The sequence below is a fragment of the Salvelinus namaycush genome, chromosome 16, assembly GCF_016432855.1.
Source record: "Salvelinus namaycush isolate Seneca chromosome 16, SaNama_1.0, whole genome shotgun sequence".
In the NCBI taxonomy this organism is placed as follows: domain Eukaryota; kingdom Metazoa; phylum Chordata; class Actinopteri; order Salmoniformes; family Salmonidae; genus Salvelinus; species Salvelinus namaycush.
In genome coordinates, this window is record NC_052322.1 from 33,176,248 (window position 1) to 33,320,426 (window position 144,179).

The following is a 144,179-nucleotide window of genomic DNA, read 5'->3' on the forward strand; positions in this document are numbered from 1 at the left end:
AGTCTCAACACTACTCTTTATCTACAGTCTCAACACTACTCTTTATCTACCCTATAGTCTCAACACTACTCTTTATCTACACTATAGTCTCAACACTACTCTTTATCTACAGTCTCAACACTACTCTTAATCTACCCACTAGTTTCAACACTACTCTTTATCTACAGTCTCAACACTACTCTTTATCTACAGTCTCAACACTACTCTTTATCTGCAGTCTCAACACTACTCTTTATCTACCCACTAGTTTCAACACTACTCTTTATCTACCCTATAGTCTCAACACTACTCTTTATCTACACTATAGTCTCAACACTACTCTTTATCTACAGTCTCAACACTACTCTTTATCTGCAGTCTCAACACTACTCTTTATCTACCCACTAGTTTCAACACTACTCTTTATCTACACTATAGTCTCAACACTACTCTTTATCTACAGTCTAAACACTACTCTGTATCTACAGTCTCAACACTACTCTTTATCTACCCACTAGTTTCAACACTACTCTTTATCTACAGTCTCAACACTACTCTTTATCTACAGTCTCAACACTACTCTTTATCTGCAGTCTCAACACTACTCTTTATCTACCCACTAGTTTCAACACTACTCTTTATCTACACTATAGTCTCAACACTACTCTTTATCTACAGTCTCAACACTACTCTTTATCTACACTATAGTCTCAACACTACTCTTTATCTACAGTCTCAACACTACTCTTTATCTACACTACAGTCTCAACACTACTCTTTATCTACAGTCTCAACACTACTCTTTATCTACAGTCTCAACACTACTCTTTATCTACAGTCTCAACACTACTCTATATCTACACTATAGTCTCAACACTACTCTGTATCTACACTACAGTCTCAACACTAATCTTGGGATGAACCAGTACGTTGCAGTATGAATAAGAGGGCAGTTAAGTAAAATCTCTACATGTATTAAGTGTTTGATAACACAACATGAATTACATTCTAAATGTTTGCTGCAAAGTAAGTAATGGATATAGTAGTTTTATTTTGGTTAGAGAATATACTGTTTATGGAGTTGTAATTTCTCTCAATGCAAGAGAAGAAATACATTTCGTATCACTTTTAATTTGATACTTACTGTAAATCAATAATGAAACACACACGCGGCAGGTAGCCTAGTGGTCAAGAGTGTTGGGCCAGTAACCGAAAGGTTTCTGGTTTGAATCCCTGAGCCAACTAGATGAAAAATCTGTTGATTTGCCCTTGATCAATACACTTAACCCTAATTGCTCCTGTAAGTCACTCTGGATAAGAGTGTCTGCTAAAGGACAAAAATATTGGCATTACAAATTCCTCTAAACAATCTACTCTGCATGAAATTTGCCAATGGTGAAAGCTCAGTACAGTAAATCAGAAATGGTGAAAGCAATATTTGTGGTGTCAAAAGTCTGCCTTTCTGGCATTGCACACTGTCAAAATGGCAGTTAACTAGGAAATTCTTCATCTCCAGCTTGCCTCCCATTGGTCAGAGGTTGTGTTGCTGATGGGTTGACTTGACATTAGGACTGCAGTAAATCTTCCCAAGCAGGGAGCAAAAAAATGTATGCTCCCTTCTTGTTCTCTTTCATCTGCCGTTGTTCACTATCCCTAGTCCCAGATCTGTCCAGTTTGGATAGAGATGTAAGACCTATGACATTGAATAGTATTTAGCCCACCAGAAGGGTAAGTGGAGCAATTACCCTATTTGTTACTTGATACAGTCCAGTCCTTTGATCAGAGAGAAGGGTCAACAAGGATACTGGGAATGTTATCCGATTGGAACTTAACCAACAAACAGCAAACACACAGGAGCCCCGGTGTGACAGGTACTCTCACATACCTTCTCTCATTCTCTCAGGCAAATTCCTCTCTCTCTCTCTCTCTCTCTCTCTCTCTCTCTCTCTCTCTTCCCAAGGACCAGACACCCAGCATCTCTATCCCAGCTCTTAAAGGAACACTTCCATCGCACATGGTGGAAGAGACTCCATGTTATGTAACCCAGATGATCCTACACTTACTTAATACTTGCTTATGCCTTTAGCAGTTGATAGCTTCTTTACCCAGGGTATACTCCAAAGTATCTCTCTTCCAATTCTTGTCACCCATTCCTGGGGATAATTACAGTGGCTTGCGAAAGTATTCACCCCCTTGGCATTTTTCCTATTTTGTTGATTTACAACCTGGAATTAAAATAGATTGTTTGGGGGGTTTGTATCATTTGATTTACACAACATGCCTACCACTTTGAAAATGCAAAATATTTTTTATTGTGAAACAAACAAGAAATAAGACAAAGAAATAAGAAAACTTGAGTGTGCATAACTATCCACCCCAAAGTCAATACTTTGTAGAGCCACCTTTTGCAGCAATTACAGCTGCAAGTCTCTTGGGGTATGTTTCTATAAGCTTGCCACATCTAGCCACTGGGATTTTTTCCCATTCAAGGCAAAACTGCTCCAGCTCCTTCAAGTTGGATGGGTTCCGCTGGTGTACAGCAATCTTTAAGTCATACCACAGATTCTCAATTGGATCGAGGTCTGGGCTTTGACTAGGCCATTCCAAGACATTTAAATGTTTCCACTTAAACCACTCAGGTGTTGCTTTAGCAGTATGCTTAGGGTCATTGTCCTGCTGGAAGGTGAACCTCCGTCCCAGTCTCAAATCTCTGGAAGACTGAAACAGGTTTCCCTCAAGAATTTCCCTGTATTTAAGAGCCATCATCATTCCTTCAATTCTGACCAGTTTTCCAGTCCCTGCCGATGAAAAACATCCCCACAGCATGATGCCGCCACCACCATGCTTCACTGTGGGGATGGTGTCCTCGGGGTGATGAGAGGTGTTGGGTTCGCGCCAGACATAGTGTCTGTTTAGCAAAATGTTTGTCTCATCTGACCAGATTACCATCTTCCATATGTTTGGGGAGTCTCCCACATGCCTTTTGGCGAACACCAAACGTGTTTGCTTATTTTTTTCTTTAAGCAATGGCTTTTTTCTGGCCACTCTTGCATAAAGCCCAGCTCTGTGGAGTGTATGGCTTAAAGTGGTCCTATGGACAGATACTCCAATCTCCACTGTGGAGCTTTGCAGCTCCATCAGGGTTATCTTTGGTCTCTTTGTTGCCTCTCTGATTAATGCCCTCCTTGCCTGGTCCGTGAGTTTTGGTGGGCGGCCATCTCTTGGCAGGTTTGTTGTGGTGCCATATTCTTTAAAATTTTTAGTAATGGATTTAATGGTGCTCCGTGGGATGTTCAAAGTTACAGATATATTTTTTAAACCCAACCCTGATCTGTACTTCTCCACAACTTTTACCCTGACCTGTTTGTAGAGCTCCTTGGTCTTCATGGTGTCGCTTGCTCTGGGGCCTTTCAGAACCGGTGTATGTATACTGAGATTATGTGACAGATCATGTGACACTTAGATTGCACACAGGTGGACTTTATTTAACTAATTATGTGACTTCTGAAGGTAATTTGTTGCACCAGATCTTATTTAGGGGCTTCATAGCAAAGGGGGTGAATACATATGCACGCACCACTTTTCAGTTTATTTTTTAATTAATTAAGTAATATTTTTTCATTTCACTTCACCAATTTGGACTATTTTGTGTATGTCCCTTATATAAAATCCAAATAAAAATCTATTTAAATTACAGGTTGTAATGCAACAAAATAGGAAAACGCCAAGGGGATGGATACTCTTGCAAGCCACTGTATGTCCCATTTAGGTACCTGTAGTTATGTCTGACCTCTTGACAGAGCCAATTGCATGGTTTAACTCTAGAGAAACCAAACACAGAGCAGTGCCTTCCAGGCTTAGCTCGCTTAGTCACTTCCTCCTCACTTCCTGAAAGGATTAAGACGTTGTGACAAAATTATCCTCACATTCTGTCAATTAAGATACTACAGATTCTGATACTGTAGTGGTTTTCATCTATGTAATGATTGATAGCCTACCTACACAACACATACAGTACATCAATAATCATCTGAGTTTTAAGACAACACATACATAATCAAAATGTGGAACCAAAATGTAACATATCAGATCGGACTTCTCTGAAGGTACTAGTGTGTGACACCTGTGCTAGTGCCAGGGCTGGCCTGAGCACTCTAAGGGAGTGAGTTCGTTGGAGGAACACAGATAGTTAGCTCCAGTGCCTCTAATCATGCACACTTCCCTCCATGTAAGGCAGCCAGAGGAGAGTGTGCACTAGCCAGAGGAGAGGGTGCACTAGCCTGTTCATGTCTGGAGCTGAGAATGTCCATTAACACTCCCCCTCAGGTGACGACCACCTGAGAAATCAAAGACAACCGTGTCTACAACAACCCCTCTCCCAACCCCTCTCCCACTCACACATCCCCTCCTCACAAACCACAGATTGTATTTGTATTTATTATGGATCCCCATTAGCTGCTGCCAGATAATCTTCCTGGGGTCCAGCAAAAATTAAGGCAGTTATACATTTTAAAAACATTACAATTCGTTCAAAACAGAATTCACAACATATAAAGTGTGCCCTCAGGCCTCTATTCTACTACCACTTATTGTGATAGTGACCGTATACCAATTACAAGCTCAATCTGGACTAGTACATAGAAAAGTCTGCAGTGTCACAATACTTCTGTTCAGCGTGACTATCTGCATTTACTTCATCCAATTTAACCAGGAAAGATTTCTCTACACTTGGGAGGTAGGCCTAAGTTTGGGAAAGAATCACATTTGATTTTGGTAATCACATTTCTGCTTATCTTCATGTTACAACAAGGATGCTGAGGTGGCATCTGATTAGTGTAAGGAATGTGTATAAGGTTACATTATATAAGGCTAAAGATTCCATCAGGTTTATTCCAAACTAATGGAATTTCAGACTCTCAGGAACAATTTGATGCTTCCTTATTTGATTATGAAAGTGTCACGCCCTGACCGTAGAGAGCTTTTTATGTCTCTATTTTGGTTTGGTCAGGGTGTGATTTGGGTGGGCATTCTACGTTCATTTTCTATGTTTTGTATTTCTTTGTGGTTTGGCCGGTGTGGTTCTCAATCAGGGACAGCTGTCTATCGTTGTCTCTGATTGAGAACCATACTTAGGTAGCTTTTTCCCACATGGTTTTTGTGGGTAGTTGTTTTCTGTTTTGTGTCTGCACCAAACAGAACTGTTTCGTGTTGTTCTATTTTTGGTTATTTTGTCTCAGTGTTCAGTTTTAATAAAGAAAGCTTAAACACTTACCACGCTGCGCTTTGGTCCACACCTTCTTCAACAGACGACCGTTACAGAAAGCTTCTTAATTCATCCTTCGACAGGCTCTACATTTCTTAATGTTGGTTAGATAGAAGGAAAATATATTTATCTGTGTGTAAACACTATCAAGGCCTCCGATGAACCACAAAGGTCAAAACACTGCTGGCCTTCTAACATGTTGTCATTGTCATCGGCTCTAACCTCAATCCTATAACTTTCTCTTGTCCCTCTCCCTTTGTGTAGGAGACTTCAGAACTTCCTGTGACTGTCCTTAGGAGATTTTAACTTCCCCTCTCTGGGATGCATGATTCACTGAGCCCCTGAAACACAACACAAGCCAATCTAGAGCAGCAGATAAAGTTAATTAGGGAAGGGGACCATCGATCAAGGCCAGTGCACTCATAAGTACGTGTGGGATGGCACCTCAATGGCAGGAAGTGCTTGGACTTGACTCTAGTGAACGCGGAGGGGAGAGCCACTCAATACACCCATAAAGTGTACTGTAGGGTTGGTCAGTATAGCTAAAGCTGCTGACCACTTTTTGTCTTGGGCTGAACCATATGAGTTGAGAAAGAATGTCATCACGATAGCAGCCTACAGTCATCATGTACAGTAAGCACATAACTGTTTATGTCTGTTGATATTTGTCAGTAGGATTTCTTCTGTATACTACAACAGGTGCATACTAGTTACATACTACACTGAACAAAAATATAAACGCAACATGCAACAATTTCAAAGATTTTACTGAGTTACAGTTCATATAAGGAAATCAGTCAATTGAAATAAATTCATTAGGCCCTAATCTATGGATTTCACATGACTGGGAATACAGATATGCATCTGTTGGTCACAGATACCTTAAAAAATGGTAGGGGAGTGGATAAAAAAAAACAGTCAGTATCTGGTGTGACCACCATTTGCCTCATGCAGCGCGACACATCTCCTTCACATAGAGTTGATCAGGCTGTTGATTGTGGCCTGTGGAATGTTGTCCCACTCCTCTTCAACAGCTGTGCGAAGTTGTTGGATATTGGCGGGAACTGGAACACGGAGTCGTACACGGTGATCCAGAGCATCCCAAAAATGTTCAATGGGTGACATGTCTGGTGAGTATGCAGGTCATTGAAGAACTGGGACATTTTCAGCTTCCAGGACTTCTGTACAGATGCTTGCGACATTGAGCCGTGAATTATCATGCTGAAACATGAGGTGATGGGGGCAGATGAATGGCACGACACTGGACCCCAGAATCTCGTCATGGTATCTCTGTGCATTCAAATTGCCATCGATAAAATGCAGTTGTGTTCATTGTCCGTAGCTTATGCCTGCCCTACCATAACTCCACCGCCACCATGGGGCACTTTGTTCACAATGATGACATTAGCAAACCGCTCGCCCACACAGTTGGCGATACAGTTGAAACCGGCGTGCCAGTGGCCAACTTGTCCAGCGTGCCTGTGGCCATAGAAGGTGAGCATTTGCCCACTGAAGTCGGTCACAACGCCGAACTACAGTCAGGTCAAGACCCTGGTGAAGGCGACGAGCATGCAGATGAGCTTCCCTGAGACGGTTTCTGCAGAAAATGTTTGGTTGTGCAAAACAACTGTTTCATCAGCTGTCAGGGTGGCTGGTCTCAAACAATCCTGCAGGTGAAGAAGACAGATTTGGAGGTCCTGGGCTGGTCTGCAGTGGGCCAGTTGGACGTACTTCCAAATTCTCTAAAATGACGTTGGAGGCGGTTTATGTTAGAGAAATTAACATTTAACTATCTGGCAACAGCTCTGGTGGACATTCCTGCAGTAAGCATGCCAATTGCACTCTTCCTCAAAACTTGAGACATCTGTGGCATGGTTGTGTGGCCATTTATTGTCCCCAGCACAAGGTGCACCTGTGTAATGATCATGCTTCTTGATATGCCCCAACTGTCAGTTGGATGAATTGTCTTGGCAAAGGAGAAATGCTCACTTTCTGTAATCACATTTTAGAGAAATAAGCGTTTTGTGCATATGGAAAATGACTGGGATCTTTTATTTCAGCTCATGATACCTGGGACCAACATTAACATGCTGTGTTTATATTTTAGTACAGTGTACATACTGTACAGCTCAGTATCTGTGGAAGACATGGGTTAGCTTTGAAGCATGTGTGCTGTAATTGCTATCACATTTGCTCTCAGAGCCAAGCGAAGAGCTCTAGACTAAAATTAGACAAGGGAGAGTGGAAAACAAAATGTAATTTAGATTATTTTGTTGAAATGACCTTTGGAAACATAACTCATTCTAGTGAGCAGATAACTGGCAAACGTTTCTGTTTGGATGTGCAATATACATTAATACAGTTGTCAAGGAGCCACTCACACCCTTTCCGTGTTTACAATGGTAAGGTCCTCAGAGCCCAGAGCTAGAGGAGCAGATGACCTGAACTCAAACTGAAGCAAATAAAAAAGAGGTATCTTATCTTCTTTTATCGACACCATTTCAAAAAGTTATATTCTGAGATTCTAATAATATTAGTCCCACATTCTGTAGAATTGATGTGAATTCTACACTCTTTCTGACCTTACCACCTGCATCGTGGTATTTACACAGCAGTTGTTTGTGCCATGGTCATATAAAACCACAGAATGAATTTGGGTTCTGTGAAAACCTACCACTGTACCAGGTAGTGTATATGGGTAGAAGTTTGTCAACAGACACTTGAAGAGATTGAACGAGATCTTAACCACAACAAATGTGTAACACATTGTACGAATTGGATTAGTAACAAACCATATGATTGTGAAAAAAATAAACAATCGGGACCCGTTTTGGCTCAAAACCCAAGCCTTTATGACACATCTTTTACATTGCCATTGTGAGTTGTATTGAATTCCAGCCATGCAGCAATGGCGTAGAACTAAATCATGAGTGTAGAGCACACTATATCCTGTAGATGGAGATGTTACTCTTTCAACAAGTGCTACAATATCAGAGTTGGGGTAAAAAAAACATTCACTCATACTGTAATGAATTATTCATAGAAATCTGGAAACACTGGACAGCTACTTTAAAATCCTCTGCTTCATACAGTGATTCATTATATTAATATACATAAGATAATATGTTTTTGTTACAGGTATTTCACACTATGATAACAGCCCTGGTTCTGATTAGTCATCATAAAGCATGTGTGTTCTTTATATTTCATATTGTCGGTAAGCTACTGTAAATAAAGACCTCTCTCACGGTGGTGATCTCACTAGGGAGGTGTGAAAAGGTATGTAAATAAGCATGTATATTAACAGTATAACATGTTCTGACATGGTGCTAACATTGGAACCACTTCTGGATTCACTTGTACTGTGTGAACATAGACAGGAGTAGCACTAATTTAAAGTCAATTCAATTGAATACTTTTCTTAAGTTGGATTGTAAACATGCCTTGTATTTCATTTGAATCTGTTCATCGACTATAGCTACTGTTATAGGTCATACAGTAGACACGGAACATCAAACAGTTTGTGTAGTTTTCATTTTTACTAAAAATTATTTGCAGCTTATGAAAATAGCGGAACAAAATATGATACATCCAGTCATATCTAATGTGTCTGAATAATACATACAGTAAGTACAAATACATGTCATAATATACTGTGATATTAAATTAGCATAGTGGTACAACATTCTTCAAGAGGATAGAAAGGAACAGCAGCTTAAGGGAGATAGAAAAGAGAGAATTTGGATTGAGGCCCTGACACAACCTGTCTTAGTGGGTTAAAGACAGCCACACGCTAACACCAGGGATCTCCAACCCTGTTCCTGGAGAGCTACCATCCTGTAAGTTTTCGTTCCAACCTGAAGCTAGCACACCTGATTGTAATAATTAGCTGGTTGATAAGCTGAATCGGGTTAACTGGGGTTAGAGAGCCCTTCTCTACACTGGAAAAACTAGTGTTACGTCTAGCCCACTGACCTAAGATTTCAACTTGAATCAACTTGATAAACTAATGTCACTCATATTATGTTTTGTCAACTCATTTCGAACTACTAGTTGACCGATTGTAAGGCAGCCAGGTAACTTAACTTCTTAAGTTGAATCGTTTTTTTGTTAACTGTGCAAAACGACTTTTTGATATCATCAGTGTGGTATAAAACTGGGCATCTCGTCTACTAGACGGTCAGTATGGTAGGAAACAAATGCAGGGCTGTGCTGAAGACTAGCTGTCCATTGAGGGGTAGGGCTAGGGGGATAGAAGGGGAGGTGCTGTCCATTGAGGGGTAGAGCTAGGGGGATAGAAGGGGATGGGCTGTCTATTGAGGGGTAGGGCTAGGGGGATAGAAGGGGAGGTGCTGTCCATTGAGGGGTAGAGTAAGGGGGATAGAAGGGGATGGGCTGTCCATTGAGGGGTAGGGTTAGGGGGATAGGCTGTCCATTGAGGGGTAGGGCTAGGGGGATAGGCTGTCCATTGAGGGGTAGGGTAAGGGGGATAGAAGGGGATGGGCTGTCCATTGAGGGGTAGGGTAAGGGGGATAGAAGGGGATGGGCTGTCCATTGAGGGGTAGAGCTAGGGGGATAGAAGGGGAGGTGCTGTCCATTGAGGGGTAGAGTAAGGGGGATAGAAGGGGATGGGCTGTCTATTGAGGGGTAGGGCTAGGGGGATAGAAGGGGAGGTGCTGTCCATTGAGGGGTAGAGCTAGGGGGATAGAAGGGGATGGGCTGTCCATTGAGGGGTAGAGTAAGGGGGATAGAAGGGGATGGGCTGTCTATTGAGGGGTAGAGCTAGGGGGATAGAAGGGGATGGGCTGTCTATTGAGGGGTAGAGTAAGGGGGATAGAAGGGGATGGGCTGTCTATTGAGGGGTAGAGCTAGGGGGATAGAAGGGGAGGTGCTGTCCATTGAGGGGTAGAGTAAGGGGGATAGAAGGGGATGGGCTGTCTATTGAGGGGTAGGGCTAGGGGGATAGAAGGGGATGGGCTGTCCATTGAGGGGGTGGGACAAGGGTGGAAGTAGGGTGAGGCTGGGGGCCAGTCTGTTAGAGTGAGTTGGCCGTGATGAAGACATAGATCCGGGCCAGGAACGTAGTGAAGGTGCCCTGTCTCCAAAGCTTCATCTCCACATCAATCAGAAAGTCCCGTGGCTCACGCACCTGCCTGTGCATGTACACCGCGCCCGTGTAGGCGTTCAGCTTCCGCGTGCTAAAGTAGTTCTCCAAGTTGCCCTGGGTGATGCTGATGATGACGTTGTCCCCGGAGTAGGCGGGGGAGGGGCCGATGCGGAAGATCTGGGCAGGGATGACGATGTTGGTTTGGAAGCTCAGGTGGTAGTAGGTGATCCTGAGAGGAGAGTTCTGACAGTCCAGCAAGTTGGGGCAGCTCTGTCGTTCACAGCGCCTAGAGGACCAGCCAATGAGAGAGTCAGAATTTCAAAACTATATTAATCAGAATGAAAATAATGAAAAAGACAGACTCACAGAATGAGAACAGTCAAAACATGAGCCAGATAGTCAGTCAGTCAGTCAGTCAGTCAGTCAGTCAGTCAGTCAGTCAGTCAGTCAGTCAGTCATGGAATCAACACATCATAAATAATAACAGTCAAATGGGCAGAATCATAGAGGCAAAACTTGACTGTTTTTCCAGGTCATTTCAGAATAAGATAGAAGAGAAATAAAGCCAATCGCAGACAGCTCTTCTGAATCCTGGCTGATCTATCATGGCCTCTGTGTCCACTGTGGCCTTTCTGTTTCACAGCTTTGATCTGATTACCCAGCCTGACACATTCCTCTCAAGGGAAACATTGTTCCTTCCTGCGTACACTCCACTAGTTGGAGAAAAACCTCTAAAGAACTTTGAACTTTGAGAAAATCAAGAGAGCACAGTTTTCCAGCCTCAGAGGGCAACATGAAAATACCTCTGAAAATGTCCATTCAGTGTTGTTTGAACTTTTCCAACAACACAAAAGATTACAATTCTTCAATTCAACTGTAGTTCCTCTCTTTTCCAAGGAGTCCTGGGATATCGGATTAGTAGAGATACAGTCACTTACATGTCAGAGGATTTGCGGTAGTTCTGTGGACAATTGAAGGACAGACAGCGAAAGCCTCCCTGGATGTTGTAGCAGGTCTCAACCAAGGAACAGTTATGGGCCCCGATGGTACACTCGTCTATGTCTGTAACCCAAACCATAGTCAGCTCAGAGGTAATGTGTGTGTGTGTGTGTGCGTGTGCGTGTGCGTGTGCGTGTGCGTGTGCGTGTGCGTGTGTGTGTGTGTGTGTGTGTGTGCGTGTGTGTGTAATGTGTGTATCAGTGTCTCCTCACCTCTGCAGGAGCGTCCGTTGGGAGACATGGTGTAACCGTACTCGGGACAAGCACACTGGTAGCTCCCTGGGACGTTGACACACTTAAAGGAACACAGGTGGCCAATGCTCTGGACACACTCATCAATGTCTTCACAGGTGTGTCCATCCTCCCTTAGGTAGGAGCCCTGCCTGCAGTAACACTGGTAGGAGCCATAGATGTTGGCACACTCCTGACTGCAGGGGTTGGTTAGACACTCATTCACATCTGTAAGACATTCAAAGATGGAAAAAGACTCCTAAAACAATGCCATGACATCCATGACACCACAGAATGCAACATATGTCTGTGTCTCTGTCTCTCCACCAACATCCACTATCCACTACTACTATCAGTCGAATCTTACAGTCCTCTAGAGGTGTGACGGGGGAACAAAAGCCTTCTCTGTCCTGCTGGGGGTGTTGCAGGACAGACAGACAGACAGACAGACAGACAGACAGACAGACAGACAGACAGACAGACAGACAGACAGACAGACAGACAGACAGACAGACAGACAGACAGACAGACAGACAGACAGACAGACAGACAGACAGACAGACAGACAGACAGACAGACAGACAGACAGACAGACAGACAGACAGACAGACAGACAGACAGACAGACAGACAGACAGACAGACAGACAGACAGACAGACAGACAGACAGACAGACAGACAGACAGACAGACAGACAGACAGACAGACAGACAGACAGACAGACAGACAGACAGACAGACAGACACACACACACACAGACAGACAGACAGACAGACAGACAGACAGACAGACAGACAGACAGACACACACACACACACACACACACACACACACACACACACACACACACACACACACACACACACACACACACACACACACCTTCACAGTTCTTGCCATCCCTGGATAAGCTGAACCCAGCGGTGCAGGAACACTGATAGGATCCCGGGGTGTTCTCACAGGTCTGGGCACAAAGGCGGCCAGGGTAGCGCCAACACTCATTCACATCTAAAGAGAGTGGGGGGAGAATGTGTGTGTGTGTGTGTGTGTGTGTGTGTGTGTGTGTGTGTGTGTGTGTGTGTGTGTGTGTGTGTGTGTGTGTGTGTGTGTGTGTGTGTGTGTGTGAGAGAGAGAATATGCGTGTGTGTGTGTGTGAGAGAGAGAATATGTGTGTGTGTGTGTGTGTGTGTGTGTGTGTGTGTGTGTGTGTGTGTGTGTGTGTGTGTGTGTGTGTGTGTGTGTGAGAGAGAGAGAGAGAGAGAGAGAGAGAGAGAGAGAGAGAGAGAGAGAGAGAGAGAGAGAGAGAGAGAGAGAGAGAGAGAGAGAGAGAGAGAGAGAGAGAGAGAGAGAGAGAGAGAGAGAGAGAGAGAGAGAGAGAGAGAGAGAGAGAGTGTGTACAAAACATATGCATGTATGTGTGTGCACCTCCTTAGTGTATGTGTGTGAATATGGGTTGGAAGTGGAGGGGCCAGCTACCTGCTGATAAGTCAAAACACTCCACTGGAGTTCATTATTATTAAAGTCACATACCAGTGAATCAGCACACTGTCCTCTGCAGCGGCTGGCTGGCTGACTGACTGACTGACTGCAGCCCAGAGGAGCAGGAGTTAAGACTGCAGCAGAAGCGAGCTGCCTGGGAGACTAACTGCAGCAGGAGCGAGCTGCCTGGGAGACTAACTGCAGCAGGAGCGAGCTGCCTGGGAGACTAACTGCAGCAGGAGCGAGCTGCCTGGGAGACTAACTGCAGCAGGAGCGAGCTGCCTGAGAGACGAACTGCAGCAGGAGCGAGCTGCCTGGGAGACTAACTGCAGCAGGAGAAAGCTGCAGCAGGGATGAACTGCAGCAGGATAGAGCTGCAACAGGAGACTAACTGCAGCAGGAGCGAGCTGCCTGGTAGACTAACTGCAGCAGGAGCGAGCTGCCTGGGTGACTGACTGCAGCAGGAGCGAGCTGCCTGGGTGACTGACTGCAGCAGGAGCGAGCTGCCTGGGAGACTAACTGCAGCAGGAGCGAGCTGCCTGGGAGAGTAACTGCAGCAGGAACGAGCTGCCTGGGAGACTAACTGCAGCAGGAGCGAGTTGCCTGGGAGACTAACTGCAGCAGGAGCGAGCTGCCTGGGAGACTAACTGCAGCAGGAGCGAGCTGCCTGGGAGACTAACTGCAGCAGGAGCGAGCTGCCTGGGAGACTAACTGCAGCAGGAGCGAGCTGCCTGGTAGACTAACTGCAGCAGGAACGAGCTGCCTGGGAGACTAACTGCAGCAGGAGCGAGCTGCCAGGTAGACTAACTGCAGCAGGAGCGAGCTGCCTGGGTGACTAACTGCAGCAGGAACGAGCTGCCTGGGAGAATAACTGCAGCAGGAGAGCTGCCTGGGAGACAAACTGCAGCAGGAGCGAGCTGCCTGGGAGACTAACTGCAGCAGCAGAGCTGCCTGGGAGACTAACTGCAGCAGGAGCGAGCTGCCTGGGAGACTAACTGCAGCAGGGACGAGCTGCCTGGGAGACTAACTGCAGCAGGAACGAGCTGCCTGGGAGACGAACTGCAGCAGGAGCGAGCTGCCTGGGAGACTAACTGCAGCAGGAGAGCTGCCTGGGAGACGAACTGCAGAAGGAGCGAGCTGCCTGGGAGACTAACTGCAGCAGGAGCGAGCTGCCTGGGAGACTAACTGCAGCAGGGACGAGCTGCCTGGGTGACTAACTGCAGCAGGAGCGAGGTGCATGGGAGACTAACTGCAGCAGGAGCGAGGTGCCTGGGAGACTAACTGCAGCAGGAACGAGCTGCCTGGGTGACTAACTGCAGCAGGAGCGAGCTGCCTGGGAGACTAACTGCAGCAGGAACGAGCTGCCTGGGTGACTAACTGCAGCAGGAGCGAGGTGCATGGGAGATATTTCAACTAGCCTACCAAAACCACCCAGAACTACTCTGACAGAGATTTTTATTTAAATTATAAAGTTAAAGGGAGAGCTTCTTCTCTTGAGGTCAGTAGGCCACACAGTACCTACCCACACAAGTCTTCCTGAACATGTCGTACTGGTAGCCCGTCTGGCAGTCACAGCGGTAGGAGCCGGGCAAGTTGTGGCAGATCTGTCCTTCCCCACAGCGGTGCAGAGCGCTCTGACACTCATCCACATCTGGATACAGGAAGAGCGGTAGAGAGGAAGAGAGGAAAGATACAGAGTGGGTACTGTGGCTCAATGTCAACCATCTCTATTAAAGACTTGTTGATGGTATTAACCATGGAAATGAAAACTCCACAGATCTGTATACCTCTCCTCCTCTTACCTATGCATCTGGCTCCGTCTGGGCTGGCATGGTAACCACGGCTACACATTAAGATCTTCCTCTGGCAGCTGTAGGATCCCACAGTGTTGATACAGTTAAAGCCTGGACTGCAGGGCTGGCCCACTACACCACATTCATCTATATCTGATGGATAGAGAGGACAATGGAGGGAGGAGAGAGAGCGGATGGACACAGGGTTGGAGACAGAGGGAGGGAGGTAGGGAGGTAGGAGAGAGGACGGATGGACACAGAGGGAAGAGAGAGGGTTGGAGACAGAGGGAGGGAGGGACAGTTTGAGAAGGGAAGATAGAAAAGGAAGAACAGAGGACCACGGGAGATCAGGGTGAAAGACAGGGTGAAAGCAGCCAATTAGTCACACTGTGTTACTCAGAGGCAGACATACAGTGGGGCAAAAAAGTATTTAGTCAGCCACCAATTGTGCAAGTTCTTGCACTTAAAAAGATGAGAGAGGCCTGTAATTTTCATCATAGGTACACTTCAACTATGACAGACAAAATGAGAAAAAAATACCCAGAAAATCACATTGTAGGATTTTAATGAATTTATTTGCAAATTATGGTGGAAAATAAGTATTTGGTCACCTACAAACAAGCAAGATTTCTGGCTCTCACAGACCTGTAACTTCTTCTTTAAGAGGCTCCTCTGTCCTCCACTCGTTACCTGTATTAATGGCACCTGTTTGAACTTGTTATCAGTATAAAAGACACCTGTCCACAACCTCAAACAGTCACACTCCAAACTCCACTATGGCCAAGACCAAAGAGCTGTCAAAGGACACCAGAAACAAAATTGTAGACCTGCACCAGGTTGGGAAGACTGAATCTGCAATAGGTAAGCAGCTTGGTTTGAAGAAATCAACTGTGGGAGCAATTATTAGGAAATGGAAGACATACAAGACCACTGATAATCTCCCTCGATCTGGGGCTCCACGCAAGATCTCACCCCGTGGGGTCACAAGAACGGTGAGCAAAAATCCCAGAACCACACGGGGGAACCTAGTGAATGACCTGCAGAGAGCTGGGACCAAAGTAACAAAGCCTACCATCAGTAACACACTACGCCGCCAGGGACTCAAATCCTGCAGTGCCAGACGTGTCCCCCTGCTTAAGCCAGTACATGTCCAGGCCCGTCTGAAGTTTGCTAGAGAGCATTTGGATGATCCAGAAGAAGATTGGGAGAATGTCATATGGTCAGATGAAACCAAAATATAACTTTTTGGTAAAAACTCAACTCGTCATGTTTGGAGGACAAAGAATGCTGAGTTGCATCCAAAGAACACCATACCTACTGTGAAGCATGGGGGTGGAAACATCATGCTTTGGGGCTGTTTTTCTGCAAAGGGACCAGGACGACTGATCAGTGTAAAGGAAAGAATGAATGGGGCCATGTATCGTGAGATTTTGAGTGAAAACCTCCTTCCATCAGCAAGGGCATTGAAGATGAAACGTGGCTGGGTCTTTCAGCATGACAATGATCCCAAACACACCGCCCGGGCAACGAAGAAGTGGCTTCGTAAGAAGCATTTCAAGGTCCTGGAGTGGCCTAGCCAGTCTCCAGATCTCAACCCCATAGAAAATCTTTGGAGGGAGTTGAAAGTCCATGTTGCCCAGCAACAGCCCCAAAACATCACTGCTCTAGAGGAGCTCTGCATGGAGGAATGGGCCAAAATACCAGCAACAGTGTGTGAAAACCTTGTGAAGACTTACAGAAAACATTTGACCTCTGTCATTGCCAACAAAGGGTATATAACAAAGTATTGAGATAAACTTTTGTTATTGACCAAATACTTATTTTCCACCATAGTTTGCAAATAAATTCATTAAAAATCCTACAATGTGATTTTCTGGATTTTTTTTTCTCATTTTGTCTGTCATAGTTGAAGTGTACCTATGATGAAAATCACAGGCCTCTCTCATCTTTTTAAGTTGGAGAACTTGCACAATTGGTGGCTGACTAAATACTTTTTTGCCCCACTGTACATCATACACTCCCATTCCCTGGGATCATTTTGTTGTGTGTTTCCCTCTATTTTCTCATCTTCTAACCCTGCCTTTGACTGTTTTTCAGTGGTTCAGAACTGCCTCGACATGCCCCAGTTCCTGTCCCCCAGGCTCATTCCTCAGTATCAGAATGTACTGACTGGAGGAGGGTTGGCTTTCATCCGCCCCACTGCTGCCCACTCTGCTCTGCTCCCCTCTGATCCCGCTCCTGTGTGGCATTCAACCCCTCTTTACCTGGTCTGGTCTGCTGGGTGTAGGTTTAAACCTCACTACCTGTGTGGCATTCAACCCCTCTTTACCTGGTCTGGGTATACCTTTACATTTATATTGACACAACTGCTATAGTTATGTTCATAATGTTACATTCATACTATTACTCTTGTTAACAGTGGCCCAGGTCTGCCCAGCCCAGCCCAGTTAGCCCCGACAGCCCCTCTTACCAATGCAGTTTCCATGTGTGTCCTGTGTGAAGCCCATGGAGCAGCGAGGTTTGGCATTACACCTGAACGAGCCCTCACTGTTCACACACTCAAAGCCTGGCCCACAGTTATGAGTCCCCTGAAAACACTCATCAACATCTGTAAACAGAGACAGGAATAAGCAGGATGCATATTAGAAATTAAATCTAATGTATGACAAATTATCTAAAAACATGTTTGGTTGGTGATCTATTGTCAGTTTGTAATCAATCTATTGTAATCCATTAAGTTGCTTAGAGAAGTAAAACGCATATGTTACGAGCCTGTTAGAGTGTAATGTCTACTGTAACCACTGGGTGCCACTGTGTTACTGTGGCTTTGAGACAGCAGCTAGAACACTCCTGAATTACCAGATAAATCATTTCACATAGATATATTTATACACTCTCCTTCCCCTTTAAGAAAACAATCAACAGTAAAAAGGTTAATTCTCCAACTTCAGAGAGGATCTTAGGAATGTTCCCCCCACCAATCATCCTGATTACATTAGCACAACAGCAGATACAGCTTATTATTTCTCCATGATGAATTACCTCCAATGAGCCAGCCTGTCAGACCATAGTTATGTGCATTAGTCTTCCTATTCTCTGGTGTTTGTATCTGTGACAGTAGAGAGCAGTGAGTTCCCCCAGAGCACAGCTCCTTACAGCTCTTTCCACTTGTCTACACTGGGATTCCCCTGATGTCAATCATCCTGACACATCTGCTGTTGTACACAGCCGTGTCACTGCAGAGAAATCACATCTGTCATAAACAGGGCTTAGAGAGCGAACTTCTCTCTCTCTGTGTGTGTGTGTGTGTGTGTGTGTGTGTGTGTGTGTGTGTGTGTGTGTGTGTGTGTGTGTGTGTGTGTGTGTGTGTGTGTGTGTGTGTGTGTCTTCCTCTGTGCATGTACTGCATGTCTGTGAGGCTCTACATCATACAGTATGTACCATGTTAAAGCCTCAGCTTGGCCCCTGGGAAGGGCAGGGCTTCAACTAGCACATTAAGACAATCCTGGTCTGGGCACGGCTGGAACAGGACTGAGTGAAGCTCTGACAGACCCAGACATACTGAGACAGAGGGAGAGACCGCGGTCAGGGACAGGAATAAACGTGTGAGAGATTGGCAGGGTGCTCAGTCGCAGTCAAAGCAATACTATAGGAAGGTAATTGGCTCATGACAAATCAAGGAGGGAGCTGGCTCGACAACCTCACCGAGGCGAGGGAGTTCACTCTACCCAAGCAGGGACAGCAATTATTGGATAAGAAATTGGGGAAGACAATCAACTCATGGAGTAAGCAGTGAGGAGAGAATTTGCTCTCTTTGTAAGATGTAGGAGGGGAGGGGACTTCAGTCGATGAGAGGGGAGTTTAATTGATGTGAAGTAATGGGCAGGGAATTGAAAGAGGAGTAGAAACATAACAACACAGTCTCCATCCCACACTCCAATCAGCCAACAGAAGTGGCAGCAGTTATGAGCACCGTGTTTAAATGCTCATTTGGTTGACTCACTGCTGTGCGAGCTTCATTTCCGTTGAAGCCCAGAGCAGCTGTAGTCCCTACTCTAACACCCCCACCAGAGCAGCTGTAGTCCCTACTCTAACACCCCCACCAGAGCAGCTGTAGTCCCTACTCTAACACCCCCAACAGAGCAGCTGTAGTCCCTACTCTAACACCCCCACCAGAGCAGCTGTAGTCCCTACTCAAACACCCCCACCAGAGCAGCTGTAGTCCCTACTGTAACACTCTCCATCAGAGCAGCTGTAGTCCCTACTCTAACACCCCCACCAGAGCAGCTGTAGTCCCTACTCTAACACTCACCATCAGAGCAGCTGTAGTCCCTACTCTAACACCCCCACCAGAGCAGCTGTAGTCCCTAATCTAACACCCCCACCAGAGCAGCTGTAGTCCCTACTCTAACACCCCCACCAGAGCAGCTGTAGTCCCTACTCAAACACCCCCACCAGAGCAGCTGTAGTCCCTACTGTAACACTCTCCATCAGAGCAGCTGTAGTCCCTACTCTAACACTCTCCATCAGAGCAGCTGTAGCCCCTACTCTAACACTCACCATCAGAGCAGCTGTAGCCCCTACTCTAACACCCCCACCAGAGCAGCTGTAGTCCCTACTCTAACACCCCCACCAGAGCAGCTGTAGCCCCTACTCTAACACTCACCATCAGAGCAGGTGTAGTCCCTACTCTAACACCCCCACCAGAGCAGCTGTAGTCCCTACTCTAACACCCCCACCAGAGCAGCTGTAGCCCCTACTCTAACACTCACCATCAGAGCAGCTGTAGTCCCTACTCTAACACCCCCACCAGAGCAGCTGTAGTCCCTACTGTAACACTCACCATCAGAGCAGCTGTAGTCCCTACTCTAACACCCCCACCAGAGCAGCTGTAGTCCCTACTCTAACACTCACCATCAGAGCAGCTGTAGTCCCTACTGTAACACCCCCACCAGAGCAGCTGTAGTCCCTACTCTAACACTCACCATCAGAGCAGCTGTAGTCCCTACTGTAACACCCCCATCAGAGCAGCTGTAGTCCCTACTCTAACACTCACCATCAGAGCAGCTGTAGTCCCTACTCTAACACCCCCACCAGAGCAGCTGTAGTCCCTACTCTAACACTCTCCACCAGAGAAGCGGTAGTCCCTACTCTAACACCCCCACCAGAGCAGCTGTAGTCCCTACTCTAACACTCTCCATCAGAGCAGCTGTAGTCCCTACTCTAACACTCACCATCAGAGCAGGTGTAGTCCCTACTCTAACACCCCCACCAGAGCAGCTGTAGTCCCTACTCTAACACTCTCCATCAGAGCAGCTGTAGTCCCTACTCTAACACTCACCATCAGAGCAGCCGTAGTCCCTACTCTAACACCCCCACCAGAGCAGCTGTAGTCCCTACTCTAACACTCACCATCAGAGCAGCTGTAGTCCCTACTCTAACACCCCCACCAGAGCAGCTGTAGTCCCTACTCTAACACCCCCATCAGAGCAGCTGTAGTCCCTACTCTAACACTCTCCATCAGAGCAGCTGTAGTCCCTACTCTAACACCCCCACCAGAGCAGCTGTAGTCCCTACTCTAACACCCCCACCAGAGCAGCTGTAGTCCCTACTCTAACACTCTCCATCAGAGCAGCTGTAGTCCCTACTCTAACACTCACCATCAGAGCAGCTGTAGTCCCTACTCTAACACTCACCATCAGAGCAGCTGTAGTCCCTACTCTAACACTCACCATCAGAGCAGCTGTAGTCCCTACTCTAACACTCTCCATCAGAGCAGCTGTAGTCCCTACTCTAACACCCCCACCAGAGCAGCTGTAGTCCCTACTCTAACACCCCCACCAGAGCAGCTGTAGTCCCTACTCTAACACCCCCACCAGAGCAGCTGTAGTCCCTACTCTAACACCCCCACCAGAGCAGCTGTAGTCCCTACTCTAACACTCTCCACCAGAGCAGCTGTAGTCCCTACTCTAACACCCCCACCAGAGCAGCTGTAGTCCCTACTCTAACACCCCCACCAGAGCAGCTGTAGTCCCTACTCTAACACTCTCCATCAGAGCAGCTGAGACCCATCTCTCTCTCCATTTCCTTCCAGTAGTCAACAACAGGACTTTAACAACTTGCTCATCTCATAGCTCTATCTCAGAGCACACTGGCTGTGGATAAGAGCCCAGAATTAGCATATCCTGCCAAGTGTGGGCAATGGTAATAATGATTAAGGCTGTGAGGTTTCTTTTTGTGTTGGAGCATTGTACATTCTCCACCAGTCAAGTGAGATTTTCGTATAGAGGGTATGCAGGCAAAACCTAATGCTAATATCTTGTTTGTAATCATATTCAGCATCAAATAGACTTGTTCGTGTGGTCAGTTTAAAAACTTGTGTAATTACTGTACCGTAGCTTACATGAAGCATGGTTCAAGATCTAATTGGCAACTCCCAATCTCTGACTCGTAGTCACTCCCATGGGTGGCAACTGTGATTGTTAAGTTTTACAATGTGCTTTCCTCACATTGTGAAAGGTCAAATTAATACACACCAGTTGTTGTGTTGCTACTAGTTACAACTATACATGGGTCTACTGGAGAGTGAATGATTTGGGTGTTATACAGTTTGCAGCTACTGTTCTGTCTCCATACCTTCACAGACGTCGTTGTTGATCTGGTAACCCAGAGAACAGGTGATCTGACACACAAAACTACCAGCCGTGTTCACACATCTCTCGTTCATCTGACAGGTACGAGTGGACATCAAACACTCATTGATATCTGTGTGAAAGGAGAGAGAGGTGGAGAGAAACCAAGAGAGAAACCAAGAGAGACACCAAGAGAGACACCGAGAGACACACCGAGAGAGACACCGAGAGAGACACCAAGAGTGAAACCAAGGGTGAAACCAAGAGAGACACAGAGAGAGACACCGAGAGAGAAACCAACAGAGACACCAAGGATGAAACCGAGGGTGAAACCGAGAGAGACACCGAGAGAGAAACCAAAACAGACACCGAGAGAGACACCAACAGAGACACCAAGGGTGAAACCGAGGGTGAAACCAAGAGAGACACCGAGAGAGACACCGAGAGAGACACCAAGGGTGAAACCGAGGGTGAAACCGAGAGAGACACCAACAGAGACACCAGGGGTGATACCGATGGTGAAACCGAGAGAGACACCAAGACAGAAACCAAGACAGACACCGAGAGAGACACCAACAGAGACACCAAGGGTGAAACCGAGGGTGAAACCGAGAGAGACACCAAGAGAGAAACCAAGACAGACACCGAGAGAGAAACCAACAGAGACACCAAGGGTGAAACCGAGAGAGGCACCGAGAGAGACACCAAGACAGACACCGAGAGAGAAACCAAGACAGACACAGAGAGAGACACCGAGATAGACACCAACAGAGACACCAAGGGTGAAACCGAGAGAGACACCGAGAGAGACACCAAGGGTGAAACCGAGGGTGAAACCGAGGGTGAAACCGAGAGAGACACCGAGAGAGACACCAACAGAGACACCAAGGGTGAAACCGAGGGTGAAACCGAGAGAGACACCGAGAGAGACACCGAGAGAGAAACCAAAACAGACACCGAGAGAGACACCAACAGAGACACCAAGGGTGAAACCGAGGGTGAAACCGAGAGAGACACCGAGAGAGAAACCAAGACAGACACCGAGAGAGACACCAACAGAGACACCAAGGGTGAAACCGAGGGTGAAACCGAGAGAGACACCGAGAGAGACACCGAGACAGACACCGAGAGAGAAACCAACAGAGACACCAAGGGTGAAACCGAGGGTGAAACCGAGAGAGACACCGAGAGAGACACCAATACAGACACCGAGAGAGACACCAACAGAGACACCGAGAGAGACACCGAGAGAGAAACCAACAGAGACACCAAGGGTGAAACCGAGGGTGAAACCAAGAGAGACACCGAGAGAGACACAGAGAGAGAAACCAAGACAGACACCGAGAGAGAAACCAACAGAGACACCAAGGGTGAAACCGAGGGTGAAACCGAGAGAGACACCGAGAAAGACACCGAGAGACACCAAGAGTGAAACCAAGAGTGAAACCAAGAGAGACACCAAGGGAGACACCAAGAGTGTAGGAGGGGAGATACAAAAGCAAAAAGAGAGAATGAAAGCATGAGACAAGATGGAGAGAGAGGGAAATGGGATGGAAAGGGTAAATCAGAGTAAGTGAGAGAAATAGAGAGGTAAAGTAAGCACATTGGAATACCCTAGTCGCTCCTAGTCCTTTTAAATTCTTAGTGTAACACAGGGGCAGTCCCAAATAGATTAAGCAGCCTGGCCTCCACAGAGAGAAGGGATTGGGGGCACAGCCACAGGGTGTAAGTCTCACACAATGAGAGATCTGTCAAAACACTGCACCACCATGTCACAACAGAACAATCCACTGCCACCAAGCAGGAAGTCTCAGTCTGCAAGAAGCGATGGCTTATCCCTTTAATATGGAATCCGAGCAATCTCTAACAAGGGTGGCGTGACATATGCTTTTCTACCAGATTACTTAGACAGATACAGTAGCTCACTAATCAGCTTCATCGTAACAACCATACAATCCCATATTGTCTCAACTAGTAGACGTGTGTGGCGTGTAGTACTGTAGGGACAGTGTGAGATCACAAAGAAAGAAACATATTTAATCACATAGTGGAACCTGCCTCCAAGTATAAGGCTCTGTTAGTCTGCAGCCTGGCGTCTTCGCCTCCAATGTCACTGTGAGAAAAGGGGATTAGTACTCTGGTTAGCAATGTGCATGCTCCGCCCACCTGAGAACCTTTCCATTTCCTGTGTTTGAGGAGTGCAAAATCCACTTGTCACTTAAATCTGGATTGATTGCTTTCATTTTACTCTGGTGACTCTTTCCAACTCTTGCTTGTGCCATTAGTGTGTTCCCGTTAATGTAATGACCGGGGAAACCTTTGTAATGACCTGCCAAACACGCTCCGGTAATGGCTGAAATGAGCTCAATGGAATACATCGGCATTCTGTTGCCTCTATAAAAACATGAACGTTTCGTCTGGGATTTAACGCATCGTCTCGGCAGTTACATCACAAGAAAGAGAAGAAAGATAACTTTATTTTTGTGGGTGTTGATGTTTGTGCATTTGAAAAAAGGTATGATTTAATAAAGGTTAATGTTTACAAATTAGATGCGCTGAAATAAAAGCATCTTTCCAAAAAGGAAAACTGGGATGATAGTGATATTATGTCTGATCTCACATCACAGTTTACTGGTCACACACATGATTAGCAGATGTTATTGGTCACATACACATTGTTAGCAGATGTTATTGGTCACATACACATTGTTAGCAGATGTTATTGGTCACATACACATGGTTAGCAGATGTTATTGGTCACATACACATGGTTAGCAGATGTTATTGGTCACATACACATGATTAGCAGATGTTATTGGTCACATACACACGGTTAGCAGATGTTATTGGTCACATACACATGGTTAGCAGATGTTATTGGTCACATACACATGGTTAGCAGATGTTATTGGTCACATACACATGATTAGCAGATGTTATTGGTCACATACACATGGTTAGCAGATGTTATTGATCACATACACACATGGTTAGCAGATGTTATTGGTCACATACACATTGTTAGCAGATGTTATTGGTCACATACACATGGTTAGCAGATGTTATTGGTCACATACACATGATTAGCAGATGTTATTGGTCACATACATATTGTTAGCAGATGTTACTGGTCACATACACATGATTAGCAGATGTTATTGGTCACATACACATGGTTAGCAGATGTTATTGGTCACATACACATGATTAGCAGATGTTATTGGTCACATACATATTGTTAGCAGATGTTATTGGTCACATACACATGGTTAGCAGATGTTATTGGTCACATACACATGGTTAGCAGATGTTATTGGTCACATACACATGATTAGCAGATGTTATTGGTCACATACACATGGTTAGCAGATGTTATTGATCACATACACACATGGTTAGCAGATGTTATTGGTCACATACACATGGTTAGCAGATGTTATTGGTCACATACACATGGTTAGCAGATGTTATTGGTCACATACACATGATTAGCAGATGTTATTGGTCACATACATATTGTTAGCAGATGTTATTGGTCACATACACATGGTTAACAGATGTTATTGGTCACATACACATGGTTAGCAGATGTTATTGGTCACATCCACACGGTTAGCAGATGTTATTGGTCACATACACATGGTTAGCAGATGTTATTGGTCACATACACATGGTTAGCAGATGTTATTGGTCACACACACATGGTTAGCAGATGTTATTGGTCACATACACATGGTTAGCAGATGTTATTGGTCACATACACATGGTTAGCAGATGTTATTGGTCACATACACATGGTTAGCAGATGTTATTGTGTGCGTTATGAAATGCTTGTGCTTTTAGTTCCGACAGTGCAGTAATATCTAACAAGTAATCTAACAATTCCACAAAAACAACCTAATATACACAAATCTAAGTAAAGGGATGAAATAAGAATATATACAAACAAATATATGGATGAGCAATGACCGAGCGACATAGGCAAGATGCAATAGATGGTATATATAAGATACAGTATATACATATGAGATGAGAAAGGCAATATATGTAAACATTATTAAAGTGACTAGTGATCCATTTATTAAAGTGGCCAATGATTTCAAGTCTGTATGTAGGCAGCAGCCTCTCTGTGTTAGTAATGGCTCTTTAGCAGTCTGATTGCCTTGAGATAGAAGCTGTTTTTCAGTCTCTCGGTCCCAGCTTTAATGCACCTTCTGGATGATAGTGGGGTGAACAGGCAGTGGCTCAGGTGGTTGTTTTCCTTGATGATCTTTTTGGCCTTCCTGAGACATCGGGTGCTGTAGGTGTCCTGGAGGGCAGGTAGTTTGCCCCCGGTGATGCGTTGTGCAGACCGCAACCCCCTCTGGAGAACCTTGCGGTTGTGGGCAGTGCTGTTGCCGTACCAGGCGGTGATACAGCCCAACAGGATGCTCTCGATTGTGCATCTGTAAAAGTTTGTGAGGTTTTAGGTGACAAACCAAATTTATTCAGCCTCCCGAGGTTGAAGAGGCGCTGGTTCGCCTTCTTCACCACGCTGTCTGTGTGGGTGGACCATTTCACTTTGTCAGTGATGTGTACGCTGAGGAACGTAGCAGGGTGCTCCCTCTGCCGTTTCCTGAAGTCCACGATCATCTCCTTTGTTTTGTTGACGTTGAGTGAGAGGTTGTTTTCCTGACACCACACTCCGAGGGCCCTCACCTCCTCCCTGTAGGCCGTCTCATCGTTGTTGGTAATCAAGCCCACTACTGTTGTTTCGTCTGCAAACTTGATGATTGAGTTGGAGGCGTGCATGGCCACGCAGTCATGGGTGAACAGGGAGTACAGGAGGGTGCTATGTACGCACCCTTGTGGGGCCCCAGTGTTGAGGATCAGCGAAGTGGAGATGTTGTTTCCTACCTTCATCACCTGGGGGCGGCCCGTCAGGAAGTCCAGGACCCAGTTATAAAGGGCGGGGTCGAGAACGCTGAGCTGTAGTCAATGAACAACATTCTTACATAGGTGTAATCTACAGCCAAGAGTTGTGATTTTAAATTGCATGGGTATCCTTCTCTTGACACACTTGTTGAGTCAAGCAAGAGAACATGATAACAATGGTAATTAATAATTAGCGAGGCAGTAGAGCGCAGGTAGGCCTAGAGACAAGTTTTTGGTGGTTGCAGCCCACTCCTTTATATTAATTTATTATTGTATGCAAATACACCCAGTGTATATGCAAATAAGGCACATTTCATTTTAAAGTCACATGAGGTTGGTGGCACCTAATTGGGGAGGATGGGCTTATGGTAATGGCTGGAGCAGGATGAGTGGAATGGTATCAAATACATCAAACACAAACATCATTTGTTTTCCAACAGGACAATGACCCAAAACACACCTCAAGGCTGTGTAAGGGCTATTTGACCAGGGAGAGTGATGGAGTGCTGCATCAGATGACCTGGACTCCACAATCACCCGACCTCAATCCAATTGAGATGGTTTGGGATGAGTTGGAACGCAGAGTGAAGGAAAAGCACCCAACAAGTGCTCAGCATATGTGAGAACTCCTTCAAGACTGTTGGAAAAGCATTCCTCATGAAGCTGGATGAGAGAATGCCAAGAGTGAGCAAAGCTGTCATCAAGGTAAAGGGTGGCTTATTTTAAGAATCTCAAATATGAAATATATTTTGATTTGTTTAACACTTTTTTGGTTACTACATGATTCCATATGTGTTATTTCATAGTTTTGATGTCTTCACTATTACTCTACAATGTAGAAAATAGTAAAAATAAATAAGAACCCTGGAATGAGTAGATGTGTCCAAACTTGTGACTGGTAAGGTATATATGTGTGCATTATAAGAAAAAAAGTGACATTTGACAATACATTTAATACCGGAATTCCATTCATTATGTCCGTGCCAGTTCAATGTTTTTTGAGCTATAATTCAGTCAATATCTTCATTCATTGTCCAACTGTTGCATTTATTAGAATAGCTTTAAACAATTACGATGACCGTTGCTAATCTGGTACACAGAGAGCAGCTCTACTCTGCTCCAGGGGCACTGGGGGGAGACTTGAGGAGAGACTGGAGTCAGTGACAGCCATTCAGAGACTCTGCACGACTGGAAGTGCTGAAATACTGAGCTGGTGTGCCCTCTGTGTAGGTGTGTGTGTGTGTGTCTTTTTTCTTACCTTCACATGATTGTCCGTCAGCCATCAGAGAGAATCCAGGGAAACAGGAGCAGCCAGGTCTATCAGCCACTGGGGAGCACTGTTGCATACAGATGCCATTTCCTGCTCAGAGGGTCACAACACAGCTCAACATCACACCAAAACACACCACAACACAACAGTAGTCAAGGTGACATACGTCACAGGGGGCCAGTCCCTGGCCCTGTGTGTGTGTTATATAACCTCTGTGTGATTTACTGTATCCCTGTGTACTCATTTCCTGTTTCCACTTTGACCCCTGACCTGTTCGGATTGTATTTCCTCCTGCGTCCCAATGGGACGGGATCCCCACCCTGGAATTATAGAGCCAAACACACACACCCTGAGGAGAACCCCACTACATACTATGCTGGACTACATGGGGATGGCTGGATACTTCGCAATACACACAGGAGCTTTGTGGCCTTTGATGCAATCTTAAAACTTGTATGTGACATTTAAAAGTACAATGGGTCAAACATAACTAAAATGGACAAAGGCGGTTAAAGTATTTAACTGAAGGAGGAGACATCTGTCATGTGAAAGAATGTGACATGAATTATATTAGAAGGGTGCATGACTGAAAACCTTCTAGGCTTTGTGCTCTCTTAGGGGACTAATGGGTGTCTTCATTTACCTTTCTATTCCGTACCAAATATGCTGTTCCACTATGGTTCCTCTAATGCTGGCACACCATCATAATGGGACTACTTCCACACTACTTCCACTGATTCCAGACATGCATTTCGGTTCTTCTATCAAGACTAATGACTTATTTTAAGGTATGAAACCACAGTGGACATTGTGGTCTGCCAGGTCTACAGTAGATATGCACCACTCTGGCCTACTGTCAGGTTCTACCCACCCTCACAGGGGTTAACAGAGGTTGGAGTGGTGGAGGGTGTGGTGGAGGTAGCCTCAACCTCTGGCCTGTCATCCTCTCTCAACTTGTTCTCTTCATCGACCGTCTCTGTGAAAACAGAAATAAACTCATCACGGAAAATACTAATTAAACAGTATAACCAACAAACCGCCCAGTCATCCTGTCTTGGTGGTTAAAGAGAGAGCTGTGAAATGTCTTCAATTCATCCACAGATATGAGGCTAGGCGGCAACAGGGCACAGATGAAAGTTCCCTTAGAGACAGAGATTTGATGCACGACAGGAAAAGGCATGGCCTGCAGACAAACCTGTGTTTTTATCAGCCTGCAGACTCACTGCACTTTTCTGTAAAGTAGGTATCACATTAGATTCCTGTTGAGACAGGCTTGTGCTGGTGAAAGCCCCATTCGATAAATGTATGGCACACTTACAGTAGCCTACAGTACAGTAGGTTGGAAATACCTGAACATACTGTCTTTACTAGTCTAAATGTATGAAGGCTACTGATAACTGTGATGAAAGGCTTTATCAAAACAGTTTGAGATCTGGGGGCCTCCTGGGTGGCGCAGCGGTCTATGGCACTGATCAGTGCTAGAGGTGTCACTACAGATCCGGGTTCGATCCCAGGCTGTGTGGCAGCCGGCCGCAACCGGGAGACATATGAGGCGGCGCACAATTGGCCCAGCGTCGTCCGGGTTAGGGAGGGTTTGGCCGGCTGGGATGTCCTTGTCCCATCGCGCTCTAGCGACTCCTTGTGGCGGCCGGGCGCATGCACGCTGGTCCCGGTCGCCAGCTGTACAGTGTTTCCTCTGACACATCGGTGCGGCTGGCCTTCCGTGTTAAGCGAGCAGTGTGTCAAGAAGCAGTGCAGCTTGGCGGGGTCGTGTTTCGGAGGACGCATGGCTCTCGACCTTCACTTCTCCTAAGTCCGCACGGGAGTTGCAGCGATGGGACAAGACTGTAACTACCAATCGGGGATAAAATGGGGTAAAAAGTACACAAAAAAATACAATAAAATATGTATAAATGAGATCTGAATAACAATTATCAGTCTGAATCAGAGACAGTAGGCAGGAAGCAACGTTCAGGCCAGAGCAGGAAAATCATATGCTGTCAAAAGTGTGGACAAATATGGACAGATAGAGTCTGGTAGAAGTCTGAAAACACAGAAGGCTGTTAATCATACTGTTGAGAGAGTGGCTGTGAAAAATGGTTTGGCACAGCAGGTACTACACTCTGGAATCAGTCATCCTTCACTGGTTTTATGTAATTAAACATAACTGTTCTATACTTTAGTGTCACGGCTGTTGAAGGAACTGGACCAAGGTGCAGCATGGTGAGCGTACATGTTCTTTATTTTTATCAAAATGACGCCGAACAAAACAATAAACACTACAAAAAACAAACCGTGAAGCTCAAAGGCTATGTGCGCTAAACAAAGTCAAACTTCCCACAAACACAGGTGGAAAAAAGAGCTACCTAAGTATGGTTCCCAATCAGAGACAACGATAGACAGCTGTCCCTGATTGAGAACCATACCCGTCCAAAACATAGAAATAGAAAATCATAGAAACACAAAACATAGAATGCCCACCCCAACTCATGCCCTGACCAAACCAAAATAGAGAAATAAAAAGGATCTCTAAGGTCAGGGCGCACCCCCCAAAGGTGCGGGACTCCGGCCGCAAAACCTAAACCTATAGGGAAGGGTCTGGGTGGGCATCTATCCGTGGCGGCGGCTCAGGTGCGGGACGCAGACCCCGCTCCACCGCAGGCTCACCCCACTTTGGGGACCCTCGCCGCCGACCCCGGACTGGGGACCCTCGTAGCGGGCCCCGGACTGAGCACCCTCGTTGCGGGCCCCGGACTGAGCACCCTCGTTGCTGGAGGCTCCGGACTGGACACCCTCGTTGCTGGAGGCTCCGGACTGGGCACCCTCGTTGCTGGAGGCTCCGGACTGGGCACCCTCGTTGCTGGAGGCTTTGGACTGGCCACTCTCGTTGCTGGAGGCTCCGGACTGGAGGACGTCGCTGGAGGCTCCGGACTGGAGGACGTCACTGGAGGCTCCGGACTGGAGACCCCCGTTGGAGGCTCCGGACTGGAGACCGTCGCTGGAGGCTCCAGACTGGAGGCCTTCGTTGGAGGCTTCGTGTCATGTCTCACAACTGGAGGCTTCTTGCCATGGATCATCACTGGAGGCTTCGTGCCATGGATCATCACTGGAGGCTTCGTGCCATGGATCATCACTGGAGGCTTCGTGCCATGGATCATCACTGGAGGCTTTGTGCCATGGATCATCACTGGAGGCTTCGTGCCATGGATCATCACTGGAGGCTTCTTGCCATGGATCATCACTGGAGGCTTTGTGCCATGGATCATCACTGGAGGCTTCGTGCCATGAATCATCACTGGAGGCTTCTTGCCCTGGATCATCACTGGAGGCTTCGTGCCATGGATCATCACTAGAGGATACTTGCCATGGATCATCACTGGAGGCTTCGTGCCATGGATCATCACTGGAGGCTTCGTGCCATGGATCATCACTGGAGGCTTCTTGCCATGGATCATCACTGGAGGCTTCTTGCCATGGATCATCACTGGAGGCTTCGTGCCATGGATCATCACTGGAGGCTTCTTGCCATGGATCATCACTGGAGGCTTCATGCCATGGATCATCACTGGAGGCTTCTTGCCATGGATCATCACTGGAGTGGAGAGACAGACAGGAGGCCTGGCTCTCGGAGCAGGCACAGGACTCATCAGGCTGGGGAGACATACAGAAGGATTAGTTATTGGCCGAGGCACCGGATACACTGGGCCGTGGAGGCGCACTGGAGGTCTCGAGCTAAGAGCCTGCACAACCCGTCTTGGCTGGATGGTGACTTTGGCCCGGCACGTGCGGGAGCAGGCACAGGACGCACTGGGCTGTGCAGACGCACTGGAGACACAGAGCCGGCGCAGGATATCCTGGCCTGAGGAGACGCACTGGAGGTCTGGAGAGCAGGGCTGGCACAATCCGTCCTGGCTGGATGCTCACCCTAGCCCGGCAGATGCGGGGAGCTGGGATGTAGCGCACCGGGCTAAGAACGCGTACTGGAGACACCGTGCGCTCCACTGCATAACACGGTGCCTGACCAGTACGACGCCCGCCACGGTAAGCCCGGGAGTTGGCTCAGGTCTCCAACCTGACTCTGCCACACTCCCCGTGTACCCCCCCAAACATTTTTGGGGCTGCCTCTCGGGCTTCCTTGCCAGCCGTGTTCGTCTCGCCGACTCCATCCTCCGGTATCCCTCTTCGCACTGCTCCATAGAATCCCAGGCGGGCTCTGGCACTCTCCCTGGGTCGACCGACCACCTCTCTACCTCCTCCCAGGTTGTCTCATACCCCTGGCCACGCTGCTCCTCCTTACCACGCTGCTTGGTCCTTTGGTGGTGGGAAGTTCTGTCACGGCTGTTGAAGGAACTGGACCAAGGTGCAGCATGGTGATCGTACATTTTCTTTATTTTTATCAAAATGACGCCGAACAAAACAATAAACACTACAAAAAACAAACCGTGAAGTTTAAAGGCTATGTGCCCTAAACAAAGTCAAACTTCCCACAAACACAGGTGGGAAAAGAGCTACCTAAGTATGGTTCCCAATCAGAGACAACAATAGACAGCTGTCCCTGATTGAGAACCACACCCGGCCAAAATATAGAAATAGAAAATCATAGAAACACAAAACATAGAATGCCCACCACAACTCATGCCCTGACCAAACCAAAATAGAGACATAAAAATAATCTCTAAGGTCAGGGCGTGACATTTAGTTATTAATCTGGGTGCCAATCTGTTTTTATCCAACTTGTCATCGTATTGCCAATTAAGGCTACTGTGTGGCGTTATTCAAGGCCCAAACAGACAGGCAACCAGGCTAATAGCTATGTGGTCTTGCACATACAGTATTGTGGAGTACTGTACAGTACAGTGCATGGTCTGACATACTCTAACAACCTAAGAGTAGTTTTCCTTTACCTGGCACACAGCTGACAGCGTCCTTCTGGAGTACATAGCCAGGGTAGCAGGCACACCTGAAGGAGCCTGGGGTGTTGATACACCTGTGGTGGCATAGTGTTCCCTGGTAAACCTGGCACTCATCTACATCCTCCATCTCAAGAGGGCCCTCCACCGTGTTCTCCCTCTCCTGCTCCTCCTCCTCCCCGATGGAGAAGGCCTCTTTAGGGAACGGACTGTCTGACACTACAGGGTAAGGAGAGAGGGCTGTCACTAATAGCCTAACCTTTATGCTGTACAGTAGAATAGAGTCAAGTAAAGCAGAAGTTAACCAAGGCAGTACAAGATAATACAGAACAGGAACTGTATCTTATTTCTTAAACTGCATTGTTGGTTAAGGGTTTGTAAGTAAGCTTTTCATTGCAAGGTCTACACCTGGTCTACACCGGCGCATGTGACAAATACAATTTGATTTGATTTGTATCTCTCATAGAGGGGTCTATAGTAGTTCCCATCCTCAATCTGGCAGAGCAGTGAGGTGCACAACGTGGGGAGATTCCACTACAAAGCCTCTCTTTGTAGTGGAAGGAGGGGTAGAGTAAAAAGGTTTTCTTTTGTTTAACTCTGTGCCTTTCTTTGACAGGACACTGGTGCGTGTTACACTACCCCTCTTAGACAGGACACTGGTGTGTGTTGGCAGGACAGTGGTGTGTGTAGTGTGTTGGCAGGACAGTGTAGTGTGTTGGCAGGACAGTGGTGTGTGTTGGCAGGACAGTGGTGTGTGTAGTGTGTTGGCAGGACAGTGGTGTGTGTTGGCAGGACAGTGGTGTGTGTAGTGTGTTGGCAGGGCAGTGGTGTGTGTAGTGTGTTGGCAGGACAGTGGTGTGTGTTGGCAGGGCAGTGGTGTGTGTTGTGTGTTGGCAGGACAGTGGTGTGTGTTGGCAGGACAGTGGTGTGTGTAGTGTGTTGGCAGGACAGTGGTGTGTGTAGTGTGTTGGCAGGGCAGTGGTGTGTGTTGGCAGGACAGTGGTGTGTGTAGTGTGTTGGCAGGACAGTGGTGTGTGTAGTGTGTTGGCAGGACAGTGGTGTGTGTTGGCAGGACAGTGGTGTGTGTAGTGTGTTGGCAGGGGAGTGGTGTGTGTTGGCAGGACAGTGGTGTGTGTTGGCAGGACAGTGGTGTTTGTTGGCAGGATAGTGTAGTGTGTTGGCAGGACAGTGGTGTGTGTTGGCAGGACAGTGGTGTGTGTTGGCAGGACAGTGGTGTGTGTTGGCAGGACAGTGGTGTGTGTTGGCAGGACAGTGGTGTTTGTTGGCAGGACAGTGTAGTGTGTTGGCAGGACAGTGGTGTGTGTTGGCAGGACAGTGGTGTGTGTAGTGTGTTGGCAGGACAGTGGTGTGTGTTGGCAGGACAGTGGTGTGTGTTGGCAGGACAGTGGTGTGTGTAGTGTGTTGGCAGGACAGTGGTGTGTGTAGCGTGTTGGCAGGACAGTGGTGTGTGTTGGCAAGACAGTGGTGTGTGTAGTGTGTTGGCAGGACAGTGGTGTGTGTTGGCAGGACAGTGTAGTGTGTTGGCAGGACAGTGGTGTGTGTAGCGTGTTGGCAGGACAGTGGTGTGTGTTGGCAGGACAGTGGTGTGTGTTGGCAGGACAGTGGTGTGTGTAGTGTGTTGGCAGGACAGTGGTGTGTGTAGTGTGTTGGCAGGACAGTGGTGTGTGTAGTGTGTTGGCAGGACAGTGGTGTGTGTAGTGTGTTGGCAGAACAGTGGTGTGTGTAGTGTGTTGGCAGGACAGTGGTGTGTGTAGTGTGTTGGCAGAACAGTGGTGTGTGTAGTGTGTTGGCAGGACAGTGGTGTGTGTAGTGTGTTGGCAGGACAGTGGTGTGTGTAGTGTGTTGGCAGGACAGTGGTGTGTGTAGTGTGTTGGCAGGACAGTGGTGTGTGTTGGTAGGACAGTGGTGTGTGTAGTGTGTTGGCAGGACAGTGGTGTGTGTAGTGTGTTGGCAGGACAGTGGTGTGTGTTGGCAGGACAGTGGTGTGTGTAGTGTGTTGGCAGGACAGTGGTGTGTGTTGGCAGGACAGTGGTGTGTGTAGTGTGTTGGCAGGACAGTGGTGTGTGTTGGCAGGACAGTGGTGTGTGTAGTGTGTTGGCAGGACAGTGGTGTGTGTTGGCAGGACAGTGGTGTGTGTTGGCAGGACAGTGGTGTGTGTAGTGTGTTGGCAGGACAGTGATGTGTGTTGGCAGGACAGTGGTGTGTGTAGTGTGTTGGCAGGACAGTGATGTGTGTTGGCAGGATAGTGTGTAGTGTGTTGGCAGGACAGTGGTGTGTGTTGGCAGGACAGTGGTGTGTGTTGGCAGGACAGTGGTGTGTGTAGTGTGTTGGCAGGACAGTGGTGTGTGTAGTGTCTTGGCAGGACAGTGGTGTGTGTTGGCAGGACAGTGGTGTGTGTAGTGTGTTGGCAGGACAGTGGTGTGTGTAGTGTGTTGGCAGGACAGTATAGTGTGTTGGCAGGACAGTGTAGTGTGTTGGCAGGACAGTGGTGTGTGTAGTGTGTTGGCAGGACAGTGGTGTGTGTTGGCAGGACAGTGGTGTGTGTAGTGTGTTGGCAGGACAGTGGTGTGTGTAGTGTGTTGGCAGGACAGTGGTGTGTGTTGGCAGGACAGTGGTGTGTGTAGTGTGTTGGCAGGACAGTGGTGTGTGTAGTGTGTTGGCAGGACAGTGGTGTGTGTTGGCAGGACAGTGGTGTGTGTAGTGTGTTGGCAGGACAGTGGTGTGTGTAGTGTGTTGGCAGGACAGTGGTGTGTGTTGGCAGGACAGTGGTGTGTGTTGGCAGGACAGTGGTGTGTGTAGTGTGTTGGCAGGACAGTGGTGTGTGTTGGCAGGACAGTGGTGTGTGTTGGCAGGGCAGTGGTGTGTGTTGTGTGTTGGCAGGACAGTGGTGTGTGTTGGCAGGACAGTGGTGTGTGTAGTGTGTTGGCAGGACAGTGGTGTGTGTAGTGTGTTGGCAGGGCAGTGGTGTGTGTTGGCAGGACAGTGGTGTGTGTAGTGTGTTGGCAGGACAGTGGTGTGTGTAGTGTGTTGGCAGGACAGTGGTGTGTGTTGGCAGGACAGTGGTGTGTGTAGTGTGTTGGCAGGGGAGTGGTGTGTGTTGGCAGGACAGTGGTGTGTGTTGGCAGGACAGTGGTGTGTGTTGGCAGGACAGTGGTGTTTGTTGGCAGGATAGTGTAGTGTATAGTGTGTTGGCAGGACAGTGGTGTGTGTTGGCAGGACAGTGGTGTGTGTAGTGTGTTGGCAGGACAGTGGTGTGTGTTGGCAGGACAGTGGTGTGTGTAGTGTGTTGGCAGGACAGTGGTTTGTGTAGCATGTTGGCAGGACAGTGGTGTGTGTTGGCAGGACAGTGGTGTGTGTAGTGTGTTGGCAGGACAGTGGTGTGTGTTGGCAGGACAGTGTAGTGTGTTGGCAGGACAGTGGTGTGTGTAGCGTGTTGGCAGGACAGTGGTTTGTGTAGCATGTTGGCAGGACAGTGGTGTGTGTTGGCAGGACAGTGGTGTGTGTTGGCAGGACAGTGGTGTGTGTAGTGTGTTGGCAGGACAGTGGTGTGTGTTGGCAGGACAGTGGTGTGTGTAGTGTGTTGGCAGGATAGTGTAGTGTGTTGGCAGGACAGTGGTGTGTGTAGTGTGTTGGCAGGACAGTGGTGTGTGTAGTGTGTTGGCAGGACAGTGGTGTGTGTAGTGTCTTGGCAGGACAGTGGTGTGTGTTGGCAGGACAGTGGTGTGTGTAGTGTGTTGGCAGGACAGTGGTGTGTGTAGTGTGTTGGCAGGACAGTATAGTGTGTTGGCAGGACAGTGTAGTGTGTTGGCAGGACAGTGGTGTGTGTAGTGTGTTGGCAGGACAGTGGTGTGTGTTGGCAGGACAGTGGTGTGTGTAGTGTGTTGGCAGGACAGTGGTGTGTGTAGTGTGTTGGCAGGACAGTGGTGTGTGTTGGCAGGACAGTGGTGTGTGTAGTGTGTTGGCAGGACAGTGGTGTGTGTAGTGTGTTGGCAGGACAGTGGTGTGTGTTGGCAGGACAGTGGTGTGTGTAGTGTGTTGGCAGGACAGTGGTGTGTGTAGTGTGTTGGCAGGACAGTGGTGTGTGTTGGCAGGACAGTGGTGTGTGTAGTGTGTTGGCAGGACAGTGGTGTGTGTTGGCAGGACAGTGGTGTGTGTTGGCAGGGCAGTGGTGTGTGTTGTGTGTTGGCAGGACAGTGGTGTGTGTTGGCAGGACAGTGGTGTGTGTAGTGTGTTGGCAGGACAGTGGTGTGTGTAGTGTGTTGGCAGGGCAGTGGTGTGTGTTGGCAGGACAGTGGTGTGTGTAGTGTGTTGGCAGGACAGTGGTGTGTGTAGTGTGTTGGCAGGACAGTGGTGTGTGTTGGCAGGACAGTGGTGTGTGTAGTGTGTTGGCAGGGGAGTGGTGTGTGTTGGCAGGACAGTGGTGTGTGTTGGCAGGACAGTGGTGTGTGTTGGCAGGACAGTGGTGTTTGTTGGCAGGATAGTGTAGTGTATAGTGTGTTGGCAGGACAGTGGTGTGTGTTGGCAGGACAGTGGTGTGTGTAGTGTGTTGGCAGGACAGTGGTGTGTGTTGGCAGGACAGTGGTGTGTGTAGTGTGTTGGCAGGACAGTGGTTTGTGTAGCATGTTGGCAGGACAGTGGTGTGTGTTGGCAGGACAGTGGTGTGTGTAGTGTGTTGGCAGGACAGTGGTGTGTGTTGGCAGGACAGTGTAGTGTGTTGGCAGGACAGTGGTGTGTGTAGCGTGTTGGCAGGACAGTGGTTTGTGTAGCATGTTGGCAGGACAGTGGTGTGTGTTGGCAGGACAGTGGTGTGTGTTGGCAGGACAGTGGTGTGTGTAGTGTGTTGGCAGGACAGTGGTGTGTGTTGGCAGGACAGTGGTGTGTGTAGTGTGTTGGCAGGATAGTGTAGTGTGTTGGCAGGACAGTGGTGTGTGTAGTGTGTTGGCAGGACAGTGGTGTGTGTAGTGTGTTGGCAGGACAGTGGTGTGTGTAGTGTCTTGGCAGGACAGTGGTGTGTGTTGGCAGGACAGTGGTGTGTGTAGTGTGTTGGCAGGACAGTGGTGTGTGTAGTGTGTTGGCAGGACAGTGTAGTGTGTTGGCAGGACAGTGGTGTGTGTAGTGTGTTGGCAGGACAGTGGTGTGTGTTGGCAGGACAGTGGTGTGTGTAGTGTGTTGGCAGGACAGTGGTGTGTGTTGGCAGGACAGTGTAGTGTGTTGGCAGGACAGTGGTGTGTGTAGCGTGTTGGCAGGACAGTGGTTTGTGTAGCATGTTGGCAGGACAGTGGTGTGTGTTGGCAGGACAGTGGTGTGTGTTGGCAGGACAGTGGTGTATGTAGTGTGTTGGCAGGACAGTGGTGTGTGTTGGCAGGACAGTGGTGTGTGTTGGCAGGACAGTGGTGTGTGTTGGCAGGACAGTGGTGTGTGTAGCGTGTTGGCAGGACAGTGGTGTGTGTTGGCAGGACAGTGGTGTGTGTTGGCAGGACAGTGGTGTGTGTAGTGTGTTGGCAGGACAGTGGTGTGTGTAGTGTGTTGGCAGGACAGTGGTGTGTTTAGTGTGTTGGCAGGACAGTGGTGTGTGTAGTGTGTTGGCAGGACAGTGGTTTGTGTAGCATGTTGGCAGGACAGTGGTGTGTGTTGGCAGGACAGTGGTGTGTGTAGTGTGTTGGCAGGACAGTGGTGTGTGTTGGCAGGACAGTGTAGTGTGTTGGCAGGACAGTGGTGTGTGTAGCGTGTTGGCAGGACAGTGGTTTGTGTAGCATGTTGGCAGGACAGTGGTGTGTGTTGGCAGGACAGTGGTGTGTGTTGGCAGGACAGTGGTGTATGTAGTGTGTTGGCAGGACAGTGGTGTGTGTTGGCAGGACAGTGGTGTGTGTTGGCAGGACAGTGGTGTGTGTTGGCAGGACAGTGGTGTGTGTAGCGTGTTGGCAGGACAGTGGTGTGTGTTGGTAGGACAGTGGTGTGTGTTGGCAGGACAGTGGTGTGTGTAGTGTGTTGGCAGGACAGTGGTGTGTGTAGTGTGTTGGCAGGACAGTGGTGTGTTTAGTGTGTTGGCAGGACAGTGGTGTGTGTAGTGTGTTGGCAGGACAGTGGTGTGTGTAGTGTGTTGGCAGGACAGTGGTGTGTGTTGGTAGGACAGTGATGTGTGTAGTGTGTTGGCAGGCCAGTGGTGTGTGTAGTGTGTTGGCAGGACAGTGGTGTGTGTTGGCAGGACAGTGATGTGTGTTGGCAGGACAGTGGTGTGTGTAGTGTGTTGGCAGGACAGTGGTGTGTGTTGGCAGGACAGTGTTGTGTGTAGTGTGTTGGCAGGACAGTGGTGTGTGTTGGCAGGACAGTGGTGTGTGTAGTGTGTTGGCAGGACAGTGGTGTGTGTTGGCAGGACAGTGGTGTGTGTAGTGTGTTGGCAGGACAGTGATGTGTGTTGGCAGGACAGTGATGTGTGTTGGCAGGACAGTGGTGTGTGTAGTGTGTTGGCAGGACAGTGATGTGTGTTGGCAGGATAGTGTGTAGTGTGTTGGCAGGACAGTGGTGTGTGTTGGCAGGACAGTGGTGTGTGTAGTGTGTTGGCAGGACAGTGGTGTGTGTAGTGTCTTGGCAGGACAGTGGTGTGTGTTTGGCAGGACAGTGGTGTGTGTAGTGTGTTGGCAGGACAGTGGAGTGTGTTGGCAGGACAGTGTAGTGTGTTGGCAGGACAGTGGTGTGTGTTGGCAGGACAGTGGTGTGTGCTGGCAGGACAGTGGTGTGTGTTGGCAGGACAGTGGTGTGTGTTGGCAGGACAGTGGTGTGTGTAGTGTGTTGGCAGGACAGTGGTGTGTGTTGGCAGGACAGTGGTGTGTGTAGTGTGTTGGCAGGACAGTATAGTGTGTTGGCAGGACAGTGTAGTGTGTTGGCAGGACAGTGGTGTGTGTTGGCAGGACAGTGGTGTGTGCTGGCAGGACAGTGGTGTGTGTTGGCAGGACAGTGGTGTGTGTAGTGTGTTGGCAGGACAGTGGTGTGTGTTGGCAGGACAGTGGTGTGTGTAGTGTGTTGGAAGGACAGTGGTGTGTGTTGGCAGGACAGTGGTGTGTGTTGGCAGGGCAGTGGTGTGTGTAGTGTGTTGGCAGGACAGTGGTGTGTGTTGGCAGGACAGTGGTGTGTGTAGTGTGTTGGCAGGACAGTGGTGTGTGTTGGCAGGACAGTGGTGTGTGTAGTGTGTTGGCAGGACAGTGGTGTGTGTAGTGTGTTGGCAGGACAGTGGTGTGTGTAGTGTGTTGGCAGGACAGTGGTGTGTGTTGGCAGGACAGTGGTGTGTGTAGTGTGTTGGCAGGACAGTGGTGTGTGTTGGCAGGAAAGTGGTGTGTGTAGTGTGTTGGCAGGACAGGGGTGTGTGTTGGCAGGACAGTGGTGTGTGTAGTGTGTTGCCAGGACAGTGGTGTGTGTTGGCAGGACAGTGGTGTGTGTAGTGTGTTGGCAGGACAGTGGTGTGTGTAGTGTGTTGGCAGGACAGTGGTGTGTGTTGGCAGGACAGTGGTGTGTGTAGTGTGTTGGCAGGACAGTGATGTGTGTTGGCAGGACAGAGGTGTGTGTAGTGTGTTGGCAGGACAGTGATGTGTGTTGGCAGGACAGTGGTGTGTGTAGTGTGTTGGCAGGACAGTGGTGTGTGTTGGCAGGACAGTGGTGTGTGTTGGCAGGACAGTGGTGTGTGTAGTGTGTTGGCAGGACAGTGATGTGTGTTGGCAGGACAGTGGTGTGTGTAGTGTGTTGGCAGGACAGTGATGTGTGTTGGCAGGATAGTGTGTAGTGTGTTGGCAGGACAGTGGTGTGTGTTGGCAGGACAGTGGTGTGTGTAGTGTGTTGGCAGGACAGTGGTGTGTGTAGTGTTTTGGCAGGACAGTGGTGTGTGTTGGCAGGACAGTGGTGTGTGTAGTGTGTTGGCAGGACAGTGGAGTGTGTTGGCAGGACAGTGTAGTGTGTTGGCAGGACAGTGGTGTGTGTTGGCAGGACAGTGGTGTGTGCTGGCAGGACAGTGGTGTGTGTTGGCAGGACAGTGGTGTGTGTAGTGTGTTGGCAGGACAGTGGTGTGTGTTGGCAGGACAGTGGTGTGTGTAGTGTGTTGGCAGGACAGTGGTGTGTGTTGGCAGGACAGTGGTGTGTGTAGTGTGTAGGCAGGACAGTGGTATGTGTAGTGTGTTGGCAGAACAGTGGTGTGTGTAGTGTGTTGGCAGGACAGTGGTGTGTGTAGTGTGTTGGCAGAACAGTGGTGTGTGTAGTGTGTTGGCAGGACAGTGGTGTGTGTAGTGTGTTGGCAGGACAGTGGTGTGTGTAGTGTGTTGGCAGGACAGTGGTGTGTGTAGTGTGTTGGCAGGACAGTGGTGTGTGTTGGTAGGACAGTGGTGTGTGTAGTGTGTTGGCAGGACAGTGGTGTGTGTAGTGTGTTGACAGGACAGTGGTGTGTGTTGGCAGGACAGTGGTGTGTGTAGTGTGTTGGCAGGACAGTGGTGTGTGTTGGCAGGACAGTGGTTTGTGTAGTGTGTTGGCAGGACAGTGGTGTGTGTTGGCAGGACAGTGGTGTGTGTAGTGTGTTGGCAGGACAGTGGTGTGTGTTGGCAGGACAGTGGTGTGTGTTGGCAGGACAGTGGTGTGTGTAGTGTGTTGGCAGGACAGTGATGTGTGTTGGCAGGACAGTGGTGTGTGTAGTGTGTTGGCAGGACAGTGATGTGTGTTGGCAGGATAGTGTGTAGTGTGTTGGCAGGACAGTGGTGTGTGTTGGCAGGACAGTGGTGTGTGTTGGCAGGACAGTGGTGTGTGTAGTGTGTTGGCAGGACAGTGGTGTGTGTAGTGTCTTGGCAGGACAGTGGTGTGTGTTGGCAGGACAGTGGTGTGTGTAGTGTGTTGGCAGGACAGTGGTGTGTGTAGTGTGTTGGCAGGACAGTATAGTGTGTTGGCAGGACAGTGTAGTGTGTTGGCAGGACAGTGGTGTGTGTAGTGTGTTGGCAGGACAGTGGTGTGTGTTGGCAGGACAGTGGTGTGTGTAGTGTGTTGGCAGGACAGTGGTGTGTGTAGTGTGTTGGCAGGACAGTGGTGTGTGTTGGCAGGACAGTGGTGTGTGTAGTGTGTTGGCAGGACAGTGGTGTGTGTAGTGTGTTGGCAGGACAGTTGTGTGTGTTGGCAGGACAGTGGTGTGTGTAGTGTGTTGGCAGGACAGTGGTGTGTGTAGTGTGTTGGCAGGACAGTGGTGTGTGTTGGCAGGACAGTGGTGTGTGTAGTGTGTTGGCAGGACAGTGGTGTGTGTTGGCAGGACAGTGGTGTGTGTTGGCAGGGCAGTGGTGTGTGTTGTGTGTTGGCAGGACAGTGGTGTGTGTTGGCAGGACAGTGGTGTGTGTAGTGTGTTGGCAGGACAGTGGTGTGTGTAGTGTGTTGGCAGGGCAGTGGTGTGTGTTGGCAGGACAGTGGTGTGTGTAGTGTGTTGGCAGGACAGTGGTATGTGTAGTGTGTTGGCAGGACAGTGGTGTGTGTTGGCAGGACAGTGGTGTGTGTAGTGTGTTGGCAGGGGAGTGGTGTGTGTTGGCAGGACAGTGGTGTGTGTTGGCAGGACAGTGGTGTGTGTTGGCAGGACAGTGGTGTTTGTTGGCAGGATAGTGTAGTGTATAGTGTGTTGGCAGGACAGTGGTGTGTATTGGCAGGACAGTGGTGTGTGTAGTGTGTTGGCAGGACAGTGGTGTGTGTTGGCAGGACAGTGGTGTGTGTAGTGTGTTGGCAGGACAGTGGTGTGTGTTGGCAGGACAGTGGTGTGTGTAGTGTGTAGGCAGGACAGTGGTATGTGTAGTGTGTTGGCAGAACAGTGGTGTGTGTAGTGTGTTGGCAGGACAGTGGTGTGTGTAGTGTGTTGGCAGAACAGTGGTGTGTGTAGTGTGTTGGCAGGACAGTGGTGTGTGTAGTGTGTTGGCAGGACAGTGGTGTGTGTAGTGTGTTGGCAGGACAGTGGTGTGTGTAGTGTGTTGGCAGGACAGTGGTGTGTGTTGGTAGGACAGTGGTGTGTGTAGTGTGTTGGCAGGACAGTGGTGTGTGTAGTGTGTTGACAGGACAGTGGTGTGTGTTGGCAGGACAGTGGTGTGTGTAGTGTGTTGGCAGGACAGTGGTGTGTGTTGGCAGGACAGTGGTTTGTGTAGTGTGTTGGCAGGACAGTGGTGTGTGTTGGCAGGACAGTGGTGTGTGTAGTGTGTTGGCAGGACAGTGGTGTGTGTTGGCAGGACAGTGGTGTGTGTTGGCAGGACAGTGGTGTGTGTAGTGTGTTGGCAGGACAGTGATGTGTGTTGGCAGGACAGTGGTGTGTGTAGTGTGTTGGCAGGACAGTGATGTGTGTTGGCAGGATAGTGTGTAGTGTGTTGGCAGGACAGTGGTGTGTGTTGGCAGGACAGTGGTGTGTGTTGGCAGGACAGTGGTGTGTGTAGTGTGTTGGCAGGACAGTGGTGTGTGTAGTGTCTTGGCAGGACAGTGGTGTGTGTTGGCAGGACAGTGGTGTGTGTAGTGTGTTGGCAGGACAGTGGTGTGTGTAGTGTGTTGGCAGGACAGTATAGTGTGTTGGCAGGACAGTGTAGTGTGTTGGCAGGACAGTGGTGTGTGTAGTGTGTTGGCAGGACAGTGGTGTGTGTTGGCAGGACAGTGGTGTGTGTAGTGTGTTGGCAGGACAGTGGTGTGTGTAGTGTGTTGGCAGGACAGTGGTGTGTGTTGTCAGGACAGTGGTGTGTGTAGTGTGTTGGCAGGACAGTGGTGTGTGTAGTGTGTTGGCAGGACAGTTGTGTGTGTTGGCAGGACAGTGGTGTGTGTAGTGTGTTGGCAGGACAGTGGTGTGTGTAGTGTGTTGGCAGGACAGTGGTGTGTGTTGGCAGGACAGTGGTGTGTGTAGTGTGTTGGCAGGACAGTGGTGTGTGTTGGCAGGACAGTGGTGTGTGTTGGCAGGGCAGTGGTGTGTGTTGTGTGTTGGCAGGACAGTGGTGTGTGTTGGCAGGACAGTGGTGTGTGTAGTGTGTTGGCAGGACAGTGGTGTGTGTAGTGTGTTGGCAGGGCAGTGGTGTGTGTTGGCAGGACAGTGGTGTGTGTAGTGTGTTGGCAGGACAGTGGTATGTGTAGTGTGTTGGCAGGACAGTGGTGTGTGTTGGCAGGACAGTGGTGTGTGTAGTGTGTTGGCAGGGGAGTGGTGTGTGTTGGCAGGACAGTGGTGTGTGTTGGCAGGACAGTGGTGTGTGTTGGCAGGACAGTGGTGTTTGTTGGCAGGATAGTGTAGTGTATAGTGTGTTGGCAGGACAGTGGTGTGTATTGGCAGGACAGTGGTGTGTGTAGTGTGTTGGCAGGACAGTGGTGTGTGTTGGCAGGACAGTGGTGTGTGTAGTGTGTTGGCAGGACAGTGGTTTGTGTAGCATGTTGGCAGGACAGTGGTGTGTGTAGTGTGTTGGCAGGACAGTGGTGTGTGTTGGCAGGACAGTGTAGTGTGTTGGCAGGACAGTGGTGTGTGTAGCGTGTTGGCAGGACAGTGGTTTGTGTAGCATGTTGGCAGGACAGTGGTGTGTGTTGGCAGGACAGTGGTGTGTGTTGGCAGGACAGTGGTGTGTGTAGTGTGTTGGCAGGACAGTGGTGTGTGTTGGCAGGACAGTGGTGTGTGTTGGCAGGACAGTGGTGTGTGTTGGCAGGACAGTGGTGTGTGTAGCGTGTTGGCAGGACAGTGGTGTGTGTTGGCAGGACAGTGGTGTGTGTTGGCAGGACAGTGGTGTGTGTAGTGTGTTGGCAGGACAGTGGTGTGTGTAGTGTGTTGGCAGGACAGTGGTGTGTGTAGTGTGTTGGCAGGACAGTGGTGTGTTTAGTGTGTTGGCAGGACAGTGGTGTGTGTAGTGTGTTGGCAGGACAGTGGTGTGTGTAGTGTGTTGGCAGGACAGTGGTGTGTGTTGGTAGGACAGTGGTGTGTGTAGTGTGTTGGCAGGACAGTGGTGTGTGTAGTGTGCTGGCAGGACAGTGGTGTGTGTTGGCAGGACAGTGATGTGTGTTGGCAGGACAGTGGTGTGTGTAGTGTGTTGGCAGGACAGTGGTGTGTGTTGGCAGGACAGTGTTGTGTGTAGTGTGTTGGCAGGACAGTGGTGTGTGTTGGCAGGACAGTGGTGTGTGTAGTGTGTTGGCAGGACAGTGGTGTGTGTTGGCAGGACAGTGGTGTGTGTTGGCAGGACAGTGGTGTGTGTAGTGTGTTGGCAGGACAGTGATGTGTGTTGGCAGGACAGTGGTGTGTGTAGTGTGTTGGCAGGACAGTGATGTGTGTTGGCAGGATAGTGTGTAGTGTGTTGGCAGGACAGTGGTGTGTGTTGGCAGGACAGTGGTGTGTGTAGTGTGTTGGCAGGACAGTGGTGTGTGTAGTGTCTTGGCAGGACAGTGGTGTGTGTTGGCAGGACAGTGGTGTGTGTAGTGTGTTGGCAGGACAGTGGAGTGTGTTGGCAGGACAGTGTAGTGTGTTGGCAGGACAGTGGTGTGTGTTGGCAGGACAGTGGTGTGTGCTGGCAGGACAGTGGTGTGTGTTGGCAGGAGAGTGGTGTGTGTAGTGTGTTGGCAGGACAGTGGTGTGTGTTGGCAGGACAGTGGTGTGTGTAGTGTGTTGGCAGGACAGTGGTGTGTGTTGGTAGGACAGTGGTGTGTGTAGTGTGTTGGCAGGACAGTATAGTGTGTTGGCAGGACAGTGTAGTGTGTTGGCAGGACAGTGTAGTGTGTTTGCAGGACAGTGGTGTGTGCTGGCAGGACAGTGGTGTGTGTTGGCAGGACAGTGGTGTGTGTAGTGTGTTGGCAGGACAGTGGTGTGTGTTGGCAGGACAGTGGTGTGTGTAGTGTGTTGGAAGGACAGTGGTGTGTGTTGGCAGGACAGTGGTGTGTGTTGGCAGGGCAGTGGTGTGTATAGTGTGTTGGCAGGACAGTGGTGTGTGTTGGCAGGACAGTGGTGTGTGTAGTGTGTTGGCAGGACAGTGGTGTGTGTTGGCAGGACAGTGGTGTGTGTAGTGTGTTGGCAGGACAGTGGTGTGTGTAGTGTGTTGGCAGGACAGTGGTGTGTGTAGTGTGTTGGCAGGACAGTGGTGTGTGTTGGCAGGACAGTGGTGTGTGTAGTGTGTTAGCAGGACAGTGGTGTGTGTTGGCAGGAAAGTGGTGTGTGTAGTGTGTTGGCAGGACAGGGGTGTGTGTTGGCAGGACAGTGGTGTGTGTAGTGTGTTGCCAGGACAGTGGTGTGTGTTGGCAGGACAGTGGTGTGTGTAGTGTGTTGGCAGGACAGTGGTGTGTGTAGTGTGTTGGCAGGACAGTGGTGTGTGTTGGCAGGACAGTGGTGTGTGTAGTGTGTTGGCAGGACAGTGGTGTGTGTTGGCAGGACAGTGGTGTGTGTAGTGTGTTGGCAGGATAGTGTAGTGTGTTGGCAGGACAGTGGTGTGTGTAGTGTGTTGGCAGGACAGTGGTGTGTGTAGTGTGTTGGCAGGACAGTGGTGTGTGTTGGCAGGACAGTGGTGTGTGTTGGCAGGACAGTGGTGTGTGTAGTGTGTTGGCAGGATAGTGTAGTGTGTTGGCAGGACAGTGGTGTGTGTAGTGTGTTGGCAGGATAGTGTTGTGTGTTGGCAGGACAGTGGTGTGTGTTGGCAGGACAGTGGTGTGTGTAGTGTGTTGGCAGGATAGTGGTGTGTGTAGTGTGTTGGCAGGATAGTGTAGTGTGTTGGCAGGACAGTGGTGTGTGTAGTGTGTTGGCAGGATAGTGTAGTGTGTTGGCAGGACAGTGGTGTGTGTAGTGTGTTGGCAGGACAGTGGTGTGTGTTGGCAGGAAAGTGGTGTGTGTAGTGTGTTGGCAGGACAGTGGTGTGTGTTGGCAGGACAGTGGTGTGTGTAGTGTGTTTGCAGGACAGTGGTGTGTGTAGTGTGTTGGCAGGGCAGTGGTGTGTGTAGTGTGTTGGCAGGACAGTGGTGTGTGTTGGCAGGATAGTGTAGTGTATTGGCAGGACAGTGGTGTGTGTTGGCAGGACAGTGTAGTGTGTTGGCAGGACAGTGGTGTGTGTTGGCAGGATAGTGTAGTGTGTTGGCAGGACAGTGGTGTGTGTAGTGTGTTGGCAGGACAGTGGTGTGTGTTGGCAGGACAGTGGTGTGTGTTGGCAGGACAGTGGTGTGTGTAGTGTGTTGGCAGGACAGTGGTGTGTGTTGGCAGGACAGTGGTGTGTGTTGGCAGTACAGTGGTGTGTGTAGTGTGTTGGCAGGATAGTGTAGTGTGTTGGCAGGACAGTGGTGTGTGTAGTGTGTTGGCAGGACAGTGGTGTGTGTTGGCAGGACAGTGGTGTGTGTAGTGTGTTGGCAGGACAGTGGTGTGTGTTGGCAGGACAGTGGCGTGTGTAGTGTGTTGGCAGGACAGTGTAGTGTGTTGGCAGGACAGTGGTGTGTGTAGTGTGTTGGCAGGACAGTGGTGTGTGTTGGCAGGACAGTGGTGTGTGTAGTGTGTTGGCAGGACAGTGGTGTGTGTTGGCAGGACAGTGGTGTGTGTAGTGTGTTGGCAGGACAGTGGTGTGTGTAGTGTGTTGGCAGGACAGTGGTGTTTGTTGGCAGGACAGTGGTGTGTGTTGGCAGGACAGTGGTGTGTGTTGGCAGGACAGTGGTGTGTGTTGGCAGGACAGTGGTGTGTGTAGTGTGTTGGCAAGACAGTGGTGTGTGTAGTGTGTTGGCAGGACAGTGTAGTGTGTAGTGTGTTGGCAGGACAGTGGTGTGTGTTGGCAGGACAGTGGTGTGTGTTGGCAGGACAGTGGTGTGTGTAGTGTGTTGGCAGGGCAGTGGTGTGTGTAGTGTGTTGGCAGGACAGTGTAGTGTGTTGGCAGGACAGTGGTGTGTGTAGTGTGTTGGCAGGACAGTGGTGTGTGTAGTGTGTTGGCAGGACAGTGTAGTGTGTTGGCAGGACAGTGGTGTGTGTAGTGTGTTGGCAGGACAGTGGTGTGTGTAGTGTGTTGGCAGGACAGTGGTGTGTGTAGTGTGTTGGCAGGACAGTGTAGTGTGTTGGCAGGACAGTGGTGTGTGTTGGCAGGACAGTGGTGTGTGCAGTGTGTTGGCAGGACAGTGTAGTGTGTTGGCAGGACAGTGGTGTGTGTAGTGTGTTGGCAGGACAGTGGTGTGTGTTGGTAGGACAGTGGTGTGTGTAGTGTGTTGGCAGGACAGTGGTGTGTGTTGGCAGGACAGTGTAGTGTGTTGGCAGGGCAGTGGTGTGTGTAGTGTGTTGGCAGGACAGTGGTGTGTGTAGTGTGTTGGCAGGACAGTGGTTTGTGTTGGCAGGACAGTGGTGTGTGTAGTGTGTTGGCAGGACAGTGGTGTGTGTTGGCAGGACAGTGGTGTGTGTAGTGTGTTGGCAGGACAGTGGTGTGTGTAGTGTGTTGGCAGGACAGTGGTGTGTGTGTGTGTGTGTGTGTGTGTGTGTGTGTGTGTGTGTGTGTGTGTGTGTGTGTGTGTGTGTGTGTGTGTGTGTGTGTGTGTGTGTGTGTGTGTGTGTGTGTGTGTGTGTGTGTGTGTGCGTGCTCAGGTATGTGACACTACCTCTCTTTGGCACTGTGGTCGGGTCAAGCACAGGCCTCTCTCTGAGGGTGTGCAAGCCATCTCCCTCCCCCTCCTCTCTCGCCACCTCCTCCTCTCCCTCACAGCAGGTGAGGAAGACGTGGCTGCAGGGGTAGCCCAGGTACTGGTGGGCCTCACAGCGGTGGCCCTCCCTACGGAACCTCAGCCCCAGAGAGCAGCAGCTACAACACTCCTGTTGGGTGGACAGATTCAACATCAGACTGCTATATCTACCATATCAAGTGTCTTTCTTCTCTTTCTCTGTCTTAGTGCGCAGCAGGATGTTGTTCAGGCTACATGGAGGAGAGTGAAACATAACACTGAAATAGTGACCACTCTGATATAGTGTGGCTGTACAGAAGTATTATATGACTTGAGTTATGTAGGGCCCATGGTGGGGTGGTGAAAGACAATATTTAACATTAGACCAAGGCCTTGAGTATTTAATGCCCCCCTACTGTTCTGGGCGCTCTGGGTACTTCCTGGAAGACAGGTCTGATGGCAGATGAATGGCTCTGGAAATCTGGGCTAATACACTACAACTCCCCACTACATCACAATGATTTGACTCTCACTGACATCAATAACAGACCTTGACCTACATAGCTACATTTTTCCAGAAATATCAAATATCACTGCTTTCAAAATACCAATGTCCAAGCTATTGATCTAGTGAGGATGGTGAAAACAGCTTGAGACATATCCTGCAGTACTGCAGCCTCGTTTCATGAGCGTGTGTCACGAATATCACCGAAGGTGGCTCCCCTTCCCGTTCGGGTGGCGCTCGGCGGTCGTCGTCGCCGGTCTACTAGCTGCTACCGATCCCTTTTTCCCTTTTCGTTTTGTTGGGTCTAATTGGTTTCACATGTTCCTTGTTTGGGGTTTTTGGGTTGGGGTTATTTAAGTTTAGTTAGCCCGCATGTGTTAGAGCGGGATTGTTTTGCTGTATTTGGAATAGGAGTGTCTCTGTTTTTTGGGATTGTCCGCTGTACAGCGTATGTGCCTGTGGAGTACATTATTTTGGAGTGTTTACGCCTGTGTTCGGCGTCACCCTCTTTGTGCGCGGTTATTGTACGGAATAAAGTGTTTTTCCGAATCCTCTGCTCTCTGCACCTGACTCCACACCCATCACTCTACGCACCGTTACAGAATCCCGCACCACTATGGAGTCAGCAGGAGCAGCGACCACCCCTCTCCCCACGATGGAGGAGCGTGTCCTTCATCACACGTCCATCCTCCATCAGATGATGGAGAGGATGGATCGTTGGGAGAGGAGTGGTCTCCCTATTTCCCCTCCAACCCTCCCACCTGCAACGCTACAACCTCCTTCAGCGGTATCAGGAACCAGCGCCCTGCCTATTGCGCCTCCGTGGGAGTACGATGGAGCGGAAGCGGGGTGCCAGGGATTCTTGCTCCAACTCGAGCTTTACCTGGCCACCGTTCGGCCGACTCCGTCGGACGAGGAGAGCGTGAGTGTTCTCGTCTCTTGCTTGACGGGTAGAGCCCTGGAGTGGTCTGAGGAGTGTTCAGGCAGGTGTGTAGGAGTTTCCATCGGTGCGACGACGGTGGAGAGTCCAGACCAGGTTTCCACCGTGCGCATTCCCGCTGAGTATGCCGATTTGGCTATCGCCTTCTGTAAAAGGAAGGCGACCCAATTACCACCCCATCGACACAGGGATTGCGTGATAAACCTCCAGGTAAACGCTGCACTACCCAGGAGTCACGTGTATCCATTGTCCCAGGAGGAGACGTTGGCTATGGAGACATATGTCACGGAAGCTCTGGGACAGGGGTACATTCGGCCCTCCATGTCACCCGTCTCCTCAAGTTTCTTTTTTGTGAAGAAAAAGGAGGGAGGTTTGCGTCCGTGCATTGATTATCGAGGTCTCAATTCCATTACGGTGGGTTTTAGTTACCCACTACCTCTCATCGCTACGGCGGTGGATCATTTCACGGAGCGCGGTTCTTCACGAAACTGGACCTCAGGAGCGCGTATAATCTGGTGCGTATTCGGGAGGGAGATGAGTGGAAAACCGCGTTTAGTACCACATCTGGCCATTATGAGTACCTCGTCATGCCGTATGGGTTAAAGAATGCTCCAGCCATCTTTCAATCCTTTGTAGACAAGATTCTCAGGGACCTGCACGGACAGGGTGTGGTGGTGTATATTGACGATATCTTGATCTACTCCGCTACACGCGCTGCGCATGTGTCCTTGGTGCGCAAGGTACTTGGGCGACTGCTGGAGCATGACCTGTACGTTAAGGCTGAGAAATGTGAGTTTTTCAAACGAGCCGTTTCCTTCCTGGGTTATCGCATTTCCACCTCGGGGGTGGTGATGGAGTGTGACCGCGTAAAGGCCGTGCGTAATTGGCCAACTCCGACATTTTAACGATAGGACCACGGTAAAGGAGGTGCAGCGGTTCTTAGGGTTTGCCAATTACTACCGGAGGTTTATCCGGGGTTTTGGTCAGGTGGCGGCTCCCATTACCTCACTGCTGAAGGGGGGGCCGGTGCGTTTGCAGTGGTCGGCAGAGGCGGACAGAGCTTTCCTCCGTTTGAAGGCGCTGTTCACCGACGCTCCGGTGTTGGCACATCCGGACCCCTCTTTGGCGTTCATAGTGGAGGTGGACGCATCCGAGGCTGGGGTTGGAGCCGTGCTCTCACAGAGCACAGGTACGCCACCGAAGCTCCACCCCTGTGCTTTTTTTTAGAAGAAGCTCGGGCCGGCGGAGCAAAACTATGATGTGGGGGACAGGGAGCTGTTGACTGTGGTTAAAGCCCTGAAGGTGTGGAGACACTAGCTCGAGGAGGCTAAGCACCCTTTCCTCATCTGGACTGACCACCGTAACCTGGAGTATATCCGAGCAGCTAGGAGACTGAATCCTCGTCAGGCAAGGTGGGCCATGTTTTTCACCAGATTCAGATTCACGATCTCGTATAGACAAGGTTCCCTTAACACTAAGGCCGACGCGCTGTCCCGTCTCTACGACACTGAGGATCGGTCCATCGATCCTACTCCCATCATTCCGGCTGCTAGGCTGGTGGCACCGGTAGTATGGGAGGTGGACGCGGACATCGAGCGGGCACTAAGGGGGGAACCTGCGCCTCCACAGTGCCCGGGGGGTCGTAGGTACGTGCTGCTTGCTGTCCGTGATCAATTGATTCGGTGGGCCCATAGTCTACCCTCGTCGGATCACCCGGGGAATTCGAGGACAGTGCGGGGTCTTAGGGGGAAGTACTGGTGGCCCACCTTAGTTAAGGACGTGTGAGTCTATGTCTCCTCCTGTTCGGTGTGCGCCCAGAGCAAGGCTACTAGGCACTTGCCTAGAGGGAAGTTACTACCCCTCCTCGTTCCACAACGGCCGTGGTCTCATCTATCGGTGGCTTTCCTCACTGATCTTCCCCCGTCTCAGGGAAACACGATGATCCTGGTTGTTGTGGATCGGTTCTCTAAGTCCTGCCGTCTTATCCCGTTGCCCGGTCTCCCTACGGCCCTACAGACTGCGGAAGCTCTGTTCACCCACGTCTTCCGGCACTACGGGGTGCCCGAGGACATCGTTTCTGATCGGGGTCCCCAGTTCACATCCCGAGTCTGGAAGGCGTTTATGGAACGTCTGGGGGTCTCGGTCAGCCTGACTTCGGGGTATCACCCGGAGAGTAATGGGCAGGTGGAGAGAGTGAACCAGGAGGTGGGTAGGTTTCTGAGGTCGTATTGCCAGGACCGGCCAGGGGAGTGGGCGAGATACGTCCCCTGGGCTGAAATGGCCCAGACCTCACTCCGCCACTCCTCCACCAACATGTCACCGTTTCAGTGCGTGTTGAGCTACCAGCCGGTCCTGGCACCGTGGCATCAGAGCCAGATCGAGGCTCCTGCGGTGGAGGAGTGGGTGCAGCGCTCTAAGGAGACCTGGAGGGCCGTCCAGGAATCACTAAGACAGGCGAGTGGACGGCAGCAGAGGACCGCTGACCGTCACCGCAGTGAGGCCCCCGTGTTCGCACCGGGGGACAGGGTCTGGCTCTCGACCCGAAACCTGCCCCTCCGCCTGCCCTGCCGGAAGCTGGGTCCGCAGTGTGTGAGGCCATTCAAAGTCCTGAGGAGGATAAACGAGGTGTGTTATCGATTACTACTTCCTTCGTATTATGGTATTAACCCCTCGTTTCATGTGTCTCTCCTCAGGCCGGTGGTAGCTGGTCCCCTGCAGGACAGTGAGGTTCCGGAGGTCCCTCCGCCCCCTCTGGACATCGAGGGGTCCCCGGCGTACACGATACGGGCCATTCTGGACTCGAGATGCCGGTGAGGGGCCTGCAGTACTTCGTGGACTGGGAGGGGTACGGGCCGGAGGAGAGGTGCTGGGTCCCGGTGGGGGACATATTGGATCCATCTATGCTGAGGGAATTCCATCGCCTCCATCCGGATCGCCCGGCGCCTCGCCCTCCGGGTCGTCCTCGAGGCCGGTGTCGTGACGGGGTTTAGTTAGCCCGCATGTGTTAGAGCGGGATTGTTTTGCTGTATTTGGAATAGGAGTGTCTCTGTTTTTTGGGATTGTCCGCTGTACAGCGTATGTGCCTGTGGAGTACATTATTTTGGAGTGTTTACGCCTGTGTTCGGCGTCACCCTCTTTGTGCGCGGTTATTGTACGGAATAAAGTGTTTTTCCGAATCCTCTGCTCTCTGCACCTGACTCCACACCCATCACTCTACGCACCATTACAGCGTGAAGCTCATAAATCTGTGGGAACCTTGACCACAAACATTTTCCTCCCTCTCTGAGTTGTCTAAATTGAATAAGGTAATTGAGTCACTGAGGGACTCTAAATGGTCCTCCTGATTGGTGTGGTCTTCACTGACAATGACTAGGGCCAGTGGAAATCTGAAGGGAGGTTTTCTTTTAACTGCTTTTACAGTTGTCTCTGTACGTTTAATCCATGAAACTGTGGCTATTCATGTCTTGTAGATGCATTTGGTTTGATTTAAATTAATTATAGGTAGGCTATGTTTGACCTTAAATAATTTCTGGGGAGTCCCCCAGCAAATTATGTTGGCTCTGTCAACGGATCAGAGAATGAGGTAACATAAAATATATTGCCATTTAACAAACGCTTTCATTCCAAATCCAAGCATATACTGTATATTCAGTGTTAGAAAAGAGGTAGGAGTTGGTTATATACTGTATATTCAGTGTTAGAAAAGAGGTAGGAGTTGGTTATATACTGTATATTCAGTGTTAGAAAAGAGGTAGGAGTTGGTTATATACTGTATATTCAGTGTTAGAAAAGAGGTAGGAGTTGGTTATATACTGTATATTCAGTGTTAGAAAAGAGGTAGGAGTTGGTTATATACTGTATATTCAGTGTTAGAAAAGAGGTAGGAGTTGGTTATATACTGTATATTCAGTGTTAGAAAAGAGGTAGGAGTTGGTTGTGGCATTTCACTATATGGAATGTGGCCTATGTGGGAATCAAACCCATAACTCTGGGGTTACAGCTAGCACCACCAAACCAACCAACCAACTCATGGGAACCACATTTACCTTGAAGGAGTCAGCTCCACACTGGTCATTGTTGTCCACCTCACACACAACTCCCTCTCTGGCTGCATTCATACCAGAGAAACAGCGACTCTCCTTCAGAGAGCCCAGACAGCACTGTCTCTGAGCCGTCCTGGCAGAGAGAGACACACACAGGAGAGATGTTAGAATTTGAGTCAGTGTTTTGACTGTACCTAGACCTAACTGTGGTTCTCCACTAGCAGTGTGTTGGCTAGCTGTGCCTCCCTCTGGCCAAAACCAGCATCATCTGGAAATGTTATGGAATCAAATTGGAAGTCTATTAGGGCAAAAATTCACACTAGTATGCTGTGCAATATAATGTGTGAGGGCCTGTAAAATGTCTAGTTTTCATATTGGCACAAATTCTTTATAGATCGTGATCTCATTCACTTCATATTTAACACATCAACCACAAATACAACTTTCATGGAATCATGCCATACAATAATGACATGGGCCCACGAAGCGAAATCACGTAAGATGCCATTTATAAGATGATCATATTTTACAAGTAGGCTAAAAACTAAACTAATGCATTGTTGGCTTGCTGTCAAAAACAAGTTGGCTGAAGCAGAAACAAACTTGGCAGCCAAACATCCCTCACTGGCATAGTGAAAGCAGCAAAGCTGACATTTATAACACACTCTATAACTAAGTAGGACAAACTCTGGTCACTACCAATGAGTAATTACTACAGAAGAATTGGGCTTCCTAAAACTTGTGTTTAGTGTGTCTCCATGGGCGTACCGACAGATGGAGTGTCTGTCCTCTCTGGGGAGCTCCATGTTGCTGCAGTGGCCATTGGCTGAGGCCCACTTCTCCCCTGTCTCACAGCAGGTCTCCACCAACTCCTTGGAAGAAACTACAGAAACACACACACACACACACACAAAACAAACACACCAACAGACAGATGGGGTTTTAGTTCCATTTTTTGGAGGGAACACATGAAATTAAAAAAGAAAAGTGGCTAACTAAATAGAATTAAGGAGAGATCACCATTGGAGAGGACAATCTCAAAGTCTCTGACTATCATTCACTCAGTCCTTCATGGAAGTAGGGATTTAATGTGTAACATTGTAGTCTATGCAATATCCAAAGATAGATACATCTAAGGCAGTTTACTGAGAGTGTGTCTGCATCCCAGCTTGACTGTTACTGTTCCACGTGTCTGTTAGAGGGATTGACTTTGCTCTGAATGTGCTTTGGTGAATAGACTGAATTCACATTCAGCAGCATGAGGAACAAATTATTTATTATTTTCCACCTCCGTCTCCCTCTCTCTGTTTCCCTGGCAGGGAGCACTGTGAAACCTTAGACTCTATAAAGTACACTTCAGAGCCAATGTATACAAAATCTTAGCTTGAAGGCTAATCAGTGTTCAGGCAACACAATATCACCCCATCCAGCACTAGGAACAGAGAGAGGAAAAAAAAAGAAAATCTCATTTAGAGCCTGCCCAGTGATCATGACTATGATGACTCCAGATCAGTGCATTCCAATGTTGATTGGTGTTTCCTGTACTGTACTGTAGTTCTTTGTGTAACAGGGCTTAGTTTGCTGCTAACAGTTTAGCTTCCTCCACTGTCCGACTGCCCCATTCTGGGCTCGAACCAATGACCTTCTGCTTTGCAACACATGTGACTGCCGTCCTTGACAACGTTCCAAAGGGTTGGGCCACCGAAAAGGTACCGATTGGATGGTGCAATCCGAGCCATTTCAAGCTAGCTATGGAGTGAGTTTACGGTACCTTCTTAACTCCGTTACATTTGGACAGACTGAACCTAACCCTCTAGGTCAAAGATATGTTTCCCAGTGTAGCCATTCCAGCTGAAAAGGTGGAGGCCTGTAGCCTACAATACTGTATTTCTCTGGTTGGTATAATTAGGTCAATCTATAATGTGCCTCTTTCCGGCCATTTCTCCCACATGAACTCCTCGTTTGCCTCTAAGTTTGCTGCTAATGTAACATGTTTGCTTACCAAGGCCTATGCTATCGCTAGTCCCATCAATACATAGTTTTTTTTTTGCATAGGGCTGTCAAACGATAAATATTTTTTCAGATTTGATGTGATTAATCACGATTAATCTCAAATTCAGAATTTGCTCAAATTGAGCTGTAATTTAAGATTGTTTTATATAAAATACATTGCATGTTGGCGTCTTGATTGTGTCCAAACTAACAGTTAGCAAAATCAGGTAAATTGATTAAGCACAAATTCTTTAACCTCAAAGTCAACTTGTTTTGACATAGCATTGTTGATTTCAGCTGTATATATGATGTATTATGGATGTTTTCCGGGTATTTTCACACATCTCACACAAATTATCAATGAACCTACCAGGTACCACCCCAAAGCCGTAAACACGGGCACCCTCATAGATATCATCCTAACCAACTTGCCCTCTAAATACACCTCTGCTGTTTTCAACCAAGATCTCAGCGATCACTGCCTCATTGCCTGCACCCGTAATGGGTCAGCGGTCAAACGACCTCCAGTCATCATTGTCAAACGCTCCCTGAAACACTTCAGCGAGCAGGCCTTTCTAATGGACCTGGCCCGGGTATCCTGGAAGGATATTGACCTCATCCCGTCAGTAGAGGATGCCTGGGTATTTTTTTTAAATGCCTTCCTCACATCTTAAATAAGCATGCCCCATTCAAGAAATTTAGAACCAGGAACAGATATAGCCCTTGGTTCTCTCCAGACCTGACTGCCCTTAACCAACACAAAAACATCATGTGGCGTTCTGCATGAGCATCGAATAGCCCCCGTGATATGCAACTTTCAGGGAAGTTAGAAACCAATGTACACAGGCAGTTAGAAAAGCCAAGGCTAGCTTTTTCAAGCAGAAATTTGCTTCCTGCAACACAAACTCAAAAAAGTTCTGGGACACTGTAAAGTCCATGGAGAATAAGAGCACCTCCTCCCAGCTGCCCACTGCACTGAGGATATGAAACTCTGTCACCACCAATAAATCCGCTATAATTGAGAATTTCAATAAGCATTTTTCTACGGCTGGCCATGCTTTCCACCTGGCTACCCCTACCCCAGTCAACAGCACTGCACCCCCCACAGCAACTCGCCCAAGCCTTCCCCATTTCTCCTTCTCCCAAATCCAGTCAGCTGATGTTCTGAAAGAGCTGCAAATTCTGGACCCCTACAAATCAGCCGGGCTAGACAATCTGGACCCTTTCTTTCTAAAATTATCTGCCGAAATTGTTGCAACCCCTATTACTAGCCTGTTCAACCTCTCTTTCGTGTCGTCTGAGATTCCCAAAGATTGGAAAGCAGCTACGGTCATATTCCTTTTCAAAGGGGGGGGACACTCTTGACCCAAACTGCTACAGACCTATATCTATCCTACCCTGCCTTTCTAAGGTCTTCGAAAGCCAAGTCAACAAACAGATTACCGACCATTACGAAATCCACCGTACCTTCTCCGCTATGCAGTCTGGTTTCAGAGCTGGTCATGGGTGCACCTCAGCCACGCTCAAGGCCCTAAACGATATCTTAACCGCCATCGATAAGAAACAATACTGTGCAGCCGTATTCATCGACCTGGCCAAGGCTTTCGACTCTGTCAATCACCACATCCTCATCGGCAGACTCAATAGCCTTGGTTTCTCAAATGATTGCCTCGCCTGGTTCACCAACTACTTCTCTGATAGAGTTCAGTGTGTCAAATCGGAGGGCCTGTTGTCCGGGCCTCTGGCAGTCTCTATGGGGGTGCCACAGGGTTCAATTCTTGGGCCGACTCTCTTCTCTGTATACATCAATGATGTCGCTCTTGCTGCTGGTGAGTCTCTGATCCACCTCTACAGACGACACCATTCTGTATACTTCTGGCCCTTCTTTGGACACTGTGTTAACAACCCTCCAGACGAGCTTCAATGCCATACAACTCTCCTTCCGTGGCCTCCAACTGCTCTTAAATACAAGTAAAACGAAATGCATGCTCTTCAACCAATCGCTGCCCACACCTGCCCACCCGTCCAGCATCACTACTCTGGACGGTTCTGACTTAGAATATGTGGACAACTACAAATACCTAGGTGTCTGGTTAGACTGTAAACTCCTTCCAGACTCACATCAAACATCTCCAATCCAAAGTTAAATCTACAATTGGCTTCCTATTTCGCAACAAAGCATCCTTCACTCATGCTGCCAACATACCCTCGTAAAACTGACCATCCTACCGATCCTCGACTTCGGCGATGTCATTTACAAAATAGCCTCCAATACCCTACTCAATAAATTGGATGTAGTCTATCACAGTGCCATCCGTTTTGTCACCAAAGCCCCATATACTACCCACCACAGCGACCTGTACGCTCTCGTTGGCTGGCCTTCGCTTCATACTCGTCGCCAAACCCACTGGCTCCAGGTCATCTACAAGACCCTGCTAGGTAAAGTCCCCCCTTATCTCAGCTCGCTGCTCACCAAAGCAGCACCCACCTGTAGCACGCGCTCCAGCAGGTATATCTCTCTGGTCACCCCCAAAGCCAATTCCTCCTTTGGCCGCCTCTCCTTCCAGTTCTCTGCTGCCAATGACTGGAACGAACTACAAAAATCTCTGAAACTGGAAACACTTATCTCCCCCACTAGCTTTAAGCACCAGCTGTCAGAGCAGCTCATAGATTACTGCACCTGTACATAGCCCATCTATAATTTAGCCCAAACAACTACCTCTTTCCCTACTGTATTTATTTATTTATTTATTTTGCTCCTTTGCACCCCATTATTTATATTTCTACTTTACACATTCTTCCACTGCAAATCTACCATTCCAGTGTTTTACTTGCTATATTGTATTTACCACCATGGCCTTTTTTTGCCTTTACCTCCCTTATCTCACCTCATTTGCTCACATTGTATATTGACTTATTTTTCTACTGTATTATTGACTGTATGTTTGTTTTACTCCATGTGTAACTCTGTGTTGTTGTATGTGTCGAACTGCTTTACTTTATCTTGGCCAGGTGGCAGTTGTAAATGAGAAGTTGTTCTTAACTTGCTTACCTGGTTAAATAAAGGTGAAATTCAAAAAATTCAACAACAAAAAATTAAACACTTTCAGACCATGCAATTAATCACACAATAAAAAAAAGGCGCACAAAAATTACAAAAAGTTAACTCGAGTTAAAATATTAACTCTGACAGCCCTAGTTTTGCATAACAAAAGAATGCCAGAGACAGATAATCATGTAATTTATTAAGAAATGTTTGGTCGTGTTCCCCTTCTCACGTGTTGCATTACATCAACCAATGGTTGCATGCCACGTAGTCGACTCTGCATTCAGGCACCAGATTGCTATAACATAGGTAAAATAGCTATCCAGGCATTGTAAGATCTGGCATGCGTCAGCAATATAGTCGGGCAGGACTAGCTTTATTATTGACTTTGTTCTATCGCTAACCTGCTCTACTCTACTCACCACCTCTGTGAATTGTCTATGTGAGGTGCGCACGCCAGTCAAATTCACCTTTTAGCCACAGGTTGTGGGCTGGTGCCTCTCGTTATTTGGTTTATCCCCTTTCAGTAATGTTTTTGAATGTTTCTAATATTAATATAAATGATGACTTTATATATTTTTAGCGTTAAGTACTGGCCATTCAAATTTGTAGTGTGCAATATTATTGCCTGTGAAATGTATTACCACTGCTGCCTATTGATAGGTGTTCATTTATGACTGTGCGTTCTGTTACTGCTCCTTCCCAACTAGGCTGCCAAGTCCTCTGTTACAACCATCTTGGACCATGTCTCTCTTATGAGATAGTTTATATTATCATGGGACAACCAGGGTTGGCTAGTAAATTAGTACCAGGGATTACGTAATTAGATTGCAAAAATAAAGTATCTGTAACCTGACCGGATTACTTAAAAATTTCAGTTATATTCTTAAAAACATCTGATTACATTTTAGATGTTTTTTTCTAATATCAAGATGTGGGCTGCAAATGGTTGCCTTAAACACATACTGTTTTGGAACCTATTTTAAAGCTTGCTGAGCCACACTGTTTTTAGTGGGAATTAAAGCTTTCCCTTCTGTTGTAATCTGTTTGAAATCTCCAAAACGCCCACATTTTTTCTCGTTGGTGGCTTTCCACAGAAACTTTTTTTTTAACGTCAGGATTTGTAAAAAAAAAACATCATGATCTTTGTGTCAACACAGCTCCACCCTGTTCACTTCCCAAGCACTGGGACAACAATCATCTGATTTCTCTTAGATCCATTACATCTGTCTATTGACATCTTTATCATACCAACATGTTATGGTATTATTTTATTTTTTATTTATACCTTTATTTAACTAGGCAAGTCAGTTAAGAACACATTTTTATTTACAATGACATCCTACCCCGGACGATGCTGGGCCAATTGTACGCCGCCCTATGGGACTCCCAATCATGGCCGGTTGTGATACAGCCTGGAATCTAACCAGGTCTGTAGTGATGCCTCTAGCACTGAGATGCAGTACCTTAGACCGCTGTGCCACTCGGGAGCCCAAGGTAAGGGTGGGTCAGACACTCAAATTACCATTTCCTCTTTTACTGGCCACAATCTGCTTGGTGTCTGGGTGTAAAGGCCTATAATTTCACAATCAAAGAATGACGGTTGGGAAAGCCATCCCTGTAACTTGATAGTGAAGCTGATCTTTTAGCAGTGATGCCATGTCATCAAGAAGATGCAGCAGGAATTTGAGCCAGCACTTGCCTAAGGAACTGATCGGTATGCAGAATCAATTGAGGAGGCAGATGCCGTCTAACCAAGGAAGTCATCCAAAAGTTATCATTACTCAAAATTAATCATTATTCATTTTGAGTAATTCAATGGATTTTGTTACTAATCATGTTTTATTGTCATGTAATCTGTAATAAATTAAAATGTTCAAGTAATCCGTACCACCCTGGGGACAACATTGGTCAAATGACAGTTAAATTAAATAGCAGCGTTAACTCAAGCCTCTTTTGTGCATTACAATGGTTTTGACAAATGACATTTCATAAAACGACATAAGATCTTAAGACTGTTATGATATTATTGAAGGGTTTACCCTTGTGAAACACAAAACTGGGACATTGTTCTAAAACTGTTTTATGTTTGTGGGCCTTCCAGCTGCACTGTTTCTAAATCAGCAGACTGTAAAAACGAATTTGTATACCTTTTATAACTTTAATTTGTCAATTATTATGTAGGCTGATTAAAATGTAGCACTTGATTTAATAGAAGAGCAGCTGGAGGCGGTACAGAGAAAAGTGCTAAGTGGAGATCTTTACCCAATACCATGATTAAACTCCACAGTCTACAAAATCAACTAAAGCATGAGTCCAATTAAAGAAACAGCCAGAAAGGATAAATAATGTCAAATTAGCATAGTATAACACATAAGCAAAAAAAAGTATTTGTTTGAAGGAGCTTATGTTAACTGATCATTAATTCTCTCGTCATTAATTAACTTCCCCAACTTTTCTTAGTGATTCACTTTCCTTTGTTTTGGTCCTGATGGCCCACTCTCCTTGACATGCCTTTTCATGTGAGCACCAAGCTGTTTATTTCCAGTGGAGAATGCGCTGCACAGCAGTGAATAATTTATAGGTTTAGAAATGAAAAGATAGGGAACCTCAGAGGAGGCAAGGCCTCTTTGATGCATAAATATCTGTCCCCATTTGCGCTCTCTGACAATGTTCTTTGAACCTGCGTGAATTTGTTATTATTATAAGACAGAGCTTCATCAGTCATCTGTTTCATTTGCATCCTACTCATTTTTATCTCCAGCTGGAATCAGTATAGCAATCATAAAACGTAGTACAGAATGGTCCCATGTGCTCATTAAGAAGGTAAGATATTATTCGCAGTTTGACTGGAATTAAGTTGAACATGCCAAAGTAATATTTGTGCAAGGTCTTAGTTTACAAATGTCTGCCCAAAAACACATACTTCTTATTATGAAATCTGTGAGTTTTTACAGAACCCAAGACCATTCTAAGTTTTTTTTTTATATGGGGAAAAGAGCTACTTTGAAAATACCATAATGCAGGTTTGATTGAATTGAGGCCTTTGAGTTAACAACATCAAAAAGGCTCTGAAAGGAGACCCTGCAGATTAAGGTCAGACATTTAGACTGAAACAGCCACTTTACAGCCTTGAAACAATTACCTGGAGTAGCGGAACCATGTCTAAGCTCAGCCCATGAATATGCTGCATCTCTCTAATTAGAAGACTAAAGCAAATATGTTCCATTCAGGTGTGTAATCACCCCCATGGCTGATTTATCATGTGAGGAGGAAAGTTGTGGAGGTGGCCTTGATAGATGGTTCTAGGTACATCTCTCTTTTCTTGGCCTGTCATTACATCTGTCTGTCAGCCTGTTAAGTTGCAGTAATATCACGCACACACAACACTGTAGCCCACCACCACCACCATCCTCTGAGAGTATTGAAAACAAGAGGGAGCAGCTCCCATCCCGACATGTCTCCATCCTTGTGCCATAAATTGGTGGCCGGCGCTGCTGTACAGTTTATAATTAGTTTTTATTTTACCCTTATTTTATCAGGTACATTGACTGAGAACACATTTTCATTTACAGCAACGACCTGGAGAATAGTTACAGGGGAGATGAGTGGGAAGTAATTAGCCATTGAGCCAAAAGTTAATCTTTTATAAAAAAAAATAGTGAAATAAAACATTTTTTTAACAAGTAACAATACCCAAAAGGTACTCAATTGGTGGAACGCCCCAGCTGTCTATGACTTAATAGGGAGGGTGTTTCCCCCATCAGCATGACTTCCTTTCCATGGCCGGCTGAAGCATGTTGAAGAAGACAGCGTATCGACAGCTTTTTATCCTGATCACCCTGATAGTGACTGAGACTGATAGTAGGGATAGTAGGACAGATGGACGTGTGTGATCCATCAGTCTCTCTGGAGTCTGACCTCTTGACTGGGCTGTGGTTTGTGGTTGGGAGCCCTGAGGGCCATCCAGACCCCACTGTCTGATGGTTTCCCTCTCTAACCTCTGATCCTATTACATGTCCATGTGGTGTTGGATGGATGACCAGACCAGTACGAGGCACAGACACACACTGAAATGTCCCATCCGGTGATCTGAATGATCAACATCATTGACAGGATTGCAATCAATGTTACAGTATACAGTATAAATAGTTAGTTTAGGTCTGGTTGTTTGTTCCTTTCCACTGTTTTGCTAAGCATTGTGTAAAATATGTCTGTGAAAAATGCAAATAAATACAACTCATTTGATTTTGATTGACATTGAAACAGACTAGAATCAATCTGCATTTCAAGGATAGAGCTCTTGAATGTGATTATTTCCCTACATGTAGGGTTATGGTTAGATGCAACACACCCTCGCCAGACCTCTCATTTATTCCAACGTGTGGAGCCATTTCCTGTTGGTGTTCTATGGGTAATATATCACCGCCTGTTTTCACAAGCCAAAGGACAGGATATTGTTTAATTCCATGCCTTGGCACATCCATCCAAATCCAGATTTTGCATTTTGTAACATCAGATACCACGGGGGGGGGGGGCCCAATTGCTCAGCATGGTTGGATTTGCAAGCTGCAGTTAAAACAGTCTCATTTATATGCAGCCATTCAGACGGGAACATTACTGTAAAGAAAGAACAGTTGTTATTTCCAAAAGGTGTTAGCTTTTCATTATTGCCTTATTCTAACAGGCTCTGGTTCCACTGTCAAGGCCCTTTTCTTTGAATATTGATAATTAAGTATTCGAAAACCTAATCCAATAGAGTTATACGGCAATGACCTCACCAAATATAAACACACACACACACTAAAGAGGGTTGCATTTCCGGGATCTGTCCTAAATTATTTGTTATATTTCTATTTTAAAAAATTATTCTTAAAACTGCATTGTTGGTTAAGGGCTTGTAAGTCAGCATTTCACTGTTGTATTCAGCACATGTGACAAATAACGATTTGATTTGATTTGTGGTTACACAGGTGAACCTCTCTAATCTTATTTGGCACTTTGCAAATGTTTGACTGCCAGGTCAAATCACATCAATGAAGAATAATAAAGCATATCATCTAATCTTTAACCATGAGAACAGATTTATATTATGCTGAAAATAGCTGCAAGCCGTTGGCCTTACGTAACCATAATTGCAATTACATTATTGCAGATGGATACAAGTGGCAGAGCTGTTATTCAGTTGTATTTATCACAAATCTCATGCTATTTCTAGGTCTTGTTGACGATCTGGTTTCCTGCATATGGCTTTGTCGGGTTCGTATTTTCAATTCTGAGTGGTTTTGTGGATCCGTTTGCCCTTTTACGGTAAAGACATGCAATAGTGAGATAAGCCTTCCAGGAAATGTCCTGGAAAGCCCCCTACAGTAGATTGGCTAGAGGATCAACCACCTCCAAGCGCTACCCTCAAAGTAGCGGTAAAGATGAACCCTGATGTGGCCAGGTCTGGAATTCACACTCCTTTTCATCAGCACTAAAATTACATATCTGCCTAGTTCACTCCCAGATGCTACCAGGGACAGATTAATGCAGGAGCTTACCGGGGCTGAAGCCCAGGCCCATTGGGGCCCCAAGAGGCAACATTTTCTTTATTTTTATGGAGAAAATAAATACATAGATTATATATTATATATGTAATATATGTAATTTATATTTAAAAAAATGTTTTACTGCAACCACCAAACACAGGAGGATTCAGGAGCCCGCTCTCTATGAATGTAGACAGCCTGCTGCTGCATACTGCCGCTCAGCTAATCGTCAGATTGGGGGAGGAGAAGAGGTAGGGAGCACATGTGGGTAATTGGGGGGCCCTGCCTTGATTGGGTAACTGCATAATAAATAAATGTGACTGGTCAATTGTGTGAGACAGGGGCCAGACCCAAGCCCATAGGGGGCCCAAGAGACAAAGCAAATAAAATAAAAAATCTGTCAGTGCGCCTCAGCAGGCCAGAGTTGCCCATCTGTCCAGCGCCGCCTGAGCTGTCCGTCTGTCCAGCGCCGCCTGAGCCGCCCGTCTGTCCAGCGCCGCCTGGGCCGCCCGTCTGTCCTGAGCCGCTAGAGCCGCCCGTCTGCCCTGAGCCGCTAGAGCCGCCCGTCTGTCAGGAGCCGCCAGAGCCGTCCGTCAGTCAGGAGCCACCAGAGCCGTCCGCCAGTCAGGAGCCGCCAGAGCCGTCCGCCAGTCAGGAGCCGCCAGAGCCGCCCGCCAGTCCGGAGCTGCCAGAGCCGCCCGCCAGTCAGGAGCTGCCAGAGCCGGCCGCCAGTCAGGAGCTGCCAGAGTGTTTGGCCACTACGAGCTGCCAGAACAGCTTTAATGATCCTTGTCAAAGATTCTACAAGTAGACCTAAACCATGACAGGAAAAATGCACCCCACACCATGACATATTATTTGTATCCCTCATTTACTCAAGTGTTTCCTTTATTTTGGCAGTTACCGGTTGCCTATAGTCGGAAAGGCTGCTATTTGGCCAGCATGCTCGCCAAATATACAACTTGTTGTGTTGTGGCCATAGACATATATAATCCATAGAAGGGTTTTGGAACTTCTTACCCTGGCAATTTGAAGATTAAACGTATAGGTACAATATCAATGGCTGCTAGTCCTGACTTGAATGGGAACTGCCATCTATGGATTATATTTCTATGGTTGGTTGCAGCTGTCTGTCTGTCTTTTGCAAATTTCAAAATACAATTGCGGGAAAAATGTAAAGTTTGGAAAGCAAATGCCTACTTCTGGAAAGAGAAGACTAATCTGTCTGTGGAACCAACAGTAACTATTTTTCTCAACAACTATACATTTTTTGCAAACAGCAGCAGCTTTTATAAGCAGCTCATCTTGAGATATGCTATTGCCAAGACTGGTGGGAAGTAGCCTGTGGCTTCATCTTCATCATTAGATGAGTCAGTGTGCTATTGGAAATTGTGTTTAGTAGCCGATCATAAACACTACATGACAAAAAGTATGTGGACACCTGCTCGTCAAACATCTCATTCCAAAATCATGAATATGGAGCTGGTCTTTCCACTAGATGTTGGAACATTGCTGCAGGGACTTGCTTCCATTCAGCCACAAGAGCATTAGGGCACTGATGTTGGGCGGTTAGGCCTGGCTCGTAGTCGGCGTTCCAATTCATCCCAAAGGTGTTTGATGGGGTTGAGGTCAGGGCTCTGTGCAGGCCAGTCAAGTTCTTCCACACCAATCTTGACAAACCATTGCTGTATGGACCTTGCTTGGTGCACGGGGCATAGTCATGCTGAAACAGGAAAGGGCCTACCCAAACTGTTGCCACAAAGTTGGAAGCACAGAATTGTTTACAATGTCATTGTATGCTGTAGCGTTCAGATTTCCCTTCACTGAAACTACAGGGCGTAGCCCGAACCATGACAAAACGCCCCAGACCATTATTCCTCCTCCACCAAACTTTACAGTTGGCACTATGCATTCGGGCAGGTAGCGTTCTCCTGGCATCTGCCAAACCCAGATTCATCTGTCAGTCTGCCAGATGGTGAAGCGTGATTCATCACTCCAGAGAACGTGTTTCCACTGCTCCAGAGTCCGATGGCAACGAGCTTTACACCACTCCAGCCGATGCTTGGCATTGCGCATGGTGATCTTGGGCTAGTGTGCGGCTGCTCAGCCATGGAAACCCATTTCATGAAGCTCCCGATGAACAGTTATTTTGCTGACGTTGCTTTCAGAGCCAGTTTGGAACTCTGTAGTGAGTGTTGCAACCGAGGACAGACCATTTTTACGAGCTACGCGCTTCAGCACTCAGCGGTCCCGTTCCGTGAGCTTCTGTAGCCTACCACTTCGCAGCTGAGCCATCGTTGCTCCTAGACTTTTAGCCTACCACTTCACAATAACAGCACTTATATATATACATTGCCTCTTAATATTGTTCAATCTGTGTGACGCTTCATTGGCCATGGCTATTGTTAGTTTGAATTCAAGACCTGTTGATCTCAGATTGTTAGAGTAGCCACTCATTTCGGTAATTTGTATGGTATTAAAAAAGATTCAGCTAATGTGTTCTATCATGTAAATTAAGTAGAATTGCTAACATGTTCCCCATGTGTGGAAATCCTAAAAACACCTCTGCTCAACTGTAGGCTATGCCACATTGCAAATGTTATTATGGCTTTATTATAAAGCGGCTTTTTCTTCAACAGTACATTTATCACACATCGAATTGCATCTTGGTGCACGGATTTGTTTACAGAAAATGATGGTGTGCCGAGAAGTGGGGATGGGCGGGGCCTATATTAAAAAAAGTCCTGGGGCCTATGATTTCTTAATCCAGCCCTGGATGCAACAGTAGGTGTTGTGAGCGGCAATGATACAAATGTCCTCCTTGCTATATCCCTGATACAAATAATGAGGGCAAAAATTACAGCATAGTGGCAACTGAAAATTATTGAGTTTTGGACAAAAGTCCAAAATGACTTGAACTTTTTGTACACGCCTTACATTTTCCTATGCCTGTTTAACAAATCGATCCCAAAATGGCTTCAGCTTGGTTGAGTAGGCTAAGTACGTTTCTTGATGAGCAGGAGAAGAGTGTGAAAGTCTAGCGGAGCTCCAGTGATTAATGGTTGGATTGGGAGGCCCAGTGCCTCATGGGAGAAGCGTAATCACAGTGGCTCATGAGGGACCAGCGATTAGCGCCTGGCAATCAGGCCACAACAGAGGTCTCATTCATCACATGTGTATTATGCCCTTTTCAGGTACAACCCCCTGTGAAATCCTACACCAACACGGCCATGACAGCCTCGGAGTGCCTAGAAACCCCCACAACTTGTAACTGGTAGAGGGAGGGTAGTAGCCCAGACTCCAGACGGAGCAGTGTAGTTATCGACTCTAAAATATATATATATTTTTTACTTCAATATAAACTAGGCCGGTTTATGTGTAGTGAAAAATGGTTGTGTTTTTGTAGTGCATGCTTTCTCCTTTCCTCTCCCAAAGACTCTGGCATGCTGCCCTAAAGGGGGTTGATAACAGGCATTATTCAGGGCCTTGTCAACTGAGTCTCTTCCTGTCCTTAAGGATGTCACCATGCTGGAATCTCTTTCCCTTCACCCAGTGACCATGACCTCTGACCCTTACAGTAACAACAGGGCCAGGCAAGCAGGGCACGTGCTCTGGGGCCCCCGACCTCCATGGGGCTCGAATACTTTTTCTGGGGGGAGGGGGGGTTGGTGGCACCCTGGTGGTCAAGCATATGAACACGTCATAAGAAATGGCAAAATGTATAGAATGGCAGTAAATTAGCTTTAAAACTGCAACATTTTCTCTCAGCATCATGGCAAAATGTGTAGAATATCAGGAAATTCTCTTTAAAACTGCAACAAAAAAAATGGGTTGGGGACCACCTGGAGGTAGGGGCCCCCATGCCCCAAATGTGGTAGTCCGGCCCTGCTTAACAATTACAGTTTGACCCAGGGGCTGGACAGTAGCCAGGCCAGTCAACTCTATGTCGCTGCTCCAAACAGGGCAGAGATACTCAGGGTGTGTTGGACAAGCATGGATGTGAATGAACTCAGACTCTCTCAGTCAACCAACCGTGAAGCAACAGTAATCTACCATTTAATTTTTGGATGATATCCTAATATTCTGATATGCAGCGTGAAAAACAGTTGAGGGCATCTGTCAAGACAAATCTATGTGTTGCACTGCAGCCAAGGCAGGCCGGGGGATATTTACTCACAGGCAGGCATAAGGCATACTGGAGAGGTTGACCAGACCTTCGCCTTGCCTTTGTAAACAAATTGTGTGAATTGTAAACACCAACGCCACTGAGGAAGACAAGAACTGACATATTTCTTTCCTCGCTCTCGTGAGTCCAGACTTGATCCGTGACCCGTAGAATCTACCCTCTCCGCATGGAATGTATGTGACAGGTATCTCTTGTGCTAACTCCCAAAGAAACACTCCATACAGCTAATACATACTATACATTCCTATGCTGAAAGCAGAGAAAAATACCAACAGGTCTGAACAGTGATAGTGTAGTAAATCAGGATGGCTTGCCGAGGCTGGGAAAATCCACAGATGACTGTTTGTTACACGATACCTATTTACAGTATAGTGCAAGAGTCCGAACTCCCATAGCTCTGACCTAGTTTGTCATTCAGTAGCTGTACAGTGGCGGTGATGAAATCACATGGAGTTTATTCAGTTCAAATCACTGTATTACTGTAAACATTCTGAAAGGTAAACCCATAAACCCTATAGGAATCTCATGATCTGATTGAGGGGTTTTTCTCCCAGGGTGAAACCTGATTTCATGAGAAGACTATCCAACATATTGGAGGCCCCACACAGCGGCCATTTAGAGGGCATACACAATCACAGCTACTACCTATGAATGTGTCACAGATGAGACGACCTCAAGTTGAAAGCAGAGATAGGTATTCTCTATGAACACTGTACCCTCTTAACCCATCCTCCAGACATTTAACTAATGTCTTCATCATCTGCTCTTGTACAGTATTTATGCCCTGGGGAGGCCTGCTAGCTCTGAGAGCTTACTGATGATGGTACGTGAGTGACACTGCTACAGAAGCAAAGCGGTGTTCAGGAGGCTCCTGGAAGGATGGAAGACACTGATGTAGACGCCACAAGGAAGATACGGAAATGTCACAATACTGTATCAATCTGTCACTTTGGGTTTGAATTAAAGAAAACATGGAAACATCCTTGAATTCTCCAAATGACTCCATTGGAGTCCTTTATTGAGAGGTTATCCTAAGGAATTTCCATTTGATAAAATGCCTAACTAAAATTAGTACAAAATACATTTAAAAAAGACAAGCATAGTTATCTCCAACCCCTGTCGTGAGTAGGAAAGTTGAAGACTCACTGTCTAGGGACCATATGCTTTCCATGAACCCTAGCTTTCCTGGACCCAGCGCCAGCTACAGTAGTAGCTACTATAGACTGATTTAAGAATTCCTACATCGAACACAGGATGTAAGAGAAAAAGGACAGTAAATCACCTGAGGCTCTAACACTGGGCTACTGTTGTCACAGGTACAAACCATTTAATTGGATGAATGTAGTTCCTATCTTTTAATGAATTAACAAATTGCATATACAAGAACTGCTGTCATGTATAGTGCCTTTCACTAGGTCTCAAAGGTCATTGTATGTGATTTACTCACGTTAAATAAAGCAATTATAGAAAATGAATAGAAACATATCGGCAGTACCTTACTGTTTTAGACTGTGGACTGGTAGAGCTGTTCAATATCAACTATACCAAAACCACAGTGGCCATATTAGTGTTGTTGACTTACCCTCAGTGTTTCCAGGCTGTTCGTTTGGGCCCTGGTAGTTGAAGAGGGTGTGGGGCTGTCTCCTGGCCAGCTGGTCTCCCTCCTCCCTCGTGACAGGAGCTCTGCTGGTCGGGCTGAACTTCTCTGTGGGGAATGAAGACTCCTGGTCAGGTTTACTCTGGGGCGTTCTGGGCTCCTCACGCTGCTCCTCAAGGTGCCTTCCATGACTTTGGAATAAATGACTGCCATCATGGTGGTGACTGCTGTGGCTGTCTCTTTGTTCGTGGAGGCCAGTGTGTCTCACTCCCTTGTCACTACGGACAGTTGGTGTGACGTCCTCCGAACTGTCAATCTTCATCATTCTGTCACTGTCTCTGTGATGCCTGTTGTCCCGGTCAACAACCTCCTGTTGACGCCTTTGGCTCTCTGAGATCACTTCCTGTTTAGTTGTTGATGTTGTTGACTCACCCTGGGCCCTTGAGGTGGTCTGATCTATGTGATGTGGATCCTCAGTAATGGCCGCCTCCTCTGTTCGCTCCTGATCGTATGTTCCTAGTCTCTCTCTCAGCTCCTGCCTCAGGTCATTAAACATCTCATAAGGAGAAGAGCTTGTCTCGGCATAGGATGGTGACACCATGGTAGATTCTGTTGGCTGGACCAGGTCTTGTGGAGTGGTAGATGTGGGGTCAGGCAGTGTGTAGTCATAATCCTCATCTTCATCCAGGACAGATGGCTCCTCTTTGTAAAGAGGTAGGGTGTTAGCGGTGGCGAATGGGTCTAGCGGGCTTGTCTGTTTGTTATCATGCAGTTTGCTGAGGTCTCTCGGAGGGTTGTTGTTCTGTGTGGTTGTTGCTATCATGGGCTTCTTAACGTTACCAGAGTCACAGTCAGGGATAGGGGAACACATCAGGCTCCCGCCATCATTAGGACAGTGACACACCTGACAAGGGTCCATCTGGAAGGAGTGACCTGCCTTGTATTTCTGGTTAATATGGATACAGCCAATGCGCTCACACTGAGGACACCCATCCGCGGGTTCCGCGACAGCGATGCAGTTGGGAGGGATCTCGGGACACGGGATGAAATGGCACCCGATCCTCCCGCCTCCCTGTGGACAAGAACATTCTGTGCTTCCGAAATCCACAAAGTAAGATTCTCCCTCTGGAACTTTACCATTCCGGAATCCTGCATGGATGCAGTCATAGTACTGGTAACCTTCACATGAGCATCCTATTTTAACACAGGTGGCACAGCAAGCTCCGTTCTCCAAAACCTCCTCGATGCAGTTGTCCAACACTGGACAATCCACGCTTGTACAGTCCCTTTGGCTTAGACAGGTGCCCAGGCACAACAGGAGCACACATTGAAACAGCATCAGATTATTTTGGTTCATTTTGCATAAAAGTCCCCCAAGAACAAATGTTGAAAATGTAATTTGTTGATAACAATTGTGCCCAGTCCTCTGCAGTCGAACAAGAGTGAGAATGATGTTGAAAGTCCGATTTCAAATGGCCTCCTTCAACCTGTGAGAATGAAAGAGACATAACATCTGTTCTGTTATGTTACTGTAGTGACAGAACCAAAATGTAATCACCAAGTTGTCTGTTTCTTCTACTTACTTGTTGTTTTTGATTGACTTTTGATATTATTGGTATTGATATTTGAACTGCATTGTTGAGGAAGCTGCAGGTAAGCATTTTGCTGCACTGTTTACAGCTGCTGTAACCTGTGTACGTGTCAAATAAACTTTATTTGATTTCATTTGAACTGGGTCCCACCAGTGTGTTTAAACTAGCTAACATTACTGTCATTATGCCTAGACTAAAATTGACCATTGAGCTAATGTATGTTTTTCCATGCCCACTCTCTTGGGTCACAGCACAGCTGTGGATGCATGCTGTGGTTTACATTACATTGGCATGGACATTTGGCTACAGGTAACGCCGGATAGGGTTGGGGGGAAATATGGACAACCCTAGACAAACTTTCCACAGTTAGAAAAGCAAGGCTGAAATAACAAAACCTTCCGAAACAATACAATACAATTGGAGGCCCACGCATAAACAGTTGACAGAGTGCTTGGAGCAGAAGATTGTTTATCAGCAACAATATCAACTTCATTTAATATTGCCTTGTAAAAAGCTTTATAAAGTTATGTTTAAGATGAAGAGGGTATTGTTGAGGTACAGTAACAAGTTGTTAGGAACACTAACAGATGAAAGTACTCCATCTACAGTACTGCACCTGACAGAGCATGAACAACTTCAACAGATACAATAATAAACAGAGAGCTAAGCTAATCCTCTAACACAGCTTTCCCAAACGGGGGTACCCACAATGCCATCAGGGGTACGCCAAATGAAAATGTGATTCACATTTATTTTTTTTAAAGATTCTGTCCATTTATATTTTCCAACAGGGCTATACATTTGGGTGAGGTTTTTTTCTCACCTGAGTAACCTCGTTTCACTGCCAAAAATAAAATTAAACCATCTAGTGTTCAGCGAAATAAGAACACAATGTCAAATACAGGTAGCCTAGTCAAACAATTAACATCCAATCACATTAACCGTTACTCTCTTGCGGGAATTCCACTAATGGTCCGTATGTAGCCAAACGTAGCTGCTGCTTTTTCCATTTGCTCGAAAATTGATAAATGGTAAAAAAAGGTAAGGCCCGCTTCCATAGAGACACATACCAACTCTACTGGTAGTACTGCTACTACCAGCAGTACTACACCTGCACCCGTCGACGACACAAGTTGTTCTGCTTCCACGAGCACATCCAATGCTAGCATCAGTAATTCTACATTTGTTGTTAGCCCAGCTAGCATGGCCACTGACAGTTGTGAATCTGATGCAGCCGAAGAGCTACTGCCCCCTTACCCAGGAAAGCACCGAACAACAGACAGGGACGTTGGACCATCGAAGAAGCACAAATATGATGAGAACTACATTGATTTGGGGTTCACTTATATTGGGAGTAGTGCCTTTCCTCAGCCATAGTGTGTTATATGTGCAAAAGTACTATCTCACAACTCAATGAAACCTTCACTCTTGCGTAGACATTTAGAAACAAAACATGCCAATTTGAAAAATAAGCCACAGGAGTTTTTTGAGCAAGATGTGTTGGTATCTGTACTGATGGCGCAAAAGCCATGACTTGGAGACATAGTGGAGTGGTAACGCGCGTGCAGTTGCTCCCGACGCCACTTGGGTACACTGCAGCATCCACCGAGAGGCTCTTGTTGCCAAGAGAATGCCTGACAGCTTGAAAGACGTTTTGGACACTACAGTGAAAATGGTTAACCTTGTTAAAGCAAGGCCCCTGAACTCTTGTGTATTTTCTGCACTATGCAATGATATGGGCAGCGACCATGTAACGCTTTCACATACAGAGGTGCGCTGGTTATAAAGGGACAAAGTATTGACAAATTTTTTTAAATTGAAAGACGAGCTTAAAGTTTTCTTTACTGACCATAATTTTCACTTGTCTGACCGCGTGCATGATGACGAGTTTCTCACACGACTGGCCTATCTGGGTGATGTTTTTTCTTGCCTGAATGATCTTAATCTAGGATTACAGGGACTCTCCACAACTATATTCAATGTGCGGGACAAAATTGAGGCTATGATTAAGAAGTTGGAGCTCTTCTCTGTCTGCATTAACAAGGATAACACACAGGTCTTTCCATCATTGTATGATTTTTTGTGTGCAAATGAACTCAAGCTTACGGACAATGTAAAATGTGATATAGCGAAGCACCTGAGTGAGTTGGGTGCTCAATTACGCAGGTACTTTCCTGAAACGGATGACACAAACAACTGGATTCGTTATCTCTTTCAGGCCCTGCCTCCAGTCGACTTACCAATATCTGAACAAGAGAGCCTCATCGAAATTGCAACAAGCGGTTCTGTGAAAATTGAATTTAAATCAGAAACCTCTGCCAGATTTCTGTATTGGGCTGCGCTGTTAAGACACTGATGCCCTTTGCAACCACATACCTATGTGAGAGTGGATTCTCGGCCCTCACTAGAATGAAAATTAAATACATGCACAGATTGTGTGTGGAAAATGATTTAAGACAACCCAATACAACCCAACATCGCAGTATGTGTATCCTTTCAAGCATACCCTTATCATAAACCTGTGGTGAGTTATTCACAATTTTCGATGAACAAATAAGGTTTTATATGTAAGATGGTTAAATAAAGAGCAAAATTATTGATTATTACATTATTATTTGTGCCCTGGTCCTATAAGAGCTCGTTGTCACTTCCCACGAGCCAGGTTGGACAAAAACTCACACTCATTCTTACGTTTAATAAATGTATCGTATAGTGTGTGTGTGGCAGGCTTACAATGATGGCAAAAAAACAACATTTGAGAGTGCGCTGACCCTGGTGCTAAAGGGGGTACAGCTGGAGGTTGAATGTTTTAAGGGGTATGCAGCTGGAGGTTGAATGTTTGAAGGGGTACGGGACTATAAAAGGTTTGGGAACCACTGGTCTAACACAATACAGTAGTAGGCTTGTAATGTGGTTGATAGTGCCCGATCGCTTCCAAATCTGCAATTCACAATGTGGGAAGTGTGTAAGTTCTTGATAAGATTAATTTCTTACACTATTGTAGTGAACAATCTTTGCAGTGATCCATATTCAGACTGGTTATTCAGACAATTCTATACTTGTGTGTCATCCAAGTCAGTGATGTGACTTCAAATCAGAGTGTTTTCTATTTCACTTTTCCTGTTTTCCTCCACTGCTCGTGTGCTTGGTCCAGTTATAAGAGACACTGCGACATTTCAAGCAAAGAAATCTGTTTTATGATTCCACAAGTTATTTTCCAAAATACATTCCTGTTGTAAGTGAAACATTTTGTGTATAAAAAACGATATTCGATCTACTCCTGACATTTTAGTAATCTTTAACACTGAGCTTAACACTCAGTTGAGGAATAATAACAGTGTTAGTTAGACTCAAAAGACACACATAGTGCCCCCTTAGTGCTAAGAAACAGCTTGCTGGTGCATAGATTCCAACATATGGTGGAGCAGTTTGGGAGGGCAAAAATCACCCCGTGTTGACATGGTATATTTTCCTCAATAGATACCCTCCACGCTCGTGTGTACATTGGTTGTATGGAGAAACCTGCCCTGACACGTCTTTAAACTCTCAAAGCAACTCATAACTGCATACAGTCAATGTTCTATATCAACATATTCTAAAATACTATGCTCCTGACATATTATATTACTATGTTTAAATATATTTTAATAAGAATGTTGAGTTTATCAACCTATATAATGTTATGGACTGTAAGTATGCCAAAGTGTGCTGCTCTGTGTTGAGGCATCCTATTATCTAGGAGCAAATTCCTCCTTCATTTCTGATTATATAAGGGACCATGCACGGCCTTCCCTTCAGTGAGGATTTTATCATCATACACTAACACAACCCCTCAGTGTCAAACTCAACCAAGCGCACAGTTAACAGGTTATAGCAGTCACAGCCAAGTGCAGACGTTTTCAAAATGAAATATTACAATCTCCTTTTCCACATTCAAAGTTTTTTCAAATTCAAAGCTTTTGAGAGCCATCAGACATCCAATTGAAAGTAAAACATTGTTTCTGGCTACCTCTCTCACATCTGGGGCTACGTCTCTCTCTTCATCATACCAGACCACAGAATGAGAAGGACTGCAGCACAGACTAATGCACCACTTAGGCAATCAATGATGGCTTTGTATGCATCGGGTAAGGAATCATTTCAGGTCTCACAGTCTTGACTGGCATGTGCCCCACTGGTTTGGTGTTTTAATTATGTTGAATTCAGCACATGGCATGTGAAGACAATTGGCATGATTATTCCTATGTCTGCCACATCTTAGATTGAGAATAAAAAAAGAAATAGAAAGTCTGTCTGGGAAAATAAAACTGATTGTATACATATGTGTCACGCACAACCACTATCAGAATCTGTGATAAGAAGCTAAAGTGAATGGAAGATACATCTGGCCGCTGTATCTTTGCTTACATAGATAATACTCATTTGTTTCAATGAAACAAAGTACATTGTACGTTTTTCAATCTGTTAACACAATGTCCAAAGCTTCTGAAAACAATGGTTGTGGGCTTGGCTTGCTCATCCCACTCTCCACCTTGGTCAACCACAGCTCTTGCCAGGACACAGAAAACATTTAACATGATAATGAACATCAGGTAAAGATCTCAACAGTACTGTTTATGGTTAGTCTTAGGGTTTTGAAATACTGTATTTTCTGACTGTTGTAAAGATTTAAAGATAGACTGAAGTTATCTGGTATACTTTGCATAAGAATGTCTTGAATGTGATTAAGTCAGTAGCCTGAGGGGTGATAAGGTGCACAACATAAATCCAAATCACTTTTAACAAATATTACTGTTTACACTTTGTCATTACATACACATTGATATAAGCATTAGACTTCAGGGATAATTGAAGAGAATACTGCATAATTTTATATTGGAAACATGATTTAAACCCATTTTCTCTGTGTTTTAACAAATAAGTGTGAAATAGGCATAATTTAATATATTATTAAAATGCTGATATCTTAGTTATTTGGAGAAAGGAACGAAAATATAGCCTGACAAATCTGTTCAAGTCAGTGACATGCTGTCATGCCAAGCCATGCACACAACTGATGGGTAGAAATGTGGGAAAACACCATACTTCTTACATGTTTTACATCATGGAAATAATCTCAAGCAGTCTCTTATATAAGGTTAGCACATAAACACATTTTCACAATGATGTGTACAAAGGCAGTGATTGAAAAGTTTATATTTACCTTGCGTCTCAGTTCTGTCACTGTGCGACGGGTAGACTATCCTGTATTATCTACTGGCCAGCGGTTGTCCCCAAAGTTAGTTGTGCGCGTTCTAAAGGGAAGGGGGATGTGCAAGCGCTCTCTGCGAAGGGAGAGAGGAAAGGGCGGAACAAAAACTTTCTTTGCTCTCCTAATACTTCGGAAAATTAGAAGTCTGGAATAACTTCTCGCCTCTATTTTATTACGCTACTGATTCACGCTTGAACGAATTCCAATCCCCTACTCCTTGCATCACGTTGCTCTTTTACTTTACTGAAATAGGCTGCTTGCTGTCACATTCCAATATTAGCCATTGCACTTGTGTTTACTGATGAATGCAGTCATTTTCCCTGGCGCAATTTATATTTTAATTATTGAGACATTTTTGTGTAGATCTTATAATTCCAGCTGAATCAGCCAAAAATAGATTGTGCAGCTCACGAACTATTATGCCCATATGTTGCCCATTTGATTACCTTGAAAAGGATAAACGGATAGGCTAAAAAGGCTACAAGTCACACACAATAATCAAAATCCCCTGCAAATCTTCTCACTCAATAAGAAAATATCACATGATCCATGCGGTGTTTCATGTTTTAGGCCCAGAGATTAAGCCGTCGGTGTGTAACTGTTTAAAGACAATCAAGTACTGTAATTCAATGGAGTGGGTAAACTGATCTCCCGCTAAAAGACAGACACGTGACTGAAGCGTTGATTAGATTTTGCCCAATCTCTGTCTACCTGAGAGGACATCCTGGTCTCATAGACTAGACCTAATCATCAACATAAATCCGGGACAATCAAAATAGTATATATGTTAGACTTGGTATAGTTACATAAAATACAGAATGTTTCTTAAAGGAAAACTTCAGGATTTTGGCAAAAAAGCCCTTTATCTACTTCCCCAAAGTGAGATGAACTTGTGGAGACCATTTTTATCTATCTGTGTGCAGTTTGAAGGAAGTTGCTAACTAGCGTTAGTGTAATTGCTGCACGCTAGTAGATACCATAGACTTCCAGTTGTTGCGCTAATGCTAGTTAGCGTTGGCTCGTAACACATTCCTCTAACTTTCTTCATACTGGATGTAGAGACATAAAAATGGTATTCATGAATTCATCACTCTAGGGAAGTATATAAAAGGCTTCATTGCCAAAAATCCACAAGTTTCCCTTTAAGGCAAAAACTAAAGTAGGGTGGTTGGTCAGGTTGGATGGGTAGGTGTATAACGTGAACGTCTAGCAGCCCAAAGGTTGCGCGTTCAAATATCATCATGGGCAACTTAAGCATTTTAACTATTTAGCAACTTTGCAACTACTTCCTACTATTTAGCTACTTTGTTACCTAACCCTTTCCTAAACCTAACTTTAACCCTTTAACCTAACTCCTAACCTCTAACCTTAACCACTAGCCTAGCTAACGTTAGCCACCTAGCTAACAGTAGCATTAGCAATCTAGTCACCTGGCTAACGTTAGTCTAAACAAATTGGAATTCAAATTGGAAACATATCATACTAATCGAAAGTCACGGATTTTTATTTTTTTTATGTTACGTCTAGGATGCAGCAGAGAGGAAACGCCTGTGATGTTGACTAAACTCTGAAACCTCTGGAGTTTTTCCTAGCCACCCTGCTTCTACATCTGCATTGCTTGCTGTTTGGGGTTTTAGGCTGGATTTCTGTACAGCACTTTGTGACATTTGCAGATGTAAAAAGGACTTTATAAATATATTTTATTGCTTGATTGATTGATTGATTGATTGATTGAAATAACCCTCAAGTAGAGGTCAGCAACCACCAACTCCATCACTGTCTGACACACACCTCGAGCCAGTCTGTTTTATCTTATTTAGGGGTCATGGGGGCCATCAGTGAGAATGATCCTAGAGACAAAAGTCCCCTTAGTGAATGGATAGATTGATCAGACAAACACAAGGGGATTTATGGTGCCATTGGTGGCTTTATTTTAGGGACACCCCCACTATAAATCAATGACATGGATGAGTCAATGGTTCCAGCATTTGTTTTTGTGTGCACATTGTTGAAAAGGGAAAACAATATGGAGATCATATGTCTTCCTCTGGACTATTGATCTGATGTAGTAGGGAAAGGGAAACGGTGTACCTAGTCAGTTGCACAACTGAAGTGTCTTCTTCATTTAACCCGACCCCTCTGAATCAGAGAGGTGCTGCCTTAATCGACGTTATCGGCGCTCGGGTAACAGTTGTTGTGGGGGTTAACTGTCTTGCTCAAGGGCAGAATGGCAGATTGTTCCACCTTGCCGGCTTGGGGATTAAAACAAGAAACCTTTCGGTTACTGTCCCAATGCTCTACTCGCTAGGCTACCTGCCAGGAGTATAGTGCTAGTATAGTACTAGTATAGTACAGAGTATAGTATAGAGCTAGTATAGTACAGAAAATCTCAGCAGATTGCCCTTGTATAGAGACACAATGAAGATGGCAAGCTTTTTCATTTTGAGAAATCACCTAAATCAGGCTTCACTGGTTTAACAAACTGTGTTATAAACAAATTCGTACAAGTGTAATCCATGACCCAAAGTGTTGTTCACTGCTATCCTGTAACTGGGTAAAACATTTACCCCATAGTCTATCTTGCCAGCATCCATTGATGTTGTCCAGTACAGGTCAAGTCCATCCACTCACATTGTGTCCACTTGTATTGTGACTGACTACATACCATTGTCGTGACCGCCCAGGGAACAAACACAGATTTTCTTCTGGTCCAGAGCTCAGAGCTGGACTGTGATCTCAGCCTGGGGTGTGCCTGGCAGCCATGCCGTCTCTGGTGTTTTAATGACCTGAGCCCATGAGCTAACTGGCTGTGGAGCTCAGCTCACTAATGCTGGGGGAGCCTGCACGGTGTCACTCTACTCCTTGCTCCAGACCCCTGGCCGCAATTAAAACCAACACCAAATGCCTCTCAACTACCCTGCTATTTCCTAAATAGTGCACTACTTTTGACCAGGGCCCCAAATGTGGCTGTGGTCAAAAGCAGTGCACTACTGTATGGAGAACAGAGTCCGTTGTGATTTGAGACACAACGGGAGGGATTTGAGAAGTAGGAACTGTTTAGCCGCATAATGACACAAATGAAAATGCACACCAGGGGAGGAAATTGAGTTTAAGTCTGCTTTTGCTCTGGAGCCATGGTACATTCGATACAGATTGTATAACACAAGACCACCTACTATTTGTGTAATGAAGTCTAACTGAACTTTTGTAGTGCGAACAGACTTAAAGCAATATGTAGCTTAACACCCTAAAGACTTCATGCTTGATCATGTTGTCTTTTCATCATGATTATTATCATCATGATTATGCGAGGAGTGAACGTGGACAAAAATGCGATTTTATGAGAAACTCCTTCTCCGCTCGCGCTTCATCGGTCAAATTACGTTTACAGCGGTGGATCCCTAAATAAATGTGTAAAGTTATAAAAACGAATTTAGTTAGTTGTGCAAGACATTTTATAGATAAAAGGATAAGTAGCATATCGTTTTTAAATGTGTGCATGCTTTTCTCCTCCGACAATACAACAGCTGATTCAAAGGGGTGTGTCAGATATCAAAACTCTTCCGAGGTAGGATACACTTGTGCTTCCTTACTAAATGAAGGATATCGAGAAGAACGGAGAAGAGAGGACAAAGAAGAGACTTTTCTCTAAACAAGAAAAGGCCAAATGTCTTTGTTGTAAATGTTTTGGTGCCAAACTGGTGGCAGTTGTGAAAAAAGTCAAAAGTCGGAAGAGTTCATTGAAAATAATGCCATTGTTGATTAGATGCTTTTTTCATGAATTAGGCTATTTTCTCTTGAACCATATGGTATATCCAGTAGAAACTCATGGACAAAATGGACACAGATATACAAAATGTATGCTATATATATATTCTTTTTGTAAGTTACTTGAGTATAAATAACTAAAGTTCCCATAGATTGATTACCTGTTAATTACCAATTCCGGACGTTTAACCAAATTCTCAAAATAACCTTGACATCATCATAATTCAGATTTATCTAAGCAAGTTTGCGACCTTTGGCACATGTGACTTATGAAAGACGTCATCATGTAACAAGCCGTGGCAAGAGAGGCAGGCTGCTCCACTGTAGTTGACCTTTGAATGCTCGTCTGAGGCTCCCAGTGGGCGACCTGGCTGCCGTAAAGCCTCTCAGCGCAGGGTAACCTGATCTGACACAGGGCTGATTTGGGAAAGGTAATTGCACCCCGCTCTGTTGTTATTACCCAGTCATGCATGTCTGAATGGTGACTTCTGCCAATACTAATTCACCCACCCTACCGCCTTCAGTCCCTGCCTCTTAATAATCCACCTAATTGGGCCAGTTTACTCAGGGATCCCTCCGGAAACTCTCCAGCACTTTCCACCATTACACATTTTCTCAAAGAACTTTGGGAGGGGTTTATCAGCTGTTTATAACAACTTTCTTCTGACCAGAATTAGGTCATTCTCACCAGGGAAGAACTGAGCTGTGTTGTGTAGTATCTGTATATTTACATTATTTTAATTGAAGTAGACATCATTGACTGTGACATCATTGTCTGCTAGGGGCCCCCTGAGTGCAGCAGGTGTTAATGTTATCTGCCCGTTGCCCGACACAATGTGCTGACCTCTCATCTCTGTTTGAACAGGTGGAGAGGGGATCCCCAGCTGCAAGTCCACAATAGTCACATATACTGTCGGGTTGTAAGATGTCTATTGCCTCATCCTTTTAGTGTTGTCTATTATCACCTGATTGCATGTCTAATGTCACTAGGCCCTATTGAGTGTGCAGAATCTGACTCATGCATACACATTGTTTCCACTGTACTATTTTTGAAAAACACCCATGAAAAAGTACAAATCATGAATATTAACATAAGTAAATGAGATAGGTACATAAAAATCCTAGTACCAGCGGGCAACATTACAGTCCCATTCAGGTCTGGCAGCCACATTGCCACACACAGCTGTAGGTTATTGGTCAATAAAATGTTAGAGTCCCACAATCTGTTCTAACAGCGAGCCCCCTTACCTTTCAGAGAGAGAGCAGTACTGTAGGTCAATGATGAAGTGAGGGGAGGAAGTCTTTAAAGCAGCCCAGTAAAGACAGCGTAATGTGGCACTGCAGGGGGCTACACAAAGGGAAATTAAGAGTGAATATAATTTACAGGATGTTACAGTTTTACAAAATGTTAAATCTTTTAACTTTGCCCATATTAGTCCATTTATTTTTGTCGAACGTGACAGAAATATAAAGGGTGATATTTCATCCATTCTTAATAGTAACAATGAATATATTTTACTGAATGGGATGAACAGAATGAAAACAGATAGAGGGCAAGATAGAGACTTAGGCCTGTATTCTACACCACATATAATATGAACCACAATAGTTTTCCGGTGTTTACCACTGATACCCCTATGTGAACTCCTATATCGATGAAGATGAAGAAATACATCTACTAGGTTTTTACATTTGTTAAATAAACAAAAGTCCGAATATATCACACTGGGAACATATGGAAATGTTTTAGTGAGATTATCCACTATTGTCTATGATTACGAGTGCATGGAGCTGCAAAATACAAAAGCTTTTCAGCTATTTCCACTTAATGCCTGTCACACCCTGGCCTCTGTTATATTGATTTTCTTTATTAGTTTAGTTAGGTCAGGGTGTGACATGGGGGATGTTTGTGTGTTTTTTCTAGTTTAGGGTGTGTGTATTGTTTAGGGGGTTTTGTAGTAGGTATGGGGTAGTGTTCAGTGTAGGTGTTTAGGAAAGTCTATGGTTGCCTGATTTGGTTCTCAATCAGAGACAGCTGTTTATTGTTGTCTCTGATTGGGAGCCATATTTAAGGCAGCCATGGGCTTTAGGTGTTTGTGGGTAATTGTCTATGTTGTACGTTTGTAGCTTGTGTTTGCACTTACGTCTATAGCTTCACGATCGTTTGTTGTTTTGTTTTGTAAAAGTGTTAGTTTCGTGTTTCGTCATCTTTAATAAAAGAAGATGTCTTCATATCCCGCTGCGCCTTGGTCCGCTTATTATGACGATCGTGACAGAATTACCCACCAACAAAGGATCAAGCAGCGGTGTAACGGGAGAAAGCAACAGGACCCACCTACACAGGATTTCTGGACATGGGAGGAAATACTGGACGGTAAAGGGCCATGGGCTCAACATGGAGAATATCGCCGCCCTCGTGAAGAGCTGGAGGCAGCTAAAGCCGAGAGGCGGCGGTATGAGGAGGCAGCACGGAAACAGGAGAAGGATCTGGGCTACACTACGTGGGAAGAGATCGACAGATGGGCGATCGACCCTAAGAGAGTGCCGGAGCCCGCCTGGGATTCTCTGGCGCAGTGCGAGGAGGGATACCGGCGAATGGAGGCAGCACGGCGAAATGGTAGGAAGCCCAAGAGACATCCCCAAAAAATTATTGGGGAGGGGCATTTGGAACAGTCGGCGAAGTTGAGGGGTGAGTCTGAGATTGTCGAGGATTTATTGGACAGATTGGAGGAGAGTGAACGAAGGGGAGATTATGAGACATTCGAGGAGTTGTTGACGAAATTGGAGGAGAGTGAAGAGAGAGAGCTGTTGATTTGGCAGAGTATGCATGGCATTCTCCCTGAGGAGCGTGTTAGCTGTCCGATGCCACCTGTGTCAGTTCCTCGTACTCAGCCTGAAACTTGTGTTAAAGTTCCGGAAGATTTGATGCCGGCTATACACACCAGGTCTCCAGTACATCTTTACAACCCGGTGTGTCCTGTTCCTGCTTCTTGCACTCATCCTGAGATGCGTGTCCCCAGCCCGGTACCACCAGTTCCGACACCACGCACTAGGTCTAATGTGCGTCTTCAGAGCCCTGTACGCACTGTTCCTCCTCCACGCACTAGCCCTATGGTGCGTGTCTCCAGTCCATTACCACCAGTACCGGCACCACGCACCAAGCCTCCTGTGCGTCTCCAGAGTCCTGTTCCTGCTCCACGCACTAGCCCTATGGTGCGTGTCTCCAGCCCATTACCACCAGTACCGGCACCACGCACCAAGCCTCCTGTGCGTCTCCAGAGTCCTGTGCGTCCTGTTGCTGCTCCCCGCACTAGTCCTGAGATGCGTGTCTCCAGCCCGGTACCACCAGTGCCGGCACCACGCACTAGGCCTAATGTGCGTCTCCAGGGTCCAGTATGCCCTGTTCCTTCTCCCCGCACTAGCCTTCAGGTGCGTGTCCCCAGCCCGGTACCACCAGTTCCGGCACCACGCATCAAGCCTCATGTGCGTCTCCAGAGCCCTGTACGCACTGATCCTTCTCCCCGCACTCGCCCTGAGGTGCGTGCCCTCAGCCCGGTACCACCAGTCCCGGTACCACGCACCAGTCCTATAGTGCGCCTCGAGAACTCAGTGTGCCCTGTTCCTGCTCCCCGCACTAGCCTGAAGGTGCGTGTCCTTAACCCGGTACCTCCAGTTCCGGTACCACGCATCAGGCCTACAGTGCGTCTCAGCCGGCCAGAGTCTGCCGTCTGTCCAGCGGCGCCTGAACTGCCCGTCTGCCCAACGGCGCCTGAACTGCCCGTCTGTCCAACGGCGCCTGAACTGCCCGTCTGCCCAACGGCGCCTGAACTGCCCGTCTGCCCAACGGTGCCTGAACTGCCCGTCTGCCCAACGGCGCCTGAACTGCCCGTCTGCCCAACGGCGCCTGAACTGCCCGTCTGCCCAACGCCGTCTGAACTGTCCGTCTGCCAAGCGCCGCATGAACTGCCCGTCTGTACTGAGCCTTCAAAGCCGCCCGTCTGCCATGAGCCTGCAAAGCCGCCCGTCTGCCATGAGCCTTCAGAGCCGTCCGCCAGACAGGAGCCGCTAGAGCTTTCCGCCAGACAGGAGCCGCTAGAGCCTTCCGCCAGACAGGAGCAGCCAAAGCCTTCCGCCAGACAGGATCAGCCAGAGCCTTCCGCCAGACAGGATCAGCCAGAGCCTTCCGCCAGACAGGATCAGCCAGAGCCTTCCGCCAGACAGGATCAGCCAGAGCCTTCTGCCAGACAGGATCAGCCAGAGCCTTCTGCCAGACAAGATCAGCCAGAGCCTTCCGCCAGACAGGATCGGCCAGAGCCGTCAGCGAGCCATGACCGGCCAGAGCCGTCAGCGAGCCATGACCGGCCAGAGCCGTCAGCGAGCCATGACCGGCCAGAGCCGTCAGCGAGCCATGACCGGCCAGAGCCGTCAGCGAGCCATGACCGGCCAGAGCCGTCAGCGAGCCATGACCGGCCAGAGCCGTCAGCGAGCCAGGACCGGCCAGAGCCGTCAGCGAGCCAGGATCGGCCAGAGCCGTCAGCCAGCCAGGATCGGCCAGAGCCGTCAGCGAGCCAGGATCGGCCAGAGCCGCCAGTCAGCCAGGATCGGCCAGAGCCGCCAGTCAGCCAGGATCGGCCAGAGCCGCCAGTCAGCCAGGATCGGCCAGAGCCGCCAGTCAGCCAGGATCCGCCAGAGCCGCCAGTCAGCCAGGATCCGCCAGAGCCGCCAGTCAGCCAGGATCCGCCAGAGCCAGCCAGCCAGGATCCGCCAGAGCCAGCCAGCCAGGATCCGCCAGAGCCGTCAGTCAGCCAGGATCCGCCTGAGCTGCCCTCCAGTCATGAGCTGCCCTCCAGTCATGAGCTGCCCTCCAGTCATGAGCTGCCTTCCAGTCATGAGCTGCCCTACAGTCATGAGCTGCCCCACAGTCATGAGCTGTCCCTCAGTCATGAGCTGCCCCACAGTCATGAGCTGCCCCTCAGTCATGAGCTGCCCCTCAGTCCGGAGCTGCCCCTCAGTCCGGAGCTGCCCCTCAGTCCGGAGCTGCCCCTCAGTCCGGAGCTGCCCCTCAGTCCGGAGCTGCCCCTCCGTCCAGTGGCGCCCTCTGGGATGGTATTCAGTCCGGGACTCGCCGTTCCAAAGGCGCCACCAAAGCGGTTAGTGACTATGGTGGAGGGGGGTCCACGTCCCGCACCCGAGCCGCCACCATAGGAAGGCCCACCCGGACCCTCCCCTTCTGTGTCAGGTTTTGCGGCCGGAGTCCGCACCTTTGAGGGGGGGGTACTGTCACACCCTGGCCTCTGTTATATTGATTTTCTTTATTAGTTTAGTTAGGTCAGGGTGTGACATGGGGGATGTTTGTGTGTTTTTTCTAGTTTAGGGTGTGTGTATTGTTTAGGGGGTTTTGTAGTAGGTATGGGGTAGTGTTCAGTGTAGGTGTTTAGGAAAGTCTATGGTTGCCTGATTTGGTTCTCAATCAGAGACAGCTGTTTATTGTTGTCTCTGATTGGGAGCCATATTTAAGGCAGCCATGGGCTTTAGGTGTTTGTGGGTAATTGTCTATGTTGTACGTTTGTAGCTTGTGTTTGCACTTACGTCTATAGCTTCACGATCGTTTGTTGTTTTGTTTTGTAAAAGTGTTAGTTTCGTGTTTCGTCATCTTTAATAAAAGAAGATGTCTTCATATCCCGCTGCGCCTTGGTCCGCTTATTATGACGATCGTGACAATGCCGGCACCATGGAAATAGCAAGGGAATTCAAAGCATGGAACTAAGTACATGTAAAGGGTTTTAACACCTTGAATGCAGCTCTCTAAATCTATTTATACACCTTGAATGCAGCTCTCTAAATCCATCTTTCTGTCCCAGAGAATACAGCTCCACATTACAACAGCGTGTTCACGGTTTTGAGCCTTGCAGTATTTGGTTTGAACGTATATGTGACAATCAAGATGTAAACTCTTTGTTGTCACAATAAGCATTTTGATAGATGTGAAATCATCTTTTATTGGCTAAAATGTAAGGCATATCTCAAATCAAATGTTATTATTCTCGTACACTTATTTTTCAGATGTTATCGCAGGTGTAGCAAAATGCTTATGTTTCTAGCTCCAACAGTGCAGTAATACCTAACAATACAAAACAATACAAACAAATCCCAACAATAAAAATAAAGAAATTAAGAAATATCAGAACCTCTTCATTGACTATTGCCTTTGGTTTATTGGTGATCACCTTTGCTACTGTAGTCCCACCTCTTTACCTTGTTTAGCTTCTCTTGAAACACACAGAATGTCTCCCTGAGGCAAAACTTGATTTCACAGCATTTTAACACCTTTAATGAGGTCTACCTACAGCACACTCTTTATTGCGCCTCACAGTGAGATGACACCAAAACGAGACTCCAAAAAATGATTTGTTTTTGCAACCAATCTAAAGCTTTTTGGGGGGGGAGTGGGTTGCGACCAATCTAAAGCTTTTTGGGGGGGGGGAGTGGGTTGCGACCAATCTAAAGTCCTCCAGTTTATTCCGACTTCTCATAACCTGCGAAATCCTTCTGAAAGTAAACAAAGCATGGTAACCAATGACAACTACCTGTTAACACCAAGAAGGTGGGTGGCCTTTGGTTTGAGGCTGTATTAGAGAACATTTGATTTCTGCAGTGCATGTAATTGAAACAAATCAAAATACTTCTCCAAAATATAGACTACCTGTTAACACCAAGAAGTACAAGGCACCTGTTGTGATAGGGGACGCATTTCTTTTAATCATCAATTGCACACAAGGTCCAACCAAAACTTGACTCTCACTTTTAACCCAACCCCTCTGAAGAGGAGAGGTGCAGGTGGCTGCCATATTGGGCACCCAGGGGGTTTAACTGCTTTGCTCAAGTGCAGAACAACAGATTGTTAGCTTAGGGATTCAAACCGGCACCTTTTCCATTACTATCCCAAAGCTCTAACCACAGTACCCTGTTGATGTTTTCTCTCATGGACTGACAAAGTCCTATAGGCACTCCAGCTACAAATGCCAAAGGAGCTAAATAATCATGTAGTTACAGTATCAGAATGTCAAATATGGAGGTGGGTGGCCTGTGGTTTGAGGCTGTATTAGAGAACATTTGATTTCTGCGGTGCATGTAATTTAAACAAATCCAAATATTTGTCCAAAATATAGAATTTCAATCACAGTGCTCCCAACCAAATCCACATTTGCCTCTGTGACAGACAACCTCTTACAGTTTAAAACCAGCCTACATACATTTTCAGAAACTAGGAACCATGCCATTTGTAGAAGTTATACCCCCAATTCCCCTCCGAAAACATGATCAAAAACACAGGAAACTCATTGCTAAAAGGTTTTAGTGTTTTTTTCTCCTGCCATTTGAGACCTCCCCCTTTTTTTGTCCTTGGATCTAGTTCATGGTAGCTTGGTTGCAAACACTGCCAAGCAGAATGTGACTGAGGAGATCACAGGCCAATCTCTCCAAGGCAAAGAACCAGCCCCACATCACAGGCCCTATGAGTTTTTTCATGAGGTCATTCTGGTACTCAGCTCTATTGTTGTCTAGACGTGAGGGGCAGTCCCGCTGGGGAATTGCTTACAGATACACTGCATGACTTTTAGATATTGTTTTCCTGTTGCTAAGACGTTACATCACACTGTACCAGACCTCTGCACCAACACTGCCCACACACACCCCTCGGAATTACATCTTCACAAAGATGCTAAGTCAAACAAGTAAAAGACGTTTCACCATCTTCTAAGGTGTCACCATACCTCTATCAAATCTTGCCATGCTGTCTAGAAACCATTCAAAGCCATTCCAACACCGATATGTCTTCCCTTTTCAGTCAGAATATACAAATATTTAGAAGCAATAAAGTCTGGTCATGATCAAAGTTATGTGCACAAGGATACAGTACCACAACTGTGTTGTAAATTGTTTACAGTAAACACTGTATAGCCTCAAAACATAGTTAAAACTAAAAATGTTATATCATAGTCAGTCCTTGTATCCATAGCTCTATGAGTTTGAGAGTGGTTAGATTTCTCCAGCCCCATGCCTCAGCTGTTTACCAAATCAGTGGCGGGGTTACACTTTGATTAAGTCCGAACTGCAGATGGCCCCTTTAAGCATGTATTGGACTGGAGGATTGCAATCTCACCAACCATTTTAACTGGAACGCAACGACGCCAGCAGTCAACGATGTGATCTCATTGTTAATGTTCTCTGACTAATACAATATGTCATCTCTGGCACGGCACGACATTATGTAAAACACATCAAGTCAACTGTTGCTGTTAATCACGCTGTGCATCTGTCAGTGTCCAAGAAACCAGCACACAATCTGGGCTGAACGTTGTGGTAACAGGATCAAAGAGAAAGAGGATACACTGTGGAATCAGGAGACATAGAGAGATGAATTCAGACTGTATGATAAAAATCTGGTATCAGTCCATGAGTGTTAACTCATGAAGTCATAAGCTGCAATGCCAACAAATGAGTTCACATACAATGAACACATGTAGTATTGTGACCTTGTGATTAAGGTTAAAGACAAGAACAGTGGTCTCATCTTGGTGTATTGAGGTAACATCTGGCTCATTGTTTATTCCCTGAGTCAAGACAGTGTCTAACATGATGTCATTTTACTAAACCAGTTCTGTTTTCATCCTCTCTGTCATACTCAAGGGTTAATTGATGTGATAAGATACAGTCCCCTCATTTCAATTGAACCATCATCTCTTCCAGTGTCTTGTCATGTGACTGATATTCCTTGGAGAGAGCACGTGCTGTGCATGTATGATGGACCTTTCTTGTAAAATAACTCTGACTTGATTATAGCTCTCACTGCTTGACTGCAAATTCTTGTCTCCCTCTTTGGCACAGGTGGCAGTTAGACACTGTGATCATGTCTCTGTTTTGGACCGTACAGCATTGCATTATCCACCATTGCTTATCGTTAGTATTGTTATTATTTTTCTATTATTTCTCTTTCTTTCTCTCTGCATTGTTGGGAAGGGTCCATAAGTAAGCATTCCACTGTTAGTCTACACCTGTTGTTTACGAAGCATGTGAAAAATACATTTTTTATCCCTAGAATTACTAATCTCTTGCCTCTCCTCCAATGTATAGCCCTTGGCCAGATTTGCATAAAAAATGAGATCCCTTAATTGCAACCCTCTAGTAAAATATAAATAAGTAAACAAACACATAATTAGTGCTGCCATACAGATGAATGTTCCCCATGATTAGTGAGTCTGTTTTTCTCCTGAGAATGAGGATTTTCTCCTTTAGGGGCAGTAGAAATGAACTATCTATTAGATATATAGAATATAATTGAATAGAATAGAATTGAATTGAATGGAATAGAAGAACAACAATGTTTCAAAGCACCCAACTTCAGACAAAATAGTTTATAATATAATGGTATATCTCTAGATAGTATATCGACATAAAAATGTTACTCCCAGAGAGTGCTGAATGACCCATTCCTGCACATTTGGAGGCTCTGAAGAACACAATTAAAATAGCTGTCAGTGACATCTAGGGGTGGTAAGGGTTGCACTGCATGTAGTTGAATACAGCACCTGGTATTAAATACATGGCAAGGTTAGTGATAATAGCCAACACAACAGTGGAGGCTGCTGAGGTGAGGACGGCTCATAATAATGGCTGGAATGGAGTTAATGGAATGGTATCAACCACATGGAAACACATCATTCCTGTGCTCCTGAGTGATGCAGTGGTCTAAGGCACTGCAGCTTGGTGCAAGAGCCATCACTACAGACCCTGGTTCGGTTCCCCGGGCGCCAATGTGGATGTTGATTATGGCAGCCCCCTGCACCTCTCTGATTCAGAGGGCCATGTGGAAGAACATTTCAGTTGTACTACTGACTAGGCATCCCCCTTTTTTGAGTAAGGGTTTGGTCAGGGTAGGCTGTCATTGTAAATAAGAATTTGTTCATAACTGACTTGCCTAGTTAAATAAAGGATAAATAAAAAAAAATACTGACTCCATTCAAGCCATTATTATGAGCCGTCCTCCCCTCAGCAGCCTCCACTGTTGTGTAAGCAACTAACCTTGCCATGTATCTTACCAGGTGCTGTGTCCAACTGCATGCAGTGCACCCGTTTCCACCCCTAGATGTCACTGACAGCTATTTCAATTGTGTTCTATTCCATTATTATACCCCTCAGCAGCATCCAATGGTACACAAGGTACTTTGACTTGAAACATTTGCTTCACCTTTGCCTAGTAATGAAAGGAAAATAATGAGACTTTTTGCAATACCTGTATCCTATAATAATGACCATGCAGAGCCAAAAGTTGATTAAGATAGTTCAGTGACTGTACAAAATGACATTTTTGTACAGTGTTTATCAGATCGCCTCTTCATGTTGCATTAAGAGTGTGGACACATTCTCTTAGTAGAGGATCTAAGAAGATCAAATTTGAATTCCCTATGGGGCCATCAATGGGAATTATCTTTCTTGGCCGTGATTCAGTTAAATCAAATCAAATGTTATTTGTCACATGCTCCGAATACAACAGGTGTAGACCTTACAGTGAAATGCTTACTTACAAGGCCTTAACCAACAATGCAGTTTTAAGAAAAAAAAGAAAAAAATAGATAAGTAAAAACATTATTGAGATAAAATGTACACTACCGTTCCAAAGTTTGGAGTAACTTAGAAATGTCCTTGTTTTTGAAAGAAAAGCTAAATTTCTGTCCATTAAAATAACATCAAATTGATCAGTAATACAGTTTAGACATTGTTAATGTTGTAAATGACTATTGTAGCTGGAAACGGCAGATTTTTTATGGACTATCAAATCAATCTTATTAGTCACATGCGCCGGATACAACAGGTGTAGTAGACCTTACAGTGAAATGCTTACTTACGAGCCCCTAACTGATAGCGCCGTTAAAAAAAATACAGATAAGAATAAGAGATAAAAGTAACAAGTAATTAAAGAGGAGCAGTAAAAAATAACAATACATACAGGGGGGTGCCGGTACAGAGTCAATGTGCGGGGGCACCGGTTAGTTGAGGTAGTATGTACATGCAGGTAGAGTTATTTAAAGTGACTATGCATAGATGACACAGAGAGTGGCAGTGGTGTGGAGAGGGGAGGGGAGGAGGGGGCAATGTGAATAGTCTGGGTAGCCATTTGACTAGATGTTCAGGAGTCTTATGGCTTGAGGGTAGAAGCTGTTCAGAAGCCTCTTGGACCTAGACTTGGCTCTCTGGTACCGCTTGCCGTGTGGTAGCAGAGAGAACAGTCTATGACTAGGGTGGCTGGAGTCTTTGACCATTTTCAGGGCCTTCCTCTGACACCGCCTGGTCTAGAGGTCCTGGATGGCAGGAATCTTCCCCTTATCCTCAACCGGGTTCGTATCCAAACCCTCCCCATAGACTAATCACACTCTTTCCCTTCATTCAGTCTGTTTTGGGTCCTTGAAAAGTGCTATATAAGTCCTATGTTTTTTATTTATCTAGGCAAGTCAGTTAAGAACAAATTCTTATTTTCAATGACAGCGGGTTAACTGCCTGTTCAGGGGCAGAACAACAGATTTGTACCTTGTCAGCTCAGGGATTTGAACTTGCAACCTTTCGGTTACTAGTCCAACACTCTAACCACTAGGCTACCGTTCCGCCCCAATTAAGGTGCCACCAGCCACCACTGGAGCAAATACTTCAGGAAGATCAAACACAGACCTCTTAAAGGCCTCCGCATGCTTCCCAGCCGAAACAGTTAGTCTTATGTATTATTATTATCATGAGCCGTCCTCTCTTTCTCCCAGCTAATTTACTCAACTCGTCTAGTCGTAAGTGGTTGGGGCCAGCTATATTATGTTCCCATTTCAGTGTCAACTAACGCCATGGTTTAGATTGGCACTAACTAATATAAATGGGTAATCCATAGGACATGCATGTCCTCTGCTGGTGGTGACTGGTGAGAAATAGAGACAGAGAGGCTGGTAGTTAAAGGAAGAATTGGGTTACTGAAAGTCGTTTAGACCTGCGGACCTCATGAACAACATTCACAATGAATGATTCACTACTCACTAACTAATGCGGTACAGTGATCCTCAGAAGTCTGGGGTCAAAGAGAAACAGACATGAGTACAATCTGTGTTTTGAAACCACACTATAATTGCTTGTATCAGTAGAACTCTATGTATCAGACTACCAGTAGTTGAATATCTTGAGATTGGCTACCCTAGGGATATGGTAACCCGTCCCAGTCACACCTGTACATAATAGCCCTGTTGTTATAACAAACATCCATAATTCACCTGATGATCAAACTGATTGAGCTCTCCCTCAATAGGTGGCTCAGCTGCATAGTCAAATCCAATTTTATTTCACACTTGCTTCCTGAATAACAGGTGTAGACGAAGAGGAAAATGCTTACTTACAGGTCCATTTCCAACCATGCTGAGTTAAAGATAAGATAAATAATAAAACATGTACATAAACAATTGTGACACGAGGAATAAATACACAGTGAATAACGAATAGTGAAAATAACATGGCTATACATAGGGAGTAGAAAATTACAAAATATATTAAGTATGTGTCAGTTGTGGTGGTAATGATACATACTGTAGGTCGCTCGCTGCATGTTGTTGGTGGGCTAAAAGCTGAGCACTACTGCATCTTTAAGACAAAGCGTCATCATCGTATCACATCCACTACTTTACTTTGTAAATGACGTCACCTGACTCCCAGCCAGCATGCACGCTCCAGCTCTAATTATTTGTAATGGAGGGTATTTCTACATCATTTTTGTTGAAATTACTTTTTATTCTAAACTTAGATGGTAGGGGAAGGTCTGCTGTATATTTTATCCAAGAGATTTGAAGGGTATTTGAATTGAAGGCGTACATTTTTAGGAACCGGCGAAATTATCATAGTTATGCGGCTGCCGCTCTCCATTATTGTCAGAAATTGAAACTAAGGTAACTATCAACGGTTCTAATGTTTGCTGAAGGAAATGGTTACAGTAGTCATGTTAGTTCGTTGTAACGATTAGGTTACCCCGTGGTGATCACGCAGTGTCGGAAACTAGGATAATTGAGGATGGAAGAAATATACAATTATTGCACTGTAAGCTAGTTGGCTATAACCTCTAACATATTTTATTTTGTATTATTTTCTATTGATAATAGCAGTACCTGCAATCTATCTGGCTGTCCGAAATTGCGATTTTTGCGCTGAACACGCTATCAGTGTTTTTGTTCAAATCAAGTTCAATTCACACCACAAGTGCCTCATCAAAGTTGAATATCCCCAGTGTTATTACCACTTGCCCGAAGCACCAGAATAAACTTCACATTGGAAGCAACTGAAGGCTGTTACAGATGGTAAGTGAATATCTGTAAAAAGAGATTATCGCTAGGAAACAGACAACTGTATTGCTTGGTCCCCGCAGGTATCGTCTTTCATATCTTACTCATAGGTCGTGTGGGACGCGTTACAACATGACCTGCTATACTGTGGCATATAGTCAAGTAAATCTGAAATCAGAAAGAATTTGTTTAATGGAAAGTAAAGTTCTTTATTAAAGCTATAGATTATATCCAACCCAAAACTAACACCCATGACCATGCATTGAAAATAACCTACTTTGGCTCATGCACACCATGAGCACCAGCCACATGCCCCCCATAAACTGTCCGGTATCCGCTAGAGCAGGGGTTCCGCAGGTGTTCCCAAACTTTTTCACTCAGGCCCCCCTTCCTACATTGGAGAACGTCGTCGTCGTCCCCCCCCCCCCCCTTCTATTTTTATGGGCACAAGCACTGTACCACTCTTGTTGGGTGAGCGAATTTAGCATGTTTAAAGCTTATTTCCTGCAATTCTACACATTTTGCCTATGTGGTGCAGAGAACATTTTGCGGGTTAAAGCTCATTTTCTTTCAATTCTATACATTTTGCCATGTCTAATGTTTATTCGTGTAATATTTGAGTGACTTAAAGCTGACGGTACAAGAGCTGACGGTACAAGTTTATAAATACTCCATCAACTTTATGCCTTTCATTTTAGAATCTGTGCCTCATCAATCATATACATTTCCTGTCAAAACAGATTTTATTCTTTCCTGTCATTAGATAACAGCTTCCAACATGTCCTTGGGCAAAATCTGATTCATTAGACCGATTTATGCTCACCAGGTTTTGCTGAAGAGGACAGAAAGCAACCAGATGAAAGCAAAATGCGTTTGTTTTGAATAAATATAAGTATTTATCTATAAACTTATATTGTCCCCAGAGCGTCTGAATACAGTACCTTTCGTACCTCCAGGTCTTCCACCAGACCAGAGGTGGCCAGCATCGAGGCTGACCTCAGCAGACAGTGTTCCCAGAGAGCTGTTCTCCAGGCCTGCTCCACACATTCCTCCAGACTCACCAGCATCATACTGGTTGAGGATGTCGGTGAGTAGAGCAGGGGTTTCTAACCAGGTGTAGTAGGACCCCTGGGGGTACTTGGCCTGTCCACAGGGGATACTTGAAGACTCATGAAACCACAGGCTTACTGGTAAAATTCACATGGGGGGGTACATCAAGGGTACTCTGCAGAGCAAAAAAAAAGTTGGGAACCACTGAAGTAGAGTACCTGCTTGGATGAAGAGAGAACATCTGCTTACTTGGTGTCAATGCAAATGTCTGTTTATTGTGGCTTAGCTTTTGGTCAAATAGCCTTTGTGTCCTTTTTGAAGCAGCATGATATGAGGCTAACATGAATGGGTACAGTGCTACTACTTGCTCATCAACTAGTTCATGTTGGTTGAATTGAGATAAGAGCCTTATAGATTCTTTAAACTCTTATTGATAAGGACTTGTATTGCTTTGGTCCTTGGAAGTTGAGGTGATTTAGCCTAAAAGCTTCAGCAGACAATCTACTCAGTGTAGTGCACAAGTCAGCCCTATTAACTATATGTTGAAACATTTCCCTTGATTAGCTGAATCAGGATTGGTAGTGCTGGGTTAGAACAAAAAAGTACATCCCTGTGGGGCCCAGTAAAAGGAATGAAGAACACTGGTTTACAGCATTGTGTAATAGTGTAAATCGGCGGTTTACTCCAATGCTATAGACGGGTTGGGTGTTTAGCAACAAAACCGACACGTACGCAACTATGGGGCAAAACAGATGGGGTTGGATTAGATGGTAGACAACATGTGAATTATATTTCATCTCCAATGTTTATTGAGAACATTAATACATTTGCACAATGAGCACTTGTTGTCTCTCAAATACATAGTTACATTGAATTTTAGCCATGTCAAAAAAAAAAAAGTAAAATAATGGAATTTAGAAATATTAGGAAGAGCAATGTCGGAGTCCGGACTGTATGTATACATACACACACTTCATGACCAAAAGTATGTGGACACTTGCTCGTCGAACATCTCATTCCAAAATCATGGGCATTAATATGGAGTTGGTCCCTCCGTTGTATTAAATAACAGCCTCCACTCTTCTGGGGAGGCTTTCCACTAGATATTGGAACATTGCTGCGGGGACTTGCTTCCATTCAGCCACAAGCATTACTGAGGTTGGGCACTGATGTTGGGCGATTAGGCCTGGCTCGCAGTCGGTGTTCCAATTCATCCCAAAGGCGCTCGATGGAGTTAAGGTCAGGGCTCTGTGAAGGCCAGTCAAGTTTTTCCACACCTATCTCGACAAACCATTTCTGTATGGACCTCGCTTTGTGCACGGGGGCATTGTCATGCTGAAACAGGAAAGAGCCTTCCCCAAACTGTTGTCACAAAGTTGGAAGCACACGATTGTCTAGAATGTCATTGTATGCTGTAGTGTTAAGATTTCCCTTCACTGGAACTAAGGGGCCTAGCCCGAACCATGAAAAACAGCCCCAGACCATTATTCCTCTAACATCAAATGTTACAACTGGCACTATGCTTTTAGGCAAGTAGCGTTCTTCTGGCATCCTCCAAACACAGATTCTTCTGTCAGACTGCCAGATGGTTAAAAGGTGATTCGTCACTCCAGACAACGAGTTTCCACTGCTCTAGAGTCCAATGGCGGCAAGCTTTACACCACTCAAGCTGATTCTTGGCATTCCGGATGGTGATCTTAGGCTTGTGTGTGGCTGCTCGGCCATGGAAACTCATTTCATGAAGCTCCTGACAAACCGTTCTTGTGCTGACGTTGCTTTAAGAGGTAGTTTGGAACTTGGTAGTGAGTGTTGTAACAGAGGACAGACTATTTTTATGTGCTACGGGCTTCAGCACTTGGCGGGCCCATCCTGAAAGCTTGTGTGGCCTACCACTTTGCGGTTGAGCCGTTGTTGCTCCTAGACATTTTCACTTCACAATAACAACACTTACAGTTGACCGGGGCAGCTCTAGCAAGGCAGAGATTTGACAAACTGACTTGTTGGAAAGGTGGCGTCCTATGACAGCACCATGTTGAGTCACTGAGCTCTTTAATAAGGTCATTCTACTGCCAATGTTTGTTTGTCTATGGAGATTGCATGGCTGTGTGCTCAATTTTATACACCTGTCAGCAACGAGTGTGGCTGAAATAGCCAAATCCACTAATTGGAAGGGTTGTTCACATAGTCGTGGCCAAAAGTTGAGAATGACACATATTAATTTCCACAAAGTTTGCTGCTTCAGTGTCTTTAGATATTTTTGTCAGATGTTACTATGGAATACTGAAGTATAATTACAAGCATTTCATGAGTGTCAAAGGCTTTTATTGACAATTACATGAATTTGATGCGAAGAGTCAATATTTGCAGTGTTGACCCTTCTTTTTCAAGACCTCTGCAATCTGCCCTGGCATGCAGTCAATTAACTTCTGCGCCACATCCTGACTGATGGCAGCCCATTCTTGCATCCATCATTCCTTGGGCATCCATCATTCCTTCAATTCTGACAAGTTTCCCAGTCCCTGCCGATGGAAAAACATCCCCACAGCATGATGCTGCAACCACCATGCTTCACTGTGGGTATGGTGTTCTTGGGGTGATGAGAGGTGTTGGGTTTGCGCCAGTCATAGCGTTTTCCTTGATGGCGAAAAAGCTCAATTTTAGTCTCATCTGACCAGAGTACCTTCTTCCATATGTTTGGGGAGTCTCCCACATGCCTTTTGGTGAACACCAAACGTGTTTGCTTATTCTTAAGCAATGTCTTTTTTCTGGCCACTCTTTCGTAAAGCCCAGCTCTGTGGATTGTAAGGCTTAAAGTGGTCCTATGGACAGATACTCCAATCTTCCCTGTGGAGCTTTGCAGCTCCTTCAGGGTTATCTTTGGTGTCTTTGTTGCCTCTCTGATTAATGCCCTCCTTGCCTGGTCTGTGAGTTTTGGTGGGCGGCCCTCTCTTGGCAGGTTTGTTGTGGTGCCATATTCTTTCCATTTTTTAAATAATGGATTTAAATGGTGCTCCATGGAATGTTCAAAGTTTTGGATATTTAAAAAAAAACAACAACCCTGATCTGTACTTCTCCACAACTTTGTCCATGACCTGTTTGGAGAGCTCCTTAGTCTTCATGGTGCCGCTTAGTGGTGTTGCAGATTCTGTGGCCTTTCAGAACAGGTGTGTGTATATACACTGAGATCATGTGACTGATCATGTGACACTTAGATTGCACACAGGTGGACTTTATTTAACTAATTATGTGACTTCTGAAGGTAATTGGTTGCACCAGATCTTATTTAGGGGCTTCATAGCAAAGGGGGTGAATACATACGCACGCACCACTTCTCAGTTTTTTATTTTGTATAATTTTTTGAAACAGGTTATTTTTTTCATTTCCCTTCACCAATTTGAACTATTTTATGTATGTCTATTACATGAAATCCAAATAAAAATCTATTTAAATGACAGGTTGTAATGCAACAAAATAAGAATAACGCCAAGGGGGATGAATACTTTTGCAAGGCACTGTATGTACAGCAAAAGTTGAATAGGATGGCCTTGACTAGAATACAGTATATACATATGAAATTGTTAAAACATTATGTAAACATTATTCAAGTGACCAGTTTTTCATGTCTATTTACAGTTGAAGTCGGAAGTTTACATACACTTAGGTTGGAGTCATTAAAAATAGTTTTTCAACCACTCCACAAATTTCTTGTTAACAAACTATAGTTTTGGCAAGTCGGTTAGGACATCTACTTTGCATGACACAAGTAATTTTTCCAACTATTGTTTACAGACAGATTATTTCACTTATAATTCACTGTATCACAATTCCAGTGGGTCAGAAGTTTACATTAAGTTGACTGTGCCTTTAAACAGCTTGGAAAATTCCATAAAATTATGTCATGGCTTTAGAAGCTTCTGATAGGCTAATTTAGAACATCTGAGTCAATTGGAGGTGTACCTGTGGATGTATTTCAAGGCCTACCTTCAAACTCAGTACCTCTTTGCTTGACATCATGGGAAATCAAAAGGAAAATCAAAAGAAATCAGCCAAGACCTCTAAAAAAGAATTGTAGACCTCCACAAGTCTGGTTCATCCTTGGGAGCAATTTCCAAACGCCTGAAGGTACCACGTTCATCTGTACAGACAATAGTACGCAAGTATAAACACCATGGGACCACGCAGCCGTCATACCGCTCAGGAAGGAGACGCGTTCTGTCTCCTAGAGATGAACGTACTTTGGTGTGAAAAGTGCAAATCAATACCAGAACATTCGCAAAGGACCTTGTGAAGATGCTGGAGGAAACAGGTACAAAAGTATCTATATCCACAGTAAAACGAGTCCTATATCGACATAACCTGAAAGGCCGCTCAGCAAGGAAGAAGCCACTGCTCCAAAACTGCCATAAAAAAAGCCAGACTACGGTTTGCAATTGCAAATGGGGACAAAGATCATACTTTTTGGAGAAATGTCCTCTAGTCTGATGAAACAAAAATAGAACTGTTTGGCCATAACGTTATGTTTGGAGGAAAAAGGGGGAGGCTTGCATGCCAAAGAACAGCATCCCAACTGTGAAGCATGGGGGTGGCAGCATCATGTTGTGGGGGTGCTTTGCTGCAGGAGGGACTGGTGCATTTCACAAAATAGATGGCATCATGAGGTGGGAAAATCATTTGGATATATTGAAGCAACATCTCAAAACATCAGTCAGGAAGTTAAAGCTTGGTAGCAAATGGGTCTTCCAAATGGACAATGGCCCCAAGCATACATCCAAAATTGTTGCAAAATGGCTTAAGGACAACGAAGGTATTGGAATGGCCATCACAAAGCCCTGACCTCAATCCTATAGAATATTTGTGGGCAGAACTGAAAAAGTGTGTGCGAGCAAGGAGGCCTACAAACCTGACTCAGTTACACCAGCTCTGTCAGGAGGAATGGGCCAAAATTCACCCAACTTACTGTGGGAAGCTTGTGGAAGGCTACCCAAAACGTTTGACCCAAGTTAAACAATATAAAGGCAATGCTACTGCATACTAATTGAGTGTATGTAAACTTCTGACCCACTGGGAATGTGATGAAAGAAATTAAAGCTGAAATAAATCATTCTCTCTACTATTATTCTGACAATTCACATTCTTAAAATAAAGTAGTGATCCTAACTGACCTAAAACAGGGACCTTTTACTCGGATTAAATGTCAGGAGTTGAGTTTAAATGTATTTGGCTAAGGTGTATGTAAACTTCTGACTTCAACTGTACATAGGGCAGTAGCCTATGTACAGTTGAAGCAGCATGCGTAACCGGATGGTAGCCGGCTAGTGACTGGGTGGAGGCCGGCTAGTGATGGCTGTTTAACAGTCTGATGGCCTGTTTTTCAGTCTCTCGCTCCCAGCTGTGATGTACCTGCACTGACCTCTCCTTCTGGATGATAGCGGGTGAACAGGCCGTGGCTGAGGTCCTTGATCTTTTTGGCCTTGTGACACCGGGTGTCCTGATGGGCAGGCAGTGTGCTCCCTGTGATGCGTTGGGCTGACCGCACCCCCCTCTGGAGAGCCCTACGGTTGTGGGCGGTGCAGTTGCCGTACCAGGCGGTGATACAGCCCGACAGGATGCTCTCAATTGTGCATCTGTAAAAGTTTGAGGGTCTTATTGGCCAAGCCAAATTTCTACAGCATCCACTGTGTGGGTAGACCATTTCAGATTGTCAGTAACGCTGAGGAACTTGGAAGCTTTTCACCTTCTCCATTGCAGCCCTGTGGATGGGGGCGTGCTCCCTCTGCTGTCTCCTGAAGTCCACTATCAGCTCCTTTTGTTTTGTTGATGTTGAGGGAGGTTATTTTCCTGGCACAACCCTACCAGGGCCCTCACCTCTTCCCTGTGGGCTGTCTCGTCATTGTTAGTAATCAGGCCTACCACTGTTGTGTGGTCTGAGAACTTGATGATTTGAGTTGGAGTCATGCGTGGCCACGTAGTCATGGGTAAACGGGGAGTACGGGAGGGGGCTGAGCACGCACCCTTGTGTGGCCCCTGTGTTGAGGATCAGCATAGTGGAGATGTTGTTTCCTACCTTGACCAGCTGGGGACAGCATGTCAGGAAGTCCAGGACCCAGTTACATAGGTGACGATGAGCTTGGAGGGTACTATGATGTTATAGCCTGAGCTGTAGTCAATGAATGGCATTCTTATGCTGGTATTCCTCTTGCCCACATGGGATAGGGCAGTGCGATGGTGATTGCATCATCCATGGATCTATTGGGGCGGTATGCAAATTGCAGTGGGTCTAGGGTGTCGGGTAAGCTGGAGGTGATATGGTCCTTAGCTAGCCTCTGAAGCATTTCATGATGACAAGTGAATGCTGCGGGGCGTTAGTAATTAAGTTATCTTCGCTTTCTTTGGTACAGGAACAATGGTGGACATCTTGAAGCAAGTGGGAACCGCAGACTAGGATAGGGATAGATTGATTATGTCCATTAACACTCCATGTAGCTGGTCTGCGCATGCTTCGAGGACCCGGCAAGGGATGCTGTCTGGGCCGGCAGCCTTGCGAGGGTTAACACGCTTAACTGTCTTACATCGGCCACAGAGAACGAGAGCGTTGGCACTGTGTTATCCTCAAAGCAGGTAATGAAGATGTTTAGCTTGTCCGGGATCAAGACATCGGTGTCTGTGACATGGCTGGTTTCCCCTTTGTAATCCATGATTGTCTGGAGTCCCTGCCACATACAGTACATCTTGTCTGAGCCGTTGAATTGCGACTCCACTTTGTCTCTGTACTGACGTTTTGAATGTTTGATTGCCTTTATGGAGGGCATACCTGGATTGTTTGTATCCCAGTCACCTTGCCGTGGTTGAATGAGGTGGTTCGCACTTTCAGTTTTGCACGAATGCTGCCATCTATCCACGGTTTTTGGTTTGGATAGGTTTAATATTCACAGTGGGAACAACATCCCCTATACACTTCCTGATGAACTCAGTCCCCGTGTCAGTGTATACGTCAATGTTATGCTCAGAGGCAACCCGGAACATATCCCAGTCCGCATTATCAAAACAGTCTTGAAGCATGGATTCCAATTGGTCAGGCCAGCGTTGAATAGACCTTAGCAGGGGTACTCCCTGTTTTTAAAGTTCTGCCTATAGGAAGGGAGAAGGAAAATGGATTCTTGGTCTGATTTGCCGAACGGAGGGTGGGGGTTGGGCCTTGTAGTCATTCTGGAAGGGAGAGTAACATCGGTTTAGAGTTTTCGAAGCGCGAGTACCACAGGCGATGTGTTGATAGGATATGCGGTTTCCAGTTTGTACAAGGTCCAGTGTAGTTCATTGACAGCTGTCGTGGTATCAGCTTGATGGGGAATATACACGGACATGGCGATTACCGAAGACAAAATTCTCAACCATGGTAATGCGGTCGGCATTTGATTGAGGTATTCTAGGTCGGTTGAATAAAAGGACTTAAGTTGCTGTAAGTTACAACAATCACACCATGAGTAGTTAATCATGAAACATACACCTCCGCCTATCTGCACGATGTATTGAGAACCAAGCTGGCTGTATGGACGGGTACAGTATATCTGGAGAGAGCCATGATTCCGTGAAACAGTGTTACAATCCCTGATGTCTCTCTGGAAGGAGATTCTCGCCTTGGGCTCGTCTACTTTATTGTCCAGGGACTGAATACTAGCGAGTAATATACTTGGAAGCGGTGGATGGTGTGCACGTTTTCTGAGTCTAACTAAAAGTCCACCACGAATACTTCTTCTCTGCCGGCGGCGTCTTGGAGCAGCCTCTAGGATAAGTTCAATTGCTTTGAAAGGTGCGAACAAAGGATCCAATTCAGGAAAGTCATATTCCTGGTAAAAATACTGGTGAGTTAACGCCTCTCTGATATCCAAAAGTTATTTCCGGCTGTGTGTAATATTGCAAAGAACATTCTAGACTTATAACGTGAGAAATAGCATTTAAAAAAATACTGCAAAGTTGCTTAGGAGCATCTTCACCTCAAAACAAGACATGGTATCAAGAACAAGATAAAACTAGCTGAAATTAGCCACCTACAAGCCCCCACATGGAAGCTTCTTGTCATTGTTGCTAGCTCTCTGGCCATCCAGAATTACAACAACACCCAGACTTCTGCCACGTTGTACAGTCCGATACTGAATGTAGCACATGACTCATCACAGCATGACCTATCAAAACTCAGCTGAGTTAGCCTCAACTGATTCCTGACTTTTTTTGAATATACACTTCTGGTTCTGTAGATGTCTCAAGTGTTGATACAGTACCTGTGTATGTGACTCGTTTCCCCTCTCCTCAGTAATGGGACAGGTGCTGCGCTGTCATGCCATCGTGGACATAATCAGTGAGATCCAGATAGTGTCCACCACCAGTGAGCTGCACCTGGAGGACTCACCATTGGAACTGAAGATCCACGCACTGGACTCTGAAGGTGAGTGTTCAAGGATACACTCTTATGTTTGTTGGTTCTCTTTTGGTCAAAAAAGACCTTTTACATCGGCATGTGCTGTCATCATAACACCTACCTATGTAGTAACACTGTAATTACTCATAACATTGAATCAACATGGTATCATAAAGTCCTGATTCCACTTGTGTATTTTTTTGACAATATAATTACTCAATTGCTATGTATCAACATGTTAATATAATGTTACTAGAGTAATTGCAGAGATTCCTACAGAGATATAAGAACAACTGAAAAGTGCTACCCGCTTTAGTATAATGCGTAGAGAGATCCACATTGTTGTGTGCACTAGAAGGGTTTAACGACTTTTCCAGTAGTGATGATTGTGATGTCGTGAGGCCGGCCTTCCATGTCGTGATGCAGCAGTTAATGTCTCTGTTTGTTCTGTCTCACTGGTTTCATTATGGCCAGGCACAGACACTCTTTTACATGAGCTGGCGCCACAACCTGATTCTCTTTGATGACAGCCCAAAGGCTCATTGCATTTTGGTGTTTGTTTTGGCCTTGATGTGTACTACTCTCAGATCTGTCAAATGGAATAGCTAAAATATCGTGTTGAGAGGATTGCTGGTTTTGTTTGGGCTTACGTGACTGCAACCTTTAGGGACTTGTCAAACTAGTGTGCTCTATTTTCAGTCTTGTCCACAGTGATTTATCCTTTATATGCGTAAACAACAACAGTAATTATGTGATGTTGGGGATGCAGGGTTGTGTTCCAAACAACGGCACAGCTAGGAGAGCTCATGAAAGCTGTTGAAGACTCTTCTTGGAGTCATAAGTGCATTTAAAGGACTTTACTGCACACGTTGTCATTTATTTTATCTTATGTTGCACCTACCCCACATTTTCCAGGATTTTCATTATCACCAAATGCTGCAAAAAGTACAGTAAATGTAAAATGCACATGAATTCAACAGTATAATGTTTGGATTCAGTCTTGTCAGGTGAACTGTTGTCCTCAGCTTTTGGTCTAATAATTTCACCATAATATCCAAACTGTTCCCTTTCAATGCCTACCATTGTTGTGCATATGCTTTTCATATTTCTTCTGTAAGAAACATTTCAATTTAGCCCTATCCATATAGGCCAATTCTTACGAGTGTAAATGGTTAAGTCCTTTGAACACTTCACATCAAATTCACAAGACAATGTTTTGCATGTCACATGTAATATATATTTTTAGTTGAAAATTAAATTGGGTCATCTACATTTTTATGTACTTTAAATCAAATCCCAAGCGTTGGACGCATGTGTTAAGCCATGTCTCTAACCCCCAAATTGTTGATTGTGCAGGAAACACCTTCAGTACTCTGGCGAGCTTGGTGTTTGATTGGACCATAGTGAAAGATGCAGACATGGATGTCTTACTCCCTTACTCCTGCAACTCATTCCGGTGAGTTCCTCCACATTGCTGTGCACTCAAGCCTGGAGAAAGGAGCCTGCTTGTAGGAGTGAACGTTAAAGTAGATAGTCAACAATGTAATTATAACAAGAACTGGTTTAAGGATGGCAGTTCAATACAAATACAATCTAACCTGTGATTTATCAGGTTATTTGAATGCATTTGTATATGATTTGCCTTGTGCCAGAATAGTATATGATAGACCTCAGATTATCTTATCACAAGTTCAACATATTACTTAGGTTAATTGTAAGATGTCAGTTTGTCACTGTCAATAATAGGCTTGTTATGCATTTTCCTTCCCTCAAGGGTTCTTAAATTCTCTGAGTCTACTTACACCCCCCCTCTGGTTACATCTCTGAGATGGAGAGAGTGGGGAAACAGGGAGATCTCATCTTGGTGTCAGGACTGAAAACGGGCCACGCTAAGCTCAAGGCGAAAATACAAGAATCTGTATAAGGTATTCCGTTTAATAATTTCCTGAATTTCTTACCTTGTTTTTGAAGTAGTCTGTGGAGATGGATTATCATACTCTATAGTTAAGAATCAAATACTGGCTCAAGGACCGCAATCAGATGTATTTTTAGGAGCGAGAGACAGGAACATTAGAGGAGTAGAAGAACTTTAGCTCCTTTTAAAATAGTTTCCTTCGATCATCTCAGCTCGTGGCTGGCAGACAGCAGCCCTCCAGGGGTATAGACGGCTATAAATAACAGGCTGACTTGCGTTACTGTGATGTCACAGCTAGTAGAGTTAGTCTAGCCATCTGGACCGTTGCCAGGTGATGACCTGTTTGCTATGAGGTCACCCGTCTGAAAATTTAAAAAACTCCAGGGTCATAAGATGGACCTAATATTAGTCAGAGATAACAGTACCACTGTGCGATGTTGTAGAACAGTCAATTATAGGTAGCCTAGCTGTTAAGAGTGTTGGGCCAGTAACTGAAAGGTTGCTGATTCGAAAGCCCGAGCCGACTAGGTGAAAAAAATCTGCCGACGTGCCCTTGAGCAAGGCACTTAACCCTAATTACTACTGTAAGTTGCTCCGGATAAGAGTCTGCTAAATGACTGAAATGTAAATGTAATGATGCAAAGTTGACTAAATCAAATTGTATTTGTCACATGCTTTGTAGACAACAGGTCTAGAGTAAAGGTGAAATGCTTACTTACGGGTCCATTTCCAACCATGCAGAGGTAAAGATAAGATAAAATAGAAATAGTGACACGAGGAATAAATACACAGTAAATGACATGGCTATATACAGTACGAGGTAATTGAGGTAGCTATGTACTATACATATACACTACCGTTCAAAAGTTTAGCATCACTTAGAAATGTCCTTGTTCTTGAAAGAAAATCAATTTTGTTGTCCATTAAAATAACATCAAATTGATCAGAAATAGTGTAGACATTGTCATGACGTTGGCCTGGGGGTAGGTTTATGACAGTCATAAATACCCCCCCCCCCCCCCTTTTTTTCCTCTCTACCCTACTGATGTGAAATTTGAAAACCCCTTGGTTAACATAGAGATTCTGGGAACATCAGAAAGGTGGAGGGAAATGAACTATATTCTGGTAATCCGACCAGTTGAACATATGCGGTGGTACTTAATGTATATTATGTCAGTTCGGTTGTCATCTGGGACATTCTCATCAATGATAGGATGACATAAACTCTACAGTGGAAAGTCTGCACATTGTAGTTATCGGAGTCACATAGAATTGTTGTTCAATTTAAATGTTTGAATATAAAATTATTGGTGAAAAGATTAAATGTCATTTTAGCTTCCAAATGAGAGATTTGGGTTTTCATAAGGTTAGGGCTCTGCTCAACCAGTGGCCCACCCCTGTGAAGAGACATGGGTTATAAACTTTTCAGACACACCCTTCTCGCTCCACTATATAAAGCCTTGACGAAAATGTAACCTCCTGTTCCAAGTACGTGAGGTCTGCAGCCTTTGCGTTAAAAGGACTAACATGTCAACTACAGAACTAAGCCAACCTCAGCGTGAGCTTTGGTTGCGAATGGTATGGTACTTTGAACTCTGGTACTTTGAACTCTTATTCACTACAGAAGTGATACCTCCTAGCCGTTGAGTTAGCAACAGCAGCTGCAAACGAGGGCTATGAAAGAACAGACAGAGTATCCCATCTACCACACAACGACGTTACTACAACGTATCCAATTTACCACCAGAGACATTCTTCAAAGGACTCGGTTGGGCAACACGGCCTCCCATCTACCACCAACCTACCGAAGCGCAGCTCAGAGTAAATATTTATTGCATTTTCCTTTTCCAAATGGGCGGTAATTTAGAATGCATAAGATACTGTATTTACGATAGCACAGCTTCGCCATTGTTCCTCGGTCTTCCCGCTCTTTCACTCAAACCCAGCCCCTTTTTCTTTTGTGTAACCAGCTGTCATATCTGTTCCGCCCGCTAGGGACAGATATTTTCCTTTATGACGTAATTTGTAATCAAGGTATGATTCATTCTGTGTATATGTAATTCTGTGTGATTAGTTAGGTATTTAGTAAATAAATAATTAAACCCAATTTTGTATTGCTGATTCAACTTGTTAGCCAGGGTTCGTGAAGATAACCAAGAGACTGAATTAAGGTGACGATTAATATTGACTGCTATTGATGTAAAATATTACTAGGTCTTTAAGAGTTTATTCGGAAGATAACAGCTCTATAAATATTCCTTCGTGGTGCCCCGACTCTCTAGTTAATTACATTTACATGATTAGCTCAATAAGGTAATATTAATTACGGAGAAACGATTTTATAGAATAGCATGTCATATCACTTAATCCGGCATAGCCAAAGACACGACAACATTAATGTTGTAAATGACTATTGTAGCTGGAAACGGCTGATTTGTTATGGAATATCTACATAGGCGTACAGAGGCCCATTATCAGCAACCATCACTCCAGTGTGCCAATGGCACGTTGTGTTAGCTAATGAAAGTTGATCATTTTAAAAGGCTAATTGATCATTAGAAAACCCTTTTGCAATTATGTTAGCACAGCTGAAAACTGTTGTTCTGATTAAAGAAGCAATAAAACTGGCCTTCTTTAGACTAGTTGAGTATCTGGAGCATCAGCATTTGTGGGTTCGATTACAGGCTCAAAATGGCCAGAAACAAATAACTTTCTTCTGAAACTCGTCAGTCTATTCTTGTTCTGAGAAATGAAAGCTATTCCATGCTAGAAATTGCCAAGAAACTGAAGCTCTCGTACAACGCTGTATACTACTCCCTTCACAGAACAGAGCAAACTGGCTCTAACCAGAATAGAGTGGGAGGCCCCGGTGCACAACTGAGCAAGAGGACAAGTACATTAGAGTGTCTAGTTTGAGAAACAGACGCCTCACAAGTCCTCAACTGGGAGCTTCATTAAATAGTACCCGCAAAACACCAGTCTCAACTTCAAAAGTGAAGAGGCGACTCCAGGATGCTGGCCTTTGAGGCAGAGTTCCTCTGTCCAGTGTCTGTTCTTTTGCCCATCTTAAATTTGTATTGGCCAGTCTGAGATATGGCTTTTTCTTTGCAACTCTGCCTAGAAGACCAGCATCCCGGAGTTGCGTCTTCACTGTTGCCATTGAGACTGGTGTTTTGCGGGTACTATTTAATGAAGCTGCAGTGTATTGACCTTTTTAACTGTGCAATAAAGCTTATTTAGAACGTTTTTAAAAATTGAGATGAACAGTGCATTCAGAAAGTATTCAGACCCCTTAACTTTTTTCACATTTTGTTACGTTACAGCCTTATTCTAAAATGTATTAAATAAAAATGTTCTCAATCTACACAAAATACCCCATAATGACAAAGCGAAAAAAGGTTTTTAGATCATTTTGCAAAAAAAACTAAACAAAAACACATAATTTGAAAGAGCTAATTTACATAACTATTCCGATCCTTTGTTATGAGACCTGTTTCCATTGATCCCCCTTGAGATGTTTCTACATTTTGATTGCAGTCCACCTGTTGTAAATTCAATTGATTGGACATGATTTGGAAAGGCACATACATCTATATAAGGTACCATAGTTGACTGTGCATGTCAGAACAAAAACCAAGCCATGAGGTCGAAGGAATTGTCCATAGAGCTCTGAGACAGGATTATGTCGAGGCATAGATCTGCAGAAGGGTACCAACACATTTCTGCAGCATTGAAGGTCCCCAAGAACACAGTGGCCACCATCATTCTTAAATGGAAGAAGTTTGGAACCACCAACACTCTTCCCAGAGCTTGCCGCCCGGCCAAACTGAGCAATCGGGGGAGAAGGGCCTTGGTCAGTGATGTGAACAAGAACCTGATGGTCACTCTGACAGAGCTCCAGAGATCCTCTGTGGAGATGGGAGAACCTTCCAGAAGGACAACCATCTCTGCAGCACTCCACCAATTAGGCCTTTATGGTAGAGTGGCCAGATGGAAGCCACTCCTCAGTAAAAGGCACATGACAACCCACTTGGAGTTTGCCAAAAGGCACCTAAAGAACTCTGACCATGCGAAACAAGATTCTCTGGTTTGATGAAACCAAGATTGAACTCTTTGGCCTGAATGCCAAGCATCACGTCTGGAGGAAACCTGGCACCATCCCTACGGTGAAGCATGGTGGTGGCAGCATCATGCTGTGGGGATGTTTTCAGCGGCAGGGACTGGGAGACTAGTCAGGATCGAGGGAAAGATGAACGGAGCAAAGTACAGAGAGATCCTTGATGAAAACCTGCTCCAGAACACTCAGGACCTCAGACTGGGGCAAAGGTTAACCTTCCAACAGGACAACGACCCTCAGTACACAGCTAAGACAACGCAGGAGGGGATTCAGGTCTCTGAACGTCCTTGAGTGGGCTAGCTAGAGTCCGGACTTGAACATCTCTGGAGAGACCTGAAAAAAGCTGTGCAGCTCCCCTCCAACCTGACGGAGCATGAGAGGATCTGCAGAAAAGAATTGGAGAAACTCCCAAAATACAGGTGTGCCTAGCTTGTTGCGTCATACCCAAGAAGACTCGAGGCTGTAATTGCTGCCAAAGGTTCTTCAACAAAGTACTGAGTAAAGGTTATTTTTTTCATTTTTTTCATAAATTTGCAAAAATTTCTACAAAACTCTTTTTACTTTGTCATTATGGGGTATTGTGTGTAGATTATTATACATTTTTTAAATTCTCAATTGACTCCATTTTAGAATAAGGCTGTAACGTAACAAAATGTGGACAATGGGGTCTGAATACTCTCCGAATGCACTGGATAGGAGATATCTCGTGAATCGCCCATAAATTTAAAAAATCAAGATGATTTTAAGGCCATATTGCCCTGCCTTAGGACGATGGTGGTCTGCTTGAAACATGTAGGTATTATAGACTGGGTCAGGGAGAGGTTGAAAATGTCAGTGAAGACACTTGCCAGCTGGTCAGTGCATCTGGCCTTGAATGTTAACCTGTTTAAAGGTCTTACTCACACCGGCTTTCTTATCAGCATCCGGGTTAGTGTCCCGCTCCTTTAAAGTGGCAGCTCTAGCCTTTAGCTCAGTCCAGATGTTGCCTGTAATCCATGGCTTCTGGTTGGGATATGTATGTACAGTGACTGTGGGGACGTTGTCATTGATGCACTTATTAATGAAGCCGGTAACTGATGGGGTAAACTGCTTAATGCCATCGGATGAATCCCAGAACATATTCCAGTCTGTGCTAGCAAAACAGTCCTGTAGCTTAGCATTCGCTTCATTGGACCACTTCCGAATTGAGCGTGTCACTGGTACTTCCTGTTAGAGGTTTTACTTGTAAGCAAGAATCAGGAAGATTAAGTTATGGTCATATTTGCCAAATGGAGGGAGAGCTTTGTATGTGTTTCTGTGTGTGGAGTAAATGTGATCTAGAGTTTAGATTAAACATTTGATTAAAGGCGTGCCTTTGAGGGTTGGTAGCTATTGATGGCGTGTGAATCATACTGCAATGGAGTTGATCTGGTTTCTCGATGTAGAAAATGACATGTGCCGTTTGTACGCCGTGCTTTAACTGTGATATCTACCCTTCACAAAGAATGTAGGTGCAGCAGAGGTGAAACTGCTGATTCTGGAGAACATCCTGCTGAGCCCTGCATGTGATGTCTACCTGCTGGTGGGCACATCCATCCAATACAAGGTCCAGAAGATCAGACAGGGAAAGATCACAGGTGGGTCTGAACTTATCATTCTATGAAATTACAAATCCAATGATGTAATGACAATAGTCACAAAAAAGGGTGTCTAGAAAAGTATTGAATTGTGTCATTGGATACAATAATGTAGTATCAAGAATGATTAGATGGTATTCATATCACAGTTCAGGTATAGTTAAATAGTTAAGGAAGACAAATCATGAAGCGCTGACCCAGGGTAATGTGTTCCAGAGTTCTCCATGACCTGTGATCAACATGAGCTGCACCTCCAGGACAGTGTGGCTGGTGCTGATGGAAACACTGACGTGGCTGTGGCTAGTCTGGACCAGAGCACCTCCACTGTTAACGCCATGCAGCTGGGACACATCAACGTGCTGCTTTATCACAAGGGTATCCTTTTTAATACAACATACACTTCATATGATCTTGATTAGTTTAGGTCTGAGACTCCTCTACACTGCTCTAACATTAGTTGGTAATTAGCAGCAACTAAAACAAATCTAAAATACATTGCGTAGTGCATCAGCAGTTTCCTCTTGTCATGGCAGACCTTGGAGAGCTATTTATAAGAAATGTTCAGATCAACTAGTCCATGACAGCTAATGTTTTTAAGCTAGGTTTTTTAGCCCATTGATTTTGTTGTAATGTTTGAGTCACTCATGGCAAAATGTGTAAAATTGCAGGAAGTTAGCTTTAAAACTTAAAAATATATATATATCCGCCCCATGCGTGGGATGTTCCCCGATGATGGAAGGGGGACCGTGTGAAAAGTTGGGGAACCACTGGTTTATTTTAATGTAATGACATGCAATGGTGTGTACCATGAATGGTGTGTATGTAGGGATTAATGATTAGATAAGTTGAGTGTTCCGTTCTCTCATATCATTCTCAGTGGATTGCAGAGACAGGCAGTAATATAACAGGACAGTCTGGGGGGGGGGGGGACATGTCTAGCTAAAGCTCACTACTTAAGACTTATCCCAGCAGGTTGTATTGTGCATTTGACAAACACATGATTTAAACTGTGTTTAAAATGGTCCCTGTATGCCTCTTTGTATAACCTAACTTTATTGTCCTTAACAATTGCTCAGGCCTTCGCATGCAAGGGGTGTCTTGCATGCCCAACGGGACTGTATGTTGTGGAACCGGGATACTTGGGTATGGTTGCATGCGTTTTGTTCATCCTTGTGCATTAGTGAAGAATTTAAAGTAAACCATTGTTAGTTATTGAGTGATTTCTGAACTACATATCCTGTTTCACGTCAAATTATAACTTGTTTTGCTTTTCTCTTTTACTACCAGGATTTAAGATGAATCCTGTAGAGAGCTGGGTTCTAGAAACAGGACGAGTGTATGATATCCTTATCGAAGTGTTTGACAAGTCAAACAATAGGATTTACTTATCTGATGTAAGCTCAGCCTAAGTTGTCTTAATTCTACACCATTGTTTGTTATATTTGTCAAAACACTGTCACGCTCCCTGGTCTTCTCCCTCTTATAAAATGGAAACTAGATTTTTTGTTTGGCATATCCCTCTTGATGTCTAATCAACTGTAGACTGAACTATAGCTGGGAGACATTCAAATACTGGAAAGGAAGATTTTGCTATGTTTTATGGAGTTTCTATGTTATCATCTTAGCCAGATTGTATGCACTGTCCTCTCTTTAATGGTTAGCTTTTTTGCACACTTTAAAAGGTCCAATGCAGCGTTTTTTAAAATCTCAATATCAAATGATTTCTGGGTAACAATTAGATACCGTACTGTGAATGTTTTCAATTAAAATGGTCAAAAATATACAAAAATGGCTTCATAGCAATGAGCAATTTCTCAAGCAAGAATTTTGTTAGGACTGTCTGGGAGTGGTTTGAGTGGGGAGGGGGAAAAAGGGAAATTACCTGTTGTTGGCAGAGAGCTTTCTTAATGGTCTATTAACTAATTTACCGCCTGGTGATGTTCCCAGGCAGGCTAAAACTCCAGAAATGAAGGCGTTCTTTTCAAACAGCTCTTACATTAAAAGGGCGTTATCATAATTTTCACAATTTCAGTATTATTCCAACCTAATAGTATGGAAATATATATAAATCGTAGGAAAATCACGCTTTTAGACTGCACTGGGCCTTTAAAACAGTTGTTCACTCTCATTCCCCTCTGTATTTTTAAATGCTACTATCTTGATTGTTTGTGCTTGCAGAACATCCGGATCGAAGCTGTGTTTCCAGATGAGTACTTTGAGATTCTAGAGTCCTCCCTGAATGGGTCCTACCACCGTGTCAAGGCTTTGAACAACGGGCTAACACTAATTGATGCTACACTCAAATCTGTAGTGGATCAAGTAAGTTTTGTAGAAACCTTGGATTAGTTTATTTGCAGATTTTTTTTTTTTTTTTGTTATCTTACTTTAATACTTTATGCGATCTTATTGAATTGTGAGAGATCATGATCATTAGTTAGAAACAGCCTGGCTATGTCGTAACAAGGTTGTGTTTGTGTTCTAGGATGGAGGAGTCCATGAGCTGGCAAACCCAGTCCACAATGAACAGGATGTAGAAATCTACAATCCCATAGTCCTCAGTCCCAGTATCCTCACATTTCCATGGCAGCCCAAGGTTGGAGCCTACCACAATACAGGTATTTGTCCCTGTTAAATACAACATATGTTCACTGTTATTTCTGTTGGAATTCATGCAGTAGAAACTCTCACATCAGCCACAATGAATTACACTTCACTTCCGTCAAGTTCTGTGTTTATGTATAATTTTAAATGTAGACATTTTGTGAATCTTCTTTTGTTACTTCTTATAACTACCTACTCATTTGTATAAGGCCAGACACTGGCTTAGAATGACAGATACAAGTTGGAGTGTCTCTCGAATTTGATGTATTAGACTGTGTCAATATTTACCCATGTTGCATTGTGTCCCAGGCAGCTGGAGGCAGTGGGAATTTCAGCTGGTCCTCTAACCTAGCTGTTGCGTCGGTGACAGTGAAAGGAGTGATGACGACCGTCAGTGACATTGGCGTCAGTGTGGTATACGCCCATGATGTCCGCAACCCAATGCCCTATGGAACGATGAAGGTGAGACCGTATAGCCCTCCCCTAACTCATTTTACAGGATGTGAAGGATCACTGGTCAATGCAGTGAATTGTATAGTTACATATCTTACATCTTTATCAACTGTACTAGTTAGTCGATGTTAACATGTTTCCAAACATTAACCGAAAAAAGTTACGAGCCGACTAGGTGAAAAATCTGTCTATGCCCTTGAGCAAGGCAACCCTAATTGCTCCTGTAAGTCGCTCTGGATAAGAGCTTCTGCTAAATGACTTTTTTTTCCCTTTTTTTTTTATGTACCTAGCTGAGGGGCGGAGCCTTCACAAAGACCCTCTGTAGTGTTTAGTTTATCCTTCTCATATTGGCAATATGGTTTTAATTTCCCTCAAAGCTCTCTTGATCCACGGAAGAACATAAGATCTACCACTTCAATTGCCTTCCTTGATACATTTTATTGCTTGCCTGGGACATATTGTTGTGTGTCTGTGTTGGATAAGAGATGTGTATGAAAGATGGCAGAATTTGGTCCTCTAGGACTGGGATTGCAGCCATATGACTCTCGCTCTCTCTCTTTCTCCCCCTCTCCTTCCTTCCCTACAGGTAGACTGGCTACAGGGCAGAACCTCTGCAGTGGGGTAAGGGCCCAGGCTCTAGCCACAGGATACACAGCCCTAACGGTCAGCTACACCCACGGCAATGTCTACCTCAGTGCCAAGATCACCATCGCTACCTACCCACCACTCAAAGTGAGTCTATGCCCCCCTACCTGTACCTGAGGGCATGGCCTATTCACACACATGGATTTCATATTGGTTTACTTAAATCTTTTCCCCTATCGAAGGCACACAAAGAAACTTAAGGTTAAAGGGGGTAATCCATTCCCAGATATAAAAAATCATGAAACTCCTGTCAATTTGGTGAAAGCCTATGTTCTGTCAGTGGGTAAAATAAAACATTTCCCCATGATTTAACTTCTAAGTGGTCCATATGTGAAAATCTGGACACCGTGTAGGAACGCGTCATAGCTACATAATTGTCGTCGCTGGAGATGGGGGGATAACATATCACATTTCAGGCTTTTAAAACGATTACCTACACTCCAGATCGCCAAATCAGCCAATAGATGGTATGGGCATACTGTCTAGAACACATCCGTTCGTTTATATCGTCAAGACAAGGTACATATTTCTCTTAGATGTGCTCAATCTAAAATCTTTCTCCAAGTACCATGTCGCAATGCGCCCTGTCTGTGGGAAACTGAGATATTACAGAAAGGAGGAGATGGGAATCTCATTGGGCAAAGAATGGTGAAACTTCCCACCCAACTGACTGTCGACCCATCACATTCATGTTGTCATTCTTCGTCACACGGTTGCTAAGATAATCGTCACGCAATCCCTTCTCAAAGTCAGGGTATGAGTTGAGAAACCTGATTATTTTCCTCGAAAGTACCTAATGTCACGATTCCAAGGCTATACAATATTACAGAGAACAAGTTAATTATCTCACATCTTGGAAAATATTTGCAATATTGTACAACTTGTTCCCAGAATTCATGCTATTGTTCGGTTTTTGAGCTAGTACCCAATTGACTCTTTGAAGGAGAGCTCTCCTTGTCCAAGAATCACCCAGAATGCACTGTGACCCATTGATGACTCATGGGTAACATACCATGCGTTAGTACGTTTCTAATGGGGTTTCCCATCTCCTCAAAAGTATTTCTGTGGGAAAGCAGCATTACTGTGCAGAGACACAGTTTATAGCTCAGTAACAGAGAAACTGCAAGTTGAACTCCTAATGAAGTAAGACTTCTAAATTGATAGTGCAGTTTTAGACGATTTTTACAGCTAAGCTAGCTACTTCACATGCTGATATTGACTTTGGTATTATTGTGTGTAGCCATCTTTTTCTAGCTAGCTAGCAGCCAGCCCAGAGAGAGAGCATTGCATTGTGGGTTATGTAGTAGACTTGAGCTGCACCAGATTTCCCAAAAACGATTTTCTCGTTTCTACTTGCATTGTTATAATGATAAAATGAAACATTTGTTCACAAAAATAGTGTTATTTAAAGGAAGATTCTAATCAAAAACTGTATTTTGGTATTTGTTTCATTAGTCTATTGTTGACATAGTCCCAAAATGTTTTGCTTGTCAGCAATCAAGTTTTCAAGATATGTAACTTTCAAAATACAGCAATCATCCCCGTATAATGCATTTTGCATCATAAGACATTTTGCATCATAAGATTTCTGTGTTTCCTACTTTTGTATTTATAAAAAATGTTTAACCCCTGCACCGACACCCTGATGAGTGGTCCTTTACCTGTGCTCTGTGTTGTGAATGATCCTGTCTAAAGTCTGCCCAATGATCTTCGGTCACTCCCCTCGCCAACTCTCCCCGGAGCAGCAATTAGCCTTTCTCTTAATCAGCAAGATTGGGACACACACACACACACACACCTATTCACACTTACACACACTTTCACAATACAACACACACTTTCTTTCTCTCTCTGCAATCAGTACAGAAGAGCAAGGATGTGCTTGTGTTAAAGAACCTCTTCCTGGGTTTCCTCAGTGTTCTGTGCATTTGTAATTATGCCCTCATGCACTGGATACACTGATGTAGTTCTTCCTGCTGCTTTGTCTCAAGTATTGCACTGGAATGGAATTGATGTCAACTCGGCCATAGAATAGACAATTTATGTCAAGCTAAGAGTCATTATGGAGAGCGCCATCTCCATTCCCATGTATGCATCATTCTGTTATGCATACTCTATTCCATGCCCATGGGTTTTCATCCCATTAACCTGAGTGCATGCTAAGACAGTGCTCAGGACACTAACAGGAAATTGTTTTATTTTGGGATGTAAAGAGAAACAAGTTGGGCAGACTTGTCATTACTCTTACTCCGAGAACTACGGCTTGGCTCTGGCAGTTCACGCTCCCCTCATAAATATTGTAGCATTTACCAACCTTTCACCATGTTGTCTGTCTACCTCCTTGACCCAGTTTGGCTGTCTGACTTGAACACATTCATCCACTCTCCCCAGAGAGGGTTGAAAAACCTCCTGGAGTTTAATCATTTAGGATTGGCAGTGACCTCAAGGCTTTATCTGAAAGACATCTAACAAATGTGGAGGCAGACCAGCAGTACATGTGCTTCATGAAATATAATTTGACTACAAAATATACCACTTCTCCATTCACTAACCTGTGCTTTACCTGTTGTCTTGTCCAGGCTGTGGACCCTGCCTCTGTTGCCTTGGTGACCCTGGGCTCCTCTAAGGTCATGCTGTTTGAGGGCGGCCCCAAGCCATGGATTCTAGAGCCCTCCAAGTTCTTCCGGAATCTGAAGGTCCCGTAGCTACCTCCAACACTGGTTCAGAGCCACCTGTAGAGCCATAGGAGAACAGGTGAGGGAATGGGCTTTTCCTTGTTCGGTACCTACTTGTTCAGTACCCTGGGCTTTAAACAGACTTTCTAGCTCTTTAAGATGCACTGTAGATTAAATTGTGACAAACAAGTAATATGTGTGTTATGAACAGGTAATAAACGTGTTATAACCATCTTTATAGGTATTGGCAGTAACCGTGGGGAACCAGCACAATCTGACCAATCCCTATCCTGCGGTGGAGCCGGCGGTGGTGAAGTTTGTGTGCGCCCCTACCTCTCGCCTCACCTTGGTGCCTGTGTACACCAGTCCCCAGCTGGACCTCACCTGCCCTCTGCTGCAACAGAACAAACAACTGGTGAGGAAAAGAGAGTGAAGCAGGCAGTGTTGACACAGCACACATACAAACACATTTGCCATAGGAGCTAGCGAGACAAAAATAAACTAAAGACCCAAGGTCATGTCAAGTTTGTCCTTAATTGCTCATGAGGGGATAAATAAAGTGTATTAAATTGAATGTCTGCCTCACAGACTACATTTTACACAGTGATTCTATGTTTACTGTAACATAGAAAGAGAACTACATTGGAACATTATTTGTTGCAGGTGCCTGTCTCAAACTACCGCAACCCTGTGCTTGACCTGGCTGCCTTTGACCAGCAAGGCAGGAAGTTTGACAACTTCAGTTCTCTGAGTATCGTCTGGGAGTCGACCAAGGTGTCCCTGGCCAGCATTGAGCCCACCATGCCTATGGAACTGGAACTACTAGAGGACAGCAACAAACAGAAGAGACTTCATGGTACGGCTTTGATCATGCTCATGATGGTATCCTTGTTTTCATTTGTCGTAATTCTTTAATCTAAAATACCAGGTTTTTGCAGGCTATTTCAATAGCTTTGACCAACAGAAATGTCATCTTGTCTGTCAGGCCGTCAGGCGGTCCTTGTCCACCACCAGTCTGGGATTACTGCTATAACAGTAACAGCTCTGGGTTACCAGGTCCCCCACATTGAGGCTGCTAAGGTTCTCAGTCCGGTAAGACAGAAACACAACCTATAGCAGAGAAGAAACACCTTTTATCTGATGTGGTTAGACAATAAACTAATTTGAGAGCTGTTGTGTTCATTTTTAGTCTTTTTCACTTCCTCCTGTGACTGGCTATCTGAGATACCTACTGCAGCCCTCTTCCTCCACATGCAACACCCGTTCTGCCAGTCACATTCTGTTAAAGGTCCCCAAAGCGCGCACATCCCTGGGTCGCTCCTCTTCAGTTCGCTGCAGCTAGCGACTGGAACGAGCTGCAACAAACACTCAAACTGGACAATTTTATGTCCATCTCTTCATTCAGAATCATGGACACTCTTACTGACATTTGTGGCTGCTTTTTGTGATGTATTGTTGTCTCTACCTTCTTGCCCTTTGTGCTGTTGTCTGTGCCCAATAATGTTTGTACCATGTTGTGCTGCTACCATGCTGTGTTGTCATGTCTTGCTGCCATGCTATGTTGTTGTCTTAGGTCTCTTTATGTTGGGTTGTGGTGTCTCTCTTGCTGTGATGTGTGTTTTGTCCTACATTTTTAAAACATTTTAATCCCAGCCCCCGCAGCAGACCTTTTTGTATGCCGTCATTGTAAATAAGAATTTGTTCTTGCCTAGTTAAATAAAGGTTAAAATAAATAAAAGGAAGAATGCCATTGGCTGAATAAGTCTCTGTGACCACAGAAAATAAACCTTTTAATCAGTTTAGAGGTTGCGATAACTAAACAAGACACGATAGGCAAAAGTCAGATCTTCAAAGAACTGTACAAATATTATATATAATATTAATTTAGCCGTTTACACTAACACTATGATTTCACTTGACTTTCACAACAGAACTCAACTTTGTAAGAACACCGTCATGTAGGGTAATCTCATCTTGTTGTTACTCTGTAGGCATGACATTTACACCTGTAACCATGGCACCCGTCCTGTTTTATCTCCCTCTTCCTGGCAGTTTGACCCTCTGACCCCTGTCTCAGCCACTCTGGAGCTCCTATTGGTGGAGGACTTGACAGTCAGTCCTGAAGCCGTCACCATATACAACCACCCTAACGTGTGGGTAAGAACTGGGGTATGTGTGAAATGTTCAGAAGAAATAGATAGAAATGTAAGTTATAGAGCTGACAGAACACAATGTGACCCATCCCATCCGTCACTGTCAAAAGTGATATCTGCTCCATGTATCCCATTTCTATGGTCTTCCACTCTTCCCTCACTGGCCACTATCTTAATCCTGTCTGACCTTTTGACCTGTCTCACGCGCTGTAATCCTCTTACTGAGGTCACTACCTGCCATGTAAACCCCTCATTCAGTCTCCCTCCGTATCACTGACGGCTCACAGATACCATCTAGATGATAGCACTGGATTGTGATGCCTTGAAATATTACACACAGCGGCCCTTCATCACAAGGTTTTATCAGTATGGATTATCTCACTATTATTACTTGTGGCCTATGATGTGAAAAGCATGTGAACCACAATGTATTGATGTTACACTTCATGGGCTACAGTACATTTCAGCTGATACTGTGATGGGTCTTGGGCTTCTTCTTTGTCATCTTGTCCATTGTGGTATCACGCTTTCATCTATGGCTTCTCCTGCTGTGCCTCCAGGCTGACCTGGCCCTGTGGGAGGGATCTGGGTATTTCTTTGTCAACACCAGTGTTGGAGGGATAGCATACGTGGTGCACAAAGAGGCCCAGGGATCTGCTGAGGTGAGGAGAAACATGGAACGCTCAGAAGGACAATGCTGCTGAACATACCACTCTGTTTTTGAATGTACTTCTATAGGATCAGCATACCATGGTTACATATTTGTCTGATGTGATGTTGTATAACTGCCTTCCTAGGTCTTACACCTCTTTTGGTCCCTTAACATTTTACTTTCTAATGCTATTGTAAATGACGTGATACTCTGAATGCAGCATTGATGAAAGCACCAGGACATCCTTGTGCCTTTGTTTTAACACAAAGACAAGTTCAGTGAAAACATGTCATATAAAACCTTTAATCACTGTGGTCTCTCCAGGTGCTTCCAGTCCAGCCGGGGACGGTGCAGGTGATGGTTCATGACCTCTGCCTGGCCTTCCCAGCCCCTGCTACGGCTACGGTCCACATCTCAGACATCCTGGAGGTTTATGTCCGAGTGGTTGACAAGGTCAGTGGCCAGCCTCAATACTTTATCCTGCAGGGCAGACACCCAACTTGACTATAATCCCTGTTATCTCTCACACATTCCTCTGGTCTGACTAGCCCTTATAAATAAATGGTGTCATGCTGAAATTCTAAAGGTTGTGTATCACTGGTTTGCCATGGAACAGGACAGCCTTGTTTTCTGTGAAGTGTGTATTCAGGAAATGGAAATAGAATTAAGATGCTGTGAATGTTGGTTGATCCTTTCATGCCAATTAAACTAATTTGAATTTGAGTGTAGCTGCGTATATACTTTGTTTTACTAATTAAATTAGATCCCCAAATAGTCCTTTTCCTAGTAACACAACATTGACTTGTTTCTTGCAGGTGGAGATTGGTCAATCTGTGAGAGCCCATGTCAGGGTTCTGGATGACAACAAGAAGCCCTTCCTGGCCAAATATTTCCACTTTATGAATTTGAAACTCAGTGTAACTTCTGTCATCGTCTCTCTGCAGTAAGTTACCGTTACATGATTGGATCATATAAGTATAAAGTTATATTCTCTTCTTAGAGCAAATATTGTTAAACACACACCGTCACATTGCCTCTGTCTGTGCAACTGGTCATGGAAAAACAGATTTAGAATGACTCCTGCACGCACTGCGGCACGTATATTATGCCTGCATTTCAGTGAAGTTGACATCGAGTTCACCATTCATGTTGTGTTTACCCCAGAGCATTGTCAGATCTCTCAGAGAAGGACACTGCTATCTTCCTGGTCAAAGGCTTAGCTATTGGACAGACCAGTGTTTCTGCTATGCTAGTAGACAGAACTGGAAGGAAGATTGTATCTGCTCCTCAGAAAATAGAGGTAGGAGGGTTTCATAAGAACTCAACATTGTTGTCCAATGATGTGTATGACGTCGTTGACAGTCATTTGTTTCGGTCTTTCTAGGTCTTTCCACCATTCAAACTGATCCCCAGGAAAATGACTCTGATAATCGGAGCAATGATCCAGGTAAATCGGATTCTACAGTTATATGGACTATTGTGATAAAACCCTGGCCTCTGCAAAACCCTTATCATGTCTGGATAATTTCCAGTTGTGAAGATTATTTGAATCTCCATGTGCTTTCAAATAGGTCTTTCCAGCTTACCTTTTGGAACAAATGCTAATTTGTCTTCCTGTCATTTGTGAAGCTCTCCAAATGCCAGTTAATTGCTGAACATTAAGTTATTGTAAATATACACTGAGTATACAAAACATTAGGAACTGCTCTTTCCATTAGACTGACCTGGTGAATCTAGGTGAAAGCTATGATCCCTTATTGATTCACTGGTTAAATCCACAGTGTAGATGAAGGGGACGAGACAGGTTAAAGAAGGATTTTTAAGCCTTCAGACAATTGAGTTGTGGATAGGTGTCATTCAGGGTGAATGGGCAAGACAAAATATTTAAGTGCCTTTGAACAGGTTATGGTGGTAGATGCTAGGTTTGTGTTAAGAACTGCAACGCTGCTGGGTTTTTCATGCTCAACAGTTTCCCATGTGTATCAAGAATGGCCAACCACCCAAAGGACATCCAACAAACTTGACACAACTGTGGGAAGCATTGGAGTCAACATGGGCCAGCATCCCTGTGGAACGCTTTCAACACCTTGTAGAGTCCATACCCCAACGAATTGAGGCAAAACTCAATATTAGGAAGGTGTTCCTAATGTTTGGTATACTCAAACCCTGTGAGTGACATGTTGATTTAATCTCCAATTCTCCAGTGTTGATTATTCTAACAGAGCATGGAGGATTTGATTGACTTGAGCAATTTAAAGACCTCACATTGACTAGAGTTAATGAACACGCTGTCGGTATTCTCCAGGCCAGTCATGTGAAACGGATAGTCTGCATATTGATGGCACACACACAGCCACACACACCACCCCTTACCTCATCTCTCCATGTTGTAGATCACATCCGAGGCAGCCCCAGTCCAACATCCTCTTCTCCATGGCCAATGAGCAGATAGCGTCTGTTAACGGCATAGGCCACGTCAGGGGCGTCGCTATTGGCAACGTCACCGTGACAGGACTGGTTCAAGCTGTCGATGCCGAGACTGGGAAACTTGTTGTCTCAGGTAAAATACCTGTACATCATCAGCTGAAACACAATGTGTGTTTAATCCTGTTTTTCACCAATTGAAAGTGATGTAATTCTATGCTGGTGTTTTCTATGAACAGGATCAAGTAGAGGTTCAAGTTGTGCAGTTGAGGGCCATTCGCATCCAAGCCCCTCTCACCAGAATGAAGACTGGGACACAGGTAATGCATGATAAATTAACTGTAATCTCAAATTGTCTCTGACAATGACCACAGGACATTCTTCAATCCAAGAAAGATGCATGACATTGTGAATATTAAGACTTGTGACCTGCTCTGAGTTGACTCATCCTATCCCTTCACCTAGATGCCTGTATATGTCATAGGGCTCAGCAGCAGTCAGAACCCCTTCTCATTTGGGAACGCCCTGCCTGGCCTCACCTTCCATTGGACCACCACCAAGACAGACATCCTGGAACTCCAATTACGACACGCCGAGGTGGGAACCACTTTTTCATCTAGAGTTTTTCTCCTTGATGAGTGGCGAAGGGCCGCTGAAGTTACATTTGGGTCCACAAACGCCATCGTTTTCAACTGAATCCACAAGAAGCCATAAATGGTGTAATGGGAAATGATTACAATTCTACTGGTATGATTACAATTCTAGATGAGTCAGATAAGACGTCTTTGTTTTGAGCTCCTCTCATTCTTTTGTATCAGAGTGACTGACTGAATTAGGACAAAATGTTGCTCCACCTTCACTAGAGAAACAACAGCTGATATTTCTAACTCTATTTCTGCTTTCATTCACTGATAAAACCCCCGTCTCTGTTCAGGCCTCCGTCCAGCTCCAACCGGAGCATAACTTTGCGATGAGTGTGACAGGGAAGACTAAAGGAAGGACCGGCCTCAAGGTGGTCCTAAAGGTCACTGACACCAAGGCTGGACAACTAGAGGGAAACCTACTGGAGCTCATTGATGAACTCCAGATCCAGGTACTATACTTATGCAGATACCGATAATATGCCAGAGGAAGTCAGATACCAAGTCCGACTTACTGCTGGTTCTTTTCTCCCTGGTTCTTATTTGGCCAGAGATCCCAATCTCCTGTTGGCCTAGGTCAGGGGAAGAATTCAAGTCAGCAGTACTGCTAGCTAAGAGGTCCGGATTTAGGGTTCAGCCCAGAACACAGCATTGTGATGGATCACTCTGTGTGGCTGGATCACACCGTTTCAGAAATATATGACACGGCTCATATATTTCTGGTTTGGTTTATACTGCTTGTTTATGGACCTCCGCTTGTCCTTGCGTTCCCTTCCACCTAAAAACAAACTGAAAGTGAACCAACATTGCAAGAGAAAACAACATGCTGAGAAGTCTGAATCACTGAAGTTTTGAATGTGGTCCTTGAGTCTCTCTGTGGTAGTTATCTTTAATAAAGTGATAAGGACAGATGAGTCGTGCATCCTGCTTCAAACTGCATTATACTATGTCGTGTCACGAAAACCCAAACATCAAAGGATGGGTAAAAACATCCTGTTCATTGCTCTCAACTCTTCCCTTTGATCAAGGTTTATGACAAGCTGCACATGCTTAACCCAGCCATGGAGGCTAAGGAGATACTGATGGCTCCCAACTCTGGGCTCAAACTCCAGACTAGCAGGTAATGTTAGAGGGGCCTACCAACACCCCTTTGTCTTAACCTAAGACACGTTGAACACAACATTTTCCATTGAACACTGAACACTACACATGCACTCTTAGGTTCCATCTCAAATGATACCATATCCTCTACTCTTGACTATTAAAACAACCGTTTGAGTCGTCTCCAGAAGATACAAGTCTACTAACTCTGGTGTCTTCTCCCATGGTGTGTGTAAACAGGGACGGTGTAGGTTCTCTGTCCTACCGGGTGCTGGATTGTCCCAACCAGGCTACCATCGTCCAAGTGAATGAGAAGGGCCTCCTGTCCTCTGGCTCTCGCACTGGCTCCTCCTCCCTGCTGGTGACCTCACAGGAGACCTTCGGTGTCAATCAAACACTGGTCCTCGCAGTGAAGGTGAGACCCAGTGGCTCCTTACTTCAATTCTATGAATCTTTGTTGTCCCTACGGCAAATAAACACAGTGCAAGGAATGAGAAATAACATAGTACACTAAAATCCATGAATAGATCAATGGAAAGGGGATACCTAGTCAGTTGTACAACTGAATGCATTCAACTGACATTTGTACATGTAAAGTTTTTGTCTTTCACAATTTCTGGATTAAGTTTGCTTTATTTAGTTGAAAGAACTTCAAGTTCTATCCATATCATCCTAAATTTACCGTATCTCATAAACTCAGCAAAAAAAGAAACGTCCCTTTTCCAGGACCCTGTCTTTCAAAGATAATTTGTAAAAATCCAAATAACTTCACAGATCTTCATTGTAAAGGGTTTAAACACTGTTTCCCATGCTTGTTCAATGAACCATAAACAATTAATGAACATGCACCTGTGGAACAGTCGTTAAGACACTAACAGCTTACAGACGGTAGGCAATTAAGGTCAAACTTATGAAAACTTATGAAAACCTTTCCTGCAGGCTCTACTTGACATGACCCTCCAGCATGACAATGCCACCAGCCATACTGCAAGTTCTGTGAGTGATTTCCTACAAGATAGGAAGGTCAGTGTTCTGCCATGGCCAGCGAAGAGCCCAGATCTCAATCCCATTGAGCACATCTGGGACCTGTTGGATCGGAGGGTGAGGGCTAGGGCTAGGGCCATTCCCCCCAGAAATGTCCGGGAACTTGCATGTGTCTTGGTGGAAGAGTGGTGTAACATCTCACAGCAAGAACTGGCAAATCTGGTGCAGTACTTAATGCAGCTGGTGGCCACATCAGATACTGACTGTTACTTTTGATTTTGACCCCCCCCCCCCTTTTGTTCAGGGACACATTATTCAATTTCTGTAAGTCACATGTCTGTGGAACTTGTTCAGTTTGTCTGTTGTTGAATCTTATGTTCATATTTACACGTTTGCTGAAAATATAACACAGTTGACAGTCAGAGGACGTTACCTTTTTTTGCGGAGTTTATAAATGTTGACGCTGTTGTCTTCATGGCATTATAAAGTCATTACAAATGGCATCACATTTTAAGACTATTAAATGAGAGATGGAGTGCTTTGTATTTGACTTATCATTGGTATAAGCGTATTCTCTTACATTGCTGTCTATAGCTAGATTTCCATCCAATTGGTGATAGATTTACAGACATACAGTTGAAGTCCACATACACCTTAGCCAAATACATTTAAAAACTCAGTTTCACAATTCCTGACATTCAATCCTAGTAAAAAAAATCCCTTAGGTCAGTTAGAATCACCACTTTATTTTAAGAATGTGAAATGTCAGAAATAGTGGAATGATTTATTTCAGCTTTTATTTCTATCATCACATTCCCAGTGGGTCAGAAGTTTACATACACTCAATTAGTATTTGGTAGCATTTCCTTTAAATTGTTTAACTTGGGTTAAACATTTTGGGTAGCCTTTCACAAGCTTCCCACAATAAGTTGGGTGAATTTTGGCCCATTCCTCCTGACAGAGCTGGTGTAGCGGAGTCAGGTTTGTAGGCCTCCTTGCTCGCACACGCTTTTTCAGTTCTGCCCACAAATTTTGTAGAAGATTGAGGTCAGGGCTTGTGGTGGCCACTCCAATACCTTGACTTTGTTGTCCTTTAGCCATTTTGCCACAACTTTGGAAGTATGCTTGGGGTCATTGTCCATTTGGAAGACCCATTTGCGACTGATGTCTTTAGATGTTGCTTCAATATATCCACATAATTTTACTTCCTCATGATGCTATCTATTTTGTGAAGTGCACCAGTCCCTTTGGACATTTTTCCAAAAAGTATGATCTTTGTCCCCATGTGCATTTGCAAACCGTAGTCTGGCCTTTTTATGGCAGTTTTGGAGCAGTGGCTTCTTCCTTGCTGAGCGGCCTTTCAGGTTATGTCGATATAGGACTAGTTTTACTGTGGATATAGATATGTTTCCTCCAGCATCTTCACAAGGTCCTTTGCTGTTCTGGGATTGATTTGCATTTTTCGCACCAAAGTACGTTAATCTCTAGGAGACAGAACACGTCTCCTTCCTGAGCGGTATGACGGCTGCGTGGTCCCATGGTGTTTATACTTGCGTACTATTGTTTGTACATGTTACGCATGCCTCTTGGAGGGAACGCAACACCCTGCTACACTCAACTCCCCGTGGAGTGAAAGAGGTATGTGATTATAGGTAAGGACGACAGAGGCAGAGAATATTACCGTTTACAGGGAACTTATTTCCTTAACACGGTAATGTGGCGAAAAGGGGCCGTCCACGGAACCAAAGAAAGTAAAGGTTAGTCCTCTCTCCTACCTTACCTGCCTACCTAAACTTAAGGCCACGTGGAGCGCTAACCAAACTACAGGGGGTTGTACGCCCAAGTCTTAACTCGTGTGCATAGAAGAGTACATACTACGGGTATATGTATGCCCGCAGGCCTCTTGCCTTAGCACTCCCAAGGTGCCTTCACCTTCCCCCCCGGGAACAAAAACAGAATAATTACTAACGTAAAGTGAACAATTTCAATAATCAAAAACACAGTCCTTTTGACATAAACATGCCTCAGCAGGACTGGCTACAAAATACTTTCCAAAAACTGTCTGAGCAACAACCAACACAGGACATCAAAGAAGCTCTCTCTCCTAACAAAGGAACACTTTATCCAGCTGGAGAAGGAGCTTGTAATTGCAGACAGCTGTATCTGACGAGAGGGCTGGGTCAGCTCCAATCATTGATGGGTTTGACCAATCAGCTGCTTGGGGGATCCAGGAAGCCATCCTGAAAATATATACATACAAACCCACAACACAGAAACTGGAACGTAACAGTACAGATGAACATGGTACCTTCAGGTGTTTGGAAATTGCGCCCAAGGATGAACCAGACTTGTGGAGGTCTACAATTTTTTTCTGAGGTCTTGGCTGATTTCTTTAGATTTTCCCATGATGTCAAGAAAAGAGGCACTGAGTTTGAAGGTAGGCCTTGAAATACATCCACAGGTACACCTCCAATTGACTCAAATGATGTCAATTAGCCTATCAGAAGCTAAAGCCATGACATACTTTTCTGGAATTTTCCAAGCTGTTTAAAGGCACAGCCAACTTATTGTATGTAAACTTCTGACCCACTGGAATTGTGATAGTGAAATAATCTGTCTGTAAACAATTGTTGGAAAAATTACTTGTGTCATGCACAAAGTAATGTCCTAACCGACTTGCCAAAACTATAGTTTGTTAACAAGAAATTTGTGGAGTGGTTGAAAAATGAGTTTTAATGACTCCAACAAAGTGTATGTAAACTTCTGACTTCAACTGTATATGCAAAAATATGCATATAGTTTTTATGCAGATTTTCCCATGAGAGATGTTTCCATCAAATTGACTGGTTCAAATTGCATTTTACTGGTCACATACACATGTTGCAGATAAAAGGCTGAGTATGATGATGTAGTGTACAGAAAAATACCTTTTGCGGTTAAATTCCCATGTTCCGAATAAAACAAGTTAAAATATTGCGTTATATAGCGAGTAGCCAACAGCGCTATCTGTGCTCTGTTGGCTAGAGAGCACGTATAGCCTACATGATAAGATTATTAGTATGGACAAATTGCAGCTAAGCATCGATCATCATGTCACCAGAATAAGACCATCGATATTTATTGGAAAGGAGCATCAAGCTCATCACCGTGCACTGTCACCACTCTGAAGTTTATAACTTATTTCATCTGTAGCCTAATAAACTGCATAGTTTCCTGAGTCGTAGTGGGAAGACTACACTACATGCCATTGTGTGACTCCCAAGTTTACTTCGATATAATGGTTATTCTATCAATATTTGCCCATAAAAGCGTTTCTACCGACATTTCTCGCATAATTCATTTTACCAACTAAAAAATATCCCACATTTTCTAGCGTATTTTGTTTTGTCGACATTTGGAAAGTTTGCCGAAAGATTTTCTGTTTCCATCAGGCCTGTAATAAAAAAAATCCAAAATGTACTTTACTTGCATAAAAAGGTTTTGCTCCTTTCTGTGGTTTTCCAGGTGGTTCCAGTGTCGTACCTGCGTTTCAGCACCAGTCCAATTCTACACAGAGACAGCCTGTCTGCTATTCCTCTGGGCATGGTCCTTACTTTCACTGTTCACCTCCATGCTAACACCGGAGAGGTCCTTCAGTCATAACTCCCTGCTCACGTTCACCACCAACAGGAAAGTTCACACTTGTTAGTTCTGGTTAATTATGGTTGCTTTCTGTGTATTTCCCTAAAGGTATTCATTTTCAGGTTACAAAGGACCCTACAATAATACTATTTTGTGCAGATTTGAAAGTCAAATGAATTGACCACTTTTGGGATAATAAAGTTATCTTGTACTTGAGATATGAAGGTACAGGATTCAGAATGTGTACTAATTGGGGAAGAAAATGCAAACAGCAAGGGGAAAAGCAGCATGGCAGACAATTTAAGATGGGATGGTAGGGTTCAAGGGCTGTTACCTGTGTGGACCAAGGCTGTGGAGCCATCATTTTGTCATCATGAGCTGGAAAAGTAGTGCCAAAGCTGCTCTCGGAGTGATCTGTTGGCGCGAACTCTTCCATCTTTCCTCGAACTAATGTCTCTCCATTGCCTTTACCAGTGGAACAGAACATTTTAATTTAACACTTAAATCTCTCAGAATGCATTTATTCAATCAGTTCTTGTAGCCCCTCAGCAAAGTAAACATTGTAAATAGTGACTCCCTGCCTAGTATTGATTTTCTGAATTACATTCTCATGCTCTGTATGGGGTGTACTTTTTTATGATATTGACCCGTACAGGACATTGAGATATGTAGAAGTGGAAACACTGGGATTCGTCTGTGTGTTGCTGTTTGAGTACAACACAAAGTATGTCTGTGTGATTGTGACTGCATGTTGCACAGCCGCAGTCTGTATATCTGAATGCTGCAGCAGTACAACTACAGTAAACGAGTGCACCATGGCACCCACAAGAGTCTAAGCCGGGGGAGGGGGGAGATACTACTAAGCTATATGGAATTGTTTTAAAGTCATACCAAGGATCGTTTTGCTATTAGATTTTGAATTTTAAGACCCCTTGAAGTATTAAAAAAAGATATACAAAAATTATTTGATGACATAATTTTGGGCCTTGCTGCTATTAGCCAATACAAACTCATTGAATAACAGATTCACTACATGGAACAACAGGTAGTCATCGTCCCCCCCCCCCCCCCAAAAAAGAAAGGTTGTTCTGAAGTGTCTGTCCTAAATCTGAGAGGTAGAAGACAGTCAGAAAACACTTTTTTCCCCTGCAAGTATTTAACCCCTTATTTTTGGCACTAAACAGTCTCCATATATTCAGACGAGTCTTGTGAGGCCTGTTGATGTCCTAGAGCAAAACAACTGATGTGTTTGTGAGTCTCACCTTTTCATAGAGGGGTTATTTTAGTGTGTAGTCCAAACTGTTTGGATGCTATAGACAGAAGTTGGCAGATTGGCTGCACCGACTTCAGACGAGTCCTAAGATGCTTGGAGGTCATAGAGCATCTTTCCATAGATGGGTCATAATAGTTTATATGCCAAACAGTTGGGACGCTACAGACGATTTTGTGAGAAGACCGATTTTTGGGACGTCTCATGGTCTGACAAGCACCGCTCTAGCTCTGTCACCTTTCACCACAGATGCAGAAGTGTTACATAGGCGGATGAAGTCAATTGAGATGCATCCAATGCAGATATCTCTAGCTTAAAGTGACAGATTTTTCTGGGGTTGTTGTTATTGTGCTAATTAGATTTCCGAGGCGGCGTGGACATCGACCATAGTTTTAAAGCCAGCACCTCTCTCCCAAGGTTCACAACATGAATTTAGCTGGCTGTTACTTAGTAAGATGGAGCCGACAGACATGGCAGCTCTGCTTCTAGCTCCTAAGCAACTTTGCAGTATTTTGTTTTTTTGTGTGTTATTTCTTACACTATTAGCCCAGAACGCTTTTTGTGTTATTATATACAACTGGAAGTAACTTTTGGATATCAGAGGGGCGGTAACTCACCAGCATTAGGACCAAGAATAATACTTTCCCGAATTGGATCCTTTGTTCACCCCCCCAGGGCAATTGAACTTATCCCAGAGGCTGCTCCAAGACGCCGGCGGAGAAGAGGTATTTGGAGTGGACTTCTAGTCTGACTCAGGAGGCGTGCACACCATCCACCGCTTCAGAGTATATTACTCGCTATGTTCAGTCTCAGAACAATAAAGTAGATGAGCTCAGGGCGAGGATCTCCTTTCAGAGAGACATCAGGGACAGTAACATACTCTGTTTCACAGAATCATGGCTCTCTCCAGATATACTGTCCCCATCCATACAGCCAGCTGGGTTCTCAGTACATTGCATACAAGAATAAAAAACTCTCCGGGAAGAAAGGCGGTGGTGTATGTTTCATGATTAAGTACACATGGTGTGATTATGATAACGTACAGAAACTCAAGTCCTTTTGTTCACCCGACCTAGAATACCTCGCAACAAATGCCAACCGTATTACCTCCCAAGAGGATTCTCTTTGGTTATAGTCACAGCCGTGGATATTCCCCCTCATGCCGATACCACGATGGCCATCAAACTACTGCACTGGTCTATTCATTTACATTTACATTTAAGTCATTTAGCAGACGCTCTTATCCAGAGCGACTTACAAATTGGTGCATTCACCTTATGATATCCTGTGGAACAACCACTTTACAATAGTGCATCTAACTCTTTAAGGGGGGGGGGGGGGGTTAGAAGGATTACTTTATCCTATCCTAGGTATTCCTTAAAGAGGTGGGGTTTCAGGTGTCTCCGGAAGGTGGTGATTGACTCCGCTGACCTGGCGTCGTGAGGGAGTTTGTTCCACCATTGGGGTGCCAGAGCAGCGAACAGTTTTGACTGGGCTGAGCGGGAACTGTACTTCCTCAGAGGTAGGGAGGCGAGCAGGCCAGAGGTGGATGAACGCAGTGCCCTTGTTTGGGTGTAGGGCCTGATCAGAGCCTGAAGGTACGGAGGTGCCGTTCCCCTCACAGCTCCGTAGGCAAGCACCATGGTCTTGTAGCGGATGCGAGCTTCAACTGGAAGCCAGTGGAGAGAGCGGAGGAGCGGGGTGACGTGAGAGAACTTGGGAAGGTTGAACACCAGACGGGCTGCGGCGTTCTGGATGAGTTGTAGGGGTTTAATGGCACAGGCAGGGAGCCCAGCCAACAGCGAGTTGCAGTAATCCAGACGGGAGATGACAAGTGCCTGGATTAGGACCTGCGCCGCTTCCTGTGTGAGGCAGGGTCGTACTCTGCGAATGTTGTAGAGCATGAACCTACAGGAACGGGTCACCGCCTTGATGTTGGTTGAGAACGACAGGGTGTTGTCCAGGATCACGCCAAGGTTCTTAGCACTCTGGGAGGAGGACACAATGGAGTTGTCAACCGTGATGGCGAGATCATGGAACGGGCAGTCCTTCCCCGGGAGGAAGAGCAGCTCCGTCTTGCCGAGGTTCAGCTTGAGGTGGTGATCCGTCATCCACACTGATATGTCTGCCAGACATGCAGAGATGCGATTCGCCACCTGGTTATCAGAGGGGGGAAAGGAGAAGATTAATTGTGTGTCGTCTGCATAGCAATGATAGGAGAGACCATGTGAGGATATGACAGAGCCAAGTGACTTGGTGTATAGCGAGAATAGGAGAGGGCCTAGAACAGAGCCCTGGGGGACACCAGTGGTGAGAGCACGTGGTGCGGAGACAGATTCTCGCGACGCCACCTGGTAGGAGCGACCTGTCAGGTAGGACGCAATCCAAGCGTGAGCCGCGCCGGAGATGCCCAGCTCGGAGAGGGTGGAGAGGAGGATCTGATGGTTCACAGTATCAAAGGCAGCCGATAGGTCTAGAAGGATGAGAGCAGAGGAGAGAGAGTTAGCTTTAGCAGTGCGGAGCGCCTCCGTGACACAGAGAAGAGCAGTCTCAGTTGAATGACTAGTCTTGAAACCTGACTGATTTGGATCAAGAAGGTCATTCTGAGAGAGATAGCAGGAGAGCTGGCCAAGGATGGCACGTTCAAGAGTTTTGGAGAGAAAAGAAAGAAGGGATACTGGTCTGTAGTTGTTGACATCGGAGGGATCGAGTGTAGGTTTTTTCAGAAGGGGTGCAACTCTCGCTCTCTTGAAGACGGAAGGGACGTAGCCAGCGGTCAAGGATGAGTTGATGAGCGAGGTGAGGTAAGGGAGAAGGTCTCCGGAAATGGTCTGGAGAAGAGAGGAGGGGATAGGGTCAAGCGGGCAGGTTGTTGGGCGGCCGGCCGTCACAAGACGCGAGATTTCATCTGGAGAGAGAGGGGAGAAAGAGGTCAAAGCACAGGGTAGGGCAGTGTGAGCAGAACCAGCGGTGTCGTTTGACTTAGCAAACGAGGATCGGATGTCGTCGACCTTCTTTTCAAAATGGTTGACGAAGTCATCCGCAGAGAGGGAGGGGGGAGGAGGGGGAGGAGGATTCAGGAGGGAGGAGAAGGTGGCAAAGAGCTTCCTAGGGTTAGAGGCAGATGCTTGGAATTTAGAGTGGTAGAAAGTGGCTTTAGCAGCAGAGACAGAAGAGGAGAATGTAGAGAGGAGGGAGTGAAAGGATGCCAGGTCCGCAGGGAGGCGAGTTTTCCTCCATTTCCGCTCGGCTGCCCGGAGCCCTGTTCTGTGAGTTCGCAGTGAGTCGTCGAGCCACGGAGCAGGAGGGGAGGACCGAGCCGGCCTGGAGGATAGGGGACATAGAGTCAAAGGGAGGAGAGGAGGGTTGAGGAGGCAGAATCAGGAGATAGGTTGGAGAAGGTTTGAGCAGAGGGAAGAGATGATAGGATGGAAGAGGAGAGAGTAGCGGGGGAGAGAGAGCGAAGGTTGGGACGGCGCGATACCATCCGAGTAGGGGCAGTGTGGGAAGTGTTGGATGAGAGCGAGAGGGAAAAGGATACAAGGTAGTGGTCGGAGACTTGGAGGGGAGTTGCAATGAGATTAGTGGAAGAACAGCATCTAGTAAAGATGAGGTCAAGCGTATTGCCTGCCTTGTGAGTAGGGGGGGAAGGTGAGAGGGTGAGGTCAAACGAGGAGAGGAGTGGAAAGGAGGCAGAGAGGAATGAGTCAAAGGTAGACGTGGGGAGGTTAAAGTCACCCAGAACTGTGAGAGGTGAGCCATCCTCAGGAAAGGAACTTATCAGGGCGTCAAGCTCATTGATGAACTCTCCAAGGGAACCTGGAGGGCGATAAATGATAAGGATGTTAAGCTTGAAAGGGCTGGTAACTGTGACAGCATGGAATTCAAAGGAGGCGATAGACAGATGGGTCAGGGGAGAAAGAGAGAATGTCCACTTGGGAGAGATGAGGATCCCAGTGCCACCACCCCGCTGACCAGAAGCTCTCGGGGTGTGCGAGAACACGTGGGCAGACGAGGAGAGAGCAGTAGGAGTAGCAGTGTTATCAGTGGTAATCCATGTTTCCGTCAGTGCCAAGAAGTCGAGGGACTGGAGGGAGGCATAGGCTGAGATGAACTCTGCCTTGTTGGCCGCAGATCGGCAGTTCCAGAGGCTGCCGGAGACCTGGAACTCCACGTGGGTCGTGCGCGCTGGGACCACCAGGTTAGAGTAGCAGCGGCCACGCGGTGTGAAGCGTTTGTATGGTCTGTGCAGAGAGGAGAGAAGAGGGATAGACAGACACATAGTTGACAGGCTACAGAAGAGGCTACGCTAATGCAAAGGAGATTGGAATGACAATCTCGAAACTACACGTCTCAATATTCGAAACGACACGTCTCGAATGTTCAGAAAGTTAAGCTTACGTTGCAAAAAATCTTATTGACTAAAATGATATAGTACTGCTGGCTGGTGAAATAGGCTAGCTAGCAGTGGCTGCGTTGTTGACTTTGTTTGAAAGTGTAGCTGGCTAGGTAACCTCTAACTGGCTAGGTAACCTCGACAATTACTCTAGACTACACAATTATCTTGGATACAAAGACAGCAAAGACAACTATGTAGCTAGCTAACACTACGCTAATCAAGTCGTTCCGTTGTAATGTATTAGTTTCTACAGTGTTGCTATTCGGTAGGAGTTGGCTAGCTAGCAGTGTTAGCTAGCAGTGTTGACTAGGTAGGAGAACGGCAGCGCGGCGGACGAAAATAGCTGGCTAGCTAACCGATAATTACTCTAAACTACACAATTATCTTAGATACAAAGACAGCAAAGACAACTATGTAGCTAGCTAACACTACACTAATCAAGTCGTTCCGTTGTAATGTAATAGTTTATACAGTGCTGCTATTCGGTGGCTAGCTGGCTAGCTGGCTAGCTGGCTAGCTAGCAGTGTTGACTACGTTACGTTAGAAGGACGAAAATAGCTGGCTAGCGAACCTCAATAATTACTCTAAACTACACAATTATCTTTGATACAAAGACGGCTATGTAGCTAGCTAAGATCAAACAAATAATTCAATGCTGGTCTGACAAAGCTGGGACCGAGAGACTGAAAAAGAGCTTCTATCTCAAGGCCATCAGACTGTTAAATAGCCATCACTAGCTGGCTACCACCCAGTTACTCAACCCTGCACCTTAGAGGCTGCTGCCCTATATACAAAGACATGGAATCACTGGTCACTTTAATTATGTTTACGTAATTTACTCATTTCATATGTATGTACTGTATTCTATTCTACTGTATTTTAGTCAATGCCACTCTGACATTGCTCGTCCTAATATTTACATTTTTCTTAATTCCATTATTTTACTTTTAGATGTGTGTGAATTGTTAGATATTACTGCACTATTGGAGCTAGGAACACAAGCAATTCGCTACACCCGCAATAACATCTGCTAAATATGTGTATGTGACCAATAAAATTGTATTTGATTCCCATTTCAGAGTGAGTTGTTTCCACCTGAGTGAGCTAAATGAATAGGTGAGAGTGAAGAGGGGAGGCTGTGCTGCTCAGCCCTGCTAGGGACTCTGTCATTCGCCTGCACAATAAATTGATTCCATTATTTTGTTCTCAAAGTGCTGACAGACTATAGAAGAGATGTGTCCAAATAAGAGTAAGTAAGATGGTGGGGTAGTAAGGGGCTCTGACTGTGATTGGGGCCCTATAGGGCCACAGGAGAATCACTTCTGGTCTTGTGTCCAGGCAGAGGTAGTTGATTACTGGTTATGCAAGTATAGCCGTTGTGAATTCGTACCAACCAAACTCATGTTGACCATTCGCTCTCCTGTCTGTCTGTAGGGATGACCTGGTGCAGGTTGGCCGAGGCCCATGTAACAACAGTCTGACTGTGCGGACGGTCAGCGTGGGTCTCACCCTGCTGGCCGTGTGGGACGAGGAGAATACGGGGATGGCTGACTACCTGGCACTGCCAGTCCAGCATGCTATCCACCCAGAGAACGCCACGATGCTGGTGGTGGGAGATGTGGTTTGCCTGAGTGCCCAGCACCTCAGCCTCCAAGGTGAGATGTCAAAGAGAGGTTAATGTGGTGTTGTAAAATAACAGATGCACTGTTACTTGGCACTGTTACTAGTAGTACAACCAAGGTGCATGAAATGAGGTTAGGCTTATCTACGAAAGATGTTCAGACTATTTTGGATTGAAATGTATGTTTCATTGGATCGATTGGTTCTTTTGATGTTGAATCTTTATGTTAACTATGAGATAATGATATTTTTAGCAATTTACTTTGTTTATGTAGTTCTGAATGCAGTCATTTTTCTGCAGATTTTTTGGGAGCTTTTTTTCAAAGCTAGAAATAAGAATGTTTATTGGAGGTTTGCAAACATTACAATTGTCAGCCCTGAGTGAAGCAGTGTGACGTATAAGACAGTCTTCTAAATGAAGTGTGAATATTCTAGTTTTGAGCGTTGTGTAATGTTTCAGCTCTTCTCTCTTCCCTACAGGTGTCCCGGGTACCTGGACCTCCTCATCCACTGGCGTGCTGCAGGTGGACTCTAAAACGGGCGTGCCCAGAGATGCAGGCACCGCCACTGTCTACTATGAGATCACTGGCCTGCTGAAGACCTACAGAAAGGTACTATACTTGTTTTACACATTCGCTATGGCGGTAAGATGATATCTGCATCAAATCTGACACCATGTGGATGCATCACAAATACTTATCTCATCACCATCATGATCACTAAGACAGCTTTGTGTAAGGTAGCCTAGTGGTTAGAGCGTTGGGCCAGGTAGACTAGTGGTTAGAGCGTTGGGCCAGTAACCGAAAGGTTGCTAGATGGAATCCCCGAACTGACAAGGGTACAAAAAATAAATAATGTTCTCCAGGCGCCGAAGACGTGGATGTCGATTATGGCCGCACCCTCACCTCTCTGATTCAGAGGGGTTGGGTTAAATGCAGAAGACATATTTCAGTTGAATGCATTGTTGTACAACTGACTAGGTATCCCCCTTTCCCTTTCCCACTAGTGTAGATGTTAATCATAGTGGTGTAATGTGTGTGATGCCCCTCCCCTTATGTGGCGATTCTCCGCAGAGCGACATGACGCAGGCAGCATGGTAAGGATTCATTACTAGCCCAGCCTTCCTCTCTGAGATTGAGCTCTCTCTCTCACACAAACGCACAGAGAGAGTCTGTCTGTCTCTTCCAGGCAGCTCCCTCCTTCTGGCTGCTACAGGCCTTTTGTGCATTTACATATGAATCTTTCCCAATTAGCAGGGAGTGAATGGCTGAGGAGGATCCGTGTGGATTAGATGGATGCTATCTGGTTCAGTAGATAACTCAGTAATGACATTTTTAAAGGAGAATGACTCTGAATGGAGATGTTAGCAGATACCATGTTGCTGTACTGAACACTGAAATGAATATGCACAGCTGTTCACTTGCGTTGCGGGAATTGGCCTATATGGATAGGGCTAAATTGAAATGTTTCTTACAGACGGAATATGAAAAGCATGGTAGGAATTAAAAGGGAACAGTTTGGAGATTATGGAAAATTATTAGACAGTTGAGGACCAAAGTGTGCACCAGTTCCTAAGTAATTTCAATGCACTTTTATGACTCAAAGAAGTCTACGGTGCTTTTTTGAGGTCCTAGCTCTGCCATTGGGGAACTCCAGCAAGCACACTTGGAGTTTTTTCTGTTTGGAATACAACCCCTGCATCCCTGCCATCACACACTGTTTTTTTTACTCAATTTAAAAACAGCCCATTTATAAATCACAATCTGGGTCAGGTGTGCATCATTTGAAAGCCTATTCATGACTAGCTAAGTTATAAAATACAATCTTAGTGTTAGGCTTTTACAAGGTAATTCAGAGAAACAGATTGTCATTTTGGTGCGCATAGGAGCCATGACTCCATTCAGGTGCGTGTTCCACTGCAAATTTTCTTCACAATGGACAAATAGGCTCATTGTGTTCAGAACAACCCAGGGTATGTACTCTTGTAACTGTACATCAAACATAGTGATCATAAGCGTTGACACATTTGGACTCGCGGGTGTTTGGCTTTTGAATGACATCAAAGCGTTATTTACTGTATTAGAATCCTCCACGTCTCATCTTTCAAAATACATTGAGTCCTCTTCATTTACAGCAACCCTCACTCAGACAACAACAAATGTGCAAAAGTTGCCCAACTTGCTTGAGGGATGGGAGCAACTTGTCATGCACGGTGGTCAAGTTCGGAACAGCTGTCAGTCAAAACCCGTGAAGTGCAGAGCCTGAGCTCTGACGTCATGTATAGCATGTTACTGTACAGTCATTGCGTTCCAATTTAGCCATTTATCAGTGTTCAAGTCTGCCATTTTCTACCTGTACTGGTACGAGTGTAAAGGGCCACATCACAGGATAGGTGAGGCAACCCCTGGAATCGCTTTTACCAGCCCTGTTCCTTTGTCATTGCATTGAGATGCACCCCAAGAGATGCCAGTGTTGTGCCTCCCTGTGTGTTTGTGCCAGGTAGTGGTGGAGGGGGCCACCAGGACAGCGGTGATGGGGGACAAGGACACCAGGGTGCTGCTCACCACCAGAGAGAATGGAAACAAGCTCATAGGCTCCTGTTCCTCGGCCCAGACTGCGTCTATCGCCCTGCTGCACCCAGAGAGCTCCGTCAGCTGCCTTCTGAGCTTCACCAGTGACGCTGTCGAGTTCTCCGCACACGACGTCTACCTCACAAACACCAGCTTCGATCCCAGCACCGGTAGGACCTGTTAGGGCTCAAGAATGATGATGTGGTGAATGTTGGCCAATATGTTCACTGGATGGTCTTTGCTCTAAGTTTCAGTTTACTTATGTATAATGGATATGACCTTCACATCATTAACCGCCCATTAGATCCAATGAAAATGCATGCAGGGATTTACTAAACCCACAGTGGGCCAGCTGGTGTGTGTGTGTGGAGTGCACCAGGGGCTGTTGTGGCAAAGAGGGCAAGGAAGTAGTGTTTACGAGGGAATAATCAATACCTGTAACTCTCATGAAATGAATTCACTGAAGGCCATAAACAGTGTAGGGATAATATAGTCAGCTGAATGGGCTCCCTTTCTCCAAACAACTGATAGTAGAGGGAGGCCTAATTGTGTTAGTTTGTGTTAGCATCTGGGAACGTGTTGTGGTTGTAGAGGACAAGCATACTCTTTAAAAAGTAAGCATCCATGAACATTATAGTCTTGAAATGAGACTGTTGACGTCACTTTCTCGTTAGACCCTTAGATTTGTGCACACATTAGACTGGTTTGTAATTCTATATCTCCTCCTTACAGATTCTTGCTCTCTGACATTGCAGCCTCTGAGTGACCAGCAGACCCGGGTGCTGAGCCTGTCCATGACCAGCCTGTTGGTGAGGGCTGGGGTGAAGGGCAGTGCTTTCTCTGGGGAGCAGGTCTGTGCCAGGCTGCCTGTGGAGACAGGCCTGTATTCTGACCAGACAGAGCTGCTGCTCAGCAACCTGCAGCCCAGCGCAGAGCTCATCGTCTACGGCCCCGCCGCAGCACTCGACAGCCTGAAGGTCTGGATGTCAATCAACTTTCATATAAAGTACCTTTGACATGGGTCTCATCACACTTTAGAGAAGGAGATAAAAATGGAGAAGGGAAATGATTGATGATGGACAATGAGGGATGTAAAACATTTGGCACTGGATGTTAATTCTCTATAACCCCGCTGATTCACCCACCATCTCCTCCTGTCCGTTAGGTATCGTCCAGTTCTCTGTCCATCTCGGTTCTCCATAACCAGCTCATCCACTGGCCACACCCTCGTCATCCCAGTCACCCTCATCCACGTGGCTGACCAACACCACCATGCAAGGTCAGCAACATCATCTCTGAGTGGAACAGGGCTGAAGATATATTAATGGTTTAATGCTGTGATGGTGCAGGGTAGCAAGATGCTGTGTAGAAGGGGAAAAGTATCTACACACTATTACACTTCCCAAACGTTTGAGACTTGGGAAACTTTTCTTTAAAATGTTCAGGTCCATCATCTCATCTTAGAGCTGTATTATTACTGCATCAGTAGGAAAGCAGGAGACTGCAGTGTGAACCCTGCATCTTCTGACCAGCCATCCATAAAGCCATTAGGTGTTAATTGGCTGGAGAAATGGAGCACATTAGGTTTTCTCTGCAGCGCCAACTAGCACAATACCATTGTGTCGTTGTTTTATCAAAACATTCAACAGGGATTTTGCTTTACAAAGAACAAGTTCATAACGGCTAGAAGGGAGCATTGAGCAGTGTCAGGTCCTAGTCTCACCCACCCCTCTGTCCTCCACTCCAGCTGCTGTTACCATGGAGAGACCCATTTCCTGCAGGGCTTCATAGACTCCTACCAGATGTTCTTCACCATTTTGGCTCTCCTGGCTGGCACGGCCATCATCATCATTGGTGAGTTGCCACTTCCCCCACAAGGCTGGTCACCTCTTTACTGTCAGCAGGTCTGCATTATAAGTCGATACAATGAAAATCACGTGGCTTAGATGAGGCTGGGGCGATATGGCCAAAATGTCATATCAGATCTAATTTTTGACGGTATTGCAGTATTTTATTGTAGTTTGTTTCTGAATAATAAAAGTTTGAAATATATGTTAATTGTGTGAGGAGAAATACAGTGGTAGTCAGATGTCATTATTGTTAAGGGTGACAGTGCATTAAAACCAAATAATTTATCTGCATTCTGATTTGTTTTATACTCATCCAAACTAGGACAAAACTGCCGAAGTAGTCCAGTAGAACGTACTGTGCACTGGGTGAAAATATTGTTATAGATTATAAAAATCCATACTAGTATGTGGATCCAAACTGGTATACCTGAAAATACGATATCACCCAGCCCTAGGCGGGGAATGTGAATTTCTTGATGATACTGCAGATCTTCAGGAACCATGAAGACATAATTTGACCGTCTAACATGTGATGTTAATGCTCTCTTCCCATCAAGTGTGTCATGCACCGTTTTCTGAGAAGGACTTAGCACCTCACCCAGCCTTTCAGAGAACACCGCCCCCTTCAGGTAGAGACCTGTCATTTTTTTTAACAATGTCTTAAATCGTTTTTTTTTTTTTATTACCAATGTACAAATACAATAAGGCATCATTTTAATTAACTAGGCAAGTCAGTTAGGAACAAATTCTTATTTTCAGACAGCCTAGGAACAGTGGGTTAACTGCCTTGTTCAGGGGCAGAACGACAGATTACATTGTCAGCTCGGGGATTCGATCACTAGTCCAACGCTCTAACCACTAGGCTACCTGCTGCCCCTAACATGTGCATTCAAATAGAATCAGTGGGAAACCGAGCACACAAGGGGTACAACATAACTAATAACTCATTCATTCATCTATTTCAGGAGTCTTTTTGCCAACTTTTTTCTCCTTATACATTCCAATGAATCGAAGTAATTAAACATTTATTTCTGGAAAAACAAAACAAAGGCTGTGTTTTTATGCATTTTTATGAATATAAAATGTACCCAAAATAAGTAGAACTTTCAATAGAAATGTAATGTCCGGCCTCCCGGGTGGCGCAGTGGTCTAGGGCACTGCTTCGCAGTGCTAACTGCGCCACCAGAGTCTCTGGGTTCGCGCCCAGGCTCTGTCGCAGCCGGCCGCGACCGGGAGGTCCGTGGGGCGACGCACAATTGGCATAGCGTCGTCCGGGTTAGGGAGGGTTTGGCCGGTAGGGATATCCTTGTCTCATCGCGCTCCAGCGACTCCTGTGGCGGGCCGGGCGCAGTGCGCGCTAACCAAGGGGGCCAGGTACACGGTGTTTCCTCCGACACATTGGTGCGGCTGGCTTCCGGGTTGGAGGCGCGCTGTGTTAAGAAGCAGTGCGGCTTGGTTGGGTTGTGCTTCGGAGGACGCATGGCTTTCGACCTTCGTCTCTCCCGAGCCCGTACGGGAGTTGTAGCGATGAGACAAGATAGTAATTACTAGCGATTGGATACCACGAAAATTGGGGAGAAAATGGGATAAAAAGAAAAAAAAAAAAGAAATGTAATGTCCTCCCGGGTGGCGCAGTGGTCTAGGGCACTGCATCGCAGTGCTAGCTGCGCCACCAGAGTCTCTGGGTTCGCGCCCAGGCTCTGTCGCAGCCGGCCGCAACCGGGAGGTCCGTGGGGCGACGCACAATTGGCATAGCGTCGTCCGGGTTAGGGAGGGTTTGGCCGGTAGGGATATCCTTGTCTCAGTATGTAAAATGTAATAAAATGTATGCACTCTACTGTAAGTCGCTCTGGATAAGAGCGTCTGCTAAATGACTAAAATGTAAAATGTAATGTTCTTATCTTCCATTATTATACCGAAAGTTACTTTATCTTTAGTAAACTGGGATATGGAAAATATTTTTTAACCAGTCATACATATCACTCCAGAATTTGTTTCTATAAGCACAAAGGGGGAAAAAAATGGTGTTTCAATTTCTGTGTCACAAAATAGTTATTGTGATCAAACTTGAATCTATGCCAAAGGAATTCTCCCAAAGAACACATTTTTATTTTCCCCCCACCTTTATTTAACCAGGTAGGCTAGTTGAGAACAAGTTCTCATTTACAACTGCGACCTGGCCAAGATAAAGCATGGAATAAACAAGCGTACAGTCAATAACACAATAGAAAAAAAGAAAGTCTATATACAGTGTGTGCAAATGGCGTGAGGAGGTAAGGCAATAAATAGGCCATAGTAGCGAAGTAATTACAATTTAGCAGACCTGACTGCCCTTGACAGCACACAAACATCCTGTGGCGGACTGCAATAGCATTGAATAGTCCCCGCGATATGCAACTGTTCAGGGAAGTCAGGAACCATTAAATATTTTGAAGTGCAATTCCTTCGCTTTAGGCGGTACAGGAAAAAACAAGTAATTAGTACCACATTTCTTAATGGGCTTAGTATAAATTTGAGATGGAATTTCTGCTGAATTGTATAGGAAATAACTCGTTAAAGAGATGACGGATTACTTTGTTTGGCAACTTATCCGCTTTTAAATAGTGTTTGCTTCAATTTACCGTTTTCTAATAGGCTCTATACCTCTGCAACACAATTTAATGGAGAGAGTGGTAGCTGTAGTACATTTTACATTTTATTTCATCTGTGTTTGGCAATCTTGTTTTTGCTCATTTGGTTAATAGCTGCTTGGAGACATTGATTACAGCTGTTCATTGCTCTCATATACTCTCTGCTCCACTGAAGGTGCTTGAGTTTCAGTACTGCTCAAATTTTTTTTGCCAGCTGTGCTTCACTCACACCTCTGTTTCAGGTTTCACCTCAAACTCCTTCGTCCACAAGATGACCTCCCCGGACCCAATGAGCAGCCACAAACCACGACTCTTCTCCCCAGACTATTATTCCCGGTAGAGATCCCATTAGTACCCACGCCAGCCTCTGACATCATCACCGACTTTAACTCTACATGGGATAGGGAAGTGGTGCTTTTGTCACTCAGGAGAATGTCAGAGTATCTTACTGTTTAGTTCTGTCAGATGTATGGTGTTCAAAAGTATGTGTGGTTTGTTTAAATAGGGGCGAACTCAGTCAAATGTTCACTTAGTCATGTGACTGACAATTTTTCTTAAATGCAAGTAGCGATTTTCCAGAGTGAGTAGGGCTGTGTGTGTCCGTCCTCCTCTCATACGTGCCCCGGAAACTGATAAGTGGTCGCCATTTTTGTGAAAGGTGAACGGAGGAGTTTGCTCCTCTTTGTTACGCAACTCCTCTATAAAATGTCGGGCACAACAGGCAACATTTATTTTTACCACTTAACACATATATTTAGGGATTCCTCT

General features: G+C 45.5%; 1 protein-coding gene and 1 pseudogene across 2 annotated transcripts; one reads left to right on the plus strand and one right to left on the minus strand.

The window, feature by feature from the left end:
- Positions 1 to 8,070: 8,070 nt before the first annotated feature.
- On the minus strand, positions 8,071 to 76,917 carry LOC120061330 (fibulin-2-like). 2 transcript variants are annotated; one of them, XM_039011076.1, is made up of 16 exons: positions 76,838 to 76,917; positions 70,028 to 71,529; positions 54,459 to 54,573; positions 53,694 to 53,823; positions 48,143 to 48,353; positions 32,570 to 32,794; positions 28,537 to 28,641; positions 27,654 to 27,755; positions 21,486 to 21,614; positions 17,320 to 17,457; positions 14,859 to 15,002; positions 14,579 to 14,707; positions 12,460 to 12,585; positions 11,561 to 11,806; positions 11,288 to 11,411; positions 8,071 to 10,635 (listed from the first exon to the last, which is right to left on the minus strand). In XM_039011076.1, the coding sequence occupies exons 2-16, from the start codon at positions 71,397 to 71,399 to the stop codon at positions 10,278 to 10,280; spliced, it is 3,654 nt and encodes a 1,217-aa protein (XP_038867004.1). In that variant the 5' UTR covers positions 71,400 to 71,529; positions 76,838 to 76,917; the 3' UTR covers positions 8,071 to 10,277. The 2 variants fall into 2 exon arrangements, with proteins under 2 accessions (XP_038867004.1, XP_038867005.1); XM_039011077.1 differs by lacking the exon at positions 21,486 to 21,614.
- Positions 76,918 to 92,589: 15,672 nt separating this feature from the next.
- On the plus strand, positions 92,590 to 143,751 carry LOC120061639 (annotated as a pseudogene).
- The last annotated feature ends 428 nt before the right edge of the window (positions 143,752 to 144,179 follow it).

What these genes read in the sequence shown, in the direction of transcription:
- LOC120061330 (XM_039011076.1), bottom strand. Translation starts at nt 71,399, where the DNA reads ATGAACCAAAATAATCTGATGCTGTTTCAATGTGTGCTCCTGTTGTGC. An exon ending in GACCACAGTGCCAAAGAGAG is followed by an intron (nt 32,795 to 48,142) that starts GTAGTGTCACAT and finishes CTTACCCTGTAG; the next exon opens with TGTCAGACAGTCCGTTCCCT. An exon ending in CTCTGTTAACCCCTGTGAGG is followed by an intron (nt 27,756 to 28,536) that starts GTGGGTAGAACC and finishes CCCTCTGAGCAG; the next exon opens with GAAATGGCATCTGTATGCAA.